Genomic DNA, 143,610 nt, shown 5'->3' with positions numbered 1-143,610 from the left:
GACCTAGAGTACTGCACCCAGTTTTGGTCACCACATTATAAAAAAGATGTTGAGACTCTAGAAAAAGTGCAGAGAAGAGCAACCAAGATGATTAGGGGACTGGAGGCTAAAACATACGATGAACGCTTGAGGGACCAGGCATGGCTAGTCTAGGGAAGAGAAGGACCAGGGGAGGCATGATAGCAGGGTTCCAATATTTGAGGGGCTGCCATAGAGAGGAGGGGGGTCAAGCTGTTTCCAAAGCACCTTAAGGCTAGACTAGGGATAATGGATGGAAACTGATCAAGGAGAGATTCAACCTGGAAATAAGGAGACATTTTTCTGACAGGGAGAACAATCAATTGATGGAACAGAAGTTGCCTTCGGAAGTTGTGGGAGCTTCATCACTGGAAGCTTCCAAGAAGAGACTGGACTGTCATCTGTCAGAAATGATGTAGGGTCTCCTGCTTGGGCAGGGGGTTGGACTAGATGACCCTACAAGGTCCTTTCCAACTCTGTTAATCTGAAGAAAAAACAACCTCTAATCCAGAAGTAGCATTACATATATTCCAAAAAGGATTAATCTAAAGCAAACACTGGGATCCTAGCCAACTTTTTTCAACCTGGATATTTTCCAGGTACATCAATGTCAATTCCCAGACTTCTCAGCAATTGGCTGTGTTGTCTGTGGAATCCTGGGATGGGCAAACTACAGGCAGTCCTCAATTTACAATGCTTCATTTAGTGACCATTCTGAATTACAACAGCACTGAAAAAAGTGACTTATGACCATTTTTCACACTTACGATCTTTGCAGCATCTCCATGTTTACGTGATCAAAACTCAGATGCCATATTTATGATAGTGGCAGCTTCCCAGGTGCTCTCACCAAGGCTGATGGAGACACTAACAAACACACGTTAGTTCCCAAACCTTTTTTTCTTTATTTCAATGGCTGTGAATTTTAGTCATTCACAGCCCGTAATGAATCTGAAACAATTTGTAAATAGTCCCATGGAAATCTGCCAAAGTCCTTTAGGACAGGGGTCCCCAACCACCGGGCCCCAGACCGGTACCGGTCCGTGGATCATTTTGTACAGGGCCGCCTACTTTGCTTGGGTGCCGCCATCTTGTTTCGACGGCGCTTGAGAAAGTGCTTCCGGGTGAGCTTGTCGGTCGTTGGTTGGAAAGTGGCATTTGGGTGCTGAAGGAATCCTCGTGCCTTAGTTTCATCGAAGAGGGGGGGGGGCTTCGAACGAAGAGCCGTCCCGATGGCGGTGGAGTCTCGTGTTACTCAGGAGGAGATTAAGAAAGAGCCCGAAAAGCCCACTGACCGCGAGAAGGTACAAAGGAGGAGTTGAAGGTGGCGGGGAGAAGCGGGGGACGGCTGGCTGGCCGGTCGCTTGGCTCACCTTGCTTTGGTCGTGCGTGCTGATGCCAGTACTGGTCCGTGGATCATTTTGTGATGCCGGTACCGGGCCGTGGGACAAAAAAGGTTGGGGACCACTGCTTTAGGATAAGTCTGATAAGCATGTACCTTTATGTTCTTTGAAATGCTGCCAACGACTAAATGTCCAATTAGTTATACGAGGCCAAAACAGAACACAAATTCAACACCAAGCTTCAGGTTTCAATGAATAAAGTTGCTTCCTGCAAAGATTCCTGTCCTTTTGCTCCTCCTTTATGTCTTATGGGAGGGCCAATCACCTCCAAGCCTTACTCCCGAGTCGCCCCTTTTGTCTTAACTTTTCTTGCCTTCTGGCAGCTCTGTGCACTTGCATACTGGGAACAGGCTCCCCTTGTTCCTCTGCCTCGCTGCTGTCAGATTCAGGAGCCTCCGGAGTCAGCACATAACTCCCAGATGGCCCTGGCTCCATCTCTGTGTCGGATGCAGATCCCTCATCCGAGTCCTCCCCAGACTCCAGGACTGGCCCATGTTCCTCCCCACTGTCCGACTCTGCTGCCGTCTCTGCAGGCTGCCCACGGACCACAATACTAGGGTCCTTTAATCACTTTTTGTGACCCAACTCATACTTATGACGGTTGCAGTGTCCCGGGATCAAGTGATCCCCTTCTGCGACCTTTTGACCAACAAAGTCCATAGGGAAGCCAGATTCACTTAACAACTGTGTTACTAACAACTGCAGTGATTGACTAAACAATTGTGGCAAGAAAGGTCACAAAATTGGACAAAACTCCCTTAACAAATCTTTCGGTTAGCAACAAAAATTTCGGGTTCAATTGGTGGTCATAAGTCAAGGACTACCTCTGTGGCCCCCTTTATGACCTTCAGCCAGGAATTCTGGGCTTTGAAGTCCATCGGTTCTAAAGGCGTCATAGTTGCCTAAACCTAGTATAGAACACGGCTATCAGTTCCTGCTAAGCAACAATGGAAGGTACGGAAGCATTAATCCCCTTAATCATCACACACCCCTTGATTTGTTTAGTTTGTGATCAGTGTGATGAGTATACTTACTCACCATAGGACACTCCGACTGCTCAGGGCTGCTGGCAAAACAACTGCTAGGAAGCCTCCGTTTCCCAATCAGGTTTGGCAGATACTTCTTATCTCTGCAAATCTTCCCACCCATCAGGTGCCCCCTGCTATTCTACTTGTCTTCCATCTACGCAGACAGGCACCCTTCCAAATAAAGCCCTGGAATTCATCTATCTAGTATAGGAAGCCTATTTGCTTCAGACAGGCATTCTTATAAAAAAAACAAACCAAACAAGCATTGGAGGCTCACCCAAGGCTCGGTATCCTGCCAGCTTCTCCTTCCTCCCCTCTTGAATTTTTAATGCAAAATGTCACACCGGTCAGAGTATTTAATAGACATCACAACAAGCTTTGCATTGCATGCAAACCCAACTACAAAATCTTTCCAGAAACCAACAATAGATTATTACTTGGCTCAGCTGTAGGAACTCCCCCCAACTTACTGACTTCTCATATCAGGCTAAGCCACAGGTCAATGTAATGTCGGCACATTGATTAAACAGCAATTGATGAATTCCCCAATACACCACATGTGAACTTTTATACACTGCCAATCTGGGTTAGATAGACAGATGGTTGGAAAACACAGAAACCAGGGAGAGGAAGCTCTCTTACACCATTATTGTTGAAATGGGATGAGACAGGAAAACAGGAAATGTATTAAATGAAAAATACTCAACGCCTCTTTTAGTTGTTTTAATTGGGGCAGCAGAACTGGAACAAATTAGACTTCTTATAACAAATGACTAGTCGGGCACTTCCTTCAGCCTGTGTTTCTCTTTGCTCTTCTTAGTGACGCTCATCCCTTCCGCCTACATGTTCATGATCTTCCTCCCCATATCTGCAAAAACATTTTGTCTAATTTCCAACAAGCTCATGGCAGAACTCTATCCAAACCAGGGACCTTTTTGTAATTAAATTTTGCCTGGTCTAACAAGATTAAATCTCACAGACAGCACTCAGCAATTGCTAAATTCATTCGGATGCAAGATTAAAAAGGGAAATAAAAGGCAGGCATCCTTCAACTGGAAATTGTGCAAAAGGGGCTGATATTTTAGTGCATCCCAAAGTTTGCTACTGTAATACTATAAAGCAGTGAAAAACTGTTTTATTTTATTTTTTCCAGAATAGGAAAATATATTCTGCTTACAAGAAAAGACCTATAATGTGAGAAAGCAGGAGGGAAAACTTGATAAGGGCCAGCAGAGGGGATTATCTGATTCAAAATTTTCTCCCAGGCAAAAAGACAAATTAAAGAGCAAAATGTCTGTTTTTCAATTATTCAGCCATCAATAGCAGTTTGGGCTGAGGTCACTTTGAAGGAGGAGAACATGGTAGGAGAACGGGAAATATGCTTCTATTGCCAAACTCTCTCTTCTGGGAATTTGGTCAACATAGTAATTGGCTCTTGAAGAGCACTTTCCTCTAAGCATCACAAATGCATTACAAGCAATTGTGGATTAAGTCTCAAAAGTCCCAGGTGGCAAATAGATCACGGAGGAGAGGAGATTACAGGCCAAAGCAAAATTGGTGTGAAAAAGCTTTTTGAAAAGCTTCTGGGATGACGTTCCCTAGAATCCCACATTCAGCTTAGGAATCTGGATGCTGGAGTCTAGTTCGCCTGGTTAGCACCAGGATGGGGAAGCCAACTTTAGACAGCAACTGGTTGCAGAAACAGACTCAGCCAAAATAAAAAATGTGTCCCTCTAATAAAAGAGCCATAGTTTTTAAACCATTCAAAATCTTCCTGGCTGGAGTGGGCAAGCTTTCAGATATTTTTGGGGAGTAACCAGGCAATGCATACATGCTGTCAGGCATCAAGAATCAAGACCAAGTGTTAAGTTCCAGATAAGCCGATGAGTCATGCCTATACCCAAGAACGTTGTCAACTAACAGTCAGCACTAAATTGGCTCTACATAAGAGTTAATTTAGTGATGACCATTAGATTCTTATGTATAGACATGACATCAGCTTAACTGGATTTTGGATTGCTTGTGGGAAAGTAATGACTGCAGGCTAATTCCTCTCTTGACTCTACCCACTCTGCCTTTTGGTCTCCTACACATACATACAGTACATACATGTATTTATGTGTGAGCTGTGTGTGTGTGTGTGTGTATATTTGTGAGTGCCAGAGTGGTGACTGAGGAGACCCAGCTTAGTCCTTCCTTAGACACAGAAGCTAACTGGGTGGCTGGACCACTCATACTTTCTCGACCCTAGACTGGGACGTGATAAAACCTCTATCAACCTATGCTAGCCAGTCAATAATTTTCAATGAAAATGTTTCCATCCTGTAATAGACTGATTCTGGCTGAGGATAACAATCATTCATATTTCTTCACTAGGACATTGTCTAAATACAGAAGCTTGAACTGTGGCCTCCAACCTGGAAATATTTCTGTGGAGGCCAAAGCTATCCATGCCTCCTAACCCTAGCAGCTGTTTCTTACACTTCTGAATAGCGTTGTCAGGAATTTGGGTGGAAAAGTCGTATACTTCCACTAAGCTTTCCAATGCAACTAATTAAGCATCTTCAATCTACACCAAACTCTCTGCTTTAGTTACGCTGTTTAGCTGCCTTATAAAGGAGATGGAATCAACGGATAGAGAAAAGAGTCACAGATATATTGGGAATGTGCTGACTTTGCTGTATATTCTGAGCTATTTTCTTAGACCCATTACCTGACCTCAGATTTGTCTTCCTACTTCTGTCCTCCTTGGTGATGGCAAGCCATTCTCCTAATGGGGAATTACCTCAACACCCATGAGAGAATTATAGGATGAATTAGAGCAAAATCATATTCTGCAATCTTGTCCTGTGAATAATGTTCTCATTCTCTTTTGTTCTCTCTCTCCCTCTCCTCTCTCTCTCTACACACACACACACACACACACACACACACACACACACGTTATCTCACAGTTTATTTTTGAGAAAGGATATGGGAATGTGATTCAGCTATTGTGTAACCACGACTGAAGAATGATCCACATCTACTGAGTATTGGGAGACAGGAAAGGAAGGAGGCTCCTGTTTAACCAATTTCCTGACAGGAACTGCTCCTGGCAATCCATGGGGTGACAGATGTGGTGGCGAGACGGCCTGCACATCTGGATTATTGCCCAATACCAGCAGCAAGATTGAATGAGTGGCATAGGTGTATGAATTGGTAGGAGAAGGAGCAAAACCATAAAAGAGCATTTGGGTCTTTCCTGAATAAATCCTAATTTATTCAGTATGAAAGTCTAAGTATGTGCTGAATGTGCCAATGGAATAAAGGCTGAATCTCCACCTTCTTGCTATAAGACTCTAACAGATGTTTGTCTTACTGTAACAATCAGACTCAAATAAATTTTATCAAAAACTAGATGAATTCAAACATTCACTTTTTCAATGCCTTAAATGTGACAATCACAAAAAATGTATACATACACGCACATCTACAGATACATATAGACATACAGTCTTCTTACAGAACTGACAGGACTGGCTCTGATGCAGGTTTGATATCTAAAGCTCTACCTATTAGTGAGCTGATTGTAAACCAAACAAACATAAGAATAAGCATTCCACATCAATTCCTGGAAACATAACCCATAAGTAGACATGTGGAATTCTATAGTGAATCAACATTCAGATTATAAATGCCAATAGAAGAGAATATCTGAAGCCCAGGGTTGAACTGTGGAATCTTTGGTACTCTCTGAGCTCAGTTGTTTTCTTAGAGACATTTCATTACCCAACTAGGTAGCATTATCAGTGCATTACCTAGTTGGGTAATGAAACATCTGCAAGCAAACAGCCAAGCTCAACCAAGAGCATGAAGACCGCACAGATTACAAACTGAGAGAACTACACACTGGGCCCTTTGTCTCGGTTAGTATTTGCTTAATTTATTTTCCCAGAAGAAACTCCTCCAGTGCCAATACAGATAGTCTTCAACTTACAACAGTTCGTTTAGTGACCAAAATTACAACGGCGTTGAAAAAAGTGACCTATGGACCATTTTTCACACTTATGGCCGTTGCAGCATCCGTTGGTCATGTGATCAAAACTCAGATGTCGTATTTATGATCGTTGCAATGCCCTAGGGTCCTGTGATCACTTTTTGCGACCTTCTGACAAGCAAAATCCATGGGGAAGCCAGATTCACTTAACAAACCATGTTTCTGATTTAACAATGGTAGTCACTCGCTTAACAATTGTGGCAAGCTTAGATCGCAAAATGGGGCAACACTCAATGTCTCACAGCAACCAAAATTTGGGGGCTCAACTTACCAGAAATATACAGTAGGGAATTGAAATATTTGATTGTAAATGTATTAACAGCGGCTGGGATTGTATTTTCTAAAAATTGGAAAAATGAGAAAATACCAATGCAAGAGGAAGTCATTAAGAAGATAATGGAATGTGCTGAAATGAGTAAATTGACATTTGAAATTAGAGAACAAGAAGATAAACAATTTTATAAGATATGGGATTTATTTCATCATTGGTTAGAAAATAAAATATGGTAATGAAATATGTACAATTTTACAATATAAGGAGAATAGAATTATACAGAATATAATATAAAGATGTATTATTATTGGATGGATTTAGGATGATAATATGAATTGTTATATTATAAATCAATTTAAAAACTTTGAATATCTCGCAAAACATGAAGGAATAATAGTTTAGTCTAATAAATGAGTAATAATGATATTAATGCATACATATATATCTGATGGATAATATGAGAATCTATACAAACAATTGTAAGCAAGACTATGGAGAAGATGCACAAAAATGTGTAACCAACCAACCCACTGTATGTACATAACTGGAAGATGGTTTTATGTTTTTTGGGTTTTTTTTGTGTATGTTTTCCAAAAATAAAAAAAATAAAAAATAAAAAAAATGGGGGGGCTCAATTGTGGTTGAAAATCAAGAACTACCTGTATATCAAAGAACTGCCAGAACCCAACTTTCTAAGCATTTAGAGGCATTAAAAGATTGTGCAAATAATGTAGTAGTACAGGATGAAAACACAAGATTAACGAACAAGACTAAATACTATCATGCTTACTTTGTACTAAGATGAGTCATCATGACAGTAACCTGAACTCAAGTTGCATATGATTGTTCTGACTTTTACACAAGGCCTTCGCAACCATTGAAAAAAACATGTATTGCCACACATTCTTCTTTTTACAAAGAAAATCCATCCACTGGGTCTTTAAGTTATTATCTTCCTATGACATTTAATGCACACAATTTCCTTATTGTATTCTCAGTTGCTGAAGCATCAGACCAGCTTCAAAAACCAGGAAAAGTGAATCTGTTGGTTCTAATATTGCTTCTAATATTTTAATATATAAGGGCTCTGTTGATCTGCACTTGAATGCTACAGATGGCAGAAAATGCAACCTCTGAGTTTTCATGGGAAGGAAATGATAGTCAATTAAACTCAGTCCATTTTTCAAGAATGAGATGGCTCTTATTCATTTAGGAAAGGAATGGGGGAAAAATGATAGTGGTGATATTTTTAGAGACAGCACTGTAGGGAAATGTGTTTTCAAGAGTAGGCCATTTCTTTCTCAGAAAATTGCTCGAAATTGCTCAAAAGTGGATTTTTGACCCAGCGATACAGACAGAAGAAAGAAACAATTGTACATTAAAGTCAGTTTTTCCCAGCTTTGGGTCCAATGATAGCAATGAACATTTTGCTTACTTTTCTTACATATTCTGATTGAATATGGGAGAAGCTGCAATGCAATGGATAATCTGCTCCATACTGAGTTTCGGAGGTAGGTAATGTTGTAACACAATGACCCAGAAGCGTTCCAGCTTTCTAAAATCCAACAAAAGTATTGTGACGTAAATCTTAGGAAGAGCTTTGGAAAATGGGGCATTTTACAAAATCTGTTTTGTTTGGTTTTGCGTATAGATGTTTGGCTGCCCTTTTAAAGGGTTGATTGAAACAATACATGGAAAGAGAGAGCGTCCACATATTTTAAATAAGCAAATAAACAACATGAACAACTTTAATCAAATGCTACCAAATTTGGATGCAAAATGGAAGTCCTGGGGAATCTGAAAGCCATCTGCTCAGAGATCGGTAGTTTTCATTGGGTGGTTGGTTGGCCATAGAGAGAACAGACTGCTGGCCGGGATCCAATCCAGCAAGTCGCTGTTTATATTCTTACATTCTTACATGGGGGGGGGGGGGAACCATGTAGTTTGCAATGGAAAAGCCCACAAACATGAAGTTACTGAGAAAGACAGTTTCAGCAAAGGAAGATGTCTGTTTTATATGGCTTTTCAACCAATAAGGAGAAGGCTGAGACTTGTGTAACGAGAAGTCTGCTTTTTCAGAGGCTGTGCTTGCTAATAACAAAGAATTCTGAGGGGATTATTATTTTATATTTATTTATTTATATCCCGCCTTTATCATATTTACAAATAACTCAAGGAAGTGAACATATCCAACACATGTTCCTCCTTCTATTTCCCTCGCAACAACCATTCTGTGAGGTGAATTGGGCTGAGAGATAGTGACCGGCCCAGGGTCACTCAGGTGGCTTTCGTAGCTAAGATGAGATTTGAACTCATAGTCTCTTGCTTTCTAGCCTGGTGACTTCAAACCATCTCCTTCTAGATCCAAAGTCCTTCTATATCCAAAACAACATGCTTTTTAGGTATGTGGGAATGTGTATACACACATGCTCACTCTGAGAAGCACAGAGCTGAAGACACAAGCCTGAAGATGATGAATGAGACTTCATCAAAACGTTGCCTAGATACTTCCAATCTTACGCGGGAGAAAACCCGAATAATCAAAGATCCACACATGCCTATATATATATATATACAGATAGATAAAATCTTGAAACAGAAGTTGAGAAAACTATCCGAAAGAAATTTAAGCAACTGGAGGTGGCAAGGAATATTCTGGAAGAGAGAATAGAGGACTCCATACTGCAATGCAGCTCGTCCTCAACTTACAACAAATTCTTTCGCGACCATTCAAAGTTAGAAGGGCATTAAAAAAAGTGATTTTCAACTGGTTCTCAAACTTATGACCATTGCAGCACTCCCCATGGTCACTTGATCAATATCCAGGGGCTTGGCAACTGGCATGTATTTAGGATGGTTGCAGCATCTCAAGGTCTTCTGATCGCCATTTGCAATCTTCCTAGTTGGCTTCCAACAAGCAAAGTCCCTGGGGCAAAGCTGGATTCACTTAGTGACCATCTGATTCACTGAACAGCAGCAGCAATTAGCTCAACCATTGTGGCCAAAAAGATAATAAAATAGAGTGCAACTCACTTAACAACTTGCCTTGCTTATAATGTAAGAAATTCTGGCCCCAATTGTGGTTGTAACTCAAGGACTATCTATATCAGGGGTCTTCAACTTGGAAAGTTTAAGACTTGTGGACTTCAATTCCCAGAATTCCTTCTGCAGTCCTGTTAGCTCAGGAATTCTGGGAGTTGAAATCCACAAGTCTTAAACTTGCCAGGTTTGAAGACCTCTGATCTATATTTTATCACAAATCACATTATCACATTCCTTCAATGCTAACTTCAAAAGTAGGCAGAAAGCCCACCAAAAGAGACAAAAAATTTTGATCTTTTATCCCACAAGTTCCTACCTGGGAAAGGAACCTAGATGTAGAGAAACGTTTTATTGATGAGGGTAAACAGCCAACATTTTCATTTATTAGTTGTGAATTTGGGTACTGCTTTAATCAAGGTCACTTTAAGGCAGGGATGTCAAACTCAAGGCCCACGGGGTACACATTCAGCCTGCGGGGTGCTAAGATCTGGCCTGCAGGGCTGCCAGCGAAGCTCTGTTTTTGGTTGCGATAGTCTCCTCCAGCTCCCTGCCGCAGCCCTCCCGAGCTCCGTTTTCACTGGCAAAGCGGTTGGGCCACCACAGGCATCCCCAAGTGACACTAAGCTGGCCAGACGCCTCCTGGGGCCCCCGAGGTCAAACACAACCCTGATGTGGCCCTCAGTGAAATGGAGTTTGACACCCCTGCTCTAAGGGGTGTACAAAAGTAACATCTGCAAACAATGCGGGAATAACAGTAGCACCCACTAACAAAAATTCAATACACAATTACGGTAAAAGTGTATAATTTGTGTAATAGTCCTGGCATTGACGTTCCCAAAACTTTTCAGAACAGCCAAGATTTTGTAGGCCAGGAGAGTTTCATATGCAACTTTGTTTTTTATGTGGTTTAAATGAAGTTCTTCTAGGAATTACTTGTATTTTTGGTCACTGCCCAGATCTCCATGACCAGCCTCGCAGGCTTTTCAGAGAATAAATAGAAACAAGAGCTAAATTGGGAAAAAATCTCTCCCAACCCGTTTGAAACTACAATTGGGATCCTCCCTGGAAAACTGAGATTAAATGTTTTCTTGGCAACAGTTCGCTGAAAACTGGTTGCTTTCTGTTTTACTTAAACAGTTTGCGAAACACTGGTGGAAATTCAGAAGAAACATTGCACAATTATTGATATATTCCAAGCTAGGAGGTGAAAGGCAACATATTTAGAAATTGCTTAGCACTTGATAAACATGTTTTGTTAGGGTTTTGCAGAGGAATGGATGCAAAGGGGGAAATCTATTTTGGAACGTGTGCATTTCTCTGGAAATACCTGAAACCAAATATTTTATTTCCCCCCAGAAATCCAGGTCAGATGTAGAAGGCTTTCAAGGAAAAGACACAGCTGCTTTAAAAGTCTTTCCTGACCAATGTTACATGGGCTGTACGCAGGCTTGGTCTGCATCATGTTTGCCCTTGGATTTGAATCTCTGTACAGACCTAGTTTATACAGCCGTCAGAAACGATAGCTGAAATTCAAAATACAGAAATCAGAATTATGTCAAGACAAGGACTCACAATCCTGAAATAAACAAATCACTTCATTAATAGTCTAAGGTTCAGAGCTGGAGTTGTTTAAGTTAAAACTAAAGCAACCATTTCCTCTGTCGCCTACATTCCACATCATTGGGGAACAATTTGGCTGAAAATTCATAAATACCATTAGCCTTTCATGTTCCCCATTTGGCAGCTGTTGCTGTCTTACTAAGAAAGGTTGCATGGTCTCTGAAACACTATAACAACCTGAAACTGTTAAAAAAATACCAAGGGTAACTGAAGCTAGAAAGGGTGTATTTTTACCCAGGGAAACAGTTTGGGTAAGTGAAACTGAAAAGGCCACCTTTGTCTTCAGCAACAAACCATAAAGTAGAGGAAGGGGTATGGTGGGGGAGATGAAACAAAGTTCCACAACTATTGTAATTTGTAATTTGTCACCAATGAAGCCATGCATTGGATATCCCGTAGAGCTGGAGAATGGCCAATAGCACAAATGGATAGCAACTACTGTATGTTATGGATCACCTTGTCAAAAAGGTCTGTTACCCCAACCTCTTGTATTGTGATCTGATGGCCAAAGCATTTTTATATCTGAAAACTTTTTTAATTGCATCACTGAATTAATCCTATTGCAATATTTTTGCAATATAAGTTTTGGTTGCTAAAATTACTAACACAGCTTTTATTTCAACTGTTGCAGTCTACTTAATTGGCATGGAAGTCTCTACAATTACAAACAGCAGGTGAACGACCAGCAACACATCAAGCTTGTAAATATCATCAATAAATGCTAGATCGCATTCAGCAAAAGGAAGTGTCATTTTGGACCCTGGACCATTTCCCAATCAGAAATTGTACATTAACAAAGCATTATACATGCCTTGATATCCCGGGATTTGATTTTTATGGCTACTGAAGCAATAAGCAGAGGACTTTCTTCTGAACCCAATTTTTTGTTGGGTTCTTAAAAGAACTTTAAGGTCTAAGCAGTTTAAATTCTAAACTAAATAAAGATTTTATGTATGAGTGACCAGCTTTAGGAAAACGTATCAGCAAAACAGTCTTAAGACTAAGGAGGGAGCTGTGCCTTTAATAAGAACCTACTTTCCATCAAAACAATGGATGGAAATTAATCAGGAGAGAAGCCACCTAGAACTAAAGAGAAATTCCCTAACAGTGGGAACAATTAACCAATGGAACAGCTTGCCTTCAGAAGTTGTGGATGCCCCATTGCTGGAGGCTTTTAAGAATAGACTGAACAGCCAGTTGTCTGAAATGGGATAGGGTCTCCTGCTCAAGCAGAAGGGTGGACTAGAAGACCACCAAGGTCCCTTCCAACGATGTTATTCTATGTTCTTTGAATGAAGCAACACAAAGCAGTCAGAATAATTTACACAAAGGGGATCCAAATTCAGTCCAAGGTGAATTGCTTCTGCCAAGCCACTTTCTATATTCCAGAAATTAAATTGGCTTACATCTCTCCTCTACAGAATGGGTTCCCTGCCAGAAAAACCTTCATTGATTTACTATTCGACTGCCTATTTAAAAAGAAAAACATCGGAGTAGTTGTTAACCTAACTTTTCTGGGACTCAAATCCCACCCCATTTTGACAAGTTGGTTTCTCCTCAGCTAATTTTCTTTCAAACTTTTACCATTCGCGAGTGCTTTGTTGTACCTGCTGTCCCGCTCTGGTTGCCACCAAGTCTTTTAGTCCTGCTACAGCTTTTTTAAGCTTCCTAAAAATGTAGGTGGCATGAACATGAAAATAAAAAGCTTTGGTGCTTTTGTGAAATTAGAGGCAGAAAAGGTTTCAAATTATATTTCCAATCTGTGGGTTTATTTATTTTATTTCATTTATTTATTAGGTTTGTATTGCCGCCTATTCACCATGGCTCCTTGGTGTTCTCTGGGCTTGTGGCTTTCTTACAGACATTTCATTACCACACTAGGCAACATCATCAGTGGTCTACCAAGCCACCAAGCCCCAAAAAAAACCAAGCTCAGAGAGCATCACAGTTCAACCTTGAGCTACAAATATTCTTTTCTCTCAGTACATTTCCAGTCATTGCATTGACATTGCCTGAGTTCAAGATTTTACACTTTTTTTGCCTGCTTGGAAGCCAACAGAAGTAATTTTGATTGTAATCCAGAACCGTCTGATGTGGAATGAAGCCTCATTGAATTCCGCAAAACTACTTCTGATTATAAACATCCGTGTCTCAAATCATATACAGGTAGTCCTCAACTTCCAACAATTCATTTAATGACCACTGAAAGTTAAATGAGAAAGTGGCTTATGATCATTTTTCACACTTTATGACTGTTGCAGCATTCCCATGGCCTTGTGATCAAAATTGAGACACTTGGCAACTAATTCGTATTTATGACGGTTGATCCCTTTTGCAACCTTCTGACAAGCGAAGTCAATAGGGAAATTAGTACCACCATGGTACTAATTTAACAAGGCCAATGTTAACAACTATGGCAAGAAAGTTCGTAAATTGGCAAATGTCTCACTTAGCAATAGAAATTTTGGGCTCAATTTTGTCATTAAGTCGAGTTCTACCTGTATGTGTTTTATTTGCATAATGTATCTTAACCCACAAACTCATTTTTTTTCATGAAGAAAAAAGGTTTCCTTTAATGTGCAATTTGACTTTTAAAAAAATTAATGTAATTTTATTTATTTGGATTTGAACTGGGAGCCAACAATTCAACTTGGTTCTTCTGCTCAATTCTGTAAAAATTACATCCGAAGATGTTGCTCAGTTGTTTGCAACCTCTTGCACAATCGAAAGTGGGAGGAGACCTACAGAAACCAACTAATTACAAGGCTATGTGACCTTTCCATCAATGGCAGATTATTTTGCTGGTCCTTTGCCTTCTGCTCATAATGTCACTATGTCCGGATGATTTATAAACCCAAAATATTGTGCAACCTTAAAGAAGAATCTTCCCCTGGCCCACCCAATGGCAGAAAAAATGAGAACCAGAATTTCTTGCAAGAAATGCCATAGCTTCAACCAGTCTGGTAAGTTGCCCAACCTCCAAACACAACTTATTTCATAATAAAAGGGGTCCTTTTTTAATGTGCCTTCAATTGTCTTCCTTGTAACTGCCTCCAGAGACTGACCACTTCCAAAACCAATACTGGCTCAGGAATTCTTGTTGTTGAAGTCCACAAGTTGTAAAGTTACCATAGTTGCCTGGCTTGATTAAGCCCGTATTCAGAAATACAGAACACCCCAAAAGCCATGATTAAGAGCAAACCTCTCAAATAGTGGGGGAAAAAAAAGCCTCTGCAAATATCTGATGATAAACCTGTTGGTAACAAGCTGCCCATTTTGCAAAGCCGTAATAAGCAATAAATCCTGTCTTTATCACCAACGAAACTATGCATGAAAGAAACCAGTTTGCACTGTTTCTACCTTCTGCATTTCATTATGTTTGATTAATGTAAAACTCTCAAAGGCATAGAATCAGTCACCCCATAATTTCCCTGCTTTGCTTTTTCTCTTTCTAACCACTTCCTGTTTATAGCTGGCTTCATCTGCCCACCAACCAAAAGACAAACCATGTTTTCATGGGTTAAGGATGAGTGCTTGTTTTCCACACCGAGTCTCGGCGCCTTCAAATAAACTTAGCAATCTCCTGCCTCAACCCTTGAAGACTTGCTGTCAATCTTCCCTGCGTCCCCATCTTTGATGGGCAAAAGGATTGAATTGACATGATGTTAGATTCATGCAGGCAACTAAAACATATTTTGGGGTCCTTGATGCTCTCTGAGCTTGGTAGTTTTCTTGCAGATGTTTCATTACCAAACTAAGCAATATCACCAGTGCACTGATCAGGGGCACTCATGATACTATCTAGTTTGCTAATCAAATAGCTGTAAAAAAAACAATGAGAGCACCAAGGACCCCACAGTTCAACAAACAACAAAGTTTGTTGTTTATATGTACACTGAGAGCTTATCAGAGGTGGTATTCAGCCGGTTCTGACCAGTTCTGGAGAACCGGTAGCGGAAATTTTGAGTAGTTCGGCGAACCGGCAAATGCCACCTTTGACTGACTCCGCCAACCCCTTCTATTCTCTGCCTCCCGAGTCCCAGCTGATTGGCTGGGTCTTCTTTTGTTGCCCTACACAGGAGAACGGAGCTGGAAAGCAGGTTAGTGGGTTGGGGAGGGAATTGAGATTTTACAGTATCCTTCCCTGCCACGCCCACCATGCTACACCACGCCCACTAAGCCATGCCCACAGAACCGGTAGTAAAAAAAATTGAATCCCACCACTGGAGCTTGTGCAGTGGAGACAAATTCCTTGTGTGCCCAATCACACTTGGCCAATAAAGAATATTCTATTCTTATTCTCTTTCCTGTCCTGAGCTACAAATATCCTCTTCCATCACTAAACACATTAAGTGCTAAAATCAAAGAAATTACATAAGGACTTAATATATTATGTCAAACCAGCATGGCAGTTTTCAAGATTCCTAATTTATACCATCTGATGAAAATACATCTTTAATGCAAGTAAGACAATGAATATTGGATTGCCTCACTCTGCCATAAGATTAAGTAATGGGAAGAACATGTACTTTTGACAATTCTGCGTCCATTCCAGACCATAGCAGAGTTGGTTGGACAGAGAAGTAAGGAAATCTGCCATTCTGGTTTTGCATAGTGGACAAACTGGCTTGAATTCCATGGATCAGCTTCTGCATCTTGTGTAACATGACAGTACTAGGGAGACTTTGAAAATATATCCAGTGGTGTGGGCCTCCTTTTCCAAAAGAGGTCTATGCAACTGTTGGTGAGGAACCTTAAAATGTCCTTCTTGGGCAGGGACAGGAGTTCCCTATACCATTTTGGAAGATCTCTGTCTTCACTGTGAACTCTTGCATGGACTTTCTCTAAGTCTTTGCAAACACAACTGAAATATAACTGCATCTTCCTGCATCTTCCTGATCCTACTAGCCCACTTTGATCCTCCACCACAGCAGGTATCCCATGGAAGAGGCCGGACAAAAGTACTGGTATTTTAAGATCCAGGGTTGAGAACTTCTGGGAAGTGTTCCAGTTGTTCTTCCACCACAATTCCCAGCAGTCCCACCCAAAATGACTATCAGGAATGTAGCCAACTGCTGTCTATCAACATCTGGACATACTTCCCTAACCCTACTCTACTCCTTCTAGCCCCCCAGTGCAGAATAATCTTAAAGGAAGGATCTAAGGACTCTAAGCTTCTGTCTTTGTGGCCCCAAAGCCTCCTCAGATCCAAAATGTTGAAAATTCAGGGTACAATGTCTCACCCTTTTGAAGCAGAAAGCACAATACCATAAGCTTGGCAGAGTGAGGTACAAGGCGCATCCAAAATTAAACCTATTTTTTTACATATCCTATGTTAAAGATTTCATAACCAGATGTTTTTAAGTGTTTTCATCTTCCTCCTTCTGCTCAGCACTTTCCTTTTCTTGGGAAGAAAGATGACACAGCCTGTTTATAAAACTGCTCACTTTTCAAGAAAGAGCTACACCCTTTGAGTCTCTATTTCAGCCAGGCCTCTTGGAGTGTGCCAAGCAGAACATATAACATGACTTTTTATCACTGCTCCATTTTTCTAGCTTTTTAGCTAATTCTGATTTTTATACTGGCTGCGTTGCTCTAACAGTAAGACTGTCGCACAGTGGTGGGATTCAACATTTTTTACTATTGGTTCTGTGGGTGTGGTGTGGCTTGGTGGGCGTGACAGAGGAAAGATACTGCAAAATCTCCATTCCCTCCCCACCCCACTAACCTGCTTTCCAGCTCCGTTCTCCTGTGCAGGGCAACCAAAGAAGACCCAGCTGATCAGCTGGGACTCCGGAGGCAGAGAATAGATGGGGGTGGGGCCAGTCAGAGGTGGTATTTGCTGGTTCTCCGGATTACTCAAAATTTCCGCTACCAGTTCTCCAGAACCTGTTATAACCTGCTGAATACCACCTCTGCTGTCCCATGATGAGAAATTAGTTCATAAATGCATTTTATTATAAATGTTTCTTGGCTCACAGGTAGCTTTGAAAAGTTAACATTTATCTGTTGCAACTAGGTTGGAATACAGTTTACTGCAAGAAGCAGATAATGAAATACATTGAAAAAACATTTCATTTGAGCTCCCTTTCCTTCAATGCAATGAAAGGCTGGCTTTGTTTGCTCTACATAAATGAATTTGTTTAAATTATGTGTACTTTGTCTTCCACATAAAGATCCATTGACCGAGCCAATTGCTAGCTATAATCATCCCTTTATGAATGGCTAGAGTTGTGTTGATTATTTCAGATCAAAATCCCTTGGAATATTTCATCCATGTAGAGAGGCATTGCCTAGATAATTATATGTACTCAAAAGCACGGCGTTTTAGTCATAATGCCTTGCTGAAACTTCTTGGAATATGCAGATCTCATTCACATAAACGTCTTGTCACCCATATTGTCTATTTTTGAGTGGTAGCTACGTTTGTATACCAATTTATTAGAAAACACTATGCTTGGGATGTGAAATGAAGCCAAATAGACCCCATTAGAGCCACTTACTCAGGGATGTCTACTTATATTTTTGTCACTGAGCAAGTATAGACATCTCCAAAGAGCTATTTGATTCAAGCTTTCCTCTAAATGTATCATGAGATTCCTTGAATTAAGTCACTTTTTTTCTTTTTACATCTTCTTTTAAACATTAGTTCACTGGTACTTTATGGGTTTCCACCCGAGAGATGCGAGTATAATGATTTCTATGTCTAGTTCTTCAACATTAACCAACTGTGACTAAACACAAACCATTCTCCTTATTGTTTCCTTAACCATGGTTTGAAAAAAAAAACCACAATTCACACAACAAAGAGAACCAAAACTTAACCAAGTTTTGTATAGCTTAGTCCAAGAATAGCCTGAGATTATTCCTCCTCTCTATCTTGCATCTACATCTCTTGTTGCAAGTCCATGGAAGCAGTTTTCTTCAACTTTCAACAAACATCCCATGTACATGAAAACACAGAAGACAGAGCTCCACCATTAGGACTTCCAGTATACCTGGTCCTGGGGATGCCAAGGATAGCCTTGGCATAGATGTAATCTCCTTGATGTAAATGCTTTCTGCAGAGGAGGTCCACAAGCTAATCTATGGTTTCCTTAAGTACAGGTAGTCCTCGACTTATAATAGTTCATTTAGTGACCACTCAAAGTTACAATGGCACTGAAAAAAGTGATTTACGGCTGTTTTTCACACTTATGACCGTTGCAGCATCCCTGTGGTCATGTGATTACATTCAGATGCTTGGCAACTGGTTCATATTTATGACGGTTGCAATGTCCTGGGGTCATGTGATCTCCTTTTGCGACTTTCTGACAAGCAAAGGCAATGGGGAAGCCAGATTCCCTTAACAACCGGATTACTAAGTATAACTGCAATGACTCACTTAACAGTGGCAAGAAAGGTCGTAAAATGGGGCAAAACTCACTTAACAAATGTCTCACTTAGCAACAGAAATGTTGGCCTCAATTGTGGTCGTAAGTTGAGGACTACCTGTAGAGTACACTGAATTAACTGATCTGGCTAAGCACCCACTGGAAGGATTACCTCAAACTGAGTCAAAAGCCAAGTCTAGAGTGTTCTCTGAATCCAGCCAATAAGGAAATTTTTTACTTATCTCCACCAAAATTCTGCGGCTGTTAAACCCATCGGAGGGGTTCAAATGACTAATCTACATCTATAGCTGAACTTTCTGTGGATAACGGCTAAGCTTAGCTAAACTAAGACGATAGAAAATAAATAATGTGTTCCTTCTTTCTTAGTTGTTCTCTTTTGGTACAACACAAGCAGAGAAGCAAAATGGATAATGCTGTTGTGGTATGGTGGTTAGAATTTGGGCCAAAGTTATTCATCGTTATCCCTGCAAAGAAAAAGTGAAGAACTATCAGCATCATCTCTACCTCTTAGGTAAAATGTAAGCTATAAAAGCAATAAATACATAAATAAGACAATTTTGTTCGGGCAAGAGCTAAAATATTTTAGATTTCATTCATGAGCAGAAATTGTCAAGCTGAAATGGTTCCGTTCTGCATAAAAGACAAATGACCCAGTTTTTAATTGTCTAGGTTTATTTAGCTCATTAAACAATCAAAATAAAATAAATAAAACAAACAAAATATCTTTCTGGTTTATTAGGCAGTGAAGATGGGATTATAATACTTCAAGAAAAGCCAGTATCCTTAACAGGAAATTAAAATTTGAATTTATCTGTGACCTCTTTCTAACATTCTTATACAAGAAAAGCAGTACTGTATGTGTATTTATGTGTGCATGTGTATATACTGTATGTTTCCCATTCATTTATAAACTTATGTTCTCAATTAACAGGCCAGCTCCCAGGGGTTAACAACAGGATAATAAACATCAAAGCTAAATAAAACCCATCCAGACTAAACTAAATCAATCATAAAGCTATCAAAACCATAAACAAATAAAACATTACAGCAAAAAAGCAACAGAAAAGCAACAAAGACGTACAACCAGAAATGCAATTTAAAAAGCCATCAAAAATAGACATGCAAATAGGCATGTCTATTATGATGGGAAAGCAAATGAATAAAAATATGTTTTGAGAATTTCCTTAAAGCTTGACAAAGAAACCACCGAAGAAATGGAATCTCAAAGTATTGGTGCTGTCACTGAAAAGGCCTTGTCCTAAGAAATTGCCCACGATCTTCTTTCCAGGGATGTCCTCAAAGAAAGTTTTCTGCAAATGATAGCAATAGCAATAGCACTTAGACTCATATACCACTTTACAACCCTCTCTAAGCAGTTTACAGATTCAGCCTCTTGCCCCCAACAATCTGGGTCCTCATTTTACCGACCTCAGAAGGATGGAAGGCTGAGTCAACCTTGAGCCTGGTGAGAATCGAACTGCTGATAGTAGGCAGTGTCATCCTGTTGCATTCTAACCACTGCACCACCACTGCTCTTAATGATGATGCAGTGGTTAGATGATGGTTAGATGACCAGCCATGATGGTGGTTGCAAAGTGATCATATATGGAGATAGCCTTTCCTTTGAGTTAGGAGGTACATGAGCCACAGAGAAAATTATATGCGCATTTTCAGCTTGCCAAAGGAGGCCACTGAAATCTCAAACAGGAATTATATATGCCTATAACTCCAACTCAATACCTTCAACACAAGCCTAGTTGCCACATTCTGAACCAGTTTCCATGTCCATCAAGAATAGCTCTATGCAATATTTTAGGCCAGAGTTAAGTAATTGGCAGGTACCAGCAGCCACTTCAGTTCTCATCCAGAAGGGGTACAGATGTTAACCTCTGGAAATGTTAGTTACACAAGCAGCACACTGTTTAATCTTGAATCCATTGTTCTCAGGAAAAGGAGGCTTCTTAAAACAGCCAAAAACTGAAGTTTCACAAATTATTCCAAAGACTCAGGAAAGTGAGTCTATTGTTCCTTCCTCGGACTCCTACGTACACCCATGTTTTTTAAAATAATTAAGCCTTAGTCCTGAATTAAAATACAACACAACCAACTGTAGAGATTCATAAAAAAAATCAACCTGAACTACTGAATCACTTCCCAACATCATAAAACCTGCTCTAATGTGGTGTTAACTCCAGACTTTCACAGACCATAGCATTTTTTTTAAAAAAAAACCAAAAACTATGCAGTTTACCCAGTCTCCATCAGAATATCAAACTTGATCTGATTCGTTTAAATTACCCAACACAAGAGTACTTTTAAAACTTTGTGGGATGCATTCTAAGACTCAAGCATCATCAGCAAGAAGCCATTGGATAAAAATGAAGGAGGCCATCAATGTCCCAGATATTCCTGAATTACAACTCCTCTCCCAGTAGCCAGGCTGATAGGCTTGGTAGTGTAACAGTATCCAAGGCTCATATAATGTCCATCCAAACATGTTTTGCACAGACCAAGAGAAACAGCCTTCCTTGAATTATGTGCAAAGGCCAAACAGCTTTTAGCAATTTGAACACTGACCTGTTGCTGATGCTGATGCTGTGATAAGGACACAGCCCTTTCTTGTGCCTTCTCCCCAACTTGTCACACTGTGACAAGTCAAACTTCACAACCATCTGGAAAAGCTATTGCTTGAGGCAAGGCACTCAGCAGTCTGGCACGTGCTTCTCATACAGAAGGTCTCTTCTCCAGCATTTGAGGCCATGCCACCTGCATTCAGTAAAGCTCCAGAGACCTGAGCCTCTTCTTGGTGGACTGTTTGAAGGTCTGTCAGGGAAGGAGGGAAGATCGAGGGGAAGGAGGACAAGGTTTGCATCCAGATGCCTCAAGGCCTCCAGGCATAGAAAAAGAGAAGTGGGCTTAACACCAATAAATAACTCATCCTAAAACAGGCTTTGGGAGTTTCCTACTGGAGTCCAACAAGAAGCAAGAGCAGAAGAAAAGTGATGAAGCTCAAGCAACCATCTGTTGGGTCCAAGCAAGGCCAAGACAGCTGTGTTTGGTCTGCCTGCACAGAGAAAGTCCAGCCAAGCCCATGCCCGCAGCCAAACGCAAGCTAGCCATTTGCCCCTCGGGAGGGCATCAAAAGCGCCCGTCCCAGCTCCTCTGCCCACGTCTCCTTCTCCTCTGCCTTCCCAACTGCTACCCAGACACAAAGAAAGGAACAAAAGGGAGGCAGAGCCCAGCTACAAGTTGCAACACATTTGGAGACGCCACAAACTGCCGCCGCCGGGTGCAGCAGATGCGCCCTGGGAAGCCAGGCTGCGGGAGCCCGGCAGGCAAGGAACCCCAGCGCCTTTTGCGCGGGGCTCGGGAGACCCCAAAGCCGGGATGGTTTCCAGCCCGGACGAGCCGGATCATCCGAATCCTCGTCGGCATCAGGCCGAGGACAAGAAACGCAACCCTCCGGCTAAGGAGGCAGGCAGGGCAAGCGCGGGCATCACGCCCCAAACTGGGGGACCCGCTGCGAGCAGCAGAGCCGAAGGGGAGGAGAGAAGGCGCTCCGACCGCCTGAAGGAGGATGGGCAGGGCGGGCAGAGGATGCTCCCACCAGCCTTCCAGCAGGAAGCCGGCCGGGAGCCCCTCGCCCCAATCCCAGAGCTCGTCCCTTGCAGCCCCGGCGCAGCCAACTTACCCTTCGCCACCAGCCATCCTCCGCGGCCGGGTTGCAATCCTAGCGGGGCTGGCGAGGCGAAGGCGGCGGGAGAGCGGAGAGGAGGGTCCTTGTTGCCCTCCGGGGCTGCTCTGCCAAGGAGAAGAGTCCGGCGCCTACAAGCTTGGGCGCCCCCGGCGAGCTTCGGGGCTGCAGCGGCGCCAACTCAGCACAGGAGCCCGGGGAGGAGCGCGGTGCGATGGGCTGCCGCGGCCGCTGCAACTTAGCCCAGGCGACCGCCGGAGGAAAAAGAGCGAGGAGGAGAAAGGCAGAGCGCGGCTGGGGCGTCGGAAACGGTCCGCCCCTACCTTGGCCACGCTTGCGCACAGAGGGAGCAGCCCCCGGCTCGGCTGCGGTGGGCAGGCGAGGGGGGCGGCCGCGCTGGGCTCGCCTCGGTCCGCCGGCCGGGAGTCGCTTCTGGCGGGCGCCCGGGGCGAGGGCCGGGACGGAGGAGGAGGAGGCGAAGTCCTGGAGACTTAGCTCCTTAGCGGTTGTTCTCCGCTGACGGCTCTCAGGAAGAGCGTGGCTGGCCAAGCCGGGCTAACCGAGCCGACCAAAGCCAGGCTCGCTTAGCGAGGAGGCTGCCCCGATGCTCCCCTTCTGGGCTGGGCTGGCCAAACGGCCTCGGGGGTCCAGCGCCAAAATGCGGAGGCCGGAGCTTTTGCATTGCACGCGAAGGTTTCCCTCGCCCGGGAATGGGCTTTGGGGCATGGCGGGCCGTGGGGATGCAACCCCGTTGTAAGCGGGCTCGTCCGAGGGCGGCTGATTCGCGGGAGGGAAAAAAAGCAGGTTGAGGTTTTCCATTTTGCGAAGATGCCTGGAACTTTGCCTTCCTTTGCAAGCGTTGGAACTCGAGGGTAGCACCACGAGGGGGTTAAAAATGGGCACCCATCCCCACCAAATAGAGAAGGCCAAAAAGGCTTACAGGTGTTTCAGCCATGCCTGTAACCGGTCAATTTTGAGAACCGAGAATTAGCAACGAAAGAAAGATTGGGGAGGGAGGGCTTAGAAAGGAGGAAGAGCAGAAGAGATGGAATAGCTGCGGACACCTGTCTCTCCTGGCCTGTCCCACTTGGGCTTTTTAAAACAACTCTCAACCCTTTGAGGTATGCCCGGTTTAGAGGGACCCCGGATTGCAGGAAAGCTGCCTTATTGTAGGTTATAATAATTATCTGGAAAGCCCTTCCCAATTTCTTTGCCCTCCACGAAAGATGAGTTACTCCAAGTTTCCCACACTTGCTTCAACCTCTGGAATAAGTTAGTGCTTCTCCACATCCTTCTTTGACGGTTCATTCATACAGAAGCCATTTAAGTTCCACCACAAACTGACAAACTCAGGTCTGCAGTAAGGCCCTGGTACCGTGATGGCGAACCTGTGGCACACATGCCAGAGGTGGCATGCAGAGCCCTCTCTCTGGGCACACGAGCCGTCGCCCCAGCTCAGCTCTGCCACACATGCATGAGTGCGCTTCCCACCAGCCAGCTGGTCTTCAAGTCTCTGCTGCAGATGCGAAGGGATGGGGCGCACACGCAGGGGTTGCATGTGCATGCATGGCAGCAGGGAGCACTTGCAGGGGGTTGTACATGTATGTGGGGTCACACTTGTGAGGGGTGAGGTGCATGGGCAGGGGCTGTGCTCACATGCGTGGGGGCATGGGAGGTCATGCACATGGGGGGGTGCTGGAGGGGTTGCACATGCATGCGTGGGCAAGCAGGGTGCATGCACAGGGCACGCATGCATTGCATTTTGGAGATGCACATGCACACTTTGGGCACTTGTGCCGAAAAGGCTAGCCATCACTGCCCTAGTATTTCCCTGTTTAATTGCAGGTGGCCCTCATCAAAGACTGTGTGTTACCAACCAGGTTTATAATGATGCTGGGTAGTACTTATGACCAGACGTCATGTCCATCTCAGCGTCCCACAATCAAGTGGTCATCATTTGCAGCCTTTCCACAAGCAAAATCAATGGGGAAACCAGCAAGAAGTCAGACGCTGGAATCATGAGGTCCTCCTTAACTACCTGCACAGTTCTCATGTAACGACAGCAACAGGAACTGTTGTCGCTAAGGGACATTTGTCAGGAGGATATATTTTTTTTTTGGACTTACATGTTGCTTAACAACAGCATTTCCAGTCCCACTTAGTGTCATTAAGCGACATGCAGTGAATCTCCCACCTTTCCTTAAGAGCCCAAGAGAGAAGCCAGAGGATCCATTTCTCCCCATAACAGCAGCTGGTTGAGCTAGGACAAGCCCCAAATCGCCCATCAAGCTTCTGTGGCCAGGGGTGGGTTCGAATCAGGGTTTCCCTGGTGCCACCCACAGCTCTTCACCGTTGCACATCACTGATTATCTTTAGCATAATGGAAGAGAATGGGTTTGGGGCCTTGCATATGAAACATGGGGAGCTACCTTGGCCCCAAAACCAAGCCGGGATCAGCTTCCGTGGGAGAAATTTTGAAGGGAGGGCTAGAGGGGAACAAACTCCCAGCTTTCAGAGAAATGTATCTCGCTCACCTTTGTGACAATCATGACAAGGCAATTCTCCCAAATTCAGGAGGCATTTAGAGATTCCAGCTGTTGCTCAGTGGGATTAATATTGTAAACACTTGCAACATTCAGCTGTCATGTCAGCATATATTGCCAAACATAGAGGGGGAATGCGGTACTCGCTAAATTTGCATCATCTTTAGCCAAAAGATCTAGCTTGCTACGCTGTCTTGAACTCAAGTAAAAAGAAAGTTTTAAACGCTGAAATAAATATACATCAGCATAAACATCAGTGTTGGTAGTATTTTATGGTACAAGCAATGTGGGAACTTCGTAGGGCACAGTTCAAAAATTTGTATGGTACAGTAGGGGAGTTCTTGTATATGTGGTACAAGAACTTTGGGGGAGAGTGATCATTTCTTATTGGATAATGCAGCCACAAGCAAAAAAAAACAAAGTCAACCTAGTGTCGTGGACTTTAAGACAGCTGATTTCAACAAACTTAGACCTTGGGAAGGATTGCATGGATGGAAATTTTAAGGCAAAAACAACTCCAGAAGCTTGGGAAACTCTGAAAAATGAGATTATAAAAGCCCAGTCTGGCACAATACCACTGAAAAAGAAAAAGAGACCCCAGATGAAAGAAACACAGTTGCATAAAGAATTCCCTGATAAATTGAAAGACAGAAAAGCTAAGTATTAAAAAGTGAAAAGGCTGGCTTCCAACAATGAATGAGGAAAACAATTCAGTTAATGACCACACGATTTAGTTAACTGCAGTGATTTGTTTAACAACAGTAGCAAAAGAAGTCATAAAATTGGGTTCAACTTATTTACTAAGCAACCTTGCTTAGAAATGGATCCCAATTTTGGTCATAAGTCAAGGGTTACCTGTATTTTATTTTACTGAGGCTACTTCAGCCAATGGCATATAAACAGCTCTATCCCCAATTTTATCAAAAAGAACCCAGTCAGTTTCTCATAAAAGCAAATCCAGTCTATTCTTGCCTGAACCTAAATCTTCCTGAAATAAGTAGGACAATTGTAAGCAACCATGGCTACATCTCAGCTGCACACTTTTCTTTGATTGAGTTCATGGATATGCTAAGTCACAGTGTAATTTGATTGCGATTAGAGTTATTGGAGTTAAATTTTATCCAAAGTTATTGCAAGACTTCTCCAAATTTGCAGGTTGCTGCACGGAGCAACCCTAGAGCAAGTTTTGCCAATAGTCATGCTTTACTTGTCCAAGCTGATCAAGTCTGTAAAATGTTGGCAATCCCTACCACCAGTTAGTCGCTCACAACCATTCTGGGGCTCATAGCCCACAATTTAAGACCGTGGCTATAAATCACGGTTAAAACAAACCATTGCTTTTGTGTGAAACTCCCCTGCCTGCCTGCTTAATTCTCCCCCTGTCTATGACCAGCTCTGTCTGCTCCAACTTCAGCTGTGTAAGAAAAAGGGATTTACGCTTGCCAGCTGCACAGCCAAGTGGTTTTCTGCATGACTGCCAAGTCTAGGCACACTCTGGGAATTCCAAGGAAAAGTCAGACGGTTGTTTTATCTCCCATTCCACTGAAACACAGAGTAGCTTTGATTATTTCAAGCCCCAAACCTTTGTTTCAAAAACCCATCTTGCATTTTTTTTAAGCACCTGGACATCCCGAGTTGTACACATCGGTTCAAAGGATTATTTGCTTTGCACCACAGGATACTCTGTTATTTTTCTTTCTGAGATCACCCCTGAAAAGTCCCATGTTGCACAGAGTACATATCACAGAGGCCTTTTCAAAGTATACTGTCTGTATGAACAACCCGTGTTTTTATCATTGCGTACAGCTGAATGAAAAACCTTTTGCAGAAACGGTTCTATCAGACCTTGTTCACAGAACATGTAAAGTAGAAGATCTCTTGCCCTCAACACACAATCCTTTTACTTGCGGAGCTTTGGCTTAATACTGGGGGAAACAATGCACAACACCTGGGCCATTGCACATCTCCTGGGCCTTTTGTTCTGAGGCTCCAGAGGACTGCAAAAAGGTGCTTGGAAGCTTCTAGATCAGGGGTCTAGGTGCTTCCATGCTGGCTCAGGAATTCTGGGAGTTGAAATCCACAGGACGTAAAAGGGCCATAGTTCCCCACCCCTGATCTAGGAGCAAGAGCATCATACCTGTCTGCTACTTCTTAAAACGATGATGACTTTTCTCCCAATTAACCAGGTTCAACCGGTTCAAAGAGTTTGCACAAAGCTGCTATGTCTCAGGCAGCCTCCAAAGCCGCTTTCAGATCCAAAGCCTTGCACAACCCCACTATTTTAAATCCCTCCAACAACGCCCAACCAATTATTTTGGCACCACCCATTCATGTGATATCACCATATCACAAGCCACATAGTACGGGGTGATCCTTGGAAAAGGGTTCTTCCTCCCCTCCCTTTTTAATTGGGGGCTGGGGCTGGGGAGGGAACAGAAGACTTGCCCATTAAAAAGTTACCTATCCCCAGCCTAGCATATTCGTGAAACCAGTCAACTGCAGCATTCAGCCAGGCACAAATATTCCCTGTCTTGACACATGTTTCCTTGCTTCTCTACTTTCACTTGGAAAGCCTATCCTTCCCTTTGGGAGTTCCTCTTAAGGATGAATCACAGGGATGTCACGGCAACTGTCATGGATGACACACTTGGAAGAGGAGCTAGTTTGCTGGGCATCTTTGCAAAACCAACTGTCCTCTGAGAAAAGTAAAACTGCCATCTGTTCCGGAGGAAAGTAATGGCATTATCTAAGCCACACGAGTGCCAAATTCCACTGCAGCTGTTATAAAAGCCACCAACTATTAAGAACTGGCAACGGGGTTTTTTCTCCCCCCTGTCTTTTGTCCTGTGCTGTGTCTTTTTACACCGATGAGCCCAAAGCCTTCTTTTCACTGCTGCAGAAGCCATGATGGCAACGGTTTAGGTGAAAGGGTGGGCTAAGTGAAGCTTTAAAATAAGGATTAAGCATCAAAGTTGGCAGGAATAGCCAACGCTCCAGAAGATAGGCTTAAGATTACAGAAGGATCTTGACAGACTTGAACACTGGGCCCTATCTAACAAAAATGAAATTCAATGGTGGAAAAAAGTAAGGTTCTACATTTATGTAAGAAAAACCAAATGCTCAGGTACAGTATTGGTGGTACTGCCTCAATAATAGTAAGAGAGATCTTGGAGTCCTAGTGGACAATTACTTAAATATGAGCCAGCCATGTGCTGCAGCTACCAAAAAAGCCAATGCAGTCCTAGGCTGCATAAACAGAGGGATAGAATCAAGATCACGTGAAGTGTTAATACCGCTTTATAAAAGGCCACACTTGCAATACTGCATCCAGTTTTGGTCTCCATGATGTAAAAAACATGTTGAGACTCTAGAAAGAGTGCAGAGAGGAGCAACAAAGTTGACTAGGGGACTGGAGGCTAAAACATAAATAACAGTTGCTGGAATTGGGTATGTCTAGTCTAATGAAAAGAAGGACTAGGGTTGACATAATAGCAGTAATTCAATATGTCGGGGGTTGCCACAAAGAAAAGGGAGTCAAACTATTCTCCAAAACACCTGAAGGCAGGACAAGAAGCAAAGGATGGAAAATAATCAAGGAGAGAAGCAATTTCTCAAGGAGAAATTTCCTAAGAGAACAATGAATCAGTGGAATGACTTGCCTCAAAAAGTTGTGAATGCTCCAACACTAGAAGTTTTTAAGAAGAGATTGGACAACCCTTTGTCTGAAATGGTATAGAGCTTCCTGCCTGAGGAGGGGGTTGGACTAGAAGACCTCCAAGGTCCCTTCCAACTAAGTTATTCTGTTAAATAGGGGGAAAAAGCCAATGTGACTATCCCAAATTGGATAGACTTAATTGTGTAAACCCACACAGAGTTAACCTCTGCCAGAATTGTGAGTCATATTGATATACCCTAGGCATCACTTTCCCTGTGCATAGGAACTTTTAATTGTTTAAGTTCTGTCTCAGGGCACTGAATTTGGGAACAACTCTCTTTGACTGACTCAGCAATGTTCTCGCTCACATCCAGATGCCAGATGGTTAATGCTGCTCTTACCATCTTCTTCCCCTATTTTCTCTTTGGCCTGTTATGCCCCAGTTCTTTCTCTGGCAAGTGACAGTAAATCAATATAGAAGACATTGGAAAAAATTAGCAAATGAGTGTTGCAGAATGGCCCAATTCACAATGAAAACCCAATGAAAGCCCGATAAAACTGTTAGTTCTGGGCTATAATTTCATATACTTAAAACACAGCTTAATTTTGCAGGTTTATTTTTTTAAGCCCTTCTCAGCTATAAATGCGGGTAGTCCGTGACTTACCTCCATTTGTTTAGTGGCCGCTGGAAATTGTAACTGTAATGAAAAAAAAACATCCCCCAGGTTAAAAGTTCAAAATTTGGGTGTTTGGCAGCTGGCATATATTTTACGATGGTTGAAACATCCCAGGATGAAGTGATTGCCATCTTCAACCTGCCTAGCCAGCATCTGCCAAGGTGAGTCAACAGGGGCATCTGGATTCAATTAATGAAACCGAATGTTTCATTAAACAACTGCAGTGATAAGCGTAATAATTGAAGCAAAACAATAAATACAGTGGGCACTAACTTAAAACTGCCTTGTTTGGCAATGGAAATTCTTGTCCCTGTTGTGGTTGTAAGTTGTATTAGCAAAAAACTGTCTTCCCCACCCCCCTAAGTTCAAGCCATCTAAAAATCACTAAATATTTGCAGTTTGGAGGATAAATCATATCTTGATAGAAATACTAACGGCGATAGAAATGGAATAGAATTCTACAGTTTTCTGTATTTTAATAGTGAATTCATTCTGCAAGAACAAGTCAGGGTCACAGCAACAGAAGGGGAAAAAACAGGGTCTGTGGGGATGAAGCCCGTAGAAGCATAAAAGATATTAAAATACCTTTATTCTTTCTTTATACCTTCTTTCTTTTTCTTTTCTTAATCCATTCTTTTAACACTCCTGACAGCAAAAACTCCTTTTTAAAGATTGGTCCGGGCCACCCTAACATTTGCAGAGCTGCTCAGATGTCATGTAATTTTAATTAAAATTAAAACATGTGGACTTTTAGAATTAAAAAAAAAAATGCTGAGAAACAATGCAGTTACTTTACAGGAAACACATGGCCAGTTTTATTGGAACAAAAAAGTCACATAAGGACTTAGGGGAAAAGGCAATGGGGTGGCCTTCCAGATGTTAGCCTGCAGCTGCAATCTTCCCTTACTTAAGATTATGTAAAGTTGGAGTTAAACATCTGGAGAAAACATGCCCCAACCCTAAGCTAGACAAGCCAATACAGTGACCAGATACTATTGACTGAAAAGCTGGAAAATGAACAGGGGGAAAAACAAGAACCAATTTCCATAGACTGAACTGATTTGGGCTTTTTATGATGTTTTATAGGCATCCATTTTTGCATGTTACTGTTGTAGATGTGGCTTTCTTCCAGGTTGTGTGTCCAGCAGGATTTCTCAAACTAAAATGATGGCTGGTGGAATTCTGGGAGTTGAAGTCCACATATCTTAAAGTTGTGAAACACTGATGTAGAGCTTATTTCTCCATTCCTGATCCTTGGTAGCCAACAGTCAGGTGATCAACTGTAGTCTAAAATAATCTGGAGAGCAACCAGCCCAGGGAAAGCACCCAGATTAATGTCAAGTATTGCTGCTTTAAAAGAAGGTCAAATGTAAAACTTAGTGGGAGGAAATAGAAACATGAAGCACATATAACCTTGCGTGCATCGTGAGGTTTTCTGCATCTTGTTTTTGAATACAATGTCCACAATTTGTCACCATCATGGAAGCTGGTAGAGCTGAAGGCTGTTGAACTCCCAAATCCATTGAAGAGCATCAACCTGCCATTTGCTGAAACATTGGAAATGTCAAATCCATGGTCCACATAGCACAATAGTATGATGCCTGTAGCCTTCCAGACTCTGTGGATTTTCAAATTCTATCAACTCTGTGTCAGCCCTGGATCCATCTTTGGATGGATTTAACAGGGCTGCTACAGCAGGGGATTGCAATGAGGGTTCACTTGGTACGCTGACACTCTGGCCACTATTTATACTGGTTTGGGTCAATGGGGACTCCAAAAACAGTGGGGGCTAGGGGAAGGAAGATACACCTGGAACTCCTGAACACAGCTATTTGTTGACTTTTTTAAAAAAAAAATCTTCCAATAGAAAAAAAGTACAAATTAAGTCTAAAAAAAAACCTCCAAAATATTTTACAGACCATATAAAGGTATCCTCATTTTGTGTTTATGTATATATATTTTTTCATCCCTTCTTTCTTCAAGATCCTCCAATGTTCAGGCTTTACCAGCTTCCTGGAATTTCTTCAGCAGAGGTTCATCTGCTCGGACAGGAAAGGTCAAGGGGCACTTTTGATAATACTGGGAGTCCAGCTCCAGATGATACATCACATCGGAAAGCAGGAGGGCCCGCTCTGCAGAGCACCCCGGTGCATCGTAGCTCAAGGCAGTGAAATGCACGTGCAAGTGGAAATAGGAGGGCTGGTAGTGCAAGTAAACCCGCAGCTGGGTCTTTGCAAGGCCAAAGCGCTTTTGTATGGCCTCCTAGAAGAAATGGACAATAAGTTACTGATCATATTAAAAATGGACAACTACTTAGCAACCGCTTTGCTTAATGACCAAGTCGCTGGTCCCAACTGTGGCTGCTAAATGAGGATTACCTGTAAGGCAAAAGGGTAAATGATTAAATGAATGAGGCATGGATCAAAGAAAGCAGACTTAGCTACCTTTTTTTCTCATTTTCTAAACTCTGGAATCTCAGGTCATCCCCTAAAGGCCAACATATGGTGGAATGTCCCCACTGACATTTAACTGGACGGCTTTAAATGCCTACAGCAGGCGTGTCAAACTGGATTTCTTTGAGCACCGGATCAGCATAATAGTTCTCTGCAGGCCAACCCCAGGGGATGGGGGGGCTGTTAGGAGACAGGACAGATGCCTCCTGCAGCACTTCAAGCACATATCCAAGCAATTTATAGAAATGTCGTTGACCCTCCTCCCATTTCTTAGCATTTGAACCCAATTGTATTAGTTTTCTCCGCTCCCACCTGTTCTGGGGTTTGCTTATTTTCCAACTGCTGATCAAATTAAACACAGGCAGTTATGGGCTTCGGAAACCTTTAGGCATGATTTCCGAAGCAGTCCAAGGAGAACAAGTGGCTGGCTCTCCATCTCCTCCTCAAACCACAACGTTACGCTTTTGCAACCCATTGTGGTTACTATGGCAGTTGCACTGAACTGAAGGGCCTACTACAGGTAAGTGTGCAATAGGACCATTTTTTGCAAAACAGATCTGTGCACCTCAATGGGGCCTGTATTCTGCCTGCAGCAGAGCTGACTTTTAAACAACCAGGAGCAAAATTGCAGCTGCCCGTGGTCTTGGAAGCCGCTTCCCCCAGATTTTCCATTTGGGCCCTTGCTCGCTGGGCACGGTGCCATCCCATTCTGAAAAGACTTCTCTGCAACACCTGATTCCCAAAGAGACGCATTTCATTTTGCCAGGTCTGCCTGGCATCGGCCAATTCATCAGAAGGGAAAAATAATTGTGCCCAGAAAACGAGGAAGAGGTAGGGGGGCAGCCGAGGGAAGAGGCACAGACCATCAACCAACAAAGGGGTTGCTATAAAGTCACGAGGTGCCCCATAAGCAACGAATCGAATAAATTCAACATGAAAACTCCACAACAAATTACATAGATGGCATACATCCTTCTGGCCTGCCAGCCGCAGCTCCGCCATGTTGATCTAATAAGAGGCATGTCAGTTGCTGTGAAGAACCATTCCCTCAGAATTTCATCGGAAATGACTAAGCAGTTAGAGGAAAGAGAGATAGGATTTCCTCCCTCACACCCTTTCATGGAATTTCCCTTTCATGAACCCAGAGTAACTCATCTGTACCCAAAAGGAGAGGACTGACTTGCTGTTGCACTTCTTATGTGTACCTGTATGTAAAGTTGTAAGTCGTAAAACAACTCATAGTTTTTACTTTAAAAAAAAACAAAGAAAAAGGAACCTATTTTGAAAGTAAGATTTACATAACAGGGTAAAGCACCTGAGGGTGAAGAAAATACATTACACCACTAATATTCTTCGCTGTCTTTGTGATGAAAAACATTTCCCAAGTTAGACTTACATTTAAAAATAAATCCGAAGCAGCCTGTGTTTTGTTTAGTTTTTTACAGATCTATATATGAATGCTCTTGCAAATCAGGAAATAAGAGTTAAAAAGTTCTAAATGTGTTTTTTCCCCCCTAGAAATGGGGTGGTGGTGGAAACCAATAGTGGGCAAATATAAAAGAAAAGGGGCTTTTCCCCATTCATTTTCTCTCAAAAACACAAGACCCTGCAATGGAATTATAAACTGTGAATTATGCTCTCATTAATTCACAGCCTTGGATATCTGCAGGGAAAATTCTGTCTTGCAAATCATTGACAGAGTTTCTCTAATTGCATGTTAATATTGTACTCAGTTTCATCAACACAACAAGAATCTGGGAAGATCAGGAAACCTACAATTAGAAGACCCAAAACTTGGATGAGGTGAAAGAGATACCCACCCCTCCTTCTTTCAAGATGTTTTTCAGCAAAGGGAGATGCTCAGCCGTAAGATCTCTCACTGACTTGATTCCCCTGCGGTGGCAGATGGCGATCAAGTATAAATCCTCAAGCTGTAAATACAGAACAGGCTGGTGAAGTCAGAGGTACAAATTAAATGCTTTTCACGTTTCGCATTGGTCAGTCCTAAAGCAACAACACGAACTTTTTCCCCTAAGGTGATGTCAGGCTCAAAACTAAGCGTGACGCATGGTGGTTTTTCCAGGCCAAGTTCTTTATTGTTTCACCCCTATAGACAAAATCTTGCCAGACTGGAGACTCTACACGTTATACTCTGGGAACTATTGGGAAGAGGGCTGTCTTCACCCTCTTTCTCTCACACATAATATCTGGGCCGAGTTTCCTCTTATCCTCTGGGATGCACTCCCTCCCTCCTGGGGAGCCACCTCCTCACAACAATCCATGACAGGCAGCTTCTTCTCCATCATCCCTGTCCATCCCCAAGGTATTTCTGAAGGATGACCATGAGAAAACAGAAATTGGCATTACATTTACAGGGTTAAGTCCCGCAGACTGACGGATTGCGAACACTTAACCCAAAAATACAGTACATTTCATCACTGCAGGGATAATTGTCCAGGGCTGTAAACAAGTAATTTCAAGCAGCCAACTTAGTATTGCCTAGATCAGGGGTCACCAACCTTTTGGACATCAGGGACCACCAAAGTCATAATTTTAAATCCCAGGGACCACTAACCGGTTTTGTGGGCATGGCCTAATTTGTGGGTGTGGCTTGGTGGTCATGTGACTGGCTGGGCATGGCTTGTATTATAAATATTTATATAAATATTGACTTTTTTATATAAAAAAGAGCAACCTTTATCCAAAATCAGGCAAAGCAGGAAGGCAGATTGAGTTGCTCACAGAATCATTCAGTGATCTATCTATCTGCCATCGGCTAGCTCAGTCTGTCACATAAAATTTGCTTGCCGTGAGTCTGCACTGAATAATAGAACCTTCAGTCCTAAGGGAGGTTCGGCTGTGCTTAAAAGCAGAGCCAAAGATCTAAAGATTAGCTAGAAAGCAAGAAATCCAAACATTTCCTGCTTCCTAGCTAATCTAAATCTCCCGGCACAGCAGAACAGCTGATGGTTGAAAAAATAAAAAGGAAAAATAGCAATTTAGCAGGCAAGTTTGCTCGGTAAGGAGTGAGTAGGCGGGGAGGGTTCTTGTAGGCCATGTGGGCAGCATAGCCTTGTGTTCCTGTGCCGCCTGGATTAATTGCTTTGGGGGGTGCTCCGGGGGTGACATTCCTCCACCAAAATTTTCTCGCAGCCCACCAATGGGCCGCTGCCCACCAGTTGGCAACCACTGGCCTAGATAATACAATAGATAGATGGATGGATGGATGGATGGATGGATGGATATACAGACAGACATACATTCCACTGTACTACCAGCCAAGTGGGCTCAGAGTAACTTATTTTAAACCACAATATATAATCACACATTTCAAATAACTGATATAGAAGTAAAAACAAAAACCCACACCAACACTTTGCATAAAACCCCCAGTTGCAACAGCTATGTTTACCAAGGACCAACAGCTACACAACCACAGAAGAGGACCGCCTGCTCTTCAAGGGGAAATGTGATCTACCATACTAGGATCGTTGTTGAGAAGGCCTTGAGAAATAAAACTGCTCTACCACAAGCATCACACAGTTTTGACTTTTGGTACTAGGGCATTCAGGATCTAAATTATTCTGGACTTGGAAAGAGTCCAAAGCATTTTAGATCATCAGAAGCAGTTTACACAGCAGATTATCAGCTTTTGGATTTAAAACCATCGAGCTTGAGCTGGGTTTGAACAAACCTTCTGTAAAAATGATTTACAAATTATTAGACAGAAGTAAATTTAAAGAGTTAATTATATATAAAAAATAGCAGACTGAGCTGAAATGGACATGCTCACACTTAAAATGAGAGAGAAAGAAGAATCAGAATACTACTCGGTTTGGCATAGATGGTACACGTGGCTAGAAATAGAGAGATAAGAATTAGAAAAGATGATTAAATAAGAATTCTCAAGAAAGTGATACACAAGATATAATAGGATAGACAGAAGGATCAAAGATGTACAATAATAAGTGTAATATAAAGGTAACATGTATTAATGATTAATGATAAATAAGGATAATATGTATTAAGGATAGGTATGAATAGATGTTAAAAGAACAAGACAATATTAAGGATGTATAATAATAACTATAATATAAAGGCAATATATATTGATGATTAATGATAAACAAGGATAATATAGATTAAGATAGGCATGAATAGAATAAGATAATATTATATGTGGATATCAATACTGTGAAAAAGTAACTAAGATTTGTACTGGTGGAAAATAATAAAAATGTATTGGAAAAAAAGAAGTAAATCCTAGCTTGCAAGAAGTGGTATTTGTAAAAGTAAAGAAGCAATAACAATACAATTAAAGTGAGGAATAATTAAAGTTAAAATGCTAGAAATAAATTCAGTCATGAATGTAATATTACTGTTGTTGTTAGCCAGCAGCAGGTGTGGATGGCTGAGGAGAGCGAGGACTCGGATGAGGGGCCAGGACCATTAGGGAATGGATTGCTGCCTTCAGAGATTGTGGGGGCTGGCAGCAGCAATGAGGAGGTTCCCGAGGAGCCTGTGCCAAGTGCATGTGTGCACAGGATTGCTCGCAGGAAAGAGCAGCTGTAGCAGCATGGGCAACTCGGGAGTAAGGCTGCAAGGTAATGGCCCCTCCTTCAAGAAAATAAAAGGCAGTTGTGAAGCTAATGTTCTTTGTAGGAAGCAAAGATGTTTTGAAACTTGGCCTCATGGACATTACAGTTGATATTTGAAGACTCTTGTAAACTATTTCTTATCTGTTGTTTTTTGGCAGAGCTCTTTCTTGTCAGAGCTAATTAGTTGGAAGCAGCCTTTTATCTGTGAAGAAACAGGATTCATAGATGAAACATTACAAGGTTGTGCTGCTGCCTTTGTCTTGTGTTTACTCTCTTGGAACCAGATTTGGGGCAGAACAATTATAAACTTTACACGTATCAATTTCTGATATGCCAAAGGAGTTCACTGAATTGTACCTCAAATGTTTTGATCTACTGTGGAGTCTGCAAGAAAGCTAACCAAGCCAATTAAAACTTTCTGAAATGCACATTAAAAAATAGTAACATCATCAAACCCAAGAGACAATGAAAAGTATCATGGGTTGTTCTAAGTCCTCTTTAGACTAGATTTTTGAAGCAGGATATTGTTTTTCAAGATCACAACACTCCCCTATGTTCCTGGTAACTTGGACCCACCAAATGTAAACTGTTTGGGTTTTTTTTTCACGGATGGTCACTTTTTAACCCCATGATCACAATACAGGAAATTGCAAGAACAAAGGGCCTCCCTTGTTGGTTTCAGAACAGAAAATATTACTATTTCATGTGGCACATTGTGTGGATCTTGGTGCGTAATTGACAACACAACCCCATTGTATTCAGTTTGCTAGAGTAAGGATTTGGTGTTCTTGCAACTTTAAAATTTGAGTTTACTCCTCATTCCCCTTGCAGTGTCCATTATCTTCTGCCAGCAGCTATGGAGAGGCTATGCTGGTGTGATCCATCAAGAAAACATTGAAACAAAGAATTAATTGTAAGATCACAAGCATTATGGTAGAAAAGCACAATTCTTTCATACAATTTTTTACATGCCTAAGGCAATTTGGTAGACAAATAAAGCAGTTTCATTGCATTGATTTTGAACTCTGATCTTGAAAATGGGAACTCAGAAAAAGAACATTTATCTATAGATGACTGAGCTACGTTTTTTTTTAAATTTCTGTTCTGTTCAAAACAGGAAGCTCTATAAAAAGCATGAAGTTGGTGCATATTCAAAATGAAGATGAGCTGAAATCTCATGACTTTACAAACCAGAAAAATGCCTTCTGAAGAAAACAAATATAAAAAAACCTCACAGCCTTACTTATTAAAATTAGTTCATTAAAAAATACAGAGTGGCAACCAAAACTATCCATGGTTAAAGTATATCATCACTCTTTCAGTTCAGTAGGTGACACATAAATCATGGTTTGTTTAACCAAGGTTTAAATAAGCCACAGATGATTCAGTTAACACAACCCGGAACGGTAACAGAGTTCAGAGCCAGAATTCACAAATGGATGAACGCAACCATTAAAAAAACCCTATATTATAACAATAAATCCATGTATGGAATAACTAAGGGTTCTCAGGAACTGGGCAGTATATAAATTTAATAAATAAATAAGTGTAAGGAAATAGTCCTGATATCCCAAAGGATCTATATTTGAGAAGCAACATAAAACAATTTTTTCCCAACAATAAAAAGTCACATTCTGAAAGCTTATGATGACCCAGTATATAGTCTATTAATGGCCTTTGCTAACTTGACTGTCAAAGAAATTAAAGCAGAAAAGCTTGGTTTCAACTGATTCTTTTTATAAATTACTTATTAAACTAACTGAACATGGCAAAGATTTTTAAGGCATCTGTTCTTTCATAATAAAATCTTAAAGCAAGGGACCATTTGCTAGGGAAACAAGATATATATTTGATGAATTAAAAAGTGTGGCCTGAAGGTCAAATAAAAAAAGTTTTTACAAACCCAACCACCAAGGGAGATTGAAACAATATAAGTAAAAATGAAACATTTGCAGGTGCTGAAAATTTCAAGCTTCTAATTTTAGTCATTGCTTTGGTTTTCACCACAGGAAGCTTAACAACTCTCCAGTTCTATTTCATGTTAGTTACATGTATTAAATCTAGAAGTGTCAAAATCCTGTGTGCTGGGCCATGTCTGGCATTATATTGTATGTCAGAAGCCTTTCAGAGACTATTCAGGTGCATCAACACATCTTTGGACCCAGGGAGGTTTCTGTAGAGAAAGTACTCAGTTTTGCACATTGTTCTAAACCAGTTGTGGCTCCTTCAACAAGCTGTGTTTTAAAAAAATTGTGGTGTTGATACAACCTGTGGCCCAACCAAGGGGACTTTCATTTTATCGAGCAGCAAAAGAGGATGTGAGAATCCTGAAAATTTTCTGAGGTCCGGCTGTAACAGGAAAAGCAACCCAATTCTCTAAGAGCCTGTCTGACTTGCAAAATAGCAACTCCTCCTTTTTTTTTTTTACCTGACCTGTTTTTGATTCCATTTAAAATCTGGAATGAGAACAAAACCGTTGATGGGATCTGGGTTTTCATAGACAATTCGATCAGCTTCAGCCTTCTTCTCCAGGATGTTGTATACCCACTAAAAAAGATAACATGCCTTTATTAATTTATTAAATTTATATGCTACTCATCTCACTAAGCAAGCAACAGATTAATTGCTTAAAATCAGATTGACCTCATCCAATGCATATGTCCAAGCCAGGCTGTTATTTTAATTTGTTCTTTGCTCACATAAATTTCATTTCGGGTTCTGAAATACAAAATGTCACTGGAGTTTCCCAAAGAACAACATGATTTCCTAACTAATGCAAGCTACAGTTCATTGACCTGGAAACAATCAAATATCCTATGTCAGGGCTGAAGTCAATCTTGGAGGGAGGGAAATAGAATTATTTTCATCTTCATCCCCACTGCATTCCTATCCAGATGATTGAGGAAATGGGTTTTCTTTTTTTTTTTTCTCCAAAGTGAATCATACCCTGTCACTTCCGAAAGCAAAACACTCGATTTAATCAACGCTTAGACACATAAAATGGCAGCACTTCCGAGGAATACTAGCTCCCACATAAAAGGGATAATGGATTTGCCATGAAACTGACTGCAGTGAAGCAAAACTACATTAATATAGCTTGGGAAGTAGGAGAAGGAAAAGAAATAATGATACAACTTTCAGATTTCTTTAGGCATGGAACAGTCCCCTTTCTTTTTTAAACTAATATCTGTACAGAATTCAGTGTAGCAAGGCCATAGCGCCCACTGGGGAAACGTTAGGCCAGGAAGCCCCAAATTAATTCCAGGGTGAATCCAGGGGCACCTTTTAAAAACTATAGGGCTCTCTTGAGCTTTATAAAGTCAGCTTCAAATGGAGTGGCTTATCAGCATTTGTAGAGTAAATAAATCAGAATAAAAGGAAGTTGTCTGCTGAGGCTCAGCACTATTCGGGCTCCCTCAGGAGCAGCTTCTGACACGAAGAGCACTTGGAAGGAAGAGTTTAGAAATTTAGTATACGAGGAACTGCTGTACTTGAACATTTGAAACCATCATTAAGTCTTGCTATTTAACTCCAGGGTATGTGAGATATTCTTGCATACGTCTACCCACGTGGAACACACTGAGAAGTTATGCGAGTTTCATGAGTTATAATAGGATGGAAACATTTTGAGGAGGATACGAAATCCGGGGTGTTTGACAGACTGAGGTGCCCTTTCACAAAATCAAATGTCAGTTGGACTGTGTCACAACTAGGGACTTGATTTGGCTGGAGGCAGTATCTAGTTTTATTTCATTTCATTATTATTATTATTATTTTTAAGAAGAAATCAAGGCACATTTGGAGCACACAAAGTAAATTGTTTGGAGCACACAAAGTAAATTGTGCTGCCAGATACAAGAAAGAAAAAGGCCAGATGTTTGCAGCTGTAAATAATTACAAACATATCACAACGACACATTTGACTGTGCAAAAATACCAAATAGGGTTGCACTCTGTGAACCTCTGCTAAAGCCCTGCTGTTCAATTCCAATTCTCACACTTCAAATGAAATGAAATTCTATGTCTTTTTCTTTTGAAGGAGTAGATTGCCTAAAAAAGAATTCTGTGCAGCTTGAAAAAAAAAAAAAAAAAAACACGATGGTGAGCCAACAGAAAAGGCACTATCCTATTCTTCTAATCTGCCTTATTTCAAGTTATATACAAACCATTAATCATGGTTTCGAACAAAGTCAAACAGTCCAACCAGAAACATTGGATGCTTAAGCTTTTTAATGCAATCAGCCTAGAGCTACCATTATTTATTTTATTTATTTTTATTTATTGATTTGATTTGTCAATCGCTTACAAGATAATAGGTATAAGTATAAACATGAGTAAGAATACAGGAAATAGGTATGAATAAATGGGGACAATAGGACAGGGACGGGAGGCACAATGGTGCACTTATGCACCATCTTAGGAATGGGGTGAGGTCAAGAGTGGATAGTTTGAGTTTAAGGGAGTGCGGGTTAGAGGATGTAACAACAGAGTCAGGTAGTGCATTCCAGGCGTTGACCACCCTGTTGCTGAAGTTGTACTTTCTGCAATCAAGTTTGAAGCAGTTTACATTGAGTTTGTTTAGGCTCTAAAAATCTAAATGACTATCCTTACAAACACTGAGAGGGCAAGCCGCCAGGATATAAACTGACAGCAAACAGCACTCCTTATTAGCACTGATGATGTTACCTACTTTGGGTAATGAAACGTCTGCAAGAAAACAACCAAGCTCAGAGAGCGAGCGCCGAGGACCCTCTCATGTCCATGGAGTGGGACAACTCGCCTACAGCCACCACGCTGTGGGCCAACTCACCACAATCAACTCGTCACAGCCAACTAACTGCAGATAACTGACCACCATCAACTCGCCACAGGACAACTTGCCATGGGATAATTTAACAATTCAATTTAATTATTTAAAATAAATTAAAAAATATTTTAGTTTTTGCCATTCTCTTCCATTCTGTCCCTCCTTTTGCATCCTTTCCTTAATTATTCCATTCCATTATTTCTTTGATATTAGTGTAACTCTTGTCCTGCATCTTGTCCCATGACGAGTTGGCCATCGTGGGTAGGCCATGGAGGGTTGGCCATGGTCCGTTGGCTGAGGTGAACCTGACCTACAAATATTCTCCTTCATCTAAATGTCCGCCAATTTTTAATTGCTTGACTGTCATCTGCTGGTAAAAATCCATCATCTGGATTTTTGCTTTCCAGAGAATGGACACAGTGGCAACTGCATGTAATTATAATTAGAAATTGATTAAAGGAAACAGAATTATTTACTCCAACCCTACAGCCTAAGGGAGCAGATATATCAAATCTCAGAGCATACGGTATACAGGTCTTCAGGGGTGGGGTTCAAATTTTTTAACAACCAGTTCTGTGGGCATGGCTTAGTTGGTGGGCGGGTGATCATGTGACTGAGTGGACATGGCTTGGTGGTCATGTTATTGGCTGGGCGTGGCCAACTTAATATCAACGAGGCACGCATCTCCTCGCCTGGCCTCTCATGACTGTGGGGATGCTGCAACAGTCATGTGAAAAACAGTCATAAGTCACTTTTTTCAGTGCCATTGTAACTTTGAATGGTCCCTCCACACAAGCAAAGTACCATCAAAGGAGGGTAAAAAAAAACCAGAGACCTTCCTGAGACAGGAAGTCTAGTCCTGCCAAGAATGTAATAAGGGTTAACGGAAAGGCAGTTTCTGTAAGCAACACCAGAATGGTTCCTTCCTGCCTTCCTTACAGGATTAGGCCAGTAATTTCTCCTAACAACCGGTTCTCCGAACTGCTTAGAATGTTTACAACCGGTTCTAGCGAATAGATGAGAACTGATAGAATCCCACCCTTGCAGGTCTTTGAAAGCAGACCTGTTTTACCCAGTAATAAATGACTGCATCCTTTTTGAAGGAAAAAAAAATCATCTCCGTAGGAGAAGCTCTGGGTGAAGGTGACAGACCTTGGATCTCTTGTATCAAGTAACCTATAATTGAATATTGTCTGTATGACTGAAAAAGCAGATAGTGGCAGGGTGCTTCTGAAATAAGCTAAGAAAGAAACCTGTAGGGCTGAAGTTAAAGAAAGCCAGCAGGAGGTGAGGGAAATACAGCAGCAATTGCCAAGCACAGCGTGGCACTAGTTAGAGAATGTTATTTTTGTCTAGTGCTTGCTAAACAGATCGAGCCCCTATCAATTATCCTGCCACCTAAAATGTGAGGTTCTTCATCGAAACCTCTTGTCCCACTATTATCTCATTAATTAAATATAATGTCAAAGTCCGGTGGTATTTCCAAAACAATTTCTCTCTCTCGCTTTGAGCTATCAGTCAGGAGAACCATCTCATTCATCCCTGTTTATGCATTTTTAAAATCAAGAGAGAAGATACCAAAGCACTTGCAAGGAGAAGAAAAGGCCAACTGATCATTATAAGGCTCTCATGCGAAGCCTGTGTAATAATGACCTGCCCAGGTTCATACATCATAAATGTAATTACTCCCTAGTTGAACATGTATATTAAAGATTGGTGCAGCAAAGCAAATTCCCTACACACTTCTCTAGTGAAGAAGCCACATTAAATTGGGGGGAGGAGACAAAGGGTGAGTCCCATCTCCGTAGTATCGGATCAAATCCCAGCTCTCTCCATAAAACACAAAAGGCAATGTCTTCTTGTTAAGGTCCTTAGTTCTCCAAATAAATTCCAGAATTGCAATCCTAATTTTTTTTTTTCATATTTGAGAATGAATTCAATTGAACCAGTTGCTGCTTCTGTAATATTACACTGCAAGCATTTGTAAGCTCAGATTCAGCTCTTGTTACTTCTCTTTCCCCTTGCAATTTCTACTTCCTCTTTGGTTCCTATTACTTCCTCAACTTTCTGTTGTTGAGTAGCATGCCAGGGACCATACCTGACAAAATACCTAAAAAGCCAGAACAATAGGCCAAATCGGGACAAAAATTAACAGGACATTTAAAAGAATAATCATGTTATTCCTAGTATAATGTTAATATTGTTCTCTTGTATGGTATGAAGCATTTACAAGTCAATACATCTTCTAGACTGGCTTTACTTGCACGCAGCTTGAAGGCATCTGAACTCATACATGACTGTTCCAGGGATGAAAATTAGTTTTTGGGGTGGAAAAGGAGCCTGGTGTTGTCAAAATAAACATGCAAACCCCGTCACCCAACTATTTCTCATTCAATATATGCCAATGATGTCATAGCTAGAAGAGAGGCCACAGAGGTGACGTCCTGGGAAAAAAGCCAAGCTCTCCTGCATATTGAATGCTGCAAGAAACAGAATGAAATTACATCCAAGGGCAACAACGCCACAAAAAAGCCAAACCATTTGCTAAACCTTGTTTGGTACGAACAATTATTCCTTTGAATCACAAAGCCGTTCAGAAAAGGCAAAATCCGGAAAGAAAAAGGCTATCAGTTGCAATCACCTAAAGCTCCTTTTATGTTTCAAAAAATTATGCCGTTCAAAGATGGTTGCCGCCTCCCTCCTGAGTTGAAATTACAGTTTCAGTTTCCTGAATAACATATACCCAATTATCTTATGAAAGAATTGTTTTTGAAATTGTCCTGAGAAGTTAACAGAACTGGGCAGCCAAAATCTGCACGGCGACTAACTTGATGGCAAAGAAAAACAGAAAAGCATCTCTCTTGTCTACTCTTTAGCAGTTATCTGGATTTCTGCAGCTGAGATCAGAGCGCTTTAGGTACTGGGAGCAACCTTTAGGAGGGAAGAATCCTCATCATCCCCCCAGGCTTTGGGGTACACCCAGATTACCTCTTTGGACCTAAGCCATGTTGCTTTTTGAGGGCACATTCGTAACAAGGAATGACATTCGTACCTGAATGCTGATACTTTGTGACTCGATAAAAGGCAGAGTGATGTTCTTATAATCCTCTCCCGTCTCCTGGATGAGATACACTGACCGAGACAAGTATTTTTGAAGATGTTTTTCAGTTGCTGGGTACACCACTGTAGTTTTTATCTCTGGAAATGGAAGCAGAATGTCATTATCAGACAAAACGGGAGTCTAAACCGATCCTTTCTCGGTCTTTTGATGATTTCCAGGAACGGCTCAGATGATATTCCCAGAAAGTTCATTGCATATTTTATGTGATCACCACCTTAACTTGCTTCTCATCAGGTTTCTTGCTCACAAAAGGACTCAACAAGTTATCAACGAGCAGTAAAAAGCCCCCACCACCAAAAAAAAACACCCTACAATCTCCCCATCTATACAAACAAACAAAAAATCTTCCAGATGGCATAACTGGATAATACAGATTGTCCTCTCATCTATAACCACAACTGAGCCCAAAATTTCCTTTGCTAAGCCAGATAGTTATTAAGGGAGTTAGGTTCTATTTTGCAACCTTTTTTGCCACGGGTGTTTAAGTGAGTCGCTGCAGTTCCGTGAATCGTGTGGTTCTTAAGCGAAACTAGCTTTGCTTGTTGGAAGCCAGCTGGGAAGATCACATGAGCCCATGACATTGCAACAGTCATAAGTACAGGCCAGTGGCCAAGCGCCTGAAGTTTGATCACGTAACCAGGGGGGATGCTGCAACAATCCTATGTGTGAAAAACGGTGGTTACTTTTTTCAATGCAGTTGTAACTTTGAACGGTCACTAAACAAATGGTGCAAAGTTAAGGACTACCTGCATTTTTCAGAGTTTGGTCAATAGCACCGCAGAGAAATGATAGAAAGTCCAAGGTATTTCAGGAGAGGGTGGGTTGTCCCTCTCTGTGTATATACACAAATACTTACACATGTTAAACAGTAATTAGCAAAGCACAAATACTAGCAGTGAAGTCAGCATTGGGGGCAATGGGGGGGGGGAGCATAATGGGTCTGGTGGGAAAGCAGGTGGGAAGTCAGCAACTGACTGAAAAAATATGATATCCAAAAGAAAGTTTTCTCCCTCCCAGAGGCCAAAGAATACTAGCCATTCAAAACAAATTTTTGCAATTGGCCCTAAGAAAAATATGGGTGGGAAGGGAACAACCCCACTCCCTGATTTAACCGTTTATTTTTCAGGGGCAATTACCAAAGTAGAACAAGATCTAGAATTACCAATGCCTTCCAAGAACTAAGCTCTCAAGTAAGAGCCAAGACTTTAAAAATAAAATCTATCCATAGGATGCCAAACAGAGTCCCCGATGGCCTCGGAGATCGATATATGTAGCAGGTGTCCAGGTTGCATTTACAAAACCTTCATCTTTTTTTGTTTTGTTTCTGCAGCACTCTGTTCCTGCAATGAAGTTTTCTTGGTGGAGGCCCAAAACCAGCACTGCCGAAGCAAACAGCTCGTTGTAAAGGAGAGGAGATTAACTATAACAGCCGCCTGGCTCGGACCTCCCCTTACCCCAGGAAAGAGGAAATTGTTGCCATATTGCAAAGTAAAGTTGCCATATTGCAAAGTAAAGTTAAAATAAGATAATTCATGGTGACCCTTTGATGCGTTTCACAGATGGATGGGACACACATTAAATCAACTCTGCTGTCAAGAAAAGAAACACAGATTCGCCTGCATTATCCAGGAAATTCCAAATGAACCCATTTTTCTTGTAATTTTATTACTGTATTAACTTTCTAAAAAGCTTCCACTCTTGTTTTTCTAATGACCGAGATTTCTTCCTTTCTTTCTTGTTTTCTAAGTTGGGGTCAAGCATGGAATAAGATTGAGCACCACTGGCTAATTAAAGCCATTTGTCCTTAGAGTCATTTTTCCTCCAACAAACCAAATATGCACTGTTGTATGTAAACATGTTGATCCCTACTGAACAGATACAACGCAAAGGAATAACTTTGGGTTTTTCATTAGAAACCCATGATGAGGGAGGAAAGGGGATTGTCCACTTTGGTCGTCACAATGCAAAAAAGATGTTGAGACTCTAGAAAGAGTGCAGAGAAGAGGAACAACAATGGTTAGGGGACTGGAGGCTAAAACATATAAAGAATGGTTGCTGGAATTGGGTTTGTCTAGCTTGGTGAAAAGAAGGACTAGGGGTGACATGATAGCAGTGTTCCAATATTTGAGGGGCTGCCCCAAAGAAGAGGGAGTCAAGCTATTCTCCAAAGCAGCTGAAGGCAGGGCAAGAAGCAATGGGTGGAAACTAATCAAGGAGAGAAGCAACTTAGAACTAAGGAGAAATTTCCCGACAGTGAGAATAATTGATCAGTGGAACAACCTGCCTCCAGAAGTTGTAAATGCTCAGCATTGGAGGTTTTAAAGAAGAGACTGGACAACCATTGTCTGAAGTGGTGTAGGGATTCCTGGCTGAGTAGGGGTTTGGACTAGAAGATCTCCAAGGCCCCTTGCAACTCTGCTATTCTGTCAGTTCTGGCATTTTTGGTGAAGAATGCTCTGGTCTTCCCAGATGGCCAAGAAACGTTGGACAATTAACTTCTTTCTTCACCCTTCAGTGCCAGAGACCTTACTGGAGTTTAAGGCTGCACCATCAGATTACAAATTTCATTTAAAAACACTTGCTCTATTGCCCTGCGTTAGCTGCCAAACCTCTTGCTCAGGGTAAGTAAAAAGGCATCCTTGCACATCGTTTGGTAATTGCAATAGTAAACATACACTGAAGCCTTTGTAGAACCTTCTTTTATATGCACGTGGAATACAAGAACATTGGAAAAGGAAACACAATGGCCGAGTTCACATATTGCACTAAGCTACACAAAGCCATGTTCAGTTCTGGCTTAGCAGGTTGTATGAACTTAACTGAGCTTCACTCCAGAAGGTTGAAGCAAACCTCAGGTATATCTAAGTGACTTCTACTCCAATTCAGAAGTGCATCTCTTCAGCTGACTTAGCATGCCGGTAATCTCAAATAAGTAAGAGACCCAGCAAGTAGAGACGAGGCTTTGATAGGTAGTTCTCAACTTACGACTGGTGACTCAGCAACTCTTCCATGATACGAAGGACCTCCTTGGGGATACAGGTAGTCCTCAATTTACAACAGTTCATTTAGTGACTGTTCCAAGTTACAACAGCACTGAAAAAAAGTGACTTGTGACCATTTTTCACAGTTACAACCTTTGTAGCATCCCTATGATCACCTGATCAAAATTCAGGTGCTCATAACCTTTTGACAAGCCAAGCCAATGGGGAAGCCAGATTCACTTAACAATCATGGTGCTAACTTAACAACTGTTAAGTGATTCATTTAACGACTGTGGCAAGGAAGGCCATAAAATGGGGCAACATTCACTTAACAAATGTCTCACTTAACAACATAAATTTTGGGGTTCGTTGTGGTCGTAAGTCAAGGACCACCTGTAATTACCACCCAGTTTCAAGCCACTCCCCAGTCATGTGACCATCATACATCAGTTGCTTGGCAACCAGTGTGCAATTACAACCTTTTGCAATGTCCCACAGTCACCTGACCGCATTTTACAATGGCTTTACTTCCAGCTTTTGGCAAAACCAGCCAATAGTGAGCCATTAACAACCACCATATTCACTTAACAACCACTGCCAAAAAGGTCATAACATTAGGCCAGTCACATAGGTGACCTGATTTACAACTGTCATGACTTATGACCATGATTAACAGGCTCCCTTATGGTCATAAATTGAGGACTATCTGTAATGCTGTTTTTCATTTCACTAAAGTGAAAACTAAAAACTTGAGGTTCCCAGGCTGTCTTCCATACCCAGGTTCTTCAGTGGTTAAGGCTTCAACTAACCTTGCAATGTTTTCACCTTTAAAAATTTTTTTGCCCTTCATCAATGAAGATGAGGCTCTCAAGCCTAAGACAGCAAAACTACAATACTCAGAATCCTTACTTGCTCTTTTTTTTACTCTCAACTTTACACACAATATATACTTTTTATGATGCTCATTTACTTATGATGCAATTTGCATTCACCACCTACCTTTCTTTCCCCCTGCAGTTCCCTCCCAAAATTCTCCCCCCCCCCCAAAAAAAAATAGCTTGCTTTTTTCATTTAATGGACTTCAGGTTGCCTTGTGCTTAATGAAACACAGCTAATATTCCCAGCTCACAAACTACCAGGCTTACTACCAGTCAATCCCTACATAAATCATTGGATGTCTTAACTTCCACAGCTGTGTGCTATTAGAATCAGATGGAGACTGAAACCACAATTGCACATCTAAGAGAAAAGTTCTGCTGAGTGTGGGGGAAAAAAAGGGGGATGTAAGGAAGTCAAGCTGTTCCTTGACATACTACAATTGTGCTCACCCAGCGTGCAAAGGCATGGTTCACCATGGTTTATACTTCCAAGCAAAGCTGGCTTGCTTCATAAAATACACTAAATATAAACCATGATTTAAACACACACACACATATTGGCTGGGTTTAGACAATGCCCTAAGCCACAACCACAAAAATCACATTATAGTTTGGCACGCCATGTGAATTCAGCTCAATTTGAGTTTGCAACACACTACAAGGAAGGCTACAGCTAAGCACTATGATGATAGATGTAGTAATTACATTATATGTAGTAATTATATCACTGGACTTCTCTGGAAGGATCTGTTTACCATCATGGAAACGGAGCATAGGACCTAAAAGGTTGCTTGGATATATTCAGAGATTTCCACATATCTGACAGTTATTGGAAAACCATCTTTCCTTTAGGTTGGGTCTGTATATTTTCTAACCCAAGTTTTAAGCCACGCTTTGCTGAATAAGCAACCACTGCCAGGCTCTGTACTTTGGGGTAAGAACCCCGCCACTATGGTTGATGATTCACATAGCTGCGTATAAATCCAGATATTGTGGCTTGTTCAGAAAACCAGAGCTACAGCACAAATCTAGCTTAGCATCTATGGAGATTTTGTCATCCAGGTCATGGTTGTCCCCAAAGTACATTTTCAAGAGGCAACTGGACTTTATGGCTTTTCTCTGAAGACCAGAAAGCCCAGTTGCCCCCTGAAAATGAACTTTTGGGGATAACCTAGACCTGAATGACTGAGAATCTCCATAGACGCTAAGCTAGATTTGTGCTGTAGCTGAAGAAGCTTCTTGGATGAGAAGCGAAACGTCTTCAAAGAGAAACCAGAAAGTCCAGTTGCCTCTTGAAAAAGCACCTTTGGGACAACCAAATGTAGCATTATACGTACTGTGTTGAACCAGAGGATTTACTACCCAAGAGATCTTGCCCAGCTTTTCTCCATATCTTTCTCTTAAAGGTTTATCTTGTTATGGCCAGATTACTGAAGGTAAGCAGTGTGGCTAAATCTGTCTTGTAAGGTTTAGCAGAGGTGAGTTTCAAATCTGCATCAAGTCACTTTTGGGACTTTCAATTAATGTGTATCTCTCATGAAGAAAAGCAGAAAAAGAGAAGACACCGAATGCTTCCCCCTTTGATTGTGGTGCAGTCCCATTAAACAACACACAATTTTGTCTGACAATGAAATATTGCTAGATCCAATGTGGGCTGGGTCGGTCACCAGTGCCAAAAGTTTAGTCTTCCAAGCTCTCGGATTCGTGCTGGAACCCATCTTCAGGGAATTTCTGTCTAGCAGAGTGTGTGCTCTTCTGTATGTGGTATTTATTTCAACAATGAAATATAAATATACAGGTAGTGTGATGACCCAGGGCACAGCACAGAGGCAACACAGTCAGCTGACAATTCAAACTGCCCCTTTATTGCTCCAAATGTTCCCCAAATGCTCCATTTCTGACAAATCCCAGAGTAAAGTGATGACACACTTACACACACACACACACACATACACACACACACGTCCAGCAGCCTCTGGCTGCAAGTAGTCCAGCACAAGCTGTGAGCACAACGGTTGCCAAAACAAGAAATCCAGCAGGGCAAGGGAAGAAGTCAGTTAGTCCAAGAAGAAAAGGAACAAGGCAATTAATCCAGAAGCAAGAAATAAAGCAAGATGTCCAGAAAACGTCCAACGTTGGCAACAGAATGCAACCCTCCATGAATTCAGCATTTGTTCCTGACAAATGCCCCTCCCCACTGTGTCTCCTTAAGTCTCAGTCTCCAGTTGTGCCTTGTGGAAAGGGACGGGGTGCTCTCCTCCCGAGTAGTTGGGTCAGCCTGCACTGTTCCTGTCTTCTCTCTACTCTCCGTGCTCGGGGATCAGGAGGGAATAGTCCTTGCTCATCGCCTGAGCTCTGTCTCTCATGTTCACTGCTTAGCCTCTCTTGGTCATCCTGCACCCGTTCCTCCCTGCCTGTAAGCCGTCCCAATCCTGTAAGGTCCTGGCCTGCCTCGGCCTGCTCCTCCAACAAAGCCTCCCCCTCGATTTCCATTTGCTCCAGTTCTGGCTCGTCTTCCTCCGCAGATTCAGACTCTGACAGGGACATGACAGGTAGTCCTCAACATATGACCACAATTGAGCCCAAAATTTCTGTTGCTAAGTGAGTGAATTTGAATACATGAGTTTTGCCCCATTTTATGACCTTTCATGCCACAGCCATTAAATGAATCACTGTAGTTGTTAAGTTAGTGACACGGTTGTTAAATGAATCTGGATTCCTCTTTGACTTTGCTTGTCAGAAGGTCACAAAGGGTGATCACATGACCCTGGGACATTGCAGCCGTCATAAATATGAGTCGATTGCCAAATATCTGAATTGTGATTAGTTGACCATGGAGGATGCTGCCCAGGTCGTAAGAGTGAAAAACGGTTATAAGTCACTTTTTTCAGTGCCTTTGTATCTTTGAACAGTCCCTTAAACAAACTGTTGTACGTTGAGGACTACCTGTACATGGTATACTGAAGCACGCTGGCAAACAGTATCATTAGATTGTGGGCTTTATTTTATTCTGGAACAGAATTAACTCTTGAAGACGAATTGTGTTTATATTAGGACTTAATGGCTCCACTTGCAAAAAAGCTTATGACAGCAGTTCAAAGTCCAAGCACTGAAAGCCAAATGAACAGAATAATGTACTTCTTCCCCCTTTCACAATATCTACAATAATGGCGTGTGACATATGTATGCATGCATGTATGTATGTATGTATGTATGTATGTTAGTTATTTAATTAGTTAGTTTACTTTATTGTCATTGCACCTCTTACAAGGAAATCAAACACCATCTTCAGTGCACATCATGACCATGACCATGAAATAAACACAAACGCACATCCTTGAACCAAAACCCCCCGACACCGCACAAACACTGCACTATACAGCAGAATTTAAAAGAGATAACTGCCGTGGGATAGAAGCTGTTTTTACATATATCATGTAATGCACGTACATATATATATAAGCCAACTGATTGCTCCCCAGTCTAGCTTCATCTGCCATCGGTACTTGTATCACATTATTTTCCTGTAGTTCGGGCACAATTCATCAACCCCACCAATGATAATAATCAGCTAAGGTTTAGGATCCCATTCACCTCTGCTGGCACCTAAGCCATTAATCCTTTGGAATCAAGTCCAATGGTAAGGCAATACATTTGATTCCTCGACAACCTTGGCTCAGAAGTCACCCCTATTTCAGGAAGAAGGGAAGAGATGATGGTGGAGCCCACAAATCTTCTTGACACCAAAGTCTTTAATTTTTTTTAACAGTTTCCCCGAGTTTTCTCCTTGATCTGGCCATGCAGTTAAAGAAGTGGATCTGGCTCACTAAAGAATGTAAAGGAATTTAGTTTGAAATGCGGTGGAAGAAAACAAGGCAAGGAGTGCATGTGGGTGGAGGCGTATATACAGGTAGTCTTCGAGTTACGACAATCGAGCTCAAAAATTAGGTTGCTAGGTGAAACATTTGTTAAGTGAGTTTTGTCCTATTTTACGACTTTTCTTGCCACAGTTGTTAAGTGAACCACTGCATTTGATGAGTTAGTGACACAGTTGTTAAGTGAATCAGGCTTCCCCGTTGACTTTGTCAGATGGTCGCAAAAGGGACCACGTGACCCGTTTTGCACTGCAAAACGTCATAAATATGAATCAGTTGCCAAATATCTGAATTTTGACCATGTGACCCTGGGGAGGCTGCAATGGTCGTAAGGGTGAAAAACGGTCGTGAGTCACTTCTTCCAGTGCCGTTGTACCTTCGGACGGTCACAAAATGAACTGCTGTAAGTCAGGGACTACCTGTACACACATATGCAGGTAGACCTCGACTTAAGACCACAATTGAGCCCAGCTTGTTTGTTGCTAAGTGACACATTTGTAATGGGAATTGTGCTCCATTTTACGACCTTTCTTGACATGGTGAATCACAAGTTAAATTAGTATCTTGGTTGTTAAGTGAATCTGGTTTTCCCATTGACTTTGCTTGTCAGGAGATGCCCAAAGGGGGATCATGTGATCCCAGGATACCGTGTCAGTCAGTTGCTAAGCGTCCTAATTTGGATCACGTGACCATGGGGATGCTTCAATTGGACGCCAGTGTAAAAAATGGTCATAAGTGGTCATTTTAGCGCTGTTGTAACTTTAAACAGTCACTAAATGAACTAAATGAGCCCCAAAACGTTATATGTCATAATATGACTGATGTTATTGTATTTGTTTATATTTATATATATGATCATAATGATGAAGGGACTGGACTGCCATCTGTCAAAAATGGTGTAGGTTCTCCTGCTTGGGCAGGGGGCTGGACTAGATGACCTACAATACAAGGTCCCTTCCAACTCTGTTCATCTGTATCTGTATGTTTGTATGTTAACATCTTGGGCACCTAGAGAGCACACTGCTCAACATAGAGATGTATGATACAAAACAATAAAAAAAAAATTTTTTTAAAGAATATATTGAATGACTTTACGGTAGAGTCTATTTAATTTAAAATTAACATGCTCAGCACATGATGTCCAGGGATAGGGGATGTGAGCTTTCTCACTTGGAGCCTGCTTGTTCTGACCTCAAGAAGAATAAGCAAACTGAAACGTTAATCCAACAAGGAAACAGGGAAAGAGTGGGAAGGAGATCATTTTTAAGCTCTTTAAAGCTGATGATCTATTACTGTCCACAAATAATGGGGGACTCCAATAGAGAGAACAGCAGCCTGGAGATTACATTTCTGTTATAATAAGACCCAGGGGGAAAAAGTTATAATCTAAAAACAAGCCCCTTGATTCATTTTTTAAAATAGACCTACGTCTCTTCATTCTGGAAAGAAAAAAAGAAAAGCTGTTGAGTTTTATAAAACTTACATACCAAAATAATTCCAATTCAAAACTGCATTTAAAAAAATAATAATGGGTTATATAATTATTAGTACTGGTTTTATTGCCAATCACATTTTTAAACCATTCACAGTATGGTCAAAGAAATGTGCATTGTCCAAAACTGAGGAAGATAATTAAAATATTCAATTAAAGTACAGGATGCATTAGCATTATCTAAAACGTCTGAATTATTATTAGAAGATGCTTTTGATCATTCCAAATCTCCAATACTTTAAAAAGTACTGTCCACCATTAAAAACATTAATCAGGAAAATACTGATATTTATTTAGTGACTTTTAAGAATAAAGACTTGGATTATTCCATTAGCAAATCAATGGTTAAGGTTTTAAACAACATTTGTGTAGTTTTATGATTTTTTTCATAGGATTTTATTTCATGTTTATCGGACGTCTCAAGAATGTTCAAAAGAGGTTAGATGTTGTGCTAGAAGAGTAAAATGAGAAGGAACGCTCTCTAACTATTAGAAAGCAGGAGACCATGAGTTCAAGTCCTGCTTTAGCCACGAAAGCCAGCTGGGTGACCAGTCATTCTCAATCCAACCCACCTTACAGGGTAGTTGTGGAGAAAATAGAAGGAGGAAGGTGTGTTGGATATATCCACCGCCTTTAGTCTTTTGCAAAAGTAATGAAGGCAGGATACAAATAAATGGATAAATAAATATTAGATAGGTAGTCCTCATCTTACGACTAATCACTTAGTGATTTGGAAAAGTTATGAAATTCCACTATCTGCCCTTCTTTTTGTGGCCACATGACTGCATTTTGGACAGTCAATCTGCATTTACAGTCATTTCCATTACGCTAAAGTCACATGACCATGATTTATACCATTTTTGCTGGGCACCAGTTGTTTACTTCTGGTTTCTGGCCAAACAGCCCATAGCAAACAATGGGTTGCAAATGGGCAGCTGGCTGCAGGGCTGCGGCCTCCCCTGCGCCACAGGGCCCGGTGGTGACACAAGGGCCCAAAGTCAGGTGCTGGGTGCTCGCCTGGTGGGGGTGGGAGGGAGGGCGCGCCGGCAAAAGACCTTCACCCGCCCAAGAGCCCCCCGGATACACAAAATCCCCCACCAGTGGTGGTCCGCGTGACAGTGGCTCGGGCCATGAGGGACAGGGGCAATCGTGGGCCTCCCCCTGGCCTCTGGCCTTCCTGTTTTTGTGCGGCAGGCCGGCGCGGTTAAACCAGGGCCGAGGGCGTGTCGGTAGGAAAATGCCCCCGACACCACACCACCTACCCCCCTGGCGGCTGCCACTTTGGCCCAAACGCAGGGGCGTGGTGGTGGGGGTGAGGGAACCTGGTGCTCCGCCCCTTGGCTGGAGCGCCGGTGGGGTGGGGGTGGCCGCATGGGGCGCCCTGTGGGGCGCGCGGGCTGTGAAAGGGCTGGCAGTTGGAACAGAGTTCTTTTCAAGTGAGGAGGGGGAGTTGAATGTCTAACTCGTTAGCATCAGGGCGTGTTAATTACTGTATAAGAAATACTAATGATGTGATGGTCATTTCGAAAAATCCTTTCTTAGCAAGCACCCAGAACCCAAGAGGAACATACGTGCCAAATTGGTAGGCTTTACGGTTCTGGAGATTTCGTGATGAGAGACTGTCCATTTTGAATACATCATAGAAAGAGGAAACCTGAGAACTTACAAGGTTGATCCTATATGGAACAAAGCTGTGAATGAATTTAGATGCTCTGCTTCAGATACCACTATGGTATAGTAAAGAAGATTATCTTATTAGGACAAAAAGATGCTAGTCCTCCAGACTCAAAATCCTGGACACACGTTTATTCTCTACTTATGACTAGCTCTCTGTCAACATAATGAAAAGACTGATCAATATTATTCTAGGGAGCCATGATGCAAGACCATGTTTAAACGTTGACCTTTTGAACAATATGAATTACCATATGTTTTTGCTTTGCTGTCTGGTAGGGTGTTCTTAAAATCTTTTTTAGATAACAGTGTTCTTTCCGAACACTAAAGCAATAACCGTAAAAATAAAACTCACAGTGATTCTTTCTAAAGATTCGGCTTGCATGTTAACTCATATTCAGTGCTATTTTGCAACTGGGCACAAATGGAAAGAAATACTGCAAGTATCCCTCTGGGACGGTGATCAGATGTAGAGGAAGGAAGGAAAGAACTAGGAATAGAGCATTTCTTTAAATAATCTTTTTCTCTCTTCGAAGCTCACCTGTGTCTTTCTTCAAATGGACCTGCTTGTTATTCATTTAGTTCTTGCTAAAATTCAACTGATATTAGCATTCCGTTCTAGAAATAATGGAATATTGGTATATATCCTTTTTGTTAAATTCTATGTGATGCTAACCCTATTTCCTTTGATTCTCCCAAATCTTAGTTCCCCGTATCAAATATTCTTGTCTCTAAGGATTTTCTAACTGGGGGTCTTTTGGAGGTGCTGAGGACAATGTTCATTATAGTCCAACATATTGAGAGGACGTTTGGTTGAAAAGGCTGCTCTAAGCTCTGTGTGATGGTTGTCATCCATCCTTGTCTCCTTGTACAGTATAACCAAGACTAGGAAAAAACTGGAACTACAACATGGGACGTTCACTGGGATAATAACATGTAGAAGTATATCAATAATGGCTTGTCAACATAAATAGTAATTTGTCTCAAAACCAGAATTTCATGATTACCACCCATCCCAAGCTCTAAGTTAGCCTGTAACAGCGATGCTTTTTAATACTGTTCCAAAAGCTAATTTAACGCCATTCATAGGAAAACTCTGGTAGAATTAAAAAAAAACACAGAGAGAGACAGTCAGATTCACTTCCTACCATCCATATGTGCAAAGAAAGAGTCTCCAGCCTTTAGTCAAAGATCCTTTTAAATTAAGGCAGAGTGAAAGACAAGAGTATACTTTGGCTAAGCGCAAAACAAATCTTGCTGAATCTGAAAAGTCCAAGATGGAAGAAAGAAGAATCATTTCAACCAAACTTGATACACAGATGACTTACAATCTGGAACAAAATACTGTGGGGATAAGATACCCCTAACACCCCTCAGGGTGTGTGCTTTAAAATGGCTTCTACTATACAGCACAGTGGACTTGCCATGGTAACAGCTTCACAGTACTCCACAAGGGGGCTCCCTTTGTGGAGGAATAGAAGACTTGTGACACTGTCTGAGAGACAGTACAACAGCGTGAGTCCCGACTACAGGATTTTCCTGTGTAATACAGGACTGGGATAAATAAATACCCGGGCAAGGCCGGGTTATCAGCTAGTAGAAGGATAGAAATAAATCTGCCACATACTGGAAAAGATACTGCTGTTACTTTAAGGAGGGAGGGTGGTGGAATGATGGAAGGAGAGCAAGACAGCTTCCCAGCGTGTCTTCCCAATCCATCCAACCACTTTTTTCTCACACATCCAGCAAGTTTCATTGGCCATGTTCAGACAACATGCTCAGCCGGAAAATGCAGTTAGCAAACTCAAAACAACATTTTCTCTTCCTTTGTGTTTTTCTTTAAAAAAAAAAAAAAAACTTGAGTTTTGGCCAGATTCACACAACGTGCATGAAACCGACTGCTGAATTAGCCTACATTTTGGGTTTGAACAAGATGATGAATTAAAGAATGGTATAGGTCCACAGATTACATTAAGATGTGAAAATTCAACCAGAGTCAGTACATTGTGTATATGCCGCAGTGGTGGGATTCAACATTCTTTACTACCGGTTCTGTGGATGTGGCTTGGTGGGTGTGGCATGGCTTGGTGGGCATGGCAGGGGAAGGTTACTGCAAAATTCCCATTCCCTCCCCACCCCACTAACCTTCTTTCCAGCTCCATTCTCCTGTGCAAGGTAACAAAAGAAGACCCAGCCGATCAGCTGGGACTCCGGAGGCAGAGAATAGATGGGGGCAGAGCCAGTCAGAGGTGGGATTTGCCGGTTTTCCGAACTACTCAAAATTTCCGCTACCGGTTCTCCAGAACCTGTCAGAACCTGCTGAATACCACTTCTGATATGCCGCCCTTAGTTTTTTATCTGGCCCAGATAAGTGTTTTCTTGAAACCCAGCTAAATGGCCGGACTTGGACAATTAACCTGATCAGATATTCCATTTGCTAATCTTGATGACATAGCTGATCAAAACTTGCCTGGGCAAACCTCTTGGACCTGAAGAACTTCAACTAATGGGGTGTTCAGATGGAGGCAGGCTGCTCAGGTACTTGGCTCAGTTTGGTACCTGAAGAAGAGGGCTGCTCTCTCTCTGTTGCAGGAAGTCCTTCTTTACCAGCCCCCATTGGGATTGGGAACTTAGTCCTTAAGTAAAGTGGTGCTAAGTAAAACCGCAATGGTGTTCATAATCTGACATCAGCTGTAGGAGATGATGACCAAAGGAGGGGTCAAGGACATCATCGGTCTCCAGTCCCTTCGTGCCCACAAGAGAGCTAAGTCCAGCCCACCTTGAATTCCATAGACTCTTATCTACTGCCAATTGGCTTTGACCATTAATAGTTCAGATTCTGGTAGAGAGTTCATGCTTGCAGTAAAGCTATGTTCATTTGAACTGCTCTGGCTCCTGATTTCCTGCAGGTTATATCAGCTTTCCTTTGCTTTACAGACTGCAAAGGTCATCAGTGCAATAATTATTCATCGCCATCTGTTATGGTATGTGAAAATGACCTTGAAGGCAGGGAGAAAGCCACGGCCAGAGGAATGGCCAGGTAAGAAGCAGCCGAATCGACAGCAAGAATGGTGGTAGCAAATGTCTCACAGAAGCCCCTTCCTGGATTCTTGGGCTACTAAGGCGAAGGGAAGAAGTGTATTTTCCAACTTGCAAGATTCTGTTAATATAACCCGTTCGGTGGAATTAATTTAACCAATCGTGTTTGTGCTACCTCACAAGTCTGACACTTTGCAATTGCTAAATGAGGCTGTCACTAAAGAGGGGCTTACTAAATGAGGCCGTCACTAAAGAGGGGCTACCTATACACAGAAAATGTGCATAGGTCTCATGAAGGTAAGACAGCTAGACCAACAGCTGCTATTATGATGCGTTTGCTTCTGTAACTCCTTGGCTCGACTGTTTATTTCCCCAAAGGAAAATTGGCATTGTAGAGACCACAACTCTGGGCAGGGAAGGTTAAGGGCCCAGGTTGCTTGATATGTATTTATCTCAGCCAGTACCAGGAACAAGAATAGCGCAGAACAGTATGGGAGGTTCTCATGCAGCAAAAGGCAAGGCAGGTTTGTCTGAGTGTGGTTTTTCTAAGAGTTATCATCAGCAACCTCAAGATGCCCCAAGATCACTACTTTACAAGCATGACTCAGTGGATAAAAGGCAAGGGAGAAAGGATAGATGCTTTAACATAGCCGTGTTCAGACAGGAATGTCTTTAGTGAGCCACAGAGTCAGCCAAATCAAACCACAGACAGACCAATTACAGCAAAAAGAGACTTTGCAAATCACGGCCAAGGCTTTTTGGCATCCTGGTTATTTCCTGGCTAGGATTATAGAAGCTGAAGCCAAATATATCGGATAGGTACCAGGAAAACTGTCCTCATAAGGCTGCGTAGAGATCCTTTAAAAAAAACAACAACTATTGAGATGAAATCACCACGTTTCGCTAGATTGGAATTACCACTTTCTGGAGAGCATGAATATTGAAGGAAAAAATAGCTAGGCCACCTGGTTCTCCGTGATTGGTTCTTTAGGAACCAACTCTGGAGACACAAGCAGTCCTGGACTTACAACAGTTTGTTAAGTGACCATTCAAGGTTACAATGGCACAGAAAAAAAAATGATCAAAGTGGGACCATTTTTCATACTTATTGCCATTGCAGCATCCCCACAGACACGGGATCAAAATTCAGACCCTTGGCAAATGACTCATATTTATGACCGTTGCAGTGTCCAGGTGCCACGCGATCCCCTCTTGCAACCTTCTGAGAAGGAAAGTCAATGGGGGAGCCACTTAACTGCCATGTTTCTAACTTAGCAACTGCAGTGATTGTCTTAAAATGGGGCAAGAAAGGTCGTAAAATGGGGGCAAAACTCACTTCACTAACATCTCCCTTAGCAACAGAGATGTTGGGCTCAATTGTGGTCATAGATCAAGGACTACCTGTATATTTTCTATGAATGCCTGATTTGTAGTCCAAGTCCTCATTCAAAGATGTTGCCACGATGACGGTAGTAAAAGGATGGGGTTTCCATGAGCCTAACAAAACAGACCTGAGTCATTTTGACTCTTTGACAACTTAAATCCATTAATCATGTCTCAAGTTAAGAACAGATCATTCTTCCTGACAACTGAATACAAGGCTTTGTCCTGGTTGTGCCCATCACAAAGAATAATGGAACCAATTCTGATTTTGGAATCGTTCAGGACTCATTTCCTTACATGGAAAACAATTTTACAGGGCTGGGCTGCTGGGGGTTCGCAGGGTTCGGGAGAGCCCCTAGCTAAGATTTGGTGCAGTTAGGAGAACCCCCAAATCCCTCCCCTGGCTGGCTCCGCCCACCCTGCCCCTCCCCTCCCAGGAGTCCCCACATGGCCCGTTTTGGATGCAGGTAAGTGCGGGGTACGCGCAGAGGCTCAGGGAGGGCAAAAAACGGGCCTCCTGGAAGTTTGGGAAGGCCGGAAATGGGCCTGTTTCCAGCTTCCAGAGAGCCTCCAGAGCCCGGGGAGGGCAAAAATGCCCCCCTCTGCCGCGGTGTAGGAGGCCGACTTGGCCACACCCACCATGACCACGCCTTCCCAGCAGCCGGGCAGAGAGAACCTGTCGCTAAAATTTTGAAGCCCACCCCTAAAAACAAAGATGCCACCCTCAATACCTCTGCAGTCGTCCAAATCAACCTGTGAAGAAAATTAGACAAGGAAATAGGAATAAAATTCATTATGCAATCAATTCAATGGCTGAATATAGATTTGGACAAAATATCTTCAGATCTTCCACAGGTGGTTCTCGACTTACATCCATTCATTTAGTGACTGTTAGAAGTTACAGGAAAGGTGTAAAAAAAAAAAGACTTTTGACTTTTTCACACTTAACGACTGTTATGGCATTCCCCATGGTCACATGAGCTTGGCAACTGGTTCATATTTCTGACAGTTGCAGTGTCCAGGGGCTGTCTGTCACCTGATCACCTTTTGTGACCCTCTGACAAGCAAAGTCAGGGGAGAGGCGGAAGCCAGATTCACTTTACAACTGTGTTCCTAGCTTAACAACCATGAGTCACTTAACATCTTTGGCAAGAAAGGTCATAAAATGGGGCAAAAACTGATAGATAATCAATAAGCAGAGTTGGAAGGATCCTTGTAGGTCATCTAGTCCACCACCACCCCGCACAAGTGGGAGACCCTACACCATTTCGGACAAATGGCAGTCCAGTCTCTTCTTGAAAGCCTCCAGTGGCGCTCCCACAATTTCCGGAAAGCAATTTTATATTATTATTGAATATTATTATTCTGGAATTATTAGATTAGATTACATTAACAGAGTTAGAAGGGAACTTGTAGGTCATCTAGTCCAACTCCCTGCCCAAGCAGAAGACCCTACACCCTTTCTGACCGATGGCAGTCCAGTCTCTTCTTGAAAGCTTCCAGTGATGAAGCTCCCACAACTTCTGAAGGCAACTTTTGTTCCATGTGTTGATTGTTCACACTGTCAGAAAATTTCTCTTCATTTCCAGGTTAAATCTCTCCTTGATCAGTTTCCATCCATTATTCCTTGTCTAGCCTTCGGGTGCTTTAGAAAATAGTTTCACCCTTTCCTCCTCTCTGTGGTAGCTCCTCAAATACTGGAAGACTGCTATCCTGTCTCCCCTGGTCCTTCTCTTCACTAGACTAGCCATGCCCAGTTCCTACAACCGTTCTTCATACGTTTTAGCCTCCAGTCCCCTAATCATCTTGGTTGCTTTTCTCTGCACTCTTTCTAGAATCTCAACATCTTTTTTATAACGTGATGACTTAACAACTGTATCTCTTGGCAACATAAATTTGAGGCTCAATTGTGGCCATAAGTCCAGGACTACCCTGTATACAGCTCAGAATGTCTGATATTACCCAAGATGGCACCATCGACGGCACTCTCTGTGAAATCTTTTCTTTTTTTTTCTTTTCATTCTTCTCTTCTCTTCTGTTCCGTTCCTGTTCCCAACCTTGGCAAGGTTGAGAAATGCTGAGCCAGCTCTTCTGCTATGACAAACTTCCACCTGGGTGGAGTCACAACTGTCATTCCTATATCCCAGTGACTGTATTAGATGGCCGTGATGGCAGTTGGAGTCTTCTATAACTGGGAAGACTAGTTTGCCTATCCTGACTTACATGTGCTTCCAGCCCATAGGTGGGTGCGATGATGGCACCCCGGAAATGACAAGCAGCCTAGGATGAGCAGCATGTTGTATTTACCGCTAATTATATGATAATCTTGCCCTACTACCCAGAAGGCACATAAAATAACTTAATTCATTTTCCTTCTTCCTCCTTCATGTTTTGCAATCCTTGTACAGAGAAGGAAATTCACCAAGTGATTTTAGGTTTGCTAAGTGCTAGGTTTTCAGACTTTACAGACAATGCTCCTGTCTGCATTTTTTGGGAAATTACAGAGAGACCAGAGGGCTGGCAGGGAAGGCAAAGAGAAAGGCAAAATCACTGCAGGTGCTGACCTGATCTTAAATTGAAAGTGCTAATAAAAACGGCCAGTAATGCAACTTTATGCTTCTCAAAGGTGCTTTTTCAAAAGGCAACTGTACTGTTTTTCCTTGAGGAAGATGTTTCGCTTCTTATCCAAGAAGCTTCGTCGGTGCTGGAAGGCGGAATGGGACAACTCACAGCAGGCAACTCGCTGAGGTCAATTAGCCACGGTCAACTCACCGCAGCCAATTTGCCACGAGACAATTCGCCACTGCCCAATTAAACAATTCAATTTAATTATTTAAAATAAATAAATAAAATATTTTAATCTTTGCAGTTCACATTTCATACTGTCCCTCCTTTTGTAACCTTTCTTTGGTGTAACTCTTGTCCCACAGTGAGCTGTCTGTAGCGAGTTGGCCATGGCAACTTGGCCATAGTGAATTGTCATAGACCCTCTGAAAGGATGGTAGGGGTAATGGAAAGATTAGTCCTGACAGGATGGGGGAGGGGGTTGTAAGGATCATATTTCTTTGCAGACACCAGATAATTGCAAAGAAATATGATCCTTCCAACCCCTACCGTCCTGCCAGAACTGATGAAGCTTCTTGGATGAGAAGTGAAACATCTTCTTCCTCAAGAAAAAAACAGTCCAGTGGCCTTTTGTAAAAGGACCTTTGAGACAACTGTGACATGGATGACTGAGAATCTCCAGAGAGACTTTGTGTTCCTCTAGGCTGAAGGAAATAAAAGTTTCCTGTAAGAGTTATTTCTGTGATAATTGTAAATGGAGAACAGTATTTGAGGCTGCAACAATACAGCAACTGATGGCAAATAGAAGATAAAGGCATTTGCAGCATTGTGCCAAGGGCTAAATTGCAAATATTAGCTTTTAAGCAATATAAAGATGCTACAGGCTTGTATGAGTGATTATGCTGTCAGTAGAATATCATATTCTTAGAACATTTCCCTACCATTTATTTAATTTTAAAACATACATTCGAATCCTTATGTGGAACTTACGTGAAGGTTCTTGGCAAAAATTTCAGAAACCAAACTAAATTGGGGGAGTGAATATGATCTACATGGTTCACTATACGTAGCTCTGGATATCCATATGTGATTATCAGGAGAAGGATTAATTACACAAAATCAATAATTAATTAACCATATACAAAACAGAAGAAAAAAAACAGGCCAATTCCCTTAATTTGCAAACCCTGCATAGATCAAGAAAATCAGCAGGTGACATTGCAGAATCTGATTTAGCCTAAGAATTTCAACAAAACTTCCTAACCGTACTTAGCACACAAGAGCCCTAACTATAACAATTCGGTTTATTAGATAGAGAACGTGACATCCTGAATGTCGAGGGATCCAAGCATCTTCCTCTAAAGTTAAAAAAATGCAGTCTTCGTGTGTTTCCTGCACGGTTTTGGAGATATGTGAGAGTAAATGCAAGCAGTGGGTTGGGCTGGAAGACCTCCAAGGCAGGGGTGGGATTCAAAAAGTTTTACCACTGGTTCGGTGGGTGTGGCTTAGTGGGCGTGTTTTGCATGCATGCGCACACTTTGCGTGTGCGCGTACACCGAATGCACACTTTGCGCAGGTGAGAGGTGTTCCAAGTCGCCTCCTGCAAGCCTGCACTCTCCCGGTCGTTTCAGCAGCTGCCGCGCAGCACTCTGCTGTGCCGCGCAAAGCAGCTGCGCTTCAAAAGCAGGGTGAGCCCAACAGCAGAGCGGTGCAGAGAACTGGTTTGGTGTCAGCTGCTCATTGCCGCTACCGGCTCAGTAGAACTGGGCCGAACCGGTAGTATACTACTACTACGGCTCCAAGGTCCTTTCCAACTCGGTTATTCTATGTTCTATGTAAATGCTACATAGTTCCACCCTGCATCCTGCTCTTGCGTACCGTTGCCACCATAAATCCTCTTGATGCATAATAAAAATGGTGGATGGACTTGTTGCAAATCATAATTCTAGCTGAAGGGCCCTGAATTATACTGAATAATGTAGGTTTCTTTGGCAGGAGTGACAGCGGGGAGAGTAAAAGAAAAACAGCAACAGTTGGGGAGCAAGGAAATGAGCCAGATAACACCTTTAGGGAAAATTAGGTCCTTGCTGACATAATGACTTTCATAACTGTTCCTTCCCAGCACCAGCCAAAAACAATATTTGAATTTCCAAAAAGGCTTGTCTTACTCTGCCTGATCTTTCCAGCTTGCCAATGGCAGTTGACTATTAGTATGCCAGAAACTATTGCCAAAAATGTTTGGTAATTAACCAAAAATGTACCAAAATCTTCAATTCTGCCATCTTCCTACATTCAGCACCCCATACATGGCTTAAAAGAGAACTAGTCATAATTTTATCAGAGGCAGATTTATTTTCGGAATTAAAACTCAAGGAATATACAATTCCATTTTAGTCTTATGACAGACAAAAGGGTGAGAACAATCTATACACTGTATAAAACGTTCATATTGCCCTTCGACCCACACTGAGTTCTACTTGGCAAATCTAGAAAAGCTGCTGTGTATTGGATTTTTTTTTTTTTTCGTATTTGAGGTTGTAATTGTGTTTATTTATCATTCGTTCAGATGGGAAGTCATACAAACAGACTGTCTGTTTGACTGACTGACTGACTGAATGAATGAATTGCAAGCTGACTTGTACCGAGGTAGAAGCAGGGGTGGGATTCTACCAGTTTGCACCTATTCGCTAGAACCAGTTGTTAACATTCTAAGCAATTTGGAGAACTGGTTGTTAGAAGAAATTACTGGCCTAATCCTGTAAGGAAGGCAGGAAGGAAACATTCTGGTGTTGCTTACAGAAACTGCCTCTCCGTTAACCCTTATTACATTCTTGGTAGGATTAGACTTCCTTTCTTAGGAAAATCTCTGGAGTTTTTTTCCCCCTCCTTTGCTGGTACTTTGCTTGTGTGGAGTGATCATTTAAAGTTACAATGGCACTGAAAAAGTAACTTATGACCATTTTTCGCACTTACGACTGTTGCAACATCCCCACAGTCACGAGAGGCCAGGCGAGGAGATGCATGCCTCGATGTGAGTGATGTTGAGTTGGCCACGCCCAGCCAGTCACATTACGACCAAGCCATGCCCACCAATTAAGCCACACCCACAGAACCAATTATTGAAAAAATTGAATCCCACCCCTGGGTAGAAGTGGAAAATCGCTCAGCATGCGGTGAAGTATTCTACTACATCATTACTTTGGGTAGGACCAATCCCACCCTTGGAGATGAATGAGTAGTTCTCTCACTACTACTGAAGACCGACTGGAATGTAAAGTGGCCAGATCAGTGAACGTTGCACGATGCAGTGGGCCAACTTCTCTGGGGATAAGGGATTGCAAGTGACTTTGTTCAATGTATTTATTTGTAGCAAACTCCTAGGAATGTTCTCATGGCGCATAGAATAACAGAGTTGTCTAGTTCAACCCCCTGCTTCAAGCAAGAAACCCTATACCCGTGATGGCGAACCTATGGCATGCGAGCCATCGCCCCAGCTCAGTTCCACTGTGCATGAATGCGCGCCTCTCGCCAGCCAGCTGATTTTCGAGTATCTGCCCGCGCATGCACAGGGTGCATGCGGGAGACATGTGCACATGCGCAGGGGAGTGGGGGAGGTCACGGGTGCATGAGCAGGGGGGCAGGGGGAGCAATACACATACATTGCATTATGGGTGCAGGCATGTGTGTGCATGCGTACGCACGCACTTTCAGCACACGATAATAAAAAAGTTAGCCATTACTGTGTGAACACAGCCATTGTGTTTCTTTTTCTAATGTTCTTGTATATACAGGGAGCCTCGGTGGCGCAGTAGTTAGAGTGCAGTACTGCAAGCTACTTCTACTGCAATTTGGAAGATAGAATCCCACCAGGCTCAAGGTTGACTCAGCCTTCCATCCTTCTGAGGTGGGTAAAATGAGGAACCAGATTGTCGGGGGCAAGAGGATGACTCTGTAAACTGCTTTGAGAGGGCTGGAAAGCACTGTGATGCAATGTGTAAATCTCAGTGCTATTGCTATTGCTATTCCATGTGCATATAAAAGAAGGTTCTACACAGGCTTCACTGTATGTTTACTATTGCAATTACCAAACGATGTGCAAGGATGCCTTTTTATTTAACCTGAGCAAGAGGTTTAGCAGCTAACGCAGGGCAATAGAGCAAGTGTTTTTAAATGAAATTTGTAATCTGATGGTGCAGCCTTAAACTCCAATAAGGTCTCTGGCACTGAAGGGTGAAGAAATAAGTTAATTGTCCAACGTTCCTTGGCCATCTGGGAAGACCAGAGCATTCTTCACCAAAAATGCCAGAACTGATAGAATAGCAGAGTTGGAAGGGGCCTTGGAGATCTTCTAGTCCAACCCCTTCCTGAGGCAGGAAACCCTACACCGTTTCAGACAAATGGTTGTCCAGTCTCTTCTTTAAAACCTCCAGTGTTGGAGCACCCACAACTTCCATTCGTTCCACTGATTAATTGTTCTCACTGTCAAATTTCTCCTTAATTCTAGGTTGCTCCTCTCCTTGATAAGTTTCCGTTCATTCCTTCTTGTCCTGCCTTCAGGTGCTTTGTAGAATAGCCTGACTTCCTTTTCGTGGCAGCCCCTCAAATACTTTGTGGCAACCCCTCAAATATTGGAAGACTTCTGTCATGTCACCTGTCCTTCTTTTTGCTAGACATATCCAATTCCTCCAACCATTCTTGATATGTTTTAGCCTCCAGTCCCCATCTCTGCACAGATCTGGAGTTATTACCCCAGAATCTAAATCAGATTGATTAAATCTGCTGGCCATACTATTTTTCATTGTTTGTTGGGGATAGACCAGACAGGTGGGTATGTTTTCTTAGTTTGCTGCCTCAAGAGACTTTTGGCTTTCCTTCATGCCAGGATCTTTCCAATGCACAAATGCATGTTAAAATTGTCTGCAGCTTTGAGCAGCTGTTTGACTAATCCTATCATAATGGGATGCTAACACACACCTGCGCCTGATCTTTGCATAGCATTAAACCCCACCCCATCTCCAGAATTTCTGCTGGAGAATGCAGTTCTGTTCTGCAACTAATTTTAAGTAGCATTACCTCTTCCTACAAATTATATTTACTGTCTAAATCAATAGATAAGAAGGCCAGGCTGTCATAACATAGAGAGAGCCAGTTTCATCTATTGGTTAAGGCACCAGGGTAGAAACCTAAAGACCAGGGGTTCATGTCCTGCCTTACCCATGAAAGCCAAATGGGTGACTCACCAGGAGACTGTGAGTTCTAGTCCCACCTTAAGACATGAAAGCCAGCTGGGTGACCTTGGAGCAGCCACACTCTCTCAGCCCTAACCCACCTCACAGGATTGTTTTTGTGGGGAAAATAGCAGGAAGAAGGTGTGTTGGATAACTTGCTGCCTCAAGTTACTTGTAAAAAAATAAATAAAAGTGTGGTAAATAAATCAGTAATAAATAAAATAACAAGGAAGGATTCCTGAAGGACACTAGACATTAGGCTACCACAATTTAAATATCATGCAGGACCAATATGCATGGTGGAACAGACGTTTACAAGTGAATTTGAAAGTGCCAAGGTGTTTGGATGCAAATCAGCCTGCAACTGGCAATAGATCGTGCTCACCCAATAATCAGGAAAGCTACAGACCTCCAGCTTGGATGCTGGCAAATTTCCAAATCTATCCCATATTTTCTCCCAAATGTGAACATTATTGGAGGCTATTCAAGTGTAGCAAAAACCCTTTAGGGAAGTTGCAGCTCCTGGTTGTCAGTTTCAGGGAACTTAATTTATACCAATTTTCCAAATGGATTGAGTGAATACGGATGATTGCTTCTACTTATCCATACGTATTGATTGCAACACACTAACCCCGTGCAAAATCAATATTGGATTTTAAAGTAAATATTAACACTGCACAAGCTTTTAAACAAATAGCAGTGCTATTTACTGGGCTGTTTCTCTAGTCAAACAATAATTTATACGTAACTTGGTTGCAGGATGAAAGGATGTTATTTAGGTGTTTTTTTTAACGGGCATCTTTCTTGCTCAGACTAGTAAGCAAAACAGCCCTGGAAAGTTTCACAGAACTCAAAAAAGCAACGCTTGGCCTAATCTAGTTTATTGAATTTGTGAGGTGGCCGCAATTATTCTTAATGGGAGCCTTTTGCCATAGGCAGAACTAAGACCCAGAAGCACAGCTGAAAAATATACTCATAAGAAGACGGTTGAGTTTTCATAAGAGACAATCAATGGCTAGTTGGGAGGGCAAGGAAGGGCAGATCCAGAGGCTATTCCACTCCCCATTTTTTTTATTTATTTATTTGTTTATTTATTTATTTTGTCAAGCGATTATAAGACTACAGGTATAAGTATGGACATAGTTATGAGTAACATGAAATTGATACATATAAGAAAAATAAAAAGAAACAGTAGGACAGGGACGGTAGGCATGTTGGTGCGCTTATGCATGTCCCCTACAGGCCTCTTAGGAAAGGGGTGAGGTCAATAGTAGACAATCTAAGGTTAAAGTTTTTGGGGTTTGGGGAAGAAACCACAGAGCCAGGTAGAGAATTCCAGACATTGACCACTCTGTTGCTGAAGTCGTATTTCCTGCAATCAAGTTTGGTGCGGTTAACCTTGAGTTTGTATCTATTGTGTGCTCTTGTGTTGTTATGGTTGAAGCTGAAGTATTCGTGGACAGGTAGGACATTGCAATGCATGATTTTATATACTATACTTAGATCAGACCGAAGGTAGCGTAGTTCTAGATTTTCTAGGTCTAGAATTTTGAGTCTGGTGGTTGTTCAAAACCCACCGTCCTGTTATGTATTACCTGGGGCGTTGCATGCCTAACTGAAAAATCCCAATTTGGGCTGCTGTGTCATCAAAGTCTTTGAAAATGTGATGACATCAGACAAAGTGCCTGGATGTGCTGTGAGACTCTACAGACATTTAAAGGTAAAGGTTTCCCTTGTCCAGTTGTGTCCAACTCTAGGGGGCAGTGCTCATTTCCATTTGCTAGCCAAGGATGCCAGCATGGTCCGAAGACACTTTCATGGTCATGCACGCTAAGGTGTACAGAACGCTGTTCCCTTCCCACTGAAGTGGTACCCATTTATCTACATGCACTTGTATGCTTTTGAACTGCTAGGTGGGCAGGAGCTGGAGCAAGTAACAGGAGCTCACCCCGTCACATGGTGCTTGGATTTCAAACTGCCAACCTTCTGATTGACAAGGATAGCGTCTTAACCACTCACCCACTGAGCCCCTTTATAGACATTTAGTAAAGGTAAAGGTTCCCCTTGCACATATGTGCTACTCGTTTCCGACTCTAGGGGGCGTTGCTCATCTTTGTTACAAAGCTGAAGAGCCAGCACTGTCCGAAGACATTTCCATGGTCATGTGGCCGGCATGACTAAATGCTGAAGGCGAACAGAACGCTGTTACCTTCCCACCAAAGTGGTCTCTATTTTTCTATTTGCATTTTTACATGCTTTCGAACTGCTAGGTTGGCAGAAGCTGGGACAAGTAACGGGAGCTCACTCCATTATGCGGCACTAGGGATTCAAACTGCCAAACTGCTGACCTTGCTGATTTGACATGCTCAGCGTCTTCACCACTGAGCCACTGTGTCCCTTTTTACTTACATTTACCAGGCTTTAAAACATCTTTCCCCCTTTATTCCCCCATTTTGTACAGGGCAATTAAATAATATGGATATCCAATGCTAAGAAAAACCTATAAATCCTTTGGAAGAAGGAGAACCAAAAGGAGGACTCTGCCAGCATGACATCGAGAGGAAAATTTGGAGCCTTTACCAAGAATCAGACAACTAGCATCTCAAAAACACTTCCTCTTCTGGGAAATGAACTCTTTTTCCATTTTTTTTCTGCCGAAAGAATGTGACCTTTAGAACGAGACCCCCCCACACACACCCTTTTTTCAAACTGGCTAGAAGTTCAGCAGAGACTTATCTGAGGATAGTTCATTATTTACAATGCCTACAAACTTCGCTTCCTGAAATTTCAGGAAGAGGTTTATAGTATCAAATACCAGAGATTACATGCCATCCTGTAAGTCACCCATCTTGTTTTAGAGAGAGAGAAGAAAGAATTAATTAATTAATTAATAGAAGAGTAGAAGGAAGGAAGGAAGGAGAGAGAGGAGAGGAGAGGAGAGGAGAGGAGAGGAGAGGAGAGGAGAAGAAGGAAGGAAGGAAGGAAGGAAGGAAGGAAGGAAGGAAGGAAGGAAGGAAGGAAGGAAGGAAGGAAGGAAGGAAGGAAGGAGAGAGAGAGAGAGAGAGAGAGAGAGAGAGAGAGAGAGAGAGAAAGAAAGAAAGAAAGAAAGAAAGAAAGAAAGAAAGAAAGAAAGAAAGAAAGAAAGAAAGAAAGAAAGAAAGAAAGAAAGAAAGACTTTTTTAGATCACACAGCTGGGCAAAGCAAAGCTCTGGAATCAGTCCCAAGGTCAATGGCAGGCACTCGCCCACTACTAATTCACAAGGTACAGCTTGCAGATCAGAGCTGAGCATTTCTGTGGGTGGCTGTCTGTCTGGTCCTTATCTCATTGCTGAGGCCAGTAATACAACAACAACATATCTGCTCTGTTTGGAGAGCAACTTCACCTATTCAAAAGGCCTTTGTACGATCAAGTATTTGGACAAATTGGAATGTCACCAACAAGGACAGCCACGTTGAGGAGCACTAAACAAGAATTATCCATATCTGCCTATGCGAACAGATCACCAGTTCCTCTTTCTTTGACTATCACAGCGTGGTAACCTTACATAATCCCATTGCTAAGCAAGACAGTCGTTGAAGTGAGTTGCCCTCCTTTTTTACAAGCTTTTTGCCAAAGTTGTTCAGTGAATCACCGCAACTGTTAAGTGAATCATGTGGTTAAGCAAATTTGGCTTCCCCCACTGAAATCAGCTGGGAACCTCAATTAAATGGTGGATCACACTGCAACCGTCATAGGTACATGCCAGTTGCCAAGCGCCTGAGTTTTGATCACATGACCATGGGAAATCAGTCATAAGTGTGAAAACCAGTCATAAGTCACTTTTTTCAGTGCCGCTGTAACTTCAAATGGTCACTGAATGAGTTGTTGTTAAGACAAGGACAACCTGTAAAACATTGTGTGACTAGGCAAAACAGAACCATTGAAAACATATTAAAAGGTGAGCCAAGTTGCAGCTTCCACAGTGATATTCCTAGAAGCAAATACTGTAAATGAATAGTATTTACTAATTTAATGAGCGTTTCCTTGCCCCTGCCATACTGGGTTCACACAAACTGGGTTCACAGATCATTAAAACCCACCGAGTGGATCCCTGCTCCTCTGCCAAATCGCTCTCAACAAATTTTCCCACAGAGTTCAATCCATTTGGCTCTAAGATTTAAACCCTGACCAGGATTGGGAATTGCACACTCTGCAACTCCCACTGGACCATCTTCTACATGAGCAAAAGAGGTGTGTAAAAAAGGGGAACACCCATTGGGCCAATTCATACTTGTCTCCTTGGACCACATGTTGAAATAAGTGGACAACATAGGAATGAACAGGATGCTCCTCTTTAAATGCTGACAGCTCTCGTTTTTCAAGAAATCATTCAGTGACTGTTCGAAGTTACACCACCACTGGGAAAAGTGACTTGTGACCGTTTTTCACAATTACGACTCGTGAAGCATCCCCTGTAGTCACGTGATCAAAATTCGGCCGCTTGGTAACTGACTCATATTTTATAATGGTTGCAGCGTCCCAGGATCGCGTTATCGTTTTTGCAAACTTCTGTCAGGCAAAGTTAATGGGAAAGCCATATTCACTTCAACAACCGTGTTGCCAACTTGACAAGTGCAGTCATTCACTTAACAACTGTGGCAAAAAGGTCATAAAATGGGACAAAAACTCACTTAACAAAATGTTGTACTTAGCAACAGAAATGTTGGGCTCAATTGTGGTCGTACACCAAGGACTGCATCCAGTTTTGGTCACCACGTTACAAAAAAGATGCTTGAGACTTTGGGTGACACGATAGAAGTGTTCCAATATTTGAGAGGCTGCCACAAAGAAGAGGGGGCCAAGATATTCTCCAAAGCAGGGGTCACCAACCTTTTGGACCTCAGGGACCACCAAACTCATAATTTTAAATCCCAGGGACCACTAACCGGTTCTGTGGGCGTGGCCTAATTTGTGGATGTGGCTTGGTGGTCATGTGACTGGCTGGGCATGGCTTGTATGTAAATATTATATATATTTATATAAATATTGACTTTTTTACTAAAAAAAGAGCAACTTTTACCCAAAGCAGGCAAAGCAGGCAGGCAGATTGAGTTGCTCATAGAATCATTCAGTGATCTATCTATCTTCCATCAGCTAGCTCAGTCTGTCACATAAAATATGCTTGCAAGCAAACTCAAAAAATTTGCTAGCAAGCAAACTCACAAAATTAACTCACAACACACCATGTATGTACATACTGAATTTTTTATAAAAAAAGAGCAACCTTTACCCAAAATCAGGCAAAGCAGGCAGGCAGATTGAGTTGCTCACAGAATCATTCAGTGATCTATCTATCTGCCATTGGCTAGCTCAGTCTGTCACATAAAATTTGCTTGACATGAGTCTGCACTGAATAATAGAACCTTCAGTCCTAAGGGAGGTTCGGCTGTGCTTAAAAGCAAAGCCAAAGATCTAAAGACTATCTAGAAAGCAAGAAATCCAACCATTTCCTGCTTCCTAGCTAATCTAAATCTCCCGGTACAGCAGAACAGCTGATGGTCAGAAAAAGGAAAAATAGCAATTTAGCAGGCAAGTTTGCTGGGTAAGGAGTGGGCGGGGAGGGTTCCCGCGGGCCATGTGGGCTGCACAGTTTTGTGTTTCTGCACAGCCTGGATTAATTGCTTTGGGGGGTGCTGCTCTGGGGGTAAGATTTCTCTGTGGCCCACCAAAATTTTCTCACGGACCACCAGTGGGGCATGGCCCACCGGTTGGCGACCACTGCTTCAAAGCACCTGAAGGCAGGACTAGAAGCAATGGATGGAAAATAATCAAGGAGAGAAGCAACCCAGAATTAAGGGGAAACTTCCTAACAGTGAGGACAATTAACCAGTGGAACAGCTTGCCTTCAGAAATTGTGGGTGCTTCATCACTGGAGGCTTTTAGGAAGAGACTGGACAGCCATTTATCCAGAATGGTATAGGGCCGTGTTGGCGAACCTATGCCACGCGTGGCACGCAGAGCCATTTCCCCCGGCACGCGAGAAGTCGCCCAGAAGAGCCCCACTGCGTATGTACAGGCGCCACCGCCACCCAACAGCTGATTGTCGGTATCTGGCGTGCATGCGCAGGGGGCAAAGGAGAGTGCACAGGACATATGCGCGCATGTGGAGGGACGTGCTGTATGCAAGGGGGTTGTGCGTGGATGCACAGATGTGCTGCTCATGAGGGAGCCACACGCACAAGTGCAAGGCGTGCAAGGGGGGAATCATGCGCACATGCACAGACGTGTGATGCGTCAGGGGGAAATCGCATGTGCAGGGGACGTGTGGGGGCCAGCACGCATTGCCTTCTGGGTGCTGGCACATGAGTGCATGCAACCAAGCAAGCGCGCAATTATCAGCACGGGAGCCGAAAAAGATTAGCCACCACTGGTATAGGGTCTCCTGCCTGAGCAAGGGGCTAGTCTAGAAGATCTCCAAGGCCCCTTCCAGCTCTATTCTGATTAATTGCATAAAATGCTAAGTAGGTGCATCTTAGGCAACCACACCAGCATTTGTGCATTTTCCCCATGGTTAGCTATTATTTATGAAGCAAGGGAATGAGGGCTGCGGGAAGGGCTTTCACGATGATTAGTATGTCATATACTAATAATACCTGTACGTTATGGATGTGCTTTAAGAAACAAGTCTAAGCTCCTTTTAAAGCCCTGAAAAATAACGGAAAGACACAAATCCAAGTCCTCCGCCGAGCAACCCCGGCCTCCAAAAGGCCAATTTTGCTTTAATTTGGGAGGAAAAGAAAGAAAGAAAAAACGCATTTCGGTTTTGATACAGAAAACGATCGATTTGCAGAAGCAATACCCACAAGCCTGCATCACAGGTAAGTGAAATAAAAAACATCTGCGAGACACACACAGACAGACGCACACAGACACATGCAAGCTATTAAAAATTAAAGTAATGCTTAATAGCCTTATAATGGCTGAGTTATACACGTTAGCTTATATAAGCTCAGAGGAGACAAACCTTGAAAGGAACATTAACTAGACAATAAAGTAAGTAAAGTGTTTCAGACATGCCTCTGAGGGATGCTGGCAAAGCAGAGGTAAAATGGAGAAGCACGTGGGGACGGATACCAGAACTTGCAGCTCTTAAATGCTGTCAAAAGGAAATTAGCGTGAAGCTTCAAATATCTCAGGGGTTTGGCAGCCTGAATAGAGACTTTTATTTTCCTTTTCAACATACTTAAAGCAAGAAGATTAACTGTTTTTGGGTTTTTTTTAACATTGTTCACTCCCGATTCAGGGGCTTAGTGTGAGGTGTGAATGCAGTCACCAACAACCTCCTTGTACAATGAGGATGTGAACCTTTCCTCTGTTTTTAAAAAACTTTTTTACTTGATTAGTTCCAGTTTTTGGGGAATGATATGGGGACTCCTCGACTTACGACCGCAATTGGGAAGGATGCAAGTGGCAATCACATGACACAGAGACACCGCAGCTGTTGTGAATAATGCCAGTTGCTTAAGTGCCCAGATTTGGATCATGTGACCATGGAGAATGCCTTGATGGTCGTAAGTACGAGGACCGATTTTTCAGTGCCAGTGTAGTTTTGAACGGTTAACAAATGCTTGTAAGTCAAGGGCTACTTATAGATTACATGACCAACGAACATTTGGAAAATCCTGCCCAAGGGTGTGTGCTTTTACACTTCATTGTTGGAGCACTCATTTCTTTTTTTTTTCCCCGTTTATACCAACAAGTTTATCACATCTTTAGTTTCACTGTCTAAAAATAAACACTGGGCACCAATATTTGACATTCTTCTTTGAACTGTTCGGCTGAATGGAAGGCATACCAAAAAGCAAAGGATCGACTTATTTCTCCTTATGATTCTGATGAAGCTGATTTCTTGATTAACTTTAGTGGGATCAAAGACCGTGCAGCCAAGAGGTATGAAAATGTCAAAGCTGGTCAGCCTGCTGACTTTTGCTTCTGTTTTAGAGCATTTCAGAATAGACCGTGTTCCCCCAAAATAAGACCCAGTCATATTTTTTTCAGGCTCCAAAATAAACACTGGATCTTATTTTTTGGGAAGCACAATTTCAGGGTGATCAGCTTGGCTGGACACCTCACTCCCCCAGTGTGTGGACAAGCAGCAAGTGCACAGGGACCAATGGTATCTGCCAGCACCTGCAGCCCGCCAGTCCCTTGCTTGGCACACTCTGGGGCTGTGCAGTCCACGCAGTACAGGTGAGTTGATTGCCTGTCCAAGCAGCAGAGACAGAGACATGCGTGGGCGGTGGGAGGCAGGCAATCCAGACGCACCGCGTGGGCCACGGGCAAGCCAAGAGGTATGAAGGCGAGCCTCCTGTGGCTGCCCCCTTACTCCACTGACTCTTAGCTTTCCAGCAGCCTGGACAGGAAATCAATTCACCTGTGCTGCAGGGGCTGCGGTAACTGCTGGACTCCATCAGCCCACATGTGCTCACCACCTCCTGTGCTGGCCACAACCACCCCTTTCACTGGGGCTAATTTTGGGGGGTAGGGCTTATATTACATGCATGCTTAAAAATCAGGCTAGATCTTATTTCCAGGGAAACACGGTAATATTTCAAGGAAAATACAATAAGGCGTCACCTGATCTTTTTCCAACTGGCAGGAGGACTTCTCTGAGATAATCCCACCCCACCTCACATCTAATAAAGCTCAGCGGTGCACAAAGCCTTTTAACTGAATGCAGAAATCAAACCTGCGGCTGTAGATATGCAAAGCGCCACCAGCGACATATGGTTCTTGCGTTAAGAGGCCGTAACTCAAGTCTACTTGAAACGCCAAAACATGTATAAGCAGTTATTTATTTCTTTACACCATCACCCAATAAACCATTTATCAGTCTGTAAAGAGTAACAAGAAAGAGTCATCAAAGCCCTCTGCTACTCAAAGAACTTGCACTGAATATAAACAGAAGGCCCTTTTATTCTAAGACCGGTATTAGTCCTACAAAACATGTTGTCTTCTCTTAATCCAAGGGGAAATTCACGAAAGAAAACATTCAGATGTTATTGTGTCTCATGTTCAAATACAAGGACTTCTGCATTATTCTGCATTATGGAAGTAACTCTGGAATTGTTCAAGGTCTGGGGGCATGTGTATTTGTGTGTGTGTGTGTGTGTGTGTGTGTGTTTAGGACTGAGTATAGGAAATCTACACAAGATCTGAATCCCTCACTCTCTTCACATCCATCTACAGCTTCCGTACAGGCAGTCCTCTGCTTAAGACCACAAGTGAGCCCAAAATTACTATTGCTAAGCAAAACGTTTGTTAAGTGAATTTTGTCCCATTTAACAACCTTTCTCGCCACAGTTATTAAGTGAATCGCTGCAGTTGTTAAGTTAGTGACACAGTTGTTAAGAGAATTTGGCTTCCCCATTGACTGTATGTCAGGTTGGAAAAGATGATTGCATGAGCCCAGAACACTGGAACCGTCATAAATATGAGTCAGTTGCCAAGCACCCGAACTTTGATCACGGGACTATGGGGATGCTGAAATGGTCCTAAGTGTGCAAAATAGTCACAAGTCACCGATGTCGTCATAACTTTGAATGGTTACTAAATGAACTGCTGTAAATCTAGGACTACCTGCATATCCACATCGCCCTATTAAAATGCTTACATCCACCTTCCTCAATTCACACACAACACACCTTCAAGAACGTGTCGTCATGACCATCCATTCTACTCGTTATTTATAAAAATAATTTTTAAAGGGCAGGATACAAATAACTAAGTAAAATGTCATCATTCCAAAGAAGTCTTAAGGTGCAGGACAGACATTTAAGGATGCTATCTGAGGAAACTTACTTGGCTTCCTCATACTGCCAGAGGCAGAAGGCTGAGATATATAATCCAACCCTTTGAAGAAGCACAAAACAAGATCCATGGATTTCACTATTATTTGCTGAAGCTATAATATGCATTGTTTAGGATTGCAGCCACAATGGCAAACGGATGGCACATGTTATAAGTAACAAACCCAAGTTATGTTTCTTTGGCGTGCTTTCTCACTTTACATACTTTGTAGGCCCAACTGCAATCCATGGGCACTCACTCATTCAGCGACCATTCAAAATTATGATGGGCCTATCAGGCCTTACTTACAACTTGGGTTTGAAGTTCCAACAGTCAGGTGCCCTGCAGTCACTTGACTGAACTTCAGGCACTTGGCAACCAGGCCACATTTTTGGTTGAAAGCAGTGTCCCATGGTCATGTGACTTCCTTATAGAAGTTTTGCCAAAACAAAAATACCCAATAAGCAGTTACTTCCGGTGTTCAGTAAATTCGCTCCCACGGCGAATCACTGATCTGCTTAACCAGCCTGGTGTTCACTTAACAACTGGACGCCTGCTTTACGACTACCACATTCACTTAACGATCACTGCAAAACAGGTCATAAAACCAGGCCTGTTACATGATCAAGCCCGTTTTACAACCCTATGACCGATTGATTCCCTTATGGTCATAACATTGAGGACTACCTATATTTAGTTCGCCCTAGCACATCTGAACCAAGCAGCTAAGTAAATTTGTACTTTAGATTTTTATCTCCATCTGCTGGTTCTGTAGATATTGTTTTACATTAATGATTTAATGTAAAACAATACATTACAATGTTTTACATTAATGATTTCTGAACAAATAGGGATTGCCCCTTAGAATCCGAATCAGACTGACACTCAGGATTTAGAGTAAAACACATGGCAAGGGGAATAACATAGCACTGGCTTGCCATTCAGATGATACAGTTACGTTTCAAAGCTTGTTATCCAAGAGAGCCACCTTGTGGAAATCACATCTTCCTTGCAGTCCAAGAAAAAAGCAAGATCACAAGAGCTAGTGCAAATGTTCTCCTACACTGTGAGCCCCTGGGGAGAGCAGACTCAGTTGGTAAGTGCCACACCTTACAGATTAACAGAGTTGGAAGGGATCTTGTAGGTCATCTAGTCCAACCTCCCCCCTCTTTCTTCTGAAAATTTAAAAACGTCACAGAAAATGTGTGTCTGTCTTATGTTCTTGCCAGGGTTTAGGGTTCATTGGCCACAAGGACAGAAACTTTCACTCAAAGATAATTACCATGAAATACAAAGCTTCCCTACTCTTTCAAACGCTAAACTATCTAAAAGACATAGGTAAGACAAAGCAAGGTTGCCTGTTTGAATGATGCCACCCTGGAGGAAAAAACCTTGAAAACCTAGAAGGCCCCCAATCCACGACACAAATTTTCACCATGCATTTTCTGTACTGGAATAAAAAGAAATATTTGATAGGGTGAGAAGTGCTAATTGGTATCTTGGGGATGAACTCTGTTGCAGGCATGGCAAACTCTAGCAGGACAGAGTAATTTGAGATATGCTGGAAGACACCAGAGCAGAATGTACTGAGATAAAAAGGAGATATGATTCGATAAAGAATATAATTCCTACCATAGTTGAGTGGAAAGCATCCCTTGACCCTGGATTTGAATTTGAATCATGCAAGTCTGAAAATCCTTATTGCCTTTATAGTATGAGAAACTAGAGAAGAGCCTTTTTATGACACTTGCCACGTTCACATACCTGCTTTAGGCTCAGCTACTGCTTATCTGCCTGTTTCCCTCTCTCTGCCTGTTTCCCCTGTCTCCCAAGATACAAATCTTGGGATATAAATAAAAGTCATGATTCCCAATGAAGTCTTAAGGTGCAGGACCCAGACACTTAAGGATGCTACCTAAGGAAACTTACTCAACCTCCGTCACAGTGCGAGTGGCAGGATGTACAATCCAACCCTTTGAAGAACCACAAAACACGATGCGTGGACTTCACTGAGAGACCATTACTTGCTGAAACTATAATGTGTATTGTTTAGGATTATAGCCACAATGATAAATGGATGGCAAATGTAGAAGTAACGAACACAATTTATGATATTTCTTTGGCACGCTTTATTGCTTAACATACTTTGCAGGCCGAATTGCAGTCAATTTATGACGCTCACTTAAGGACCATTCAAAGTTATGATGGAGCATCATAAGAGCATTTCTACAACCATTACAGAAAGACACCAAAAGGGGCTGGTGGGTCACATATGGTTTATGGGACAGCTTCCCACGGATATCAATCAAACTTCCTTGGATGGCCACTCACCATTTAATTCTGGAGGAAGGAAGAGGTGGTAAGTGCTATAGATGTCATTGGACATCTGGAGCTGAAGCCCAGTGTGCTTCTTTAAGAGTTCAGTGATGTTCTCTTCCTGGAAGGGAATCTTCTCAAGGATCACAACAGCATCTGTCTTATCCCCAGAAGCATTATTCACCTAAAGAAATAACACAAACAATTCTCTGCTACACCAAAGTCAGCAACCACCAACAGATGTGCTTGGAAGCACACAAGCAAGATGCAAAAAGTCAAAGACCATTTTTTAATATAGATTGTAGCAGCCAGTTCTGATTAGAACACTGAATAGTTGGCTGCAAATATGTATGTGTGTGTGTGTGTTCTTGTACAGTACATGTATGAAGAAACGATCACAAGGATAACAAGAGGTCTGGTTATCATTCATTCCAGTATCTCTTACCTTTTGAACCACTATCAACCACGATCATGAATATTCGATCCTTAAGACACAAGTTTAAAAATGGGAAAACCAGGAATGATGTAAAGCATTTTTATTTTGATACGTTGCTACAGTCAAGCTCTAAACCCTGAAACCTTGAATGTGAACACACTGGTCTGTTTAGATGTAAATTGGCAAACCATGTACAAGTAATGAAGTATGTAAATTAAACATTTATCAAACATACCAGCTTACAAGTATCAGGGAGCTACCAAGATTGACAGAACATGTAAATATTAAGAGGAGAGGAGAAGAAACTCGGGATAATAAGATACAGGAGGAGGATTTGGATCTGCACAAGGCACTGATAAGAATTTACTGTACTTTATCATAGCCAGCCACCTGGTAAGATGATTAGTATAGGAAAAATGTATGCCATGATTAACCTTGTGATACACTGAACTGGGATGAGCCATGGTAGAACAATTCATCTGTATCTACCGCACTAAATCTGACCTTGGCTGTTCCACCAGGAAGCATATTACCTGCTTTTGGTGGTGCTTTGTAACTGTAGTTTATCGACCCTTTCTCTCTTTAATAGCTTTACTCACCCACACTTTGAATTTGACCTTGAATCTAATCCACCTTCCTTTAAAAAAAAATCACTCCTCTAGAATTTAGACTGTTCTTTAAAATGATAGAGATGTGAGCAATTTCCTGACACTTCACTGCACGCCTTGGTTATCTCTGGGTGGATTTACAGAGGACAATAAAAGTATTAATCCAGCTGTATCCCCTGCACTCGGGAGAATCTGCCTTTGAAACACAATATAGTTGTAAAAGGCGAATTAAAAGAGTACTTGCAATTTTCCAGTTCTTATAGGCCCTGAGTGACAAGTCCATCCATCTTATTTACAGCATTCAAGTTAACTGCTAGTTTGCAATTCAATTTCTCTTTAAACATTAAACATGAAAAACTGATCTCCTGGCCAAAAGCAATAGATATGCTAATAAGAAAAATAATCTAAATCTGGAGATACGTAGGAAATACTTTTGTTAGGTGAAATAATAGTAATCTGGGCACTCGGCTACACAATTTCATTCAGCTATATGACCGCTGTATTCCCTGTTTATTTCTCACTGTCAAACCTGTAGACTAGGTCTCATCTAGGACATCTCCATTGCTAAAACCCATTGTATTTTATTTGTTTTTGGCTCAGCACACAATTCACTATAGTTTCTTGAGGTTTAGTCAACAAATAATGGTTAAGTGGGTTACTGTGTGATATAAGACCATGTATTCTCCTAGGGATTGAAAATAACATTAGAATCAGTAGAGAATTTATTCCCAGGTTGTTATCACTGGGTTCTTCCCAATACATAGCCTGGATATTCTAGGATACATTTTGTCGAAACATTTTTCTGCTTTGTAGTTGGAATCTGAATAGCACAAAGGCTGGAAAGGGGGAGGGGGCAAAGGAAGAAAACATAGGTAAATAAATGATGCTAACCCATCAACTGAGGTTAGAGTATAAAATATTTTCTTTTTTTCCATATGTTACAACAAATGGCAGCCTCTAGGGCAGGGGTCCCCAACTGCGGTCCGCGGACCGGTACCGGTCCGCGGAACAAGTCTTACCGGGCCGCTGGTTGCTGGCGCCGCCATCTTTTGATAAAAAAGTGCTTCGGTGAAGCTTTCCGGGTAGAAAGCTCACCGGAAGCACTTTTCATCAAAGATGATGGCGGCGCTCGTGAGCTTTTCCGGGTAGAAAGCCATTTCTACCCGAAAAGCTCACGAACGCTAACGCCCGCCATCTTTTTGATGAAAAGTGCTTCCGATGAGGTCACCGGAAGCACTTTTCGTCAAAAAGAGCGCCGCCCAGTTGATGCCGGTGCCGGGCGCGGCGCCCAGCTGATGCCGGTACCGGGCAGCGGCATAAAAAGGTTGGGGATCACTGCTCTAGGGGACCTTGGCTAATCTTGAAAAAGTTCAACAGGGTCAGATCTGGCCAGTGCTTGCATGGAAGACCACAAAAAAATCCCACTTGATTATAAACTAGATTGGAACGCTTAGAAAAACAACAGAAGAATGTAAGGATAATGCATTTCTGTACTGTTGCCATGGAAATGGAAAGACCACGTCCATCCATTACCAGAAGATGAGCTTGAGGGAGCTTTTACTATAAGCAACCCAAATTCTTTCCCCTCTTTGCCTGGCACCTCTCGATCTCTTCCATCTTTACTCATTGGCAGTTTTCCCCAACCGTAGCAATTTTAAGACTTGTGGACTTTAACACCCAGAATTCCTTAGCCAGAATGAGGAATTCTGGAAACTGGAGTTTTTTAAAGTTGCCATGTTTAAGACTCATGAGTGTAGACTCGGATTGTCAAAAAAAAAAAGCTCAACTGCAGCTGAAACATTGCGCCAAGCTGCAGGAATCAGTCTCCTTTGTGCCTCTTTTAAGCTGCATATTTCTGAGTTGTGCATGTCAATAGAATTAGAATTAGAAGAATTAGAATTATTTTATTGGCCAAGACAAGGGATTTGTCTTGGTGCAAATGATCTCAGAATACATAAAAGAAAAGATACAATATATATTTATTATTGTTTTGGGGGAGGAAAATAAGGGGGGGGGATTCTGCCTCTGCCTACCAACATCCATCGGTATTCATCTGGTATCCTGTCAGTGTGTGATAGTTGAGGGTTGTTTGGAAACTTGAAACAGTATTTCCTGTGTGAGCAAGGAGACAGCAAGGAGCCTGGGCGTGGCTTAGCTCAACTGTTGTGTAGCAAAACTGGTTGCTGCTGTGAAATTAAAACTGAAACTCCTTTGCTTCTGTTTTGCATTTGGAACAGATTTCTTTTCAGGGGGGGAGGGGGGGTAGAATTCCTTAGCATCAGAGCGTGTTAGTAGTAATATACGCAATACTAATGTTCTGATGGTCATTTCGAAAAATCCTTTCTTAGTGAGCACCTAGAAGCCAAGAGGAACATAGGTGCCAAATTTCAAGTTTGTAGGCTTTATGGTTCTGGAGATTTTGTGATGATGCGTGAGTGGTATTTTGCTTTTTTAGATAGATAGATAGATAGATAGATAGATAGATAGATAGATAGATAGATAGATAGATAGATAGATAGATAGATAGATAGATAGAGATGATATAGACAGATGATAGATAGATAGATGATATAGATGATAGATGATATAGATGATAGATGATAGAGATAGATAGATAGATAGATAGATAGATAGATAGATAGATAGATAGATAGATAGATAGATAGATAGATAGATAGATAGATAGATAGAGATGATATAGACAGATGATAGATAGATAGATGATATAGATAGATGATAGATGATATAGATGATAGATGATAGAGATAGATAGATAGATAGATAGATAGATAGATAGATAGATAGATAGATATGATATGATATAGATAGATGATAGATAGATAGATGATATAGATGATAGATGATATAGAGATAGATAGATAGATAGATAGATAGATGATATATAGATAGATGATATAGATAGATAGATAGATAGACTGATTGATTATATATACCTATGAACATGACAAATCAATTAAAAATAGAAAATAGAAAATAATTTGTATATTTTTTTATAAAAACAATATGCAGAAGGCCCAGAGATCAGGCATTCGGGGGCCAGGAGTCTGTTCTGAAGTCTTTATGCACATTTTTATTTCGTGCAGTCTTCCCACACCACCCCAACTTGGGAGAAGAAACGCCTCCTGTCCTGCTGCTTCTTTCACACCCCTCAGCAAACAAAATGGGGAATCCTCAAAAACTCCCACACCCACACCCGGCCCTGGCGCTCAAAGAGCCCAGCCCCCTTTCCCTTCAGCCTCTTTCTCAATTAGAAGGGAGGCTTTGAGGTGCCTTGGACCGCAAATCCCGTCACCCCCTTCCCCGTCTACTAGGCGGCCTATTGAGGTGGGGGGGGTGATGGGAACTGTAGTCCTGGCACACCTTGCAACAGCATCGGCACGCGGGAAGGAGGTGTGCGATGACGTCACACGCTCTCCGACAGTCACCGCTATTATTATGCAAATCGTGACGTTCCCTTAATCAAAAAGGCGGCGAGTGAGACGTCGCCGGCTAGCCCCGCCCCCTGTTCTCTTATTGGCCGCCAGCTAACAATTCCAAAGCCCGAAGAGCCAATAATTCCCCTACCCGCCCGTGGAGGAAGATCGCCTTCTCCCGCGCGGATTCCCTCAGCACTTTCATCACAGAGAGCTCGGCCAAAGGGAAGTTGCCGGGGGCCGGCCCTTCATTTTGAGACCCGGCGGATCCGTTCTCTCCCTCTTTTTCCTCGCGTTTTCTCTTCAGAGCGGGAGACTCGGCCATCTGTGTGAGCATAAAAACTAGCGCGCAGGCGCAACTGGATTACCGCCAAACTGCGCGCCAGTGAAGTTTCGGCGGCTCCCTCTACCGGTCGGAGGACGCAACTACCAAGGAGCGGTTTGGAGAAACGATCCAAGGACTCCTTGCGCCTGCGCACACTCGCAAATCTTAGCTCTGGATATAGACTCAGGAAATGTAGAACAGTCGCGCAATTGATTTGGACTACAACTTCATGGTTCCTTCAAGTTCTTGGGTAGACCTCTCTACTAGATCAGGGGTCTCCAACCTTGGCAATTTTAAGCCTAGAGGACTTCAACTCCCAGAAGCTGGCTAGGGAATTCTGGGAGTTGAAGTCCTCCAGGCTTAAAGTTGCCAAGGTTGGAGACCCCTGTACTAAATGATGCCCCAAAGCAGAGGAATAATGAACATTAGCATGGTTATACACTAGCTTCTATATAGATTTTTTTAAATCTACAATTTCAAAACTGTTCCAAATGCTTTACTCAATATGTACCTCACTTTCTATAAAAAAAGGATATTAAATTGGTTAATGGATAAATTACAGGCATTTAAAAAGGAGGTCTGTAACAAACATGGTGTATTTGTCAAAAAGAGACACCTAAATAAAAAGGCAGTAGAAAAAAAATGAATCCAGCATCCCTGTGCAGGGAGTTCCAAAGTTTATTGAAGCAGCAAAAGACATTTTTCATCTTGTAATCATATGCTTTCTACTGGCCATTTGTCTTCTGATACCAAAACAGAATTTATTCCAAATTGCATGGACCATTATAAGACAACTAAATATTCCAAATACTGCAGGTAAACCCAACTAACGTTCCAAATGCAATTCAGCATTCAGATTTATATCATGGAAAATGCACCCACAATGTAGAATGACACCTCAGATATTCCTTTTATCTCAAATTATACACAATCCATTCCTTAGAAGGATCATTGACTAACAACATTGTATTTTCAGTGACAGGTCAAGGTAATACTAACCCTGGATAACACAGGACTAAATTAAACTCCCATCATATAAACACAGGCTGAATTTTTAAATCAGGTTACTGAATAAGCTACCAAGTTAGCAGGCTTTGAAGAGAACCGAAAAAGGCTGGATTCACACCTTTAAACCAAAATGTAACAAGTATTTCAGTTTAGCACAATATGCAAATTTAGCCACATACATTTTCTGTAAATCATACAAATGTATGGAAATCATACAAAATTTCACAGCAGCCTTGTCACCCGACAGGCAGCTCACTGGGGTGTAAATGGCGGGATCTGAATTCTCTTAAATTAATAATTGTGTACTGCCAAGAAAGGTAAAAGCCAATCATGGCTACAAACTCAAGGTTATGCTGTTTTTGTTTTTTTAAACATGGTTAATACTGCCATTTTATTAAAGCTATAATATTGGAAGTTCCCAACTTACGACTACAATTGAGCTCAAAATATATGTTGCTAAGCAAGACCTTTGTTAAATGAGCTTTGCCCCATTTTGCAACCTATCTTGCCACAGTTGTTAAGTCAGTAACATGGTTGTTAAGTGAATCTGGTTTCCCCATTGACTTTGCTTGTCAGAAGGTCGCAAAAGGTGATCCCAGGATCCTGGGATGCTGCAACCATCATAAACACAAACCACTTGCCAACTGTCAGTACTTTGATCATGTGACCATGGAGATGCTGCAATGGTCATAAGTGTGAAAATGGTCATAAGTAACTTTTTTCAGTGATGTAACTTTGAACTGTTTATAAGTTGAGGATTACCTGTATTTGGATATAATTCGGACATGTATAACTCCCTGATGTTGCAGAAACCTTTGTAGCTTTCAGCCATCCAAAAGAATGATGATCAAAGGTCTAGAATTCACTGTGCCTGGAGTTCAGGAAGAACTTTATACAACCACAATTTGGACTAGAATATTTCCATTGCTAAGCAGGGTGGTTATTAAGCGAGTCATGGCCAATTTTATGACATTTTTTTGCCAGGGTTAAGCAAATCAGCTGTTAATTGAATCATGCAGTCATTAAGCGAATCCAGCTCCCCATCCCCAGCTGACTTTGCTTGTTGGAAGCCTGCTGGGAAGGTCACAAACAGCGATCAGATGATCTTGGAATGCTACAATCCTTGTCAATACACGCCGGTTGCCAAGCGACTGAATTTTGCTTATGTGACCATAATCATCATCGTAAGCATGACCATGAGGATGCTACAATAGTCATAAATGCAAGGACTGATCATAAGTCGCCTTTTTCAGTGCAGTTGTAATTTTGAACATTGGTAAACAAAGGATTGTAAGTTGAGGACTAACAAGAAGCTAGCAGGAGGTTTGGAGGAACCCAATACAAAACAGCAACAACAACAACAACAAAGGGTAGGAAGACTCTACGGGTGGAGAAAGCTGGAAACCAGATGAATGTGACTAAAAGAACAAAGCCGCAGCGTATTGACCAACTGTTAGGACTGCAGAGAAACACCAAACTAGATGGGAAGGAAAGAAAAGGGGACTTTACAGAGAAGGACATGACTGGCTGACCTATGAACACAACCAATGTTGGGATTCCAAATTGAGCGCTAGCGGTTCTGCGGACTTCAACGATCACTTCGCGTGCGCTCAGCACTCAAAGAACATTTTATGCGCGTGCGCAGCACTCAAAAATCGCCTGAGCTGTTTTTTTAGCTCAGCTGAGGCACGGCAATCCACTCTGCCATGCGAATCGGCTGAGCTAAAAATCCATGGAATAAAGGATGGGAAAGAGCCGGAGCAAGGCCAGCCAGAGGTGATATTTGCCCATTCTCCCAACTGGCCAAAATTTTCATTACCGATATACCAGAACCGGTCCGAACCAGCTGAATACCACCTCTGAACACAACCACTTGTATCTTCTTGTTACAAATTAGTGTTGGGCCATATCTCATCAGAATCGTTAGTATAATGATGGAATTTAGCTCTGCGAAAAGGTTCCTCAGTTCCGGGAAAAGTAAAAAAAGATATGAAACTCAAAAGAGTCCCACCTTGACCTTAATCTTGTTGTGTCCTTAAAAGGGGGCATTTTTAGAAGGATTTTAACTGTCTTCCATAATAGTTGCGTTCCTGGAATCCCTACAGTGCTCTTTTCTATCTCCACCCAAACAGGATTAAAGCATCACACATCTCCAAAATAAAGCTAATCAGTCAAACACAGAGATTTAAATCTCAGCATCAGATGGAATCTGCCTTCCTAGTGGCAGATCGAGTCAACCTCGCTGAAAGAGGATATCTTTGCCATAAAGGCTTCTTCTCCAAGTCCCGTGTACCGAAAGACCTTCCTTTGACCTTACATTTCCTGTAACCAATAATCTTTTTTTTTTCCATCCAAAAGTGCAGTTAGTCTTTGCTTCTTGTGTTTTGACAAAAGTCCAGGAGATCTAAAGGAAAAAAAGAAAAAGCAAGCCGTCAGGAGCTTTGAATCCAATGAAGAGCCTCACTAATTATAAACTATGGTTCCTTCAGCTGTCATCTATTTAATAAATTACAACTGAGTTTGCACAACTTGCTCAGTCAAAACCAATCTGGTTTTTATGCAAGATGCGAACCCACCTGTTCTGACCTACACTTCCCCAGCAGCACAAAGCCAACGCCTCATCCCAATAAACCCCTTTTATTTAGTTTACAGTGAATTCCTCTCCAGCAAAGTCCCAGACAACAGCCTTTCAAGATAGTTCACAATTACAGACCTTTATCAGGATTGGAGAGTTGCCAGACTGATATCTTTCAGATGCCACACTGTAGCAGACAACACTTGGCAAGAATGCAGGAACAGATCTTCACGCAAATGAACTAATTGTCTCCTGCAAAACCCCATTCCCCTTTCGCTCCTCTTTTATTCCCTATGGGAGGGGCCATTCACCGTCCAACTGTGGCTTTACTCCCAAGTTGACCCTTGTTCCCTAGCTGTTCCTTCTTCTGGCAGCTCTGCGCATGCACACACTGGGAACAGGCTCCAGCTGTTCTTCTGCCTCACTGATGTCCAACTCCAAAGGCAGCTGATGATTATTAGTCAGCCCTGGCCCCATCTCTGCCTCTGACACAAAGCACTTGTCAGAGCCTTCCCCAGACTCCAGGACTGGCCCATGTTCCACCCCAACCTCCTCACTGTCCAAATCTGCTGCCAGCTCTGCTGGCTGCTGACGGGCCACAGCACCATCTTCCCAATCCCTTGGTGATTGGCAGCATCTCTCTTAACTTTCAGGTTTCCCAAACAGGTCAAACTGTCCCATTATATGCTCTAAGCTTGTTTGTTGATTCAAGCAGAGGAGTACCTGTATCTTGAAGGTGATTGCTACCTTTTTCAATTTCCATACATGCCTACGCACCTTCTCAGGTTCTCATGTGGCTCCTTGGGAAAATGAACTGCCCACCCCAGTAAGTTTCTCACTTACAACGCAGGATCGTCTCTTTGATTTGTCGGAAACTGCTCTCCTGGAGCACCACGCTGATGTAGTAAATGCATCGGAGTTCCCTGGGGTAATCCTTGCGGTCTATATCCTTCAGCACAGGGATGGTACGCCCATTCGCCATGGGCGCCTCGGTCAAGGCGTGGTGCATCTGATAGCAACACCAAGGATCCTTTAGGAAGTTGGGTGTGATCAACAGCACCCAACAATGGCTGTTCTGGACGGCGTTGCACAGCTCTGTCACCACAGCCCCACCTGGAACAGAGTCCCGCAGCTGAAGAAAGCAACGGAAACGTTCGGGCTGCTTCTCCAAGTAGGCCACCAGCTCTTCCACAAACTCAAGGTCGCCCTCGCTGTGACAAATGCAGACATCGTATAACTTGCTCCATCGGGCACTGTCAGAATTGCTCACAATCCGGGCGATAGAGGAAACCAGTTTGGGGCTGCTGGTCAAGCTCCGAGGAAGCGAACTAGGACTTTTCTGCACGGGAGGTGAAGGCGAGGAAGGAGAACACCCAGGAATACCATTTGAGGCATCCGGCCTCTTCTTGGGTTTCTGCAGCAATGTCTTGAACCAGCCTGCACAAATCAGAAATAGGCGGGTGTTGAGGAAGCCAGCTCCTGAAGCTTTAACCAAAGGTACCATCTCTTTGTTTACCACTTTTTTTGTAACAAAACAATGTTTAATCTTAAAAAAGAAACTTATAAAAAATTTAAACTGACAAGCTAAAAATGCAAACTAAGAAGGAAAAGGAAAAAAGCTACTTATATTTTATTCTTATCAATAGTCACTGGTTCATCAATGAATTCACTACTGTAACACAAACCGTGTAAGATATCGCTGAAAGATATGAAAGAATGTCTACCATACAGGTAGACCTTGACCTACAATCATTCGGCAATTGTGATTCTTTGGAACAGGGTCCAATCAGAGGCATGTCTTTGATTCAGGGGTAGGATTCAAATTTCTTAACCGGTTCTGTAGGCATGGCCTAATTTGAGGGTGTGCTTTGGTGGTCACATGACTGGTTGGGTGTGGCTTGTATGTAAATATTGTAAATATTTACGTAAATGTTCAATTTTTTATAAAAAAAAGAGCAACTTTTACCCAAAATCAGGCAAAGCAGGCAGGCAGATTGTGATGACCCATAGTCTCTCAAAATAACCCAAAACCCAAAACATGCATTAAAGTCCGGTAACGCCTTCAACTTACTTCACTGTTTTATTAGGCACAGTTTAAAGTCACAAAAGTAAATAATGAGGCAAAAGGAAACCAAAAACAAACCACATTGACGAAGCAAGCCAAGATAATTAATCATATATTCCAGGAAGATAACCAGGGAGAGTCCATGGGAAGAACGCCAACAAAGATAAACCTCATTCAAAGGAAGCACTAAATTTGACTCCAGCAATTCTGACTACGCAGTTACAAACTTATATACATAGTTCCCAGCTGCAAGCCATGAGGAGTATCATGGTAATCTCCTCCTGAGTAGACCTCGCTTTTCCCTGATCCTCTCCTCTGCGTGCCCTAGGATGGATAGGGGATGGGCCTGGATCCTCTTCTGATTGCTCAGCCGGCCTCTGCCCTTCCCCAGCCTCCTCCACCACCTCTGGAGCCACACTCCCACTCCCTGTTGGCTGTTCCTCCTCTTCCTCAGAGTCAGTCTCCACCAGGGGCATGACACAGATTGAGTTGCTCGCAGAATCACAGATTGACTCAGAGACCTATCTTTCGGCTATCTGCTGCCTGAGTCTGTCACACGCACATAAAATTTGCTTGCAAACAAACTCATAAAATTTGCTAGCAAGCAAACTCACAAAATTAACTCACAACATATCATGTATGTAAATATTGATTTTTTTATATAAAAAAGAGCAACGTTTACCCAAAATCAGGCAAAACAGGCAGGCAGATTGAGTTGCTCACAAAAATCACAGATTTACTCAGAGATCCACCTTTCTGCAATCTGTTACCTGAGTCCACACTGAAAAATGGAAGGTTCAGCTCTGCTTTTAGATTATCTAGAAAGCAAGAAATCCAAATAATTTCCTGCTTTCTAGATAATCTAGGCACAGCTGATAGTTGGAATAGCTGATGGTTGGGAAAGAAAAAAGGAAAAATAGCAACTTACCAAAAATTAGGCGGAGGCACAACACAGACAAATTGGATGGCACGCATGCCACGTAAGGAGTGAGTCAGCGGGAAGGGGAGGGGCCAGCCAGTGACGCTATTTGCCAGTTCTTCGAACTGCACAGAATCGTAACAACCAGTTCTATAGAACCGGTCCGACCAGGTAGAATCCCACCCCTGCTTTGGTTAATTATTAGGTGTCTATCTGCACTGAGTTCCATTTGCTGCATTTTAGCGTATTTCCACTTCTCCACGCAAAGCTAAAATTTCAAAAGTACAACAGACTGATACGGCTGGGCTGAATAATAGGCTCTCAATGCAGGTAGTTCTCAACTTACAACACTCAACTTCATTTAGTGACCATTCAAAGTTACAACGGCACTGAAAAAGCGACTTATTATGACCATTTTTCACACTTATGACTGGTCAGGTGAACAAAATTCAGATGCTTGGCAACTGACTCATATTTATGATGGTTGCAATGTCCCAGGGATCACATGATCCCCTCTTATGACCTTCTGGCAAGGAAAATCCACGGGGAAGCCAGATTCATTTAACGACCGTGTTACTAACTGATCTGCTGTGATTCACTTAACAACTGTGGCAAGAAAGGTCGTAAAATGGGGCAAAACTCACTTCACAAATGTCTCACTTTGCAAGAGAAATTTTGGCCTCAATTGGGGTTGCAAGTTGAGAACTACCTGTATCACTTTCCTGAACCTTCTTTCTGCTTCTTTTATGACCACAGTTGCCCTGTTATATATTGCTCAATAATAGTTGCTCAGCTAGTTCGCTCTGGTATTTTCTAGATAAATCAAGAGGCCAAACAAATTCCACTCTTCCACAAAAGAATATGTGGCTGAACATTTGTTAAGTTGCAGCCCAATACATCTTGAAAAATGGTCAGTTAGTCAGTAGCAGAACACTGATCAAGTTTCTTTTAGCGCAGGGGTCTCCAACCTTGGCCACGTTAAGCCTGGAGGACTTCAACTCCCAGAATTCCCCAGCCAGCCAATTCTGGGAGTTGAAGTCCTCCAGGCTTAAAGTGGCCAAGGTTGGAAACCCCTATTTTAGTGGAACATAAAACGTGGCTGCTTTCACACATTCTTGCATGAAAGGAGAAGTTTAGGGTGAAGAAGTGTGGGAAGAACACTGAACGCACATGCACACTGACACTTCCTTACCTGCCATGTCCACCAGCAAGTCTCAACTGCCTTTCTTCCACGGGAGAAGAGTGCCACAGCTGTGCAGGCCACACATCACACTGGAACCCAACTCAGCTCTGCTCTTATTCTTGCCCCTGAGTCCTTTTCATCTACTTTGAAGTTCAACTGGAAAGAACAAAACAGGATTATCACGTCCGCCAGATTCCAGGAGCCAGAAGCCATTCAGAAGCAAATATATACTGTAAACCAAGAATCTTCACACTTGCCAAGTTTAAGACTTGTGCACTTCAACTCCTGAGCTAACATGACTGGAGGAGAAATTCTGGCAGTTGAAGTCCACAAGTCTTAAAGCTGTCCAGTTTGAAGAACGCTGCTGTAAAGAGAAGCAGAGATAAAAACATATTTCAAAAGCTGATTTTCATTAAAGAAAATGGAGGAGAGGAGAATGAAAACGGAAGAACTTGCAGAAATGGCTTAAAATGACTTAGTTGGTTTAGGGACAAAACAGTAAGTAGTTTTTAAAAAATAAATAAAGATTGAAAACTCTGTTTGGACCTTTTGCTAAAAATGGATCACAGTGAACCGGCGGTCTCTGAGATCTGCTGGTCCAAAAGAGTCGATAAGAGAAGAGAACTGTTAGAATATTATCCTAAAGGGGGGGAAGAGCGCGTTTAAAAAGTTTGCAGCTGAGAAGATCGGAAGCCGCTTCGGTTTCTTACATTCCCCTCCTCCTCCCCTTCTAACTCTTTCTACTTTCGTTCTCTATTCTTCCCCATTTGTCTTTGGGCTAGATAAAACTTTCAACTCAAAAGAAAAAAGCTTTCCCGGAACCAGGGAAAGCCGAGGCGAGCAAAGCGCGGCGCGCAAAGCGAAACCTTGGACCATCGCGCGCCCCGGGCACCCTCGCCCACCTGCTCCCCGGCGCCAGGACCAACCGCTGGAGCCCCTTTTCCTTTCTTCCGCTACGAAGATCCGAGCGGGCAGGCGGCCGAACCATCCCTGCCCTACCCTACCCTACCATTCGAAGAAACTGAGCTGCTCGCCAACTTCCCCCTTGGCTTCTCCTACGAGGGCGCGACGCGTCTTCTCCACGCCCAGCACACATCCAGAGCTGCGCCAGGGATTCCGCAGGGGGGGGGCAGGTTCTCACCCTGCCCGCCTGCCTGCCCGCCCGCCAGGCGGGGACCTCCTTCCCCTCCGCCCCGTGAGCGGTTCCCGCTGTTCCCGCTGCCCTTCGCCTTCGCCGGGCGATCCTCTGCAAAAGAGCCCGCGATCGCGCAACGCCGGCCTTCCTTGAACCGCGCAGAGGTTCCCTCCCGTGACGCCCGAGTTTCTAAGAGCCGCGCATTGAGCTTCAACCGGGCGGGGCTGCTGGGTGGCTGGATTCGGGCCGCAGCCCCCTTTGGGTACCCGGGTTATTGCCCGAAAACAACGCGCTGCACCCCCAAGGCAACCTCGGAGTTTCGTGTTGGGGTCGCCAGAAGGGGCGGCAGCTGCACCCACGCGCGGCAAATCCCCCCCTTCCCCAATTGCAGTTTCTTTCTTTTTTGCATTTTTACTGAGTTGAATAAAGTATTATAAAATACAAAAGTAAATAGAAAAGCAGTGGGGGGAGGGAGAAAGGGGGAGGAAGAGAAGTGAAAGATAGGAAAAGAAAAAGAAAGACGCATTCACTTGCTCTCTGTTACAGTAACATAAGGCATTCACATCAAATCACGACTTTTTGCTTTTTCATAATATGAACAAGCCATTTCTAGAGAGATCTCTCAGTCTAATGCAGGGGTCTTCCAACTTGGCAGCTTTAAGACTGGTGGACTTCAACTGCCAGAATTCCTCCTCCAGTCATGTTAGCTCAGGAATTCTGGGAGTTGAAGTCCACCAGTTTTAAAGTTGCCAAGTTTGAAGACCTCTGGTAGACTTTTGACATGGAGTCAGGTAGGTTTCGATTATCTTTACCTTATCTTCCAAAGGGTTTTCCTTTGCGGGCTACTTCTTGAAAAGTATTGAGGAAGATAAAATAATCTATTTCGCTTAAAGACTGTTCAGATCTACCTCTTTCTCTTATTCTAAGTCAGGGGTCTTCCAACTTGACAGCTTTAAGGCTTGTGGACTTCAACTGCCAGAATTCCTCCTCCAGTCATGTTAGCTCAGAAATTCTGGGAGTTGAAGTCCACCAGTCTTAAAGTTGCCAAGTTGGAAGACCCTTTGGTCTAATGGGTAAATCCCAAAGTCAGTTTCATTCTTCTCCACCTCAAGCAGGAAGCTCAGAAGCTTTGTCTCCATGTGGAAACAAAAGTACTTCTGTTCTTCAATGAAAGTGGTCAGCTTTGCCATTTCAGCCAACTCCATCAACTTCTGCAACCATTCACCTGTAGTGGGTATCGAAGCATTCCATTTTTGTGCATACAATAGTCTTGCTGCTGTCAACATATATAATAACAAAAAAAATGGAACTTTGTTATGGTAATTTCAGTTTCAATTTCAATGTCCAAAAGACAAATTAAGGTTTGCCCCAAGGAGCCTTTCATTGCTATTAAACCCAATTTTGGGATGCGGAAGCACAGAGACTCTGAATTGTTTGCATCCAGGGGTTTCTCAGCAGATGACCCAAAAGCCTAAACATGAGTGTTGCTCTTTGAAAATAACCAGGAGTTACAAGCCCTCGGAGGGAAGAGGAATTTGTGCTCAAGAACAGTTGCATTTGGGTGGCTGTTGCCTCCTGCAAAGACCATTTACATTGACCAGCCGGATGGTAGGAGCTGTTCAGTTGATTGATGGATGGGCAGCTTTTACAGATGGTACTCAAATCGGTTTAACAAATCCAAGTGGTTGGATCTCTGTAATGAACTAAGCAAAAACTTCATGGATTTGTACTACACATTATGGAAATATCAAAGTATTTATTTTGTTCATGTCCTGGAGAACATCTGTATGTGGTGGCTGAGTTGACAATTGACAGTGACTTGATGCCCAATTTTGTTGTAATTTAGCTCCTACCAAATTTCAGATGCTAAGGCCTTAGTTATTATATATTTGTGTTTTTTTATAGTTATAATGTACACTGAAGATGGCATTTAATTTCGTTGCATGAAGTGCAATAACAATAAACTAAACTAGTTGGAATGGTATTCCTTAGGAATTCCAGGGTTGTTGGCTGCACTGGCCAGCTGGAAAACATAGCAACCCATTTCTACAATTTAGCTAAAAACAGTCATCCAGGAGTTAAGCTGGAGTAATATGTCTTAGCTTCTTTGCTACCGGAACATATTTCCAAAATGAACTCTTGGCAAGAAATCTCACAAGAACTGGGAATGTGGTTTTTTTTTTAAATGAGGGATGGAAGAGAGTCTCAAAAATTATGATGCCAAGTACTGCAAAGGAAACTAAGAGTATGTAGGTTGAGGATATATTCAATGACAAACCTGTAAGATAGAAAGGAATAATTCAAATTCTCTGTTCCAAGAATTCTACTGTGCCTCAATGTATATGCAGAATGAACAGGAAGAAGTAAGAAACTGAATTCAGGAAGGCAAATTAATTTCTTAATCCCTGATCCTTTGGCACCTTTCTGAAAAGAGAAAATAGCACTGTGAGATTGGTAAGCTTATCTCAGCAGGCAGGAGAGGGAAAGGATTATTTGGGATGAATCTTCATCAGGCAAAAAACTAGCAGTCTTTCTTCAGCGCCCATGGAAGTATTTATCAGTTCAGTACATGGCAAAAAAAAAAAAAAACAGCTTGAAAAGCTATACAAAAATTACTGCCGCCCAATTCACTGGTTGCGATATCCACTGTATCATGTAAGTATGACAAAATATTATTTATACGGTAAATGCTACAAAAGTAATTGTATGTTCTGCAACGTATGCACTTGGAAATAATTTGTTTTATTGGCTTACACTGTCAAAGGTGTTAAAAATTATTTGCACTGTGATGCACTAAACTCAGTACATCACTATTCTTGTAGAGTTACAGTTCCTGAGTCTGTGTCTAAAATCAACATGTTTTACAGTACATGATCCACATATGTTGGAAGAGAATGCTGATGGCACCTTCTCTGCATCTCACACTGTATTTATGTCCCAGTTGTGGTCCTCCTCCAAAACTCAATACAAAAATCAAATTAGGTACTTTGCAAGGTGATTGAAGTAGATATCTTAGGAGTAACCTTCAGCAGGAAAAACAAATTAAGATTTCCTATAGATTTGGTATCCTTCTGTGTTGTGGCTCGGAGGTTTGAGCCTGCTCTGTTAGAGGACGAAGACTTAGACAATGAGGAAGAGGAGGATTTGGCTCTGAGGTTTGAGCCTGCTTTGTTAGAGGATTTGGAGTTGCCTTCCTCCCCAGGACTTTCCTCTTCGGCAAGACCTTCCTCCCTGATTGTGCCTCAGGTGTCGGCAGATAACCAGGAGAGCGTATCAGAGCCTCTGACTGAAGATCAAGCTGAGGAATGCTGACTTGATGCGAGGCAACGGCGCAAGCAAAAGTGCGAGCTGCAACGCAGAAAGGAAGGACGAAATCAGAGACTGAGATGAGGGACTGACACGCCCCACAGGGAATAAAAGTGGGTGTGTTCACTCTGGGAACTTGTTCGGGACGTGTTACTTAAGTGAGAGAAGCTTCGGAAGTATCCTGTGTGCGGTGACAGCTTGTGATTTATATTCCTACTTTCTTGTCGGACTTGACAGACAGCTTGTGTGAGACTGCCAAGAACTTTATCAGCTCAAGGAATTTAACCCTGTAATTACTGGACTTGCTTGTTTGTATTCGGTTGGAAATTTGGACTTCTCACCTTGTTGGTACAGGTGAGACATAACATTTCTGCATATCAGGTACTGGAGATAAACTAGGGAACGGAGAGTTTCTTTCTTAGATTTCTGGCTGGGGAATTCTGGGAATTGGAGTTCACCCATCTTAACATTTCCAGTTTGAGAAAGACTGTCTAGAGCAGGGGACTCCAACCTTAGCAACTTTAAGACTTGTGGACTTCAAGTGGGAATTGAAGTCCCCAAGTCTTAAAGTTGCTAAAGTTGGAGACCCCTGGTCTAAACGAATCTAGCTGATGAATGGCTGCAGGTAAGGCTTTATCCTCGTTAAACTTCTATTTCAGTCCAAGACATCCTATTCTTGATCTAAATTTTGACTTGAAGGAGGGAGAAGGGAGAGGTGTTTAAAAAGCGGCCTGGTTGAGTCGTTTCCTTTTGTCTCCTTTTAGCCACATTCCTGGAATAACTTCCTTTTTCTTCTAACACTGAGCAGTGTTAGCAGTAAGCAGACACCAGAGTCCTAGTAGGCCAAACAGCGGAGGAAGAGGTACAAGAGGGACAGCAGATCTTTTGTCATCTCCTTCCTCTTTCTCTAAAGTCCTCTGCTGAAAGAGAAGCTTAAGCTCTAAAGCACAGGAGAAGTGACAAAGGAGAGCAGAAGTAGAGCTGGCGAGGGGAAAACCCCTCTCCTCCACGAGTCTCCTCTTCAATTTCGGGTTCCGCGAGCTTTGATCACAGCAGCATCAGCATTTGATCGCTCTTCGGTTACTCCGAGTTATTCTGCGCAGAACAGACCCATTCAAATGAGCTGCAGCTGCTGCCATATCACAGTCAGAGCAACTTCCTGGTGCTGGATGCAATGACTAGGCCTGACGATAAAAAGTAGGGAGAGAATAAAACGATGAAGACTCAGCTCTTCAAATGAATCCCAACTTGGGTGGCATTAGACTATATTTCTTTCCAGGAGCTTCTCATCTTTGATAAGCCTATCGAAGGAGAATCTCTCCAGGTTGATGGTCTTATATTTAAGGTCAAGAATGAGCTCGGCTACGGCTTGTCCCACTGCTGGGGCATGCTGTAACCCATGTCCACTGAAGCCTGAAGCAAAGTAGAGGTTTGACACTTGTGGGTGCCTGCCAATCACAGGATTCTGATCAAACGTATTGTAGTCGTAGTAACCGGCCCAGGAGCTTTTCACCTGCCAGAAATAGAGATCAATTTCTTGTTAGTCCTGAGCATGATGTACAATGGATTGAGAGACAAGTCTGAAGGGTAAAGAATATAAAAGCCCACACACACCACAAAAAACCCATGGAGAGCTGGTTTCTTAAGCAGTTGGTTGGCTGATCTAATCCGAGTCATGTCAACGGAATACTTAGGTTAGGAATTCAATTCTAACTAGCTGCGCCCAACTAAAAACAAGCTTAAACAGGAGACATAAATGGAGGAGAAAGATAACAAAGAAGGATCCTTTTCCAAATACTGAAAATTTGAATCTTGACTTTAAATTGATATAACCAGCAGATAAGCCTTTTGCTGTGCTGGATAATCTAGAACAGGGGTGTCAAACGCAAGGCCCACGGGCCAGATCTGGCCGGCGAGACCATCCTGGAAACAGTGAAGGCCTGGCACGCGGCCCTCCCAAGCTCTGTTTTGCTGGCAGAGGGTTGCAAGACGCCATCATGGCTGAAAACTGAGCTCAGGAGCCCGTTTTTGTTGGCAGACCACTCGGGACGCCACAGGTGCCCCCGACATGAGTGACATAGAGTTGGCCATGCCCACCCAGCCTCCCGAAGTCACACATAACCCTGATGCAGCCTTCAATGAAATTGAGTTGGCACCCTTGATCTAGAATATATATATATTACCAAGTAACCTTGTACTGTAGAACCTCTCACAAACGCTTTTGACTATGATCAAATCGGGTTCCGACCAAAAAATCCACATTTTTTTCCCCCCAGGGCCGATTTCCCCTTCCGCACCATTTTTTTTGTAAGTGCCAAATTTCCAAAATTAGTTTCAGATCACGACCAAATCGGGTTGCGACCAAGTTATAGAATGAATTATAGTTGTGACCAGGGGTTCTGCTGCATGCAGTTCTGACAACAGTGCTAAACAGTTCTACAGTCAACTCATCCAATTAAACGAAGTGTTGTAGAATATTAAGCCCAGCTCAAAATGTACTAAGATAGGAAAGGACTTTTTATCCTGTCTGTTACTGTGTGCTTGGGTGAACTGTTGTAAGGAAATTTAAGATGAGCCACTCTCATTGTACACATGTATTGTGACAATAAAGGTAAATAATAAAGGTGCTAACTTCTCAGGGTTTTTTTTTCACTACTTAACCAATATCTTACCTTCAAAGATTCAAAGCACGGCAGTCGGTGGGCAAGCTTAGGCCAGACTTTTTCCTGGAAGAACTCATGGTCTACCTCCAAATTTTCAATATCTGGCTCTTCTTCCTGAAAAGTAAACACAGACCTCATAACTCTACCAACAAGATAAGTATCCACAAAGATTAAGAGTATTCAATCTGATTTGTACAGTAGTCTTCGATTTATGACCCCAATTGTGAACAGAATGTCTGTCCATAAACAAGGTGGATGTTAAGTAAGCCACACCGACTTTTACAACCTTTTTTTCTTGCAGTTGTTAAGCAAATCTGGTTGCCCTTTTTAATTTCGCTCGCCAGAAGCCAGCTGGAAAAGACTCCAAGATGCTGCAATCATTATGAATATATGCCAGTTGCTATGTCAAGTGGATATGTTCACATGACCACAGGGATGGTCATTAAGTTTTTTTTTTTTTCAGCGCTATCATAACTTGGAAGTCACTAAACAAGAGGTTGTAAGTCAAGGACCACCTGAATCTTGAATTCCTCCTAGAAAAGCAATCCTTTTAAGATGGGTCATCCCAAAAGGGTAAAAATGAACTTAAGAAACAATAGCGAAGCCTGAACCAGCAGCATGAAGTTTCAACGAGTTTTGAGTACACTAAAAATTGAAAACAAAATCCAAGTTGCTCAAGAATGGTATTTACACTATGAGGTGAAATTCAGAACTCAGATTTAAGTTCCTGCCGAAACACAATAGTTCCTGCACGGTTTTCTGGCATTCCCTTGATACCTACTGTTAGAATTGCTATGATGATGAAACTACAGTATTTATTATAAAATTGGGAAACAAGGTGGAAATCCGAGAATTTAAGAAGAGGAAGGGCTTTAGAAAACTCTTGATTCTTATTAGAACCAGACCAGATACACTTGTCACTTTAACCCTAAAGAATCTTTACAAACCTGGTAGAAAACTGTCCCCAAAGCCCTGATAAACTCACTTCTGTTGGGCTTAAGCCTCCAAGATAGTTGCCACCCAAACCTTCTCTTCGGAAATACGCTCCAGTGGTGTCAATGAGGAATGGGCACTCCAAGCTGGGTCCCTCAGGGCAGTGCCAGACATAGACATACCTAGGAGCGAAGGGATAAAGAGACGCTCTTGCAGTATTTCCAGTGGTGGGATTCAACCGGTGTAACAACCAGTTCGGTGAGTGCGCCCTTTGCGCGCACATGGTGCATTTGAAAACAACTCTAAAACTTACCTTCTACTGCAGCCCCGGTGAGTAAAATAGCTGAGGCGCAGCAATCCGCGCGGATCAGCTGGGCTTCAAACAAAGGAAATATAAGACAGACTAGCACAGGGGCGGGGGAGGCGGGCCCAACTGGTGAGTTGGAAGGAGAGCAAGAATAGAAGCGAACAGCTGCAAAAGAGGTAACAATACCACAAGACACAAGAGTCCGTACCTTGTTAGTTTCACACACTAAGGAAAACACTGAGTATCGTTTGACTTGTTTGCTAAAATATGAAGTTGCCTTGAACCAACAGTTTTGCATTTGTCTATTCTGGTATGGTTTAGTCTAGCTGGTCGCAGCTTTTTGCTCACTCTTCTCTCAGAAAATACTTTCCTGGCAATACCTCCTTAGATCTTTTCCATTTCATAGGCCAGGGATTAAATTTGGCCAAAGAGAGGGATCAAAAGATCAGTGGGTACAGGTAGTCCTCGAGTTATGAATGTAGTGGAGCCTGCCCTTTCCATGTATCACCCGAGGATTCGTGGGAGTAAATCTCATACCTTAAATGCGACCATTCCCTCCTTTCGCCCAGGTATTCGCTAATCGAATGCACAATTTATTAAGTGCACATGAGGTATTTCAGGGTGGGAAAGACCAGGGGAGGGGACTAGTGATGGAACAAGCCACCTGTTTAAGACCACCCAAGGCCTCCCCGACCCACTGAAATACGAATGACTGACTGACTGACTGAATTCTTTATTGGCCAAGTGTGATTAGACACACAAGGGATTTGTCTTGCTGCATATAATGCCTCATGCTCCCCACAACTGCTTTCCCCCTACTCAAACCTACTGCGCTGGGTCACTTACTGTGCGAAGATCTAGCAAGTTGTCTCCAGCCTCTCAGCCATATGTGCCCCTCCACAGCTCTGTTTAGGCCTATTCAGGCCTCACCCGGCACTGCGCAGGCCCAAACGGAGTGTTGGAGGGGCGGGCCCACTCCTCCAAATCTCCATTTTGACCTGCAAAGTGCAGGACAAATGTTGCAGAGCCTCTGTGGTTGTTCGTAAGGGGTAACAACTGCCCTGGTGCTACAAAATTTGCAGTTTTGGAACTTGTTCTTAAACACTAGAGGGCGCTGTCCACATAACTTTGATGTTCGCTAAAGGGGATTACCAGTACTGTAAAAATGAGCTGTAGGCAGGTTATCTATTTTAGGCACGATCATCAGCATATTTAGGGGAATGCAGGCCAAAGACGATAAGCTATCTACCTAAAGGAGGAGGAAATTAAAACGTATCCTGAGTAGCAGCTGAGAAATGTAATAGAAACTGCAATCCTTAAACTCCAATTGGAAATATACGGATCTCCACGCCTTGCCAAATGCATGCTACCTTAATTGGATGGTTGGATTCACACAATACACTATGCCAGAAACCCCAATTTGCCAGAAAACCTCAACAGCTCTGTTAGTGTTTGGGGATAAACCCCTAGCAGAGTATGCAGCAGCAGTCAAGCCAGGCAGCCAAATGAGAGAGGAAAGGTTTTAGAGTATACACACACTGAACACAAACACTGTTTGTAGTTTAAATAGTTTTTAATCCAGTTAGAGTTTAAGCATTGTCAATCAGTCCGTATGTCATTCACAATATATCCATTCAGTAAGACTCACTAAGTCAGTCCAGATAATAATCCTTACTATATCTTTATCAGCCGATAAAGATACCTTCTCCTCCTCCGATGCTTTTCTCCAGAGGATAACGCTGGATATTCAGTAGTACGATCAAACAGTAGACAGTCGCAGTAAAACAGTAATAAACAGGTGTATCCAGCAGTAAACAGCAGTAAACAGTAAACAGTAAAGCACTATGCAGTAAGCAGCAGGCAATAGGCAGCAGTCAGTAAGTAGCAAGCTTTCTCCTGCTTCCTCTTATTGCAGTTTCTAACCGCACCCTTAATTGGCTAATTACATGCAGTGTGGTGCTTAAAGTTACAAACACTTAAACTATGATACCTTAGTTTATATATTTATCCACCCAAACCTTGTTGGGTATCAATGTTATACCTAACAAGCTCAGTTCAAACATTATAATAAATCAGGTTTTGCTCTTTGGGTCAAAGAAATACATGCTGTACAGGTAATGGAACTTAACCTCACCTTTTCTTGGGTTCTACTGGAAACTTGACCCCTGCTGGGTTGTTTTCGGATGGAGCCCCAATGCCAGCCATCTCAGCCACTTTGCCTGACCAGGCTCCTGCCGCATTTACCACTATACAACAGTCTACCTTGGCACGTTCAAAACTTTCGGGCAACTGGACCTACCAGTAGAAGATTAAGGGCAACAAAAGAGCAGGTGAGATTATACCAAGCAGTTAGATGGTCCACTAACAAACCGATACCTCTTCCAACAGGAACAGGAAAGCAAAAAGGGAAGAACAAATGAAGCATTTGCTCTACAGCTAATGAAAAGATGATGCTTCATGTTGAACTTCCTTTGCAGCCTTCTCTCCTCCCTTTTCTGTCCCAAGAGTGTTCAAAATAAATCTCAGGAAACTTTAAGGACCCCTCTCCAGAAACCAACCCCCTGAATGAACTTCCTAGGTCTTCCCCCATGCATTGGCCCTGGGTGTTTTTTATTCTAATCTCATCCGTGGATAGCTGTAGCTTTAGCTATCCTATCTACTGTACATACGCATATACATACACACAAATATATACAGGTAAGTCCTTGACTTACAATTCAATGGGGAAGCCAGATTCACTTAACAACTGGGTTACTTTTTTCCCCCTAGTTTCGCTTCTTCCAAATATTTTTTATGTTGTTTCTTAATATGTGTTTCTTGAAGGCATATTATATCAGCTTTTTGTTTATACAGGTTTGTAAAAATTTGTTTTATTTTTATTGGAGAGTTTAATCTGTTTATGTTCACAGATACTAATTTTATCTCTTCATTCATTTTATTGTCTATGCTGTTGCCTCTGTCTTCCTGTTTACCGTTTTCTCTTTGTGCTCTTGTTCTAATCTTCTTTCTTCCTGTTCTACTTCCTCTTTGCTTCTAACTCTTCTTCTTTGGGTTGCTGTTCCTCTAGGCTTCTACTTTCTGATTCTTCGTTTCCAAGTTCTTCTATTATCATAAGTTGGTCATAGAAGTCCTGTGCTTTTCCTAGGTTATCAATTCTTATTTTCTTCTCCTGCCAACATGCCTTCCGGTATAAACCACCTGAATGGTATACTGTGATTTATTAGTTGTGTTGATAGGAAGACATAGTCTCTCCTCTGTTCCCTCACACATCTGCGTATCTGTTTCAATGTCAGGACTACTTTGCCTTTGTATGATATAGGTTCTTCCCTTGTAGCTTTGTAGATCTCATCTCTTGCTTTTTTTGAGAATCTGATGTGGACTTCCCTCGGCAGTTTGTGGCACCAGGCGTAATTTGTATGTACCCTATAGATCTCATCGATTTCATTTTAAATTTCTTGTCTCCCTTTTTGTCACTTCTGCTAATAGTTCGGACATTATGGTTTTCAGGTCCTCTTCTTTGTTTTCCGTAATATTTTGAAAGCGCAAGTAGAAAGCCGATTGTTCCACCTCTAAATTGATAATGGATTCTTCTAAATCTCTATTTATTGTCATTAATCTCTGGTCCACCTCTTCCAATTTCTTCTCTGCCTGTTCCGTTCTATTTTCTACCACTCATATTTTATGCTCCTTTTTTTCCGATTACATGTTGGATTATGCCTACTCTGTTGCCCAATTTGTTGTATATCTCCTTTCATTTCCCCGATCTCATTCTTCATGGTTTTTATTCATCGATTCTTGCATTTTTATATGCATGGTTTCCTGTATTGCCAATAGAGTCGTCAGCATCATCTGCATATTGGAAGTGCTACTTGGTTTTTCTGCACTAAGCATACTTTCTATAGATCTTTGGCCCAAGGGTGATGCTGATGTCAAAGAGGGATTTCAGGGAGTCTTTTTTTCCAACTCTTAAAGTTGTTGTTATGGCTGTCATCTTTAAGAATTTATATATATTTCTCCACTCCACCATCCACTGTATATTTTTCTTTGATTTAATCTTTTACTTTACTTTGCTTTCTAATATTATTACACTCAGTTTCAGTTATTCAACCCTTTTTTCTTCCTACTTTATCAATTCTATTCTCCGCTTACTTTTTCCAGTTACAAATTGTTCTTCCAAATATTTTTTTGTTAACAATCCAACAGATTTATCTATCTTAACAATTAATTTTTATCCATAAATCAAAGCTTTGAAAATATATTCTATTCCTATTAATTTTTATATTATAATTATCCTTGTTAATCTATTAGCATTCATAGTACATATCCTAACAGAAGCAAGAATAACCTATGCTCAAAGTTGGAAACTAGATAGCACCCCTACAGATAGTTTGATTATAAAGAAAATTATGGATTGCGCAGAAATGGTGAAACTCACATTCGAATTACAAGAGAGGGAAGAGAAGGAATACTATACAGAATGGGGAAATGGTACAGTTGGCTGGATGATAGGACAGCAAAAATAAAAGTACAAACAAATAAATGTATATATAAATATATAGGTAGGTAATTAATAAACATAGAGAAAATAGATGTCACAACATTGTAAAAATTGTATTTGTGTTGTTTTGTTGTTGTGTTGTTTTTAACTCTGTAAAATTCAACAAAAATGTATTTAAAAAAAAAAGAACTGGGTTACTAAGTTATTACCTGCAGTGATTCACTTCTCAATTGTGGCAAGAAAGATTGTAAAATGGGACAAAACTCACTTAACAGAAACGTTGGGCACAATTGTGATCGTAAGTTGAGGACTACCTATATGCATTGGTTTAATAATGTAAGTTGTCCAAGGTATATGTTATGAGTGGGGTGGCTTTCCAATTTCCATAAAGCCAATCAATCAATCAATGATGATACAAATTGAACTAATGTTGATGCCACATCAGTGGGCCTTAAGTTATAATTTTATCAGTAGCAATAAACAGACCACAGGTAGCCCTAGATTTGCGAACAGAACCGAGCCCAAGATTTCTGTTGCTAAGCAACAGAGGTGAGTTTTGCCCCATCTTACACTCTTTCTTTGCCACAGTTGCTAAGTGAATCACTGCAGCTGTTAAGTTAGTAATCCAGTTGTTTGGTGAATCTGTCTTCCCCACTGACACTGCTTGTCAGACAGTCATAAATATGAAGCAGCTGCCAGGCATCCGAATTTTAATCATGTGACTATGGGGATGCTGCAATGGATATAGGTGAAAATCAGTCCTAAGTCACTTTTATTCAGTGCCATTATAACTTCAAACAGTCACTAAACAAATGGTTGTAAACCAAGGACAACTTGCACTGATTTGTTACCGTGTTCAACAGGCATATTGTCTTGCCTTTTAAAATGCTTTATGTCTTGTTCCCTTGAGCCATTGATGAAGACAGCATCCAAGAGGAAAGCAAAAATATACATTAGGTAGGCAGAAATATATCACCCTCTTTTAACAACCTCATGATCCCTTGATGGTGCAGAGTCTGGGCAACTGAATGGAGCTGGCCGGATGCCCTTCCTGTTGCCAATGCGGAGTTTCGTTTGGCAGATATATTCTCATTGTGCCCAAAGAGAGAAATATCTGCCTCTACCTAGGGTCGAACTCACAGCCTCCTGATTGTGAGGCAAGAGCTCCACCACTAGGCCACCGCAACGCTCCTAAGCAGAAAATATATGCTTTTATGTAATTCATGAGGTGCATAACCCGGCCCTAAAATAATGACTCACATTGACAGCTTTAATACACGAGGCTTTACAATGCTGATCTTTAATCTTCATTTCATAAAAACCCGAGTTGAAAGCTGTAGGAGAGGGGAAAAAAAGATGGAGAAGGCGGTAAAATAACTGCCGTTGATTCATTCCTGAAATATAAAGATCTTTTTTAAAAAAACTTCCTTGCTATTTACAATTATTTATTTAAAACATATAACTCTTCCTATCAGATTAGCATGTTTTATAGCATGAACCAAACCCTATGTCATGCCCTTGTTGGAGTCAGAGGGAGTGGAGGAACAGCTGACAGGGAGTGGGAGTGCGGCTCCGGTGGTTGTGGTGGAGGCTGGGGAGGGGCAGAGGCCGGCTGGCAGTCAGAGGAAGAACCAGGCCCATCCTCTCTTCATCCTAGGACACGCAGGGAGGAATGGAGAAGGAAACAACTTGGCTTACGAGAGAGGAAGTGGCCATGATTCCCCTCATTGGTTGCAGCTGGGGAGAATAGTATATAAGAGATACGGTTACAACACAGCGTTGCCAGAAGCAAAGCGTTTTATTTTGGGCTGAAGTTATCTTGGTTGGCGTCCTTCCAACAGACTGTGCCTTGTTATATACTTGAAGTTGGTAATTACTTATCCTGGTCTGTTGTGGAATTTCCTTCATTGGGGTTTGTTTTAGTTTTAATTTCACCTCTATCTGCTCATTAAGTTCGGACTGTATTGCTTTCTTTTGAAGACTATTTTTGAGTACGTTTTATCTCCAACTGAGAATTATTGAACAGTGGGGCCAAGTTGGAGGCATTAAAGGACATTTATTTACGTTTTGGATTTTGTTACGTTTGTGTTACACTCCAGGTCATCACACCCTAACCCTAAAACGTTTCTCTTACAAATATTTTTTTAAAGATTATTTGTTTTCTTCAAATCAATCAATCAAGGCTACTGAAATGCCTAGATAAAGTTTTTAGAATGGAGGCGGGGGGAGGGAGGTTGAGGAAAATTATAATAGTGCCAATACTAAATGTCTTAGGGATATTTTGAAGTTTCTCTCCTTCCTAACTAAATGGCTGCACTTCAGCCAAGTGCCTTAGCAAATCTTAATTATCTTTTGCTAATTATCTCCAGATATGTTCAGATTAAAACTTCAATATTGGTGCCAGGCTGGAAAAAAAAACCCTTCTATGGTAAGACACAGAATAATCATGCTTTCTCAGAGCAGCTCAAATGTTACCTGATACCTGGAATTGTGCAAAGTATAAAATTCTTCTCCCCCCCCCATTGGTAAAATGCTGCCTGATAGCATGGAGGGAGGGAGGATAAAGGCCTCCTAATATAGGTAAAGTCCTCAATTTACAACCATTTGTTTAGTGGCCGCTCTAAGCTACAGCAGGGCTGAAAAAAGCAACTTACAAACATTTTTCACACTCGCAACTGGGTTAGTGGCCTCATGGTCATGTGATCAAAATTCGGGCACCTGTCAATTGGCATGTTTTTATGACGGTTGCAGTGTCACGGAGTCATGTGATCACCTTCTCACAAGCCAAGCCAATGGGGGAGCCAGGTTCACTTAACAATTGCGTTATTACCTTAACAGCTGCAGCAATTCCCTTAACAACTGTGGCAAGAAAGGTTGTAAAACGGGGCAAAACTCCAAAACTGATTCTGATTATTTTTCCCCACAGTAATGACAATAGAATAGAATAGGAGAACAGTATATACAGTAGAGTAGAATAGAAGAATAGAATATAGAGTAGAGTAGGAATAGGAATAGGAGTGGAGTGGAATAGAATAGATATTGGAATGTAAAAGAGAATGGAATAGCATAGAATGGAATGGAATAGAATAGAAGCTGGAAGGGACCTTGAAGGTCTTCTAGTCCAGCCCCCTGCTCAAGCAGAACCTATATCATTTCAGACAAGCGACTGTCCCGTCTCTTCTTAAAAACCTCCAGTGATGGACCGTCCATGATTTCTGAAGGCAACTTCTGTTTCACTGGTTATGATTGTCCTCACTGTTAGGAAATTTCTCCTTGATTCCAGGTTTGCTTCTCTCTTTGATTATTTTCCAACTGACTCCAAGTATAGAGAACACTACTTTGATTCAACCCATTAGACTCTCATGAATCCGCTTCCAGGTAATGTACCTTAGAAAATATTCCTGTTGGCAATAAAGCTATGTCCTGGCTACAGCAGGGAGCACAAAGGAAAACGCTTACATGTCACTTCTCCGTGATACTGGAGCGTGCCCAGAGAGATGGCTTTTCTCTTGAATGCGTTGAGAAGAGACCAGGGATCAAACCAGCCCTCATTTTCCAAGCCTGAAGGAAAAGTCAGGGAAAGGATACAAGAAAAATGGTAGGAATGCAAACCTTGGCATTTAAATGTTAACAGCAAATGTTAGACAAAGGCCAACTCGACAAGAATTCTAAACTGCAACGTAATATAACTGGTTGGGAATTAGACTGACCACAAGCACTGAAATGTGTCATTCATGGCTTAGACCAGGGATCCCCAACTTTTTTGACGCCGCGGCCCGGTTCCGGCGTCAGCTGGCGCCCATGCCCGGTTCGGCGTCAGCTGGGCGCCGCCATCTTTTTGACGAAAAATCACTTCGGTGACGTCACGGAAGTGATTTTCGTCAAATAGCGGCGCAGCGCTCTGGTGAGCTTTTCGGGTAGAAATGGCTTTCTACCCGAAAAGCTCACCAACGCTGCGCCGCCATCTTTTTGACAAAAATTGCTTTTTTACCAAAAAGATGGCGGCGCCAGCAACCAGCGGCCCGGTAAGGCTTGTTCCGCGGCCCGGTACCGGTCCGCGGACCGGCGGTTGGGGACCCCTGGCTTAGACAGTGCATGAATCCCATTGTGCTTTGCTCAGTAACCGCATTTGAGATAATTCTATGAGTTATTAGCAGGTACCAAATATTAATTTGGTCAGCACCGTGCATCATTTTAGAGAAGTGGGAGTTATGATCTTTTTTGCTAGATGCATGGCATAAAAAACAAACTCAAAGTCCTTTGATGACTCATTGATAAATTTAGAAAAAAAACCTTTGTCCCCAAAGTTCTTATCTGCAGGTTTTGAATGCTTGTGCTTGGTCACGGATTGAAATATGGGCAAATTAATGAATAATTGGACTATGCAGCCTTGGCTAGGTAGTTTTAAGAGAAATAATTAGCAGACAGGGTCACACAAGTGGCCTGGGCTCAATATATAACAGCAACACTTTCATCCCACAAAGGACACATTCCTGTTGCAAATTCAACAGAGGGAAGTTTGCGTAAAGCTGAATTTGCTCTCTTAACTAGTAAGGATTTGGAAGGAGTGAAAGCCACAAAGCCTCAGAATGGTAATTGCTTCAGTTGAACTGGGAACTGAAAAACCAGGTGACAGAACTACTATCTGCAGGCAGACTGCAAGTAGGAAAACAAAATTGACCGTCCGGTTTTGGAATCCAAGTGATTTCAGCCTACAAAAAAAGGCTCCTTGTCTTTAGCCTGCAATTTTGTAGTCAAAATAGTGATTGTTAGGAATGTAAGTCACCTAACAGCTATTTAGGTTGGAAATATATCAGCCAGGATAGACATTTTAATAGTCTCTTTAAGGGAATCCTAAAAGTGTAATTGGGTGTGGTTTCTCAAACGGCCATAAGATGGAGCCAGAAACCTGGGTTGTCTTAGTCTTAGTCTCAGAAGTGAGTGAGTCTGTTTTTCCTTCTGTTGGAGGTTAATTGACTGATATTCCTGGATTTGATGTAAGTCTGTTACTGAGCTGTTTTTGACACTGGACTTTGTTATTGGATTATCCCTGGACTGAAAACTGACTGATCTTACCTGTGAATGACTTTGGACTGCTTATCTTGAACTTTGCTTAACGTTTCTGGAAGTAAAACCTACATTTACTGTACAGTGTATCTGTGTGCTGTGTGTGTATTATTCAAACACTTCTCTCAAATACGTCTCCCTGTATGCGCTCATTCTGCTAACAGGGAATTACCTCAACAGTGATGCTGCCATTTTGCTTTAGGATAAGGGATAAGATAAAGAATTAGCAGTTGGTACCATAAGAAGCCAGAGCTACGTCATCAGTGTTCAACCATGGAAATTTCTTTTTCAGTTGTGCTGGTGAAAGCAGAGAGACAGCTACGCCTTCCTTTCTAATAAAGGATAAAATAAAAATTAGATACCTTTCACTACAACTTTTAGGAACTCAGACTACTAAAAATATTTATCAGCCCTGAAATCATTTTTCCCTGGCACCTTCAGGGCTGCCACAGTGGAGATAAGTGGAGCTGGGGGAAGAGGAGGGGAGAGGTAGAGATAACTGTGGGATTGTAGCCAAAGTAGTATTCTTTCCTCTGAGAACCGAGGACCTTCCCACAGGTGCGAGGAGGTGGGATCTGAGACCAACTGACCTCCGGACTGTGGCCTGATTGGACCACGCAATGGATTGCATGGGCAGGGGAAAAAAAAACCTTACTTTTAAGTAGGGGGAAATCCAAGGGAGGGGTTAGAGTTGGGCTTCCCCAGATGTGCCAATATGACATGCCTAATAAATCTGTGCTTTGAGGAAGATGCCTGCCTTGGAGTTTTGATTCCATTGGGTGGGTAAATTGGAACCCTGACAATATTAATTTTTGATCCAATATTAATTTTTGATCAATTTTTAAAAAAGGCCCAAATTGGAAGTTCTACTGAAAATCTACAAGGCGAAAAAGATATTTCTCCAAAATTGACAATTTGGCAGATCCCAAAGCTCCATCAATTCTACTTGCGAAGCCAGCCATGCAATCTCATTGAATCATGGTGGACTAACAGAGCGACCACCAACGTTTTGGGCCCCTGGGACCGGTTCCATGGAGAGAGGTCTTTCTGCAGCATGCCGCGGTCCAGTGCCTTTTCATGGACTGGGGGATGGGGATCCCTGGACTAACAGGTTCATTGACAGAGTCTGGCAAGTGATGAATCTAAGAACTCATTTGGGTCTCCTCAGGCCACCTGGTTTCCCACAAGATGCTGGTTTCCTCCTTTGCTCTTGTATGAGGCCTGATATTCCCCCTGCTGCATTCCTAATAATTTTCTCCCCAGGGAGAAAGATGAGTTTGGTTGAAAATAAGCTACTTGTGAAGAGTTTAAGACCAAACATTTCCATCTATCCATATGAGAAACAATAAATGGTGAGGACAAATAATGGTTTGCCTAACAATTTCTTTGCTCATAAATCGAAACAAGCCACCTTAGGGCCTTTCATACATGAATCAAGTACTGATTTGAAACCAAAGTACCATCATCCTTAACCAACAGTTATTTTGGGGTACATATATGTGTGTATATACAAGGTTCTAAACATAATTTCTTTTGTTGTATTACTTTGTTTTCCATTTTATTGTTTTATCCTTGTTCTCTTCCTTCCATTTTATTTATTTAAGCACCAAATACAGTTAACATCCACTTTTCTTGGATTACAGCAAATGAATAGAAGATGTGTATTAATAGAAAATAAGATAATCTGAGTAATCCAAAGAGACAACCACTGTGCTTGTAGAGCAAAATGTGGTAAAAAGAAAAAAATATTCATGCCCTGTGTTAACACCTTTCTCAATCAGATACCCAAAAGAGCCCAACCTTTGAAGGTTTACGTTCTCCTCCAAAACAGCAGCTTCATTCTCTGAAGCGAGAAAGAGATAACCCGAATGATTAAACTGAATATCAATGGGTGGTTCCCCAACAACACCAAGATGTTCCTGGAATGAATAAACAAAGGGATAGAGTGAAAATTATCAAGTCAACTTAGTTAATCCCATGCACCCTCTATATCACACAAGGCAAATAATAGTTTATGCAACTATGTTTTGCTTGGAATTCAAAATGGGGGGAAATCAGGAATTACATACGTATCTATATTACTTTTCATAGGTTTCCTTATGGGGGCGTTGTTAATATTTATAAATATTAGGTATTTTGGGCACTAAACTCAAAGATTTGTACTTCTTTTTCATGTCAAAAAGACAATGCAACATACTTTGGTATGGTTTGCATTTTCTGGTTATATTAAGCATTAATTATGTAACTCCAGTAATTCTTTCCACTTGCTGATATTGTCTTTTGAAACCTTTGTTTTAAATAAACTTTTTTTAAAGAGAAATATAGCTTATAGATTCTGGAGAATTGAGCCTATTTCACAATGATTGATAAAACCCCTACAAATTCATACAAGAGACCCTATGATGAACTCCCCATGTGGTAGAGAGAAATCAGGAATTTACTCAGGCTATTTCTCAAGTTCACATCATGCATTTAGTAACAGTGAATATAGCTAACAAGCCCTTGATGGAAACGGTTGCAGGTATAAGACAGAGTTGGATTCATATCACACCTAACCAAGTGTTATCTCTTAGCAATGTATCTATCAGGAAGCAATATTTATTACTTCTTCCTTGAGAGATTCAGTCATATTATTCTTGATATCCAAGGAACTACCTAATGCCTTCCCTCATTTTTCTCTTTTAAGATTACCTGTGTACTCCACCAAGGGATGCAATGGGGAGATGAGACGGGGACAAATAGAACAAAATGATAGCCACAGAATCAAAAATCCAGAGAGCATAACATACGTTGATTAAACGCAAGAAGTTTGCTGAGAAAGAACTCATCCAGATATTTTCTTCCACTGAAAACTGTTGCCGTATCCCTCCAGCAGAAAGAACTGTGGATGCTTTGGAATACTGCAGGGAAACAAGAAAAGTAGCGAGGAGTTACTTAGCTATATTTAAATCTTCCCTTCCGAAGTATTTCAGTCATACAAATAGTAGAAAAAAAGATGAGGAATAATACTGGTAGGACAAAATACTGAATTTGCACATATCGCTATTTTGCAATTTAATGTATTATTTATTGCAATTCATCAAGTGGCATCTTACCCCATATTTAGTGTATTATATTTTTATCCTATCTTTTCCCGATAAAGTCTCTCCCAACTGTATACTCACAACACCGAGATAACAAGCTGAGAAATAATATCAGACGCAAGATGACTCACTAGGTTAAATTAAACCTTGATGCTAGGGTCTCACAAATGCATCCTGGAACTCACAGCCAAAGTGTAGAACTTAGATTTAGTTAAGCTATAACTCCCAGAATTTCTTCAACTGGCCAGGCTGGCTGACCCTGCAGGGATTTTTTAACAGTCACTAAAGTTCTGCTGCTCTAATTACTCTCCAACAGTCTACCTTTAGGAATAAACCTGAATATCCAGGGAAGGTAAATGAAGACAGTTCTTCATTGTTAGCTAACCCTCAATCTCATGCTTCTTTTTGTTTAAGCGGAACTGAGATAAGAACTCACAGTATTGTCTCTCTCAATTACCAACACTTGAATGGCATTTCTGCGTGTTTCCTTGGCTTTCAGCCAGTAGGCAATGGACCAGCCTATTATCCCACCGCCAATGATCACCACATCGGAATGCTCAGGAGGGAGATCTCTTTTTGGAAATAAGGAATCAAAGTCAGTCTTCAAGTTTGGGAAATTGGTCAGCTTCTTAAATTCTGAGAAAGGGAGAAAATTAAGCTAAATGTTATACAGTGTTTTGTGAATTCTAACAGTCACTAACCTCCTTATACTCTTACAAATTCTTATGACCTTACATTCACAGAGTTGAAGCTCACTGATTGGACAACACATAAAAAAATCAGCCAGAGTGACACTTGCCTTAAAATCAGGAGTCTGACAGCTCAATCTTAGGAAGCGACAAAAAGAAAATATCTGCTGTGAACTCTGTATAGGCATCAGGGAGGGCATCCAGCCAGTAAATGCTCAGTTCCATTCAGTTGCCCCCAACTCCACCCCAATAAAAGGGATTACAGGTAGACCTCAACTTACGACCACAACTGAGCTCAAAATTTATATTGTTAAGTGAGTTTTGCCCTATTTTATGACTTTACTTGCCACATGTGTTAAGTGAATCGCTGCAGCTGTTAAATTAGTAGCACGGTTGTTAAGTGAATCTGGTTTCCTCATTGACTTTGCTTCTCAGGTCACAAAAATCGATCACGTGACTCCAGGACACTGCAACCGTCATAAATGTGAGTCAGCTGTCAAGCATCCAAACGTAAATCATGTGACCATGGAGGTGCTGCAACCGCCATAAGTGTAAAAAATGGTCATAAGTCCCCCACTTCTTTTTCCATTGATGTTGTAGCTTCGGTCACTAAGAGAGCCCTTGTAAGTTGAGGACTACCTGTACAGGGTGGTTAAAATAAAATAAATCAATAAATCAGTGGAGTCAAGTTAGACCTGCTGATTGCAAGGGGGGGCAGGTTTTTAAATAGGATAACCGAATATGAGCTTCTTTAAAGGGCGGAGGGGGGGGGGGCAGAGAGCATCCCCGTCCCCAGAGAAACGCTGCCTGGGCAGCCCCGGCAGAGCCCGGTTTGGGGGCTCAGCTGCCCCATCAAGCATCCCCAGGCTGGGATGCCCCACCAGCCAAAACGCCCTTCAACGAATTCCACGGCTTTCTTCTCAGCCTCCCCATGCGAAGCGAGCGCCTCTCCCGTTCTTGTCCACACAACACCCCGGACAGGTAGGACAGGGTGCAGGGCGGCCCCAGGCGGAGAGAAGGGCCGTCTGTTCCTCCGCCGCGGGCTCACCTCGGAAGAAATCCCCGCCGCGGATGATGCTGAAGCGAACCCGGGGCTCCTCGGGGTTAGCGAAGAGCCGCCGTCGCGCCGCCAGCAAAGGGCGCAGACCGGCCAGCGGGCTCCCTCGGCGGAGCATGGCGCGACAGACGCCTCTCTGACGTCAGAGGGAAGAGTGACGTTTAAAACCGCCGCCGCCCCTTCAATCCGCCCCGCTCAAGGACCAATCGGCGGCCACTCCGCAACCCCGCCCCCCGAGAGATCCATTCCACGTCGCTCCTCGCTCTGACATGTCCAGGGAAGCCGCCAAGCCCCGCCCCACTCGCTACGTCTCGCGCGGCCTTCGGAAGAATAGACCAATCCGATCTTCTTTTCCCTCTATCTCAAGATTAGCCCCGCCTCTTCCTCTACCGTGGAGGCCACTTTAAGGCTGTCGTGTCCAGCCCCTCTTCCCCGTTTCATTTTTCCAACCTTTTCTCTCTCTCTATTTCTATCTCTATAATTCAAGAGGGAGACCCGGCATATTTTAAGCAGGCTTCCTTCCCGGAATAAGCACCCTGTATCTCCAATGACAAAACCCAGGATTTTTACTCGTCCCTCATGAATGTAGACCGTTCCAAAAAAAAAAAAAGGTATAAGTGATAAAGGCGACAACGTGTCTGACGTTCGAAACAGCTCTTCACTTTCTATCTCTATGAGCTACCTCGGGCCCGCCTTTCCCGAAGACGGGATCCAATCAGACTTCTGGGGCCCGAGACGCTTCCGACGGATGTGAGTAGTACTGAGAGAATACTCTGACGTGGGTAAGGAAGTCGGGCTGGTTTCCCGGCGTCTTCGGTCCCGTCGCCCCCCGGTTTCCCCCTTCCCCCCCCGGGCCAGCGCCCGGCGCCCCCGATCCCGCCATGCTCGACTTTTTCACCATCTTCAGCAAAGGGGGGCTCGTCCTCTGGTGCTTCCAAGGCGTGCGCGGCCCCGCGGCGGCCTGCACTGCGCCCGTGAACGCGCTGATCCGGTCTGTCCTCCTCCAGGTAAGACTCCCTCCGCCTCCCCGCGCTCCGTTTGCACCTGTGGAGTTCGCGGGGGTGTCGCATATTTCGTTCACGCGGGGTGGGGTGCTAATGGAAGGGAGCCGTAAGACGATCTGGGCGGGTTCCACGAAGGCTTCCCTTGTTCATCCTGGGATGGGAGACCACCAGGAGATCACAGGAAGAATTTAGAAGTGGGCAGCCGCCAAATGCTTTCGTGCTGCTGCCGAGAGGGAGATCAAGGAGTCGCCCGGATCTGAGATCAATTAAAGGGAACTTTTAATCTTGATTATTAAGCCCCTTTTTAGGCAGTCTGTCTTCAATCCTCCACCTCCCAGATATCCCGTCAATCAAATTTTCCTCTTTTGTTTGACCTCTTAGAAGTCTTTAGCGGCCTGATGCTAGGATGTGGTTGAAATAACGGGATTAATTCATGACTTCTGTATAATGACATTGTTATTGTACAATGAATGAATTATTCCCTTCCATCTCTTGTAAGATATTATTGCTATTTAAGGAATGGAAAATCTCTATACAAATGAAACGTGTCCTATCAAAGCAAACACCTTGCTCTTTACAGTTGGAAAAACCTAAAGGGTCAAGAAATAACGTGAAAAGGAAGAAGAAATTATGATAACTTCTCCTCCTTTCTCTGTCCTTGGTGTATCTTCTGTAGTGTCTTTTTCCATGCTGCTTTTACAATATAACATATTGAATATTGAATTCTTTATTGTCATTGTATGTATATACACAGTATACATGCAACAAAATTCACATAACACCCAGAGACCAGACTCAACATGCACATACACATGACAATCCCCAAACACTTCCGCACCCGCCAAAATTCCCCTGCCTTCTAAAAGCACATAAGCATCCACACAGCAGACCAAGTAATACAGTCATAACACTCTGTATGCTTAATATAATTGTGCCTGAGTAATAGTTAAGAACGTGGCCCAAATAAACTGGATCTTCCCATTAATTTGCATGCCTATTAATATGTTGAGCAGGCCAGTTCTTGCAATATCTTGTAATTGGGGCACTTTGATCTCCTAGGAGTTTATTTGGGATAGGCAAAGTTAGCCAGCATATTGCTTTGTCATTGAGCCTACAACAAATGTTACGAAGGGACTAGATTCTTTTAGTGTGGTTCTTTTCTTTATTTCCACCTCAAAATAAACTCGCAGGGATTTAGGGGGGAGGAGGGTAAGTGTTCAACTGCATGACTGTCATCTATTTCTTTGTCATTCTTCTTGGCCTTTAATAATTATACTAGTTAACTCCAAGCTTCACTGTTACTGTATCTGAAAGATTAAATGTGCAACTGGCACATTACTTTAAGCTATAGGTAACTGTCAGTTTTCAATTTATTCTTAGTGCCTAAATCAAATTGAAACAACACACAATGTAACATGTTTCACGAACCATGCTGTATAAATTTTAGTCAGGTTATTTGAGCCAGGTAGGTCTTCCAGTATATTCTTGCATTCAAAGCCTGTTTATTGAGTAAGGTATTAAAAAAAATCCCCAATCACTACTTTGTGTACCGGATGGTTCTAAAGTCTTCGGGACTTGTTTGACGTTTATTATCTGTTTATATCTAAAAGCTTTCCTTTAACAGATGGTTTCTAAATCTATGCTGATGAGTCCGATTGTACTATGTACCATGGGATAGAAGCCATGCTTTCCCAGATCCCTTGCTAACAGGCCTTAAGGGGCTCTTAGCAATCTCCAGGCGGTCATCTTCAACTTTGCATTTGCTTATTCAGAAGGCATGATATTAATGAATTGTTATATAGTACTCAAGCATCGCATGCTAGTCCAAGATAAGTTAAAGTAATTTGCTATAAGAGGTTTTCACTGATTTTGGATCTCCAGAATCTGAAACAACCCTTCTTAAATTTGTTTTTAAAATTTGTTTACCATACTCAAGTGCCACTTCCTATGCTTTGTCTTCTTAAAAAGAGCTGACAAGAAAAGAATAAAATACATTATAACAATGTAAAATTATATTCATTAAAAGAGGCATTTTCCCCACATTCATATCCATGAGTTTTTAATAGGCACCAATATACTAAGCAGATCCTAGATCTCAAGGTGGAGTGCCTAAAGCAGTGGAGCACAGGTCCCACAGCAGAAAAGAATCTTCTAGAAGTAGCTGAGATGACTTTGGATGGTTCCTGACACACATGGTGCCAATGCTCAAGTGAGAACATTCCACACCTCATCCCACTAATCTTGAGTTTTGTAAATAAAAATAAAGAAATCAGCTATCGTGCAAGTTGTAATCGGGCCAATTAGTAAGATTTACTGAGAACATAAATTGGTTTCAACTAGATTCCCCAAATTCCACATAGGATCACAGATAGGATCCCGTTGAGCTGAATTCCCTTTTAATTATTTGCATTGTGTTTGCTCTCCATTCTCTATTTTGTATTTTAAATGTATACATTCTCTAGGTTTTACATAAATTGGGTCGTTTAGTTTATTGTTTTTCCATCATATGTTGGCCACAGAGACATTGAGTTGGGCAGCTTTATAACCTTCCTAGAGGGCTCATATTGTTGAACGAATTGCGGTATACTTTTTGTGGGGACAGGTTGTATCTCTCGAAAACTAAGCTCTTATAAAAAGTAAATAAATTTGGTGTGCTTATTCAACCACTTGCACATTGGAGATTGGTCTCCTTGGAGATTGGTCTCATGTTGGTCTGCACTCTATTCCCCACTGCCAAGAATAATTGCAGAAGCCACGTTTGACGTGTACATCTAGTGTTTCATTATGTTAATTTTCTTCTTTTTAGGAGCGAGGTGGCAGCAACTCTTTCAACCATGAAGCCCTTACACTTAAATATAAGCTGGACAATCAATTTGAGCTTGTATTTGTGGTGCGTATGCTGTTTTGTGCTGAAAGAAGTTTCAAAAACAAATGAATACTGAACTGAAATTTAAAAGTTTCATTATTGTCTAGTTCTTGAGAAGGTAAAACAGGTGAAAAATACGTGGCCTTTCAAAAATGACTGAATTACAACTCCTTGTGGTGTAGTTAGAGATGAACATTATGAGTCACAGTTCTGCAACATATTCTTCCTTTCCAGTGTTGTAATCCTATTGTGTTGAGCTCACAAATCACACCATTGTCATGGAATGTTTAATCCTGCTTTGTCTAACAAGCTACCATTGGCTGGAACCACAAGATGTGAGGCCAGAACCAAATGCATCTCATGTTTTATGGAGTCTGTAAGCCTAGTGTGTCATGATAGCAGTGTCTTATGTTCTCTTCTAATTGAATCATTCATCTGTTTAGAAAGCATATCAAGAAATCTAGCCTTTTTTGAATGTGTCCTTCTGCTTGTGTGAAAAGAAACAGGAGGCAACTGATTCATATTGTGGACTATTAAGACAGAAGAATTTGCATATCCTTAAATATGAGCCTTCTTAACTATGTACCTTTTTTCTTACCACACGGCTTCTCTTTTGCAGGTTGGATTTCAGAAAATCTTGACTTTAACCTACGTGGATAAGTTGATAGATGATGTCCATAAGGAGTTCAGAGATAAATATCGAAACGAGTTTCAACAGAAGGGAACTCTTGGGATCCTTAATGGCACCTTTGATTTTAAGGAGGACTTTCTACGGCTCCAACGGTAACAGAATCATCGCTTTTGTAGTCACACATGTTCTCCTGCTGTTGGCTTATCCCAGTTACTTCATCTTTTGCAGCTGAAAGTCTGCAATGGGAATCACTGAGAGCTGGGCAAAATGGGGAGCTGTGGGTGGTCCTTATGGTTCAGTTGTTAATGCACTTTGCTGTAGGGTATTTTTGGAACTTTGAAGCCATTTGCTTTGTCTTGGCTATCAAATTAAATTTGTGTTCAAAAAACCACTCATTCCAGAACTGCAGAGTTCTTCCCAGCTATAGGTTAGCATGTTTAACTATACCCAGATTTTTGACTGGTGATATTGAGATAGGTAGCTTGGTGTTCCTCAGCTTCTTAGATTCCTGAGAATGCTAGCAAGTTGACTTGGTCCAGAATAATGGATGTAGTAAGAGCTGTGGTGGCGCAGTGGCTAAAATGCAGTATTGCAAGCTAACTCTGCCCACAGCCAGGAGTTCAATCATGACCAGTTCAAAGTAGACTCAGGCTTCCATCCTTCCAAGGTTGGTAAAATGAGGAGTTTGATTATTGGGGGCAATAGGTTGACCCTGCAAACTGCTTAGAGAGGCCTGTACAGTAATATGAAGCCTAAATGCTATTGCTATATATTTCTCCTTTAAAGCAGATCATACCAAGGTTCCTAAACTTTTTGTCATCAGAGCTTCCCTCAGTGTAATCTCCACACCAGAGGCACTGTACATACCCCCTCTAAAAATCAAAGCACCAAAATGAACACAAATGATAATGAAAATAACACAATAAAGCTTTTAGGAAATGTGATTTATTGTAATAATGTACAACTAATGCCCTTCTTCTTCATGCCCCTGGACTCTTGTCAGAACTTTCCCAAGGGAGGTTGACCTCAGAGGCTGGGAAATCCTACCTTATGTGATATAATCTTGCTACATGTTTTCTTCTGACATAAATAGGACTGACACAGAATGTTATGCAGATATCTTGACAAACCTTGAACTTTCCTTACTCTCTTCCTGCACAAAAGGGGAAGGAATTTGAAATATCTGTTTGTGATAACAAACTTATACAAGTATGGATGGATGCAATGTGTGCAATCCATATTTAGAAGCTAGGTGATTATGCCAAGATAAGATCAGTTAATACCCTCCTATGCTAAGAATAATTCAGAGGGGCCCTATTTTTAGGATCAACCAGGAAATTGATTTATAATATAGTCATTCTTTAGGAAATATTGTGAAGGATATATTCACAGACACATTTGATGAGAGAGATTCTGGGAGAAGATATAATCACTGCAAATAACATTGAAAAATAGCTACACAGGTCAAAATCATGTCTTGAAGTGCCCAGTAGGAGGAAAGAAGGAATGGAGGGAAGCAGATTCTATGTATTAAACGTGGTTTTTTCCCCACAGCATTCCTAATATTACATGATTTTTCCTCTTTCTGATCAGGGAAGCAGAGGAGAGCAGTAAAATCCGAGCTCCCACTGCCATGAAGAGTTTTGAACAATCAGCAAAGTCCCAAAAAACCGTGAAGTCTATGATAGAAACTCGGGGAGAGAAACCAAAAGAAAAAACTAAGAATAAGAAAAACAAAGGTTCCAAAAAAGAAGGTGAGTTGGTATCGGAGTGAGCAATGACTCCTAGAACAATGAAGAACAATGGATTTGTGTTTGTGGTACCTTGAAAGTTAAGGGTACATTCATCTTTAAAATTTCTTTCTGCCCATTCCTGCTTCACTTCACAACCTTGTATGGGGCAATGACAATTCTGTTATTTCAGCTCAAGGAAATGAAATGGCTGCAGCTCCCAAAACAGCTCCTGCAGTTAAGCTGGACCTTCCTCTTGCAACTGGGGAAAAGGAAGAACTGAGTAAGGATGAAATTCTGAAGAAAAACCGGGAAGAATTCTTCAAGAAACGGCTGAAGGGTGGAGATAAGTCCAAGTAAGCAAGGCCAATAACTGGACGAGTTGGATGTCTCTTGTTTCTTCATCCAACAGAACCTATCTTGGATGGTTGTATCTGTCCAGACATGAAATGTTTTATTTCAGAGATGCTTCAAGTGAAGGGTCTCTTTGATGTTTCTTTTCAAAGCAGGCATAAGTGAAATGAAACAAGAAGTGAAGTTGCTGTGATGCTTCACTCTGCTTTGTCCAGCTGCTTCACTCTAAAACTCCATTAACTGGAAGCTGTTTCTATGCAGGGCACAATACATGGACAAAAATCTCTTTCGATGAGGATTTGCCAAAAGTTTTGTAATCATGCAAACTGCCCTAGCAAGACCAACCATTTTGACTAGATGAGAGGTGTTAACTAGATGAGAAGTATAATATAGAACACAGCCTATGCCTTGCTCAGTGTAGCAGATTGCAAATGCCATGTTCTCAAGCAAGATTGCCGAAATCTCACAAAATATTGAAATCTCACTAGTTTGGAGCAGTTTATTGTTTTGTATTTCTAATCCCTTCTCTCTATGGTCCAACCAAGTTACCTGTATTGTCATTCAGAACAGGAATTCTGCTTAGCTCAGTACAAAGATCTAAAAGGACTTTCCGTTTTGCCTTCCTTAGCAAGTCTCCAAAGCCGGATGCTCAGAAGGACAAAGGGAAGAAGCCCCGTGTGTGGGATACAGGGAACTCTAATGCCAAAGTACTTGATTATAGTAACTCCACTACTAATGGAAACACAGACGCTTGTCCCATGGAGAATTATGATGCAGAAATGGTAAGATCTCCACTTTCCTGTCCTTCTGGTGGCTTTGTCTGGGGCCTCAACTAGGTTTCTCCGTAGCTAAACTGATTTTTCTTGCACTGAAATCTTCAGCAGATTATCAAGAGACATTAGTACAGACATTGCCACTAAAACAAATATGTTGTTCTAATCAATGGCTGAGCCACATTTGCAAAAGTAAAGGATTAACTGAATTCTGGTTTAACCACTGTTTAGTGTTAAGCCGCAATAAGTGATGTTTGCTCATGGGCCTAAGATAAACTGTTTCCGATTCAGCTGCTGGTAGATGGAAGTCGTGAGCCTGGCCGTCTTCTTGATCTTGAGTATGATAGTGAAGAGGATCCCGGAGAAGAGGACAAAGTGGTTCCAAACTCTTCAAACACAAGGTAAAATCCCTGCGTCTCTTGATCTGCTTTGCAAAATAACTTGCAGGTGTGGGCGCCATTGTGAAGTTTCCTTGGTTTTATGGATTGTAACTTTTAATAAGTTTATAGCTTGGAACAGGGTTTCCCAATCTTGGCAATTTTCAGGTATATGGACTTCAACTTCAGTTTACCAAGATTGGGAAACACTGGCTTAGAGTAATGTGTGAACTCAGTCTCTGGTTGCAGTTGTTCTCTGGTTGCAGAATCCCTCTGGTGTTGGAACAAATAGTAACTGCCACAAAGAACAGCTGCAGGGCATTCTAAGGCTTTGAAATTATGGCCTGTTTTGATATGGAAAAAAGTGAGCTAGAAATAAAATGGACAGTCAGCATATTCATGATACATCTTAATTTCCAATCTTTGTCTCCTCTACCAATACATACTGTATGTCTATGCCTTTTCTCGTAACCTTTTCAATAAAACAGTAATCATAGCTAAGAAATACTTAGTATGTAAATGATTTTGCTTGCCCACACACATGTAAGCACTTTCCCGATTCTGTGACTTTGTTGTATTATGATGATTTGAGAACATATTTCAAGAGATCAGTGTTGGTTTGAAGGTAGCTTGCAAAAGAGTGAACTGATGTTCTTCAGATATTCTGCTTTACAACTGTCATAAACCATTGGTCACATTGACGTTTAACTGAAGCTCAAAACAACTGGAGGCTATCAAGCTGAGGATCCTGATGAAGGAACATGCATCTAAGCAACAGCCATTCTATATTTTGTAGCTCGTGTGCTCTTCCACATTGTTTTGTTCACCCCATGTCAGCTTGTTGAATAGTGACTTAGAGAAGTTGGAAAAGTATGTTTCAAAACAAGATCATACCACTAAATATGGAGATTTTCAGTCATCCAGGTCATGGTTGTCCCAAAGGTGCTTTTTCAAGAGGCAACTGGACATTCAAGAGTCCAGTTGCCTCTTAAAAAAGCACCTTTGGGACAAGATCATATCACTATTTTACTGACGAGGGAGAACTTGAGGAAATTCCTTTATTTGACTCGCTTTTTCCACTATGTTAACCTCTCCTTCCTGTTTCCAGCAAGAAGAAAAGTGGTCTTGGAGGCATGTTTGGGATGCTGAAAGGTCTTGTGGGTTCTAAAAGCTTGTCAAGAGAGGATATGGAGCCTGTCCTGGAGAAGATGAAAGATCATTTGATTGGTAAGACTGAGGTCAGAGGTCAATTTTGGACTTCACACAGTGATGCTACACTAAGACATTCTACTTATTCCTTCTGCAGAGTCAGAAAAGCTGGCCGTGTTGTTAGTTGGGGTTTGGAAGTGATGGGTTTCTTTCTTGAAAGCTAAATGAAAGAAAGGTAGAGCAGGGAAAGAGAGTTTCAAGATTTGCAGTCCCCAAATTTTTTTAAAAATGCGTTTCTTATATCTTGTGTTCCTTCTGATTCTATTTTTGGAACAAAGTCTCCTTGGTTTAAAACCTAGTCAACACCCCAAATGCCTTTGACTTTCATTGCTTTCAGAGTTGATCCTCCAGTTAAGATCCAATCTTCTAATCTAGGAATATTGGAGATTGGACAAGGGCTGTCCAGATCTTGGTCTAGATCTGTATACTGCGGCAATCATCTTTTTAGAGAGTATAGAGGCTGTGGGGATATGTAGAAGCTGTATATCTTGAAACATCATTGGGTTCAGGAGGATTTGAATTTATAGCAGAGCTGAGCAGCCTGCAGCCCTTACAGTTATGATTGTTAAGAGGTCCCTTGTCTTTCTTGAATAAATGAAATCTGGAGGGAGCTGTCAAATAATCTCTTTTCATAAGGTCAGCAGTGACATCTGCACTTCAATTCCTCCATCATATTCACAGCGTAATTCCATCTTTGAAGCATTCAGTGGTCTGCATGGCCAGGGCTTAGTATTTCCCAAAGTGACTTCCTGACTACAGAAGAAGCTGAAGGGCTCAGCTGAGAGATGCTGGCTTCAAATCTAGAGTGACTGTAGGCAGCACTGTCTTACCTCAGTTGTTAGAAGACTCAGGTGCCTTACAATACGAACTAGAAACATTGCATTCTTAACTCACAATGTGCCTTTCCTTTCCCCAAAGCAAAGAATGTTGCTGCTGAAATTGCAGTTCAGTTGTGTGAATCTGTTGCAAAGAAATTGGAAGGCAAAGTGATGGGTACCTTCACTAGTAAGTGTTTTTAATTTTCTGGTAGCTTTTCCTCGTGTTGCAGACTATCTCATCTGTTGAGACCATCCTTAGATATGAAACCGAATAAACTCATTCATAGTGGAATCCATCTATCGAAATAGCTTGTTTTTTCTGGATTGTTCAGAGTCTTCCATCAGAAAAAATGGCATGCATCACAGTAGAGCTGTCACACTCCATTTGCCCAATAGAGCAGGGGTCCTCAAGCCACGACCACAGCCCAAAACCAGGCCATAGCCGTTCAGAACCCAGCTCCACTTGTACAAGATGCACACTCTTCCTTGCACACCTGCCACTCACATGGAACCATCCCTGCTCCCAACATCGGGTCACCAAGACAGAAAGGTTGGGGACCGCTGCAATAGAGCAATACTGCAAGTGTACCAGTCTGTAGTGATTTCTGTTGGCTCTATTCCATTCCCAACTAGAAATCATCAGCCAAAATATCAAATGTTTTGGGTATATTTTGATGATGGTGGAAGGACATACCTGCACAGAAACATTACATTTGGAGCATGCTCAAGAGAGTAACTGGGCTGTAGTTCAGTTTGTTGTTTGCTGGGTATCCTTGATCAATCTTGTCCCAGATTGTCTCTGTTCTCCACTTCTGTAACGGGGCATGGAGAGATTTCTACAAAAGTACATCATAAATATATTGCTCGCTTAATTTTCCAGCGGTGACCTCAACTGTGAAGCAAGCCCTTCAAGAATCTCTGGTGCAGATCCTCCAGCCTCAGCGCCGGGTGGACGTCTTGCGTGATGTGATGGATGCCAAGGTTCACCGCAGACCTTACGTTATCACTTTTTGCGGCGTCAATGGAGTTGGGAAGTCAACCAACTTGGCCAAGGTATCGTAGAGGCAATTGGATTGTTTGTAAGCAACTGGACCTTTGATCGACTAGTCTTTAATATCCCAAGATTTCAGACTGGCATACCGAGTCGTTTTATGGCGATGTAGACATAGGAGGCCCGCTTCTTGCTTAAGGTCTTCTGCTATAAAGCACGGTGTAAAATGTTGCTAATTTTCTTGATCCCTGCCTACTTCAGAGGAAAATGCGAGAAAGAGGATTCTCCTGCCCTTGCAGATAATATATTAATTTATTAACGTACTGGATTTTTGTGCTGGGAGGAGTTAGCAAGCTCGTGTTCTTCTGCCCACCCTCCAGATTTCTTTCTGGCTGATTGAAAACGGGTATAGTGTCCTCATTGCTGCCTGTGATACCTTCCGTGCTGGAGCTGTGGAGCAACTACGTACTCATACTCGCCGCCTGAATACTCTGCATCCACCAGAAAGCCACAATGGTCGCACCATGGTGCAGCTTTATGAGAAGGGATATGGGAAGGATGCAGCTGGCATTGCCATGGAGGCAATTTTGTATGGTAAGGTCTATCCCACAGTCCACGATGACATTTCTGGCCCCACCCAATCATGTTGGTGCTTGAAATGCCTTTTTTCTTCTCCTGCCTTTGCTCTCCACCTCTGAGGGTGCTACAGAATATAAACCATTCTGACCCAGCCTTATTCCTTTTACCAAGGACGCACCGTTTCACCCATCTTTCTTCCTTGCCAGCACGCAACCAAGGTTTTGATGTGGTTTTGGTGGATACAGCAGGCCGGATGCAAGACAACGCTCCCTTGATGACAGCTCTGGCTAAGCTCATTGCAGTTAACACCCCAGATCTTGTTCTGTTTGTGGGTGAAGCTCTGGTGGGAAATGAAGCTGTGGATCAGCTGGTAAGTGTTTTGTCATTTGTGGAGGATGGCTCAAGCAGTTCAGTTCACATTACAGTATCAAAGCTAATTATAATATCCAAGCCATAAACCAGAGATGAGCAACTTGTAAATGTTTAACTCCCAGGTGACTTTACTGATCTTGGAAGTCATTGAGGATTGTGCCTCTTCCACTATTTGGCAACCTTCTGGAATGATTTTTGTTAACCAAAAGAACCCTTGAGCGAGGCTTCATTCATTTCCTTTACCTTAACTCCCAAAAAAGGAGGGAAGGAGATGCTGACAATGGATTTGAGCCTCACATTAAGCTGCAAATCTGACCCATCTTTCCTTTGAATGGTTGTCATGCCATGTGTTACATTCAGGAACTAGGTTGTAGATCACTTATGTGGAACTCTGAAGGTTTTACCAGACATGATGCAAACAAAAGATAAAAGTGTATTTATATGCAGATTTTTCCAAACCTTTTTTCCCTTCCACCACTCCCCTTCAGGTCAAATTTAACAAAGCTCTTGCGGATTACTCCATGGCTCAATCCCCACGTCTCATTGATGGAATTGTTCTCACCAAGTTTGACACTATTGATGACAAGGTAAATGTGGGGTCATTTGAATTCCTTGCTTGAGGCAGGCAGCTCCTTTGACATGTTTTGGCAGGGGCTGAGAGGTGTCTTAGACCCCTGGGCAAATTTTGAGGAAGGCTCAAATATTAAAAGAATTACAAAAAGCTCCAAGCCTCACTTGCCTGATATGAGGGCCACTGCTTCACTGAACAGAAAAAAAGGGCTACATTTCTAGCTGGAAAAAAAAATCCATACTATTCAGTTTGCTTTGTACCCTGATTATGGCAGCCAAAGTGTTGATCCCTTTGCCGTTAGACCCATGGGGATATATAAGGTTGCTTGGTTTAAAAGAGCTTCTCAGATTTATCCTGACTTGCTTGGTCCCCTGAAGATCTTGTAACCCGGTGCCCTTTGCTTTCCTTCCCAGGTTGGTGCTGCAATCTCCATGACATACATCACTAGCAAACCGATTGTCTTTGTGGGAACTGGACAGACCTACTGTGACCTACGTAGCCTTAATGCCAAGGCTGTAGTTGCTGCTCTTATGAAGGCCTAAGCATCCATCATTGCACCAAATTCCTGTTTGCCGATGTCTTAGAATGTGCTTTCCAATGTGACTTTTCCTGGAAGCTTGCCCCCCCCCCCCCCATCCCGTCATCCTTTGCTTTCTTACTTTTTTTTTTGTTATAGTGCAACAGAGAATAGAGGAGTGCTAGGGGAAAAAACCAAAAGCCACTGTCCTCATTTCTTTACATAATGCACACTTTCCTCCCTGCAGTGCATGGAGTTTAATTTTAGTGAGAGCTGTCTGTCTTCAGTTGTGTTACACTTATTTAAAATGATTGTCCTGCTCTAAAGTTCTTTGAGACAAGTCTTTCTCAAAATCCCTACTCTAAAGTATCTCTTCGCTCCATGCTCCCTTGTCTAGTAAAGCCTCTTTTTTTTTCCTTGCTCCCTTGGCCACTTTCTCTCTACTCATCCTGGGTTAGTAGTGTCACAAGAGTTGAGGAATAGAGTTGGACTGGCTGACATACCTCAGATTCTGCCTCAGGCCTGAACAGACACTCTGAATTACATTTCTGGGGATTAGAAACCAAAGGGATGATGCCTGGACAAATAGCTCTTTCCTAGAAGTTAAATTAGCTGCCCCCGATTATTGTGTAGAGCAGAGATAGAGGCTGCAAATGTTGTATGCTTCATAAGCCGGCTTTGATCACAACAATTTCCCAACTGCAGACCAAAAAAACAGAGAAAGGGTACATTTGTTCTCGGAGGAGGTGGTAATGAGTGTGAGGGCTGTCCTTCACAAAGTTTTCTCATCAACCCCTTATGCATTAAGCTTGTTTGAATGATGACCCTGCGCATATCTTTGCACACCATCTTCGATCCACACCAGAGAAGCAGTTGGTTGTGTTCCTGATGATTCTCTAAGGTCAGTTCCTTTACCTGACCCCTTCCCCAGCTAACAGGGTCCTTCCCTTAAAGGGAAAAATAAGTCTTTGTATGGATTTTATTTTTGGCAGATGAGCTTCTGGCCTAAGGGGTGGATTTAACGATTTCTCTCTTCCCCCATAAAAAAGTGGGCTCTGGAAGTCACTGCCTCGCCTCTCCCATCAAGGGGGAGGGATACACAACCAGCCAGCAGGAGCCACTGCATGCTATCCTATCTGCACTGGCTTTTTCTTTCCAAATCAACCTGTCTGCTTCTTTCTTCCCCTTCCTCCACTAGGGATAATCCTGGTGGCTGCCTGCTGTGTCCCCCCCCCCCCTTTCCTTCTCCTTTCAGAGTGCCTCTTGATCCTGATATAAAGTGCTATGTTGAATAACACCAATGTCTCTCTACAAAGACGCCTTGGTAGCTCGGCATTGCAGATGTGCTCTAGTGCAATAAGTTGAATGCTGCCTGCTGAAAATTTATATAAAATTTCTAAAACCTTTTTTTTTTGTCTTCCTGAATTTGAAAAGCCGGCTTCTCTAAGATCAAGTGTGATCAACAGGTTTTCTGGGTGTGCAGATTGCTCACTTTCTGTTCTATTCTTGCTAGGCCCATCTGTAGGATTTTAGGAGGGCCTCCAGCTTTGAAGCAGCAGGACTCATGGAGCTGTTGCTGTTGACACATCCCCACCTTACTTTAAGCCTGTAGTTTGATCTGAACAAGCAGGAATAAGGACTACGTTCACCATCTGGCCACCTGCTCACTGGATAGGTTGAAACAAAAATCTGAAAAGTTTTATTTATCCAGTTGCTTTGCCACTTTGTCTATTAAAGACCAAATTAACACACAAGCATCAACCCTTCATTTGATTTATTTTTGGGTTAGTGTCACCGCCAGATTAGATTGATCAGTAAACGATAGCTTTAAAAATCACAATTTAGTAATATATAAAAGCAGACAAAATATACTTAAATAGGTCTAGCTAAGCTAGACCATCATTCAACTACATTGAACAGGTAAACCACAAGTTAGTCAACTATTATTTTAATATGTAGTACACTCTATTGTACCAACCCAGAATTTGGGTAGTTATGTAAACCATGAGTTAGTTAACCAAAAGTACTGTTTGCATATTATATTGATTACCATCATGACTAGCAGCCACAATTTACATAAAGCTCATATATCAGAGACAAGTGAACTTCTTTTTAAAAAATTACAGGTTCAAATTTATACAAAGTATAAAAGATTTAGAAAATTAGATCTTCACTTTTTTTAAAAAAAATGTTAATGTGGCTCAGTCTAAATTTTTACAGAATATCAAGATCAGATTGAATAAATATGTCTTCATCTCTGGGAAAATCTGCCTTGGAAGGAGATATAATGGCTTAATCTACCGCAGTGTTTCTCAACTTCAGCAACATTAAATTGTGTGGACTTCAATTCCCAGAATTCCTCAGCTGTCATGCAGTCATATCACTACAGGACCTGCATGCCACTTGCTTTGGCAACATACCAAGCATTCTCAGTTATTCCCTGAGTATCTTCAGTTGTTTGTCTTACTGAAAGGAGACATTCTAAGAATACAGAGAATCATAAAAAGGCTGGCTGGAAACTACTAGTTAACAGAAAACAGAAACTTCTAACTTCTAGCTCCCAGAAGACTGAAAAGGCACAGGCTCAAATTTATCAAAATATGGCAAACCACCAATTATCTCATCCATCCATACTTCTTGTAGAACCTCAAGTTTACAGAGTAGTAACTTAACGACAGCTTTGAGAAACTTGTGAGATGGGTGAGAGGACCAGTCTATAAATGAAATACAGATCCTCCATGCATTGTATTACTTTTCAAAGCAGAAGTGATACCTCTCACCCCTAAGGATTCTTGATGCTTAAAACAGGCTAGGTATTTTTTCCACAAAGGGGATCTTGCAATGAACAGAACTGGGGAAAAGTTGTGGAATGTGCTTCCTGTTCCTCAGCATCAGGGTCTATTAAACGATCAGGAGTGTTTTCTGCATTAATTATCAGGAACAATATCAATGTGTCCTGTAGATCTCATCCAGTTGGTCCAATGTCTGGCAAATGAATGGACAAATAGCTGGATATTTCTTAGTTACTCTCTACATGGGAAACACACCATCTGTTTCACCTGACCAAACCAGGTTTCAGAGAGTTCTTACTTAAGCTAAGGTGTCCTGTAAAACATGGCAGTTCCCTTTTTAACAAGTATTCCTCCCTAAGAAACAAAAGTTTTTAAATTAGTTTGGTGGCAATAAGAACCATTGGATTTATTGCTTTTCTTCATGTCTCTGCTAACAGAACCGTCACAAAACAACACCTTAATCTGGCTTATTGGGAGTTTTGAAGCAGGGAAGCATCTACTGCCGTTCTTCCTAGGGCATCTTCCATCCTCTGTAAGGTAATTTCTGCTACGTTTAGTCCTACGCTTCTACCACACGTAACAAGACAATTTTAGTGTGAGTGGTAGCTGCTGGTTAGCAAGATTCATCTTCCCAGCTGACTGCAAGGAATTCTGAATATTAAGTAAGTTCTGTACCTTTGTTTTCAATACGCACAGTATCTGTGCCATTCAGTTGTCCCCACTTTCGTGAACCTGGGAGGAAGAAAAAAAAATAGTGGGAGGTCTAAGAATATATAAAAGAAATCCAGAAGCATTTTTAGCACCTAAACTAAATCTCTACTTGGAAACCTCAGCGTCTAAATTTCTAAAAAGCAGGTAGGTCCAATACAATCTGAACCAGATTAAACTGTGTATGTCATTTATATTGTTATAAATTGTAACCTACATTGCATTTAACTATTGTTTAGAACACAGTTAATACTGTATAAATTATCCCTATCTGTCGCATTAAAAAGAAGAACTCAAAGACAACTCTTGCGGAGAAGGCAGGGCACACCTAAGAAGCCAGGTTGTTCCCCACCCAGCATCACACTAAAGTGAGATGGGCAGATTCTAAATTTGTAAATCAATGAAGTGAATACGCTCTGTTTGTCTTTGGGATTTCTGGACACACCAGTAAAGTCATCTGTTAGAAAACATATTTATTTTTATTTATCATAAAAAAGTGACTTCTGGTCAGCACACAACCATTGACAAACCACAATAAATATAGGAAAGCATGATTAAAATAATTGTTTTCTTACCTGCTTGATTGCAGTTAGAGATCTCATTTGCCAGCCTCTCAAAATATTCTGGCAAGTCCAAGTATTCCTCTCCGTAGGAGATGACCTTAATTCCTTTGTCAAGCATGTTCTCTCGGAGCTTCTTAAATTCGTCCACATCTCCACGACGCACAAGCATAAAATGCTCCAGATCTGACTTGTGTTTCACAGCTTCAAGGAAGAGGGCTTGGAAGGTTGTATCATCTACAGTCCAACCACAGCCTAAGAACAGGAAAGATTTGGCTTCGTACAACTTCTGGATCTCCCGCTTTAAAGGACAAAGCACACAAAGAAGCAAACAAAAAGACAAAATGTCTCTTATCTTCATAAAAAGGGGAAAAGTTAGGATTATGAAACAATAAAAAGCCAGCTCCCTCAGATAATTACAGTGAAAGCATCTGCTTGAAGGCTGTTGCAAATACCCATACAAATGCATGACGATTCAAGATTAACGAGATAGCATGATGAAAAAAACCTTCTACAAGGTACTGAGGGAAGATTCTAAGGATTGGTTCCCATTCCCACCTAAATATGGAGCCATTTCTAAATCTCCACCTGTACCTGTTTTGGAGATCAGACCAGAGACAAATAGGAACTGAAGGTCTGCAGAGAAAGTCAAGACATTAATATCTTAACCATTCATGTCTTAAGCAAGCCAGGAACAAGTCAGAATCAACCCTGCAGATAAACACAGGAACTGTGATTTGGTTTGGCCATTTCTGGGTTGTTTTTTTCCCTCCACTTTTTCCAGACTGTCTGATTAAACGGCCAGAGGTTTTTTTTTGAAGCCAGGATTCAAAGTATTGATTCTCTACAGGATGATAAAGGATAGGAACTCTGCATATCCAGTCTAGTATGGCAGGCTGAAGATGGGCAAAATTGGGGATGAGATGGAGTCCTTAGGAATCTATATATATTGTCTCCTTCTCTCCTTCCAATTTCAAATGTGCTGCTCCAACATTATGGATATTTCTAAATTTTTATAAACTCAAAACTCAAAAACTGCAAACAATCTTCATTCCAAAGTCAACAACAACAGTTAAAAGGAACCTGTCAGTCTCACCATAACTTCTATGTTGCGTAGGACGTTTTGGTAACCAGCAGGATGAAGCACTATTCCACTGGGATTAGTGTAGACTCCATGGATATGAAGAACACTCAGCTTCCTCTTCTCCTGGGCCCACTCAAGGACCTATTCAATATAAGCATCTATGGTAGGCTGAAAATTGCAGTGAAACAACAGCCAGAAGGCTACATCCCCATCCTAGAATCATAGCAACTTTATTATCACTCTTTGTTAGTTTGACACTTTGTTTCCAAGATTTCAGTAGTAGAAAGGAAATAAAACGTGTAATTTCAAGGACATTATTTTGACTTTTTGTGTGGTAAGGAACTTCTATTATCGATACAAATATACAACATTTTAGCTATCAACAGTAGTGTATAGATTCTCTGGAGCAAAGTTTTCATTTGGAATTTCACTATTGGAGAGAGAACCAAAGCAAGCTATACGCATTTTGACAGTATTAGTATATAAAGCTAAGCCACAACACTATTTGCTTTTGGCTTAGTGCAGTTTCCAAATCCTACCACTTTTGGCTTATTATTTTTTCATGGGAGACTGCTCCACAAGATTAGGACAAGAAAAGAGACACCGTTACCTTTTTCTCATCGGTGAGGTCAAGAGATTCAAGCTGTTTCCCTTGATCAGCTGCATAAATTTCCAGCAAGTTATCAAAGTTGGTGGTCAGGACAAGGGCGCCGTCCTCCATCAGGTGAAGCACTGACCTCAGGAGCCGCTTCCCAGTGTCTTCCATCTTGGACTCCAGGTCATCAAAGACCTCATACAAGCAGTCTTTGAAGAATGAAGAACGGACATTGCTTGTGCGCTGCGAAGGCAACGAGACACACCAAGATCAGAATCTCATACCACCTGCCCCAAGCAGTGTAGCCTCCAGATGTGCTGAACTCCAAATTCTCATCTTCCTAAATAATGTGGTTACTGGAATTGAGAGGACACACCTGAACGGCCTCAGGTAGGGAAAAGGTGACACACATCACCAGACTCCATACCTTAACTTGACGTAAGTTACCATCACCAAATTAGTTTGGATGCCCAGCTTCTTCTCTCCACCCAATTTTGGCTTTTAAAAAAATAAGGTATGGGGATCTTCTAAGGATGCACATTTTAATGTTACTGTTTAAAGACCATGAGCAGAAGAATGTGTCACAGTGACACTATCAGAGGAGTCACAGCCATAATGCTCAGCCTCGTTTGAGGGTGGAACTCAAAACAGGACCATTAGCCTTACTGGAGGTAAGTGAGTCAACTGTGCTTCTGGTTTCAACAAAAAGCATTGCTGCCAATGACATTCAACTGGACAGCTGTAAATTTGCAGAACCATCCACCCATCCATCCTTAGTGGGCCATCTGCAGCTCAGCTATTTTAAGCATATCTTTTATTTCAAGCCTGCAAAAGATTCCCTCCTGGGTGCCTCAACTCACAGGAGACAATTTCTGGATCAGATCATGAGCAACATGGATGAGGTTTTTATTGTCCTCGAGACACTTCTGAAATTTTCTCCTCTCCTCCTCTTCCAGTAGGTCGAAGTCAATCGCAGCATCCAGCAGTGCCTGGATTAAGCCCTTCCAAGACTTCAAGGCTGGCACTTGAGGAGCCACTGCTGCACTGATGCCTGTTCCAATCACCAGGACTAGATCCTGGGGCTTTTTGCATTTTAGACTTGGCAGGAGTTTCCTACAACCAAAGAGGATGGAAGGGAAGATGTGAGCATAATTAATGATTACATTTCTCTCTTGCCTTTTCTCCTAGGATTTTAAGTACTTGGTCTTTCCTCTTCATCTTCCTAAGAGTGCCATGAAGTAGGTTATATTGTGAACTAATGACTGGAAAACATCCAGAATGATTGCAGTTCTAAAAAGGATAGCAGCATTGTACAGTCTAACAACCCTGGTATTAGCTACGCTGAACCAAAAGCAGAGGAAAAATAGAAGCTGATCTAAACAAAGTATTCCCCTGTGTGAAATGAAAATGGAAACATTAGAACTGCCTGTTGGAATGAGGATTTTTAGGTGCAGAATTTCAGTCTGGAAAACTGTTCTTTGAAGAATATCTCCCCACACATGCCAGAGAAGGGGCCAAAGTTTATTTTCACTCCCAAATGAGCAGCTACAGAGATCCATTGGAAAGTATCCCACCTACCTAGGCTTCTTTGCAGCTGGCATGCCGTCCTCCAGCAGAATCCCTTTGTGCAGCTTGAGATTCGCATTAGAAGCCATCCAGTTTCTAGGATGAAAGAAGTTTTATATTAGGAAGCTATTTCTCCAAGCAAGAGAAGATGTACAAGCTTTTATTATGGACACTGACCAGAATTCCTAAAGTTGTGAACTCAAATATAAGCCCATTCTTTCTAATGACTTCACCTGCGGATCAAGGGCCAAAGCAGTGCTACCTTGTTTTTATGTGACACCAGTATCTCAAGAAAAAGAACCAAATCTGAAGACTAACAAGAAGGGCCAAATAATTTCTTTAAATTAGATCAGGTTTATCATAGTCTGGGCCTCCATACTAGCCAGCTACTGTCTGCATAACCAAGAACAATGGATTATGGAAATGTGTAGGTGAAGAGGTCTAGAGCAGGGGTCGCCAACCTTTTGGACCTCAGGGACCATCAAACTCATAATTTTAGATCCCAGGGACTACTAACTGGTTCTGTGGGTGTGGCCTAATTTGTGGGCGTGGCTTGGTGGTCATGTGACTGGCTGGGCATGGCTTGTTTGTAAATATTATAAATATTTATACACTGCTCAAAAAAAATAAAGGGAACACAAAAATAAGACATCCTAGATCTGAATGAATGAAATATTCTTATTAAATACTTTGTTCATTACATAGTTGAATGTGCTGACAACAAAACCACACAAAAATTATCAATGGAAATCAAATTTAGCAACCCATGGAGGTCTGGATTTGGAGTTACACTCAAAATTAAAGTGGAAAAAAACACTACAGGCTGACCCAACTTTGATGTAACGTCCTTAAAACACGTCAAAATGAGGCTCAGTAGTGTGTGTGGCCTCCACGAGTCTGTATGACCTCCCTACAACACCTGGGCATGCTCCTGATGAGGTGGCGGATGGTCTCCTGAGGGATCTCCTCCCACACCTGGACTAAAGCATCCCCCAACTTCTGGACAGTCTGTGGTGCAACGTTGTGTTGGTGGATGGAGCGAGACATGATGTCCCAGATGTGCTCAACTGGATTCAGGTCTGGGGAACGGGCGGGCCAGTCCATACCATCAATGCTTTCATCTTGCAGGAACTGCTGACACACTCCAGCCACATGAGGTCTAGCATTGTCGTGCATTAGGAGGAACCCAGGACCAACCGCACCAGCATATGGTCTCACAAGGGGTCTGAGGATCTCATCTCGGTACCTAATGGCAGTCAGGCTACCTCTGGTGAGCACATGGAGGGCTGTGCGGCCCCCTAAAGAAATGCCACCCCACACCATTACTGACCCACTGCCAAACTGGTCATGCTGGAGGATACTGCAGGCAGAAGAATGTTCTCCACGGCGTCTCCAGACCCTGTCACGTCTGTCACATGTGCTCAGTGTGAACCTTCTTTCATCTGTGAAGAGCACAGGGTGCCAGTGGCAAATTTGCCAATCTTGGTGTTCTCTGGAAAATGCCAAACGTCCTGCACAGTGTTGGGCTATAAGCACAACCCCCACCTGTGGACATTGGGTCCTCATACCACCCTCATGGAGTCTGTTCCTGACCATTTGAGCAGCCACATGCACATTTGTGGCCTGCTGGAGGTCATTTTGTAGGGCTCTGGCAGTGCTCCTCCTGTCCCTCCTTGTACAAAAGCAGAGGTAGCGGTCCTGATGCTGGGTTGTTGCCCTCCTACGGCCCCCTCCACGTCTCCTGATGTACTGGCCTGTCTCCTGGTAGCGCCTCCATGCTCTGGATGCTACGCTGACAGACACAGCAAACCTTCTTGCCACAGCTCGCATTGATGTGCCATCCTGGATGAGCTGCACTAACTGAGCCACTTGTGTGGGTTGTAGACTCCGTCTCATGCTACCACTAGAGTGAAAGCACTGCCAGCATTCAAAAGTGACCAAACCATCAGCCAGAAAGCATAGGAACTGAGAAGTGGTCTGTGGTCACCACCTGCAGAACCACTCCTTTATTGGGGATGTCTTGCTAACTGCCTATGCTTTCCACCTGTTGTCTATTCCATTTGCACAACAGCATGTGAAATTGATTGTCAATCAGTGTTGCTACCTAAGTGGACAGTTTGATTTCACAGAAGTGTGATTGACTTGGAGTTACATTGTGTTGTTTAAGTGTTCCCTTTATTTTTTTGAGCAGTGTATAAATATTGAATTATTTTTTTTAAAGAGCAACTTTTACCCCAAATCAGGCAAAGCAGACAGGCAGATTGAGTTGCTCACAAAATCAGATTCATTCAGAAATCTATCTATCTGCCATTGGCTAGCTCAGTCTGTCACATAAAGTTTGCTTGCAAGCAAACTCACAAAATTGACTCAAACACACCATGCATGTAAATATTGAATTTTTTATTTAAAAAAAGAGCAACTTTTACTCAAAATAAGGCAAAGCAGGCAGACAGATTGAGTTGCTCACAGAATCATTCAGTGATCTAACTATCTGCCATCAGCTAGCTCAGTCTCTCAAATTTGCTTGCCATGAGTCTGCACTGAATCTGCTTGCAAGCAAACCTTCAGTCCCAAAGGAAGTTCGGCTGTACTTAAAAGGAGAGTCGAAGATCTAAAAACTAGCTAGAAAGCAAGAAATCCAACCATTTCCTGCTTCCTAGCTAATCTAAATCTCCTGGCACAGCAGAACAGATGATGGTCGGAAAAAGGAAAAATAGAAATTTAGCAGGCAAGTTTACCAGGTAAGGAGAGTGGGCGGGGAGGGTTCCTGCGGGCCATGTGCACGGCGCAGCCTTGTGTTTCTGCACAGCCTGGATTAATTGCTTTGGGGGGGATGCTCTGTGGGTGAGATTTCTCTGCGGCCCACCAAAATTTTCTCGCGGCCCACTAGTTGGCGACCGCTGGTCTAGAGGATGCTATACCTATTTTAGGAAGATTCCATGGCACATCTGGGAAATAAACAATAGGTGCAGATTAGCTACTGTCAAACCCCAGGCCAAAAAACAGGTCTTATCTCTTGCCTGTGAATGTGTGACTTATTCATGTAGAATTTAAGATGCTGGTGTTAGAGCTTGTGTAAAATAAAGATGCCTTTGTGTTCAAGCCAATTCCTGATGACTCACACAGATACATACATGTAGTTTTCTTGGCTACAATATAATTGTAGTTTGCCATTTTCTTCTTTTGAGATGTTCTTCTGACAGCCCAGTCCAATTAACAGCTAACTAAAATTTTCAGGTAACGCCTGTATTCCTATACTTAGTTAGATGTTGCCACATGATAAAAGATTTACAAATGTAAAACTGTAATGACACATAACAATAACAGAAGCAGCACACCAAGGTCTGCAGGTACATCTTTTACTTATGGAGCATTTTTCTCCTGCAATTTTCCTCCATCCTATCTATAATTCTATTTTACATTGATATAGCACTCTTTCATTGTAAGATAGTCCCAATCAATTCCCCAAACTAATTACTACAGAACACATTGATTCAATCCTTTTATGAGATTATTGTACTCTGACAATAAAGGTTGATTAATTGAAAGGATAAAAAACTAGGTTAAAAGGGAACTTGGCTAAAAAAAATTGGGAAAGGTAAATTTATTTATGTAAAGATTCCTGAAGACAAGTTGTCCTTTAATTCAGCAGACTCTCAACAAATAGCCTAAAACTCTACAATAAAAACTGGATTAGTTTAGGAATGCCAGGAATTGTTGGAGGCAATATGCTGACTCTGTAAACTGCTTAGAGAGGGCTGTAAAGCACTGTGAAGTGGTATATAAGTCAATTGCCAGGCATCAGCAAACACAAACACAAAATGTGAAGGCTATCACACAGTCTACAGAAAGTAGGCTAAATCAAAATGCTTAGTAAACAAGCATGCATCGTTTAATCTCCAATATATATTGATCTTTAACCATAATTTGTAGAATTTCCAGAAATTACGACTCATATGCAAAAAGTCAAAATATTGATCAATCCCAAATTGTATAATATGGCAAGTTAAATGTCTATGGAGATTCTTAGTCATCCAGGTCATGTTTATCCCAAAGGTGCCTTTTCAAGAGGCAACCGGATTTTCTGGTTTTTCTCTGAAGACATTTCACTTCTCATCCAAGAAGCTTCTTCAGCTCTGAGGAAGACACTTCTTGGATGAGACCCGAAACGTCTTCAAAGAAAAAACAGAAATCCAGTTGCCTCTTGAAAAAAGCACCTTTGGGACAATATGGCAAGCTCCAAAGATTGGTAAGAGTAATAAGCAATGTAAAGAAAAGTATGGCACATCTGCCACACCTCTTGCTGTGTGTGTTGGACAAATCGCAACCGCAGTATAAATCAGTTTTACTATCCTTAAGTTACAGATCGGAGACTGGCTGTACAGCTAATAATAGAATGTCTTAATCACCCACTCTGAACCCTGCACTACATATAGATCATCCCCCCCCCCCCCAAGGAGTCACTCTCATCTATTCCCACTAAAGGATTTAAATCCAAGGCATTTATAACCCAGCTGAACTCTTACTTTCTAATTCATAACTTTACCACATTGAATCAACAATATATCCCCCCACCCCCCACACTTCTGGGAAGTTAGTTGCCAAACATGATCTGCTGAGATGAAAAGCAGGAAGAGAAAGCATTTTTGAGATGCAGGAACTATTGGTTTCAACCCTGATTAATGCTGACAAATAGTCTGCCATTACAAAATCTCCATACTTCCTGATTAAAAAAGAAACCATCTATCAGTTCAGAGAAACCAACTACTTCAAAAAGACACACACACACCCCCAACACACACACATTCCATCCCAAACACACACAAATTGGCAGGCATTTTGTTTTTTATTTTAACTTCAACATACTATGTCTTCTGGATTTTCAGGACCAATCCCTAATCTGCCATTTTCTCCAGTGACCCTTTTGAGCCAGAGCTGGGATCTGTTCTCTCTAGTAACATCCCAAGAAAACAGCTAACATATCTCACCACAAAGAGAATCAGTAAGATTACACTCCATTCATAGATTGGGCTTAACCAGACCAGGCGATTTTACGGCTCCTAAATCACATCTGGTGGCCCTTTGGCTGTCCTTGTCCGGTCTATGATATTAGAAATCACATGTAAATAAGACGCAACATGTATTCTTACCAGTAGCAGCTAATCAAATCCATGTAATTTACTGGTTTTTTAATATAACAGGATAACACTGAGCAGAATTCAGTTCAGCCTATGTGTGCAGCCTCCGCAACAGTCCCAGTTTCTCACTGTTCACAGCTTTTATTAGATTATAATACAAAAATACCAAGGAAAACAGTAGGAAAAATCAGGGTCCCAGTTTGTCATGTGGCCCCTTGGGAGAATTAATTGCCTGTCCCTGGGCTAAACCCTAAAGGGATTCCTTTCAGTTTGGGTTCAGAGTGGAAATCTTCATATTTTGGGGGGGGGAGGCGGGGGTGGGGAGCTGGCAAGCCACGATTTATAGCTTAGTCAACTGTACAAGCCTTTGGGAGCCCCTTTGCAGTCGCTGCACTGAGGGGAAGCTCGGGAGCAGCTCCCCTTTTACACACACACCACACACACAACTTCACTGAGGGGAAACTCGGGAGCAGCTCCCCTTTTACACACACACACCACAGGCACACACAACTTCACTGAGGGGAAACTTGGGAGCAGCTCCCCTTTTACACACACACACCACAGGCACACACAACTTCACTGAGGGGAAACTTGGGAGCAGCTCCCCTTTTACACACACACACCACAGGCACACACAACTTCACTGAGGGGAAACTCGGGAGCAGCTCCCCTTCTACCCACATATACACACACACACACAACTTCACTAAGGGAAAACTCGGGAGCAGCTCCCCTTTTACACACACACCACACACACAACTTCACTGAGTGGAAACTCGGGAGCAGCTCCCCTTTTACACACACACACCACAGGCACACACAACTGCACTGAGGGGAAACTCGGGAACAGCTCCCCCTTTACCCACATATACACACACACAAACAAATTCACTGAGGGGAAACTTGGGAGCAGCTCCCCTTTTACACACACACACCACACGCACACACAACTGCACTGAGGGGAAACTCGGGAACAGCTCCCCCTTTACCCACATATACACACACACACACAACTTCACTAAGGGAAAACTCGGGAGCAGCTCCCCTTTTACACACACATCACACACACAACTTCACTGAGGGGAAACTCGGGAGCAGCTCCCCTTTTACACACACACCACACACACAAACAACTGCACTGAGGGGAAACTCGGGAGCAGCTCCCCTTTTACACACACACCACACACACAAACAACTGCACTGAGGGGAAACTCGGGAGCAGCTCCCCTTTTACACACACACACCCCACACGCAACTGCACTGAGGGGAATGAAGGTCGAAGGCGGCCATTCAGCCACAGCCCGGGCGCCCAGCAAGCGAGAAGGGTCGCGACGCAGCCCCATCCCGCCTGCCCTCGCCACCCCGACCCTCAACCCCGGTCAAGAGTCCCGGCCTCGCGAGCGGAGCTTCTAACCCAGTCAACGCCGGCGCGAGCGGCGCGAAACCCGCTTACCTCACAGCGGGGGAAAAGAGAACAGCCGGCGCCGGAAGGAGCGGTATCTCCTTCCCCACACAAACTCCTGCAACGAGTCTAGATCCTAGAGCGAATCCCGCCACCTTTCCCCCCACCCCCTTTCCCCCCACCCTCGCGGTAGCCTCTTTCCTCGCTTCCATGGATAGCAAACTATAGTAGAGAGGAGAAAGCGGTGGAGTTGGCGGTTCCGGGCTCCGTAACAGAGTTTCTCTCTCTCTCTCTCTCTCTCTCTCTCTTTCCCTCCATCTCACTTCTTTACAAAGGGAAATCAGGAAAGGCTGCTCAGGGATGAGCCTAAGCTGCATTCTTTGTTCTGCTAAGCTGTCACGTTTAGCATTATAACGATGTTATCTTGTACTAGTATATATCATGTATATAAGACAACTCTCATTGTTGTAGATCAGAATTTCTCAACTTCAGCGACTTGAAGATGAGTGGACTTCAACTCCCAGAATTCCCCAGATGGCTGGGGAATTCTGGGAGTTGAAGTCCACCCATCTTCAAGTCGCTGAAGTTGAGAAACACAGTTTCAATCCACAGATAACAACAATGATCTAATACATATCGATTTCACAGAAGACAATGTTGAAAAAGCACTACGCAACCTAAAACCATCTCTATCTATTGGACCGGATGGAATATGTGCCTACTTCTTAAGAAAGCTATCCACTGCCATAGCCAAACCTCTAAGCATAATCTTTGAAAAATCTTTCAGAACCAGCTCCTTGCCTAACCTATGGTCACAAGCCACAGTCATCCCCATCTTCAAAAAGGGAGACCCAAGCCTAGTTGAAAATTACAGGCCAATCTCCTTATGCTGCGTCACCTGTAAAGTCATGGAATCAATTATTAACCAATCCATCATCCTTCACTTAGAGACAAATAACCTACTCTCCAATAAACAATTTGGTTTCAGGAAAAAACTATCCTGTAATCTGCAACTCTTACACTGCAAAAACATATGGACGACACAACTCGACCAGGGCAAAGCAATAGACGCAATCTACATAGACTTCTGTAAAGCCTTTGATTCAGTGGTACACGACAAACTACTCCTAAAAATAAAATCCTATGGTATCTCTGGACAACTGAATAACTGGATAGAAGCATTCCTGTCAAACAGACAACAAATGGTCAAAATCGGGAGCGTACTATCAAATCCAGTACCTGTCAATAGTGGTGTTCCCCAAGGCAGTGTTCTAGGACCAACTCTCTTCATACTCTACATAAACAACCTCTGTGATCATATTAAGAGCAATTGCGTTCTCTTCGCTGATGATGTAAAGCTGTTCAATACCACAGACAATACTGCTACCCTACAAAAAGATCTTGACTATGTATCAGAGTGGTCAAACAAATGGCAACTTCAAATCTCAACAAATAAATGCTCTGTCTTACATATTGGCAAAAAAAATCAGAAAATAAAATACAAGCTGAATAGTCAAGATCTTGTTGATGACTCAAGCTCTGTAAAGGACCTTGGAATACTCACCTCTAATGATCTAAGTGCTAGAGCCCACTGCAACTACATAGCCAAAAAGGCATTAAGAGTTGTTAACCTAATCCTACGTAGCTTTTTCTCTGGTAATATCACACTACTAACCAGAGCATACAAAACATTTGCTAGACCAATACTCGAATACAGTTCATCAGTCGGGAACCCACACTACGTATCTGATATTAGCACAATTGAGAAAGTCCAGAAATATTTCACAAGAAGAGTTCTCCACTCCTCTACTCGTTGTAGAATACCTTATGCCACCAGACTTGAAATTCTAGAACTTGAAAACCTTGAATTACGCCGTCTTCGGTCTGACTTAAGCATGGTATATAAAATCATACATTGCAATGTCCTACCTGTCAATGAATACTTCAGCTTCAACCATAACAACACAAGAGCACACAATAGATACAAACTCAAAGTTAACCGCACCAAACTTGATTGCAGGAAATACGACTTCAGCAATAGAGTGGTCAATGTCT

General features: G+C 42.2%; 6 protein-coding genes across 31 annotated transcripts in view; 1 reads left to right on the top strand and 5 right to left on the bottom strand.

Moving 5' to 3' along the window:
- The window catches only part of ST3GAL4 (ST3 beta-galactoside alpha-2,3-sialyltransferase 4), a 152,037-nt gene extending 124,725 nt beyond the window's left edge, over nt 1-27,312 (bottom strand). For 7 of the 18 annotated variants that reach the window (XM_087970059.1, XM_087970062.1, XM_087970041.1 and 4 more), the window contains exon 1: nt 27,193-27,312. The gene's annotated coding sequence lies outside the window, so the exon portion shown is untranslated. Of the gene's footprint in view, nt 1-22,509; nt 22,970-27,192 lie in introns of those variants that run through there. The other 11 variants (XM_087970040.1, XM_087970032.1, XM_087970063.1 and 8 more) reach the window with 7 other exon arrangements.
- Nucleotides 27,313-30,174: 2,862 nt separating this feature from the next.
- DCPS (decapping enzyme, scavenger) lies at nt 30,175-84,588 on the bottom strand. The gene is made up of 6 exons (XM_026681214.2): nt 84,257-84,588; nt 79,643-79,811; nt 44,298-44,443; nt 38,872-38,985; nt 33,661-33,771; nt 30,175-31,649 (listed from the first exon to the last, which is right to left on the bottom strand). Exons 1-6 carry the CDS (start codon nt 84,440-84,442, stop codon nt 31,383-31,385), a joined length of 993 nt encoding a protein of 330 aa, XP_026536999.1. The 5' UTR covers nt 84,443-84,588; the 3' UTR covers nt 30,175-31,382.
- Nucleotides 84,589-85,073: 485 nt separating this feature from the next.
- TIRAP (TIR domain containing adaptor protein) lies at nt 85,074-93,481 on the bottom strand. 5 transcript variants are annotated; one of them, XR_015750366.1, is made up of 4 exons: nt 93,083-93,278; nt 92,190-92,323; nt 88,791-89,450; nt 85,074-87,842 (listed from the first exon to the last, which is right to left on the bottom strand). XR_015750366.1 is itself a non-coding variant. In XM_087970023.1 (4 exons), exons 2-4 carry the CDS (start codon nt 92,194-92,196, stop codon nt 87,802-87,804), a joined length of 642 nt encoding a protein of 213 aa, XP_087826149.1. In that variant the 5' UTR covers nt 92,197-92,323; nt 92,727-93,481; the 3' UTR covers nt 85,074-87,801. The 5 variants fall into 5 exon arrangements, 3 of the variants coding, with proteins under 3 accessions (XP_087826149.1, XP_026537004.2, XP_026537000.2); XR_015750367.1 differs by having other exon boundaries at nt 92,727-93,239; XM_087970023.1 differs by having other exon boundaries at nt 88,857-89,450; nt 92,727-93,481.
- A 3,550-nt stretch (nt 93,482-97,031) lies between these two features.
- Nucleotides 97,032-115,055, bottom strand: FOXRED1 (FAD dependent oxidoreductase domain containing 1). 4 transcript variants are annotated; one of them, XR_015750364.1, is made up of 12 exons: nt 114,910-115,055; nt 113,609-113,808; nt 112,879-112,989; nt 111,890-112,008; nt 110,327-110,421; nt 108,482-108,583; nt 106,283-106,356; nt 102,659-102,819; nt 100,531-100,593; nt 100,232-100,399; nt 99,294-99,398; nt 97,032-98,134 (listed from the first exon to the last, which is right to left on the bottom strand). XR_015750364.1 is itself a non-coding variant. In XM_087970022.1 (12 exons), exons 1-12 carry the CDS (start codon nt 115,034-115,036, stop codon nt 97,880-97,882), a joined length of 1,542 nt encoding a protein of 513 aa, XP_087826148.1. In that variant the 5' UTR covers nt 115,037-115,055; the 3' UTR covers nt 97,032-97,879. The 4 variants fall into 4 exon arrangements, 2 of the variants coding, with proteins under 2 accessions (XP_087826148.1, XP_026536998.1); XM_087970022.1 differs by having other exon boundaries at nt 100,270-100,399; XR_015750365.1 differs by lacking the exon at nt 100,531-100,593.
- Nucleotides 115,056-115,682: 627 nt separating this feature from the next.
- SRPRA (SRP receptor subunit alpha) lies at nt 115,683-129,116 on the top strand. Its single transcript, XM_026681206.2, has 14 exons — nt 115,683-115,925; nt 118,729-118,812; nt 119,408-119,571; nt 121,013-121,173; nt 121,343-121,505; nt 122,132-122,285; nt 122,568-122,677; nt 123,762-123,880; nt 124,781-124,867; nt 125,561-125,733; nt 126,052-126,265; nt 126,457-126,620; nt 127,111-127,209; nt 127,607-129,116. The coding sequence occupies exons 1-14, from the start codon at nt 115,800-115,802 to the stop codon at nt 127,733-127,735; spliced, it is 1,947 nt and encodes a 648-aa protein (XP_026536991.1). The 5' UTR covers nt 115,683-115,799; the 3' UTR covers nt 127,736-129,116.
- Nucleotides 129,117-129,469: 353 nt separating this feature from the next.
- On the bottom strand, nt 129,470-141,699 carry SIRAL1 (SIR2 antiphage like 1). Of its 2 annotated transcripts, none has more exons than XM_087970019.1 (7): nt 141,607-141,699; nt 135,028-135,111; nt 134,310-134,562; nt 133,465-133,692; nt 132,867-132,995; nt 131,786-132,071; nt 129,470-131,234 (listed from the first exon to the last, which is right to left on the bottom strand). In XM_087970019.1, exons 2-7 carry the CDS (start codon nt 135,102-135,104, stop codon nt 131,161-131,163), a joined length of 1,047 nt encoding a protein of 348 aa, XP_087826145.1. In that variant the 5' UTR covers nt 135,105-135,111; nt 141,607-141,699; the 3' UTR covers nt 129,470-131,160. The 2 variants fall into 2 exon arrangements, with proteins under 2 accessions (XP_087826145.1, XP_087826146.1); XM_087970020.1 differs by having other exon boundaries at nt 141,528-141,623.
- Between the last annotated feature and the right edge of the window lie 1,911 nt (nt 141,700-143,610).

This window comes from Notechis scutatus, chromosome 7, assembly GCF_049901735.1.
Source record: "Notechis scutatus isolate UNSWTSFEM ecotype Mainland chromosome 7, rNotScu1.2, whole genome shotgun sequence".
Taxonomy (NCBI): Eukaryota; Metazoa; Chordata; class Lepidosauria; order Squamata; family Elapidae; genus Notechis; species Notechis scutatus.
Note: the sequence above shows the minus strand (reverse complement) of the source record. Positions and strands in the feature narration are given on the sequence as shown.

Coding starts and splice junctions, on each gene's coding strand:
- DCPS (XM_026681214.2), bottom strand. CDS start 84,442: ATGCTCACACAGATGGCCGAGTCTCCCGCTCTGAAGAGAAAACGCGAG. Junction 44,444..79,642: donor CCTTCCTCCAGAATTAAATG/GTGAGTGGCCAT, acceptor TTCCATTTCCAG/AGATAAAAACTACAGTGGTG. Junction 31,650..33,660: donor ACATCTTGAAAGAAGGAGGG/GTGGGTATCTCT, acceptor CATTTCTTCTAG/GAGGCCATACAAAAGCGCTT.
- TIRAP (XM_087970023.1), bottom strand. Junction 87,843..88,856: donor CAAAGAGACGATCCTGCGTT/GTAAGTGAGAAA, acceptor TTTTTCCTTTAG/ATCTCCTGGACTTTTGTCAA.
- FOXRED1 (XM_087970022.1), bottom strand. CDS start 115,036: ATGCTCCGCCGAGGGAGCCCGCTGGCCGGTCTGCGCCCTTTGCTGGCG. Junction 112,990..113,608: donor TAATTGAGAGAGACAATACT/GTGAGTTCTTAT, acceptor GTTTCCCTGCAG/TATTCCAAAGCATCCACAGT. Junction 108,584..110,326: donor CGTAGCTCTGGCTTCTTATG/GTACCAACTGCT, acceptor CTTTTCCTTCAG/GCTTGGAAAATGAGGGCTGG.
- SRPRA (XM_026681206.2), top strand. CDS start 115,800: ATGCTCGACTTTTTCACCATCTTCAGCAAAGGGGGGCTCGTCCTCTGG. Junction 115,926..118,728: donor TCCGGTCTGTCCTCCTCCAG/GTAAGACTCCCT, acceptor TCTTCTTTTTAG/GAGCGAGGTGGCAGCAACTC. Junction 125,734..126,051: donor AGTCAACCAACTTGGCCAAG/GTATCGTAGAGG, acceptor CCCACCCTCCAG/ATTTCTTTCTGGCTGATTGA.
- SIRAL1 (XM_087970019.1), bottom strand. CDS start 135,104: ATGGCTTCTAATGCGAATCTCAAGCTGCACAAAGGGATTCTGCTGGAG. Junction 133,693..134,309: donor TGATCCAGAAATTGTCTCCT/GTGAGTTGAGGC, acceptor TTGCCTTCGCAG/CGCACAAGCAATGTCCGTTC. Junction 131,235..131,785: donor CTCTAACTGCAATCAAGCAG/GTAAGAAAACAA, acceptor TCTTCCTCCCAG/GTTCACGAAAGTGGGGACAA.